Source organism: Trachypithecus francoisi, unplaced genomic scaffold, assembly GCF_009764315.1.
Source record: "Trachypithecus francoisi isolate TF-2019V2 unplaced genomic scaffold, Tfra_2.0 Contig00390, whole genome shotgun sequence".
NCBI classification, from domain to species: Eukaryota; Metazoa; Chordata; class Mammalia; order Primates; family Cercopithecidae; genus Trachypithecus; species Trachypithecus francoisi.
The window spans coordinates 1-105402 of record NW_022680611.1 but is presented as its reverse complement, the minus strand read 5'-3'; the positions used below and the strand labels follow the sequence as shown (position 1 = coordinate 105402).

Here is a 105402-nt window from a genome sequence, read left to right as displayed (position 1 = left end):
GGCTTTGCCATCGGCATCGTGGGGGACGCTGGTGTGCGGGGCACTGCCCAGCAGCCCCGACTATTCGTGGGCATGATCCTGATTCTCATCTTCGCCGAGGTGCTCGGCCTCTACGGTCTTATCGTCGCCCTCATCCTCTCCACAAAGTAGACCCTCTCCGAGCCCACCAGCCACAGAATATTATGTAAAGACCACCCCTCCTCATTCCAGAACGAACAGCCTGACACATACGCACCGGGCCGCCGCCCCTAGTAGTTGGTCTTGTACATGCGCAGTGTCCTAGTGCCCATCGTCTGTTTTCCTGGCCTTGCCCCCGCCCGCCCCATGCCGTGGACATCTGGGCCCACTCATTGCCCCTCCAGGCCCCCGGCGCCCCACCCCCTAGAGTGCTCTGTGTATGCGGATGATTTAGAGTTGTCATTTCTCTTTACTGGATGTTTATTTATAAAGATCTGGCCTGTTTCCGCGTCTGCGGAGCGGCCCTGGTCTCCCAGCTATCTATAACCTTAGCTAGAGTGTCGCCTTGTGGGTTCCTGTTGCTGAGACTTCCTGGATGGAGCCGCCCTCACCGCCGGGCTGTGGCCCTGCGCGGAGCTGTGTCCAATAAAGTTTTTGGATGTGACGGGCCTGTGTCTGCTCAGCTTGTTGGGCGCGTGGGCGGGGTTAGGCGGGCCAGCGCCCGGCGCCGTTGGTCACGTGGGCCGGCCCAATCACGTGGGCGTGGCGGTCACGTGGCGCGCGCTTCAGTCAGCTGAGGGTCACGTGGGCGCGGCCGCGCTCTGAACCGGGGTTAGTCACCGGGCGCGGGATTTCGCCGCTGCGGGGCGCCGCTCGCTCCGACAGGGCTCACGATGCGCGGCGGGCAGGGCGCGGCGGAGGCCCGGGTGCTCCAGTTCACTAACTGCCGGATTCTGCGCGGAGGGAAGCTGCTCAGGTGGGCGCGGGCCGGGGTCTGTAGGGCCGGGGACCGGGTGGGGTGAAGGGTGCGGGTCCAGGGACCGGGCAGGGTGCGGGGACGGGGACCGGGCGGGGTGCAGGGGCCGGGACCGAGGTCAGGCCCGCGATGCGAGCACCCTCCCGCTCCGTCCGCAGGGAGGATCTGTGGGTGCGCGGAGGCCGCATCCTGGACCCGGAGAAGCTGTTCTTTGAGGAGCGGCGCGTGGCCGACGAGCGGCGGGACTGCGGGGGCCGCATCTTGGCGCCCGGCTTCATCGACGTGCAGATTAACGGTGCGGCTCCGGGCCGGCAGGGGGACCCAGGGGAGGAGGTCTGAGCTCCATGCGACACCTCCTTTTCTGTGGCCGCAGGTGGATTTGGTGTTGACTTCTCCCAAGCCACGGAGGACGTAGGTTCGGGGGTTTCTCTGGTGGCCCGGAGGATCCTGTCGCACGGCGTCACCTCCTTCTGCCCCACCCTGGTCACTTCCCCACCGGAGGTTTATCACAAGGTGAGGTGAGGCTCCTTGGCTGAGGCGAAGGGGGCTCCGGGAGCAGTCAGCACCCTCATTTTCAAACTCACGCCCCATCCCCAGCACGTGCTCCATGGTCCGGAGTCTGGCCCCCCCTTGCTGACCCAGCTTGGGCCAGGGTCCCGCCCCTGTGCTGCTTTATCAGTTGTCGCTTTGTCTGGCCTCCGTAGACCCTCTGTCCTCCGCAGCTGTCTCCACACCGCTGGCCCAGCACCCTCTGAGCCATAGGCCGGCCCCACCGTCTGCACTGCTCTCTGGCTGCCTCCAGGCTTCAGAAACCACCCCCTTAACCAAGGTCGCGGAGGACTGTGATTGGCACAGCGATAGTCCCTGGTCAGGCTCTTCCTCCCTAACCTGTCTGATGTGTGACTCGGTGGAACACGCCTTCCAGAAGACACTTCCCCGTACTGCTTGCCCCACGCTTCCACTTTCCTTGCCGTCCGGAAAAAATTTGGTTGTTCTTGGTCTTTCTTTATTTTAATTTTTACTTAGGTTCTCCAGGGTTAACTCTTTGCTGTGTGTTACTATTCAAGGCTGTACCTATGCTGTTCTATACTGAACTATTTGAGAGTAGGTTGTATCCAACATGCCTGTTATTTTTTTGTTTGTTTAGTTTTTGTTATTTTTAAGAGACAGGGTCTTTCTCTGTGGCCCAGGCTGGAATAAAGCGGCGTGATCATAGCCCATTGCAGCCTCAACCTCCTCTGCTCAAGAGATGCTCTTGCTTCAGTCTCTTGAGTAGGTAGGACTACAGGTGTATGCCACCATGCCCAGCCAATTTTAACGTTTTTTGTAGAGATAGAGTCTCACTGTGTTGCCCAAGCTGGTTCTGAACTCCTGGGCTCAAGAGATCCGCCTGTCTTAGTCCCCCAGAGTAGCTGGCACTAAGGGCTTGTGCCACCACACCCGACTAATTTAAAAAGTTTTTTGGGCTGGGCGTGGTGGCTCACGCCTGTAATCCCAGTACTTTAGGAGGTCGAGTTGGGCGGATCACAAGGTCAGGAGATTGAGAACATCCTGGCTAACACGGTGAAACCCCGTCTGGAAAAAAAAAAAAAGTTTTTTGTAGAGACAGGGATCTCATTATATTAACCAGGCTGGTCTCAAACTCCTAGACTCAGGAGATCTCCTGCCTTGGCCTCCCACAGTGCTGGATTATAGGCGAGAGCCACTGTTCCTGGCCCATCATGCCTGTTTATTTCTTAGTACTTAACTGTTTTTTTGTTTGTTTGTTTTTTGTTTTTGTTTTAGAGACAGAGTCTCGCTCTGTCGACCAGGCTGGAGTGCAGTGGCGCGATCTCGGCTCCCTGCAATCTCTGCCTCCCAGGTTCAAGCGATTCTCCTGCCTCAGCCTCCCAAGTAGTGGGGACTACAGGCACACACCACCATGCCTGGCTAATTTTTGTATTTTTAGTAGAGATGGGGTTTCACCATGCTGGCCAGGCTGGTCTTGAAATCCTGACCTCATGATCTGCCCATTTCAGCCTCCCAAAGTACTAGGCTTACAGATGTGAGCCACCGCACCCAGCCAGTACTTAACTATATTTCTTAAGATAATGAATATTTTCTTACGTAGCCATAAGAGTTAGTGAGTTGAGGAAATGAACACTGTTAACAGTACTTGAATTGAGCCGTCTGTGTTCGAGTTCTGTCCAGAGCCCCAGTCATTTTTCCCCTCCAGCATAGGATTCATTGCAGGATGACCGCTTGGGTTATGCCTGAGGGGTCCCTTTCTTGGTGTGTGGGCAGAGCCAGAGCTGGGAACAGTGGGGTTGGTGTGTGGGTTCTGGGCGCAGGCTTTCTGGATTTGGCGTTGGCCTCCTGATGTCATGTATCAGCTGGAAGACTCAGGACAGCCTACTGCCTTTCTGAGCCTCCATTTCCTCAAACCTGAAGTGCGGATGATGGCAGCATGCACGTCATGGGTGCTCAGCATTGTGCGTGAGATGCTGAGTGTTAACCACTCAGTATCAACCATGGATGTTTTTTTGGAAATTTCCCACAGCCCTCCCCACACAGAGTCAAATGTCAAAAACCTGCTGCCAACTGGCACCTGGTTCTCCCAGCTGTTCTCTGGAGCTCTGGGGCCTGCTAGAGCGACCTGTCCAAGATTCAGGATTCAGCACATCACCTCTGCCCTACCCCCACCTGCAGCATTCCTTTCCTACCTGTCCAGCCTCTTCTCTGTCCTCAGGCACATTCCCCACTCCCGTCCCCAAACTCTTGGCCTAGAAGACCTTGGCTTGCTCCCCAGGCCTCCTCTGCTAAGCCTTGCCTGCCTGTCCCCACGGTGCCCCCGACTGCCCGCGCATCTCTGGCCAGCACAGGCGTAGGAGGAACTATGGCTCTTCTTCTTTAGGAAGAGTCTCTGACAAGTAGGACTTAGTTTTCTTTCCCAGCACCCACTGCAGTGCAGGTGTCTTTTTGTTTTTGTTTTTTCTTTTGAGACGGAGTCTCACTTTGTCGCCCAGGCTGGAGTGCAGTGACACGATCTTGGCTCACTGCAACCTCCGCCCTCCGAGTTCAAGCGGTTCTCCTGCCTCAGTCTCCCGAGTAGCTGGGATTACAGGCATCTGCAACTGCGCCTGGCTAATTTTTTGTATTTTTAGTAGAGACGGGGTTTCACCATCTTGGCCAGGTTGGTCTTAAACTCCTGACCTTGTGATCCACCCGCCTCGGTCTCCCAAAGCGTGTCTTACCCTTGGCGCACACACAGGATGAAGGCAGAGAGCCAACTACTGAGAGTGGGAATTGGGAGGCCTCCTTCCTGACTCGTCTTAGAAACAGGAGGCCCCTTCACTTGTGTCTGCCCTCCGCCATGCATGCCACCTCCTCCAGGAGCCATTCACCCTGGGTGGAATTGGATGGTCACCTTGCCAGAAGTTTCCTCAGTCTTTTGTTGTCCTGCTCTCGTTCACTGAGACCGCCTTCTCTTCTGGGGGGTTTCCGCCTGCCCTTTGCTACGGTACCTGGAGACAGGTCAGATCACTTTGTTCTCTGCTTCAAGTCTGTTACCTGCTGAGCCAAGGTGAGGCACCTCCAGGGGGCAGCCAGGCCCCTGCCTCTGGCCCTGCACGCTCTCTACACTTTGACCTTTCCAGCTGCTTATCTGCCTGGAGTGTGCCTCACTCCACTCCCCGCGGTTGATCTTTGACTCTGCTCTCTCTACGTAGCACTCTCTTGCTCCCTTCTAAAACTCCATCCTAGAAAAACTCAGCCATTGCCTTTTGTTGTTGTTTTTTTCCTGTTTTAATCTTTAGTGAGCCTGTGTATCCACAGGGATTGTGAGGAAAAGCAGTGGCCCTTTGCCCCAGCCAGCTTCCACCCTAGGGACAATCACTTTCAACACAGTGGACTCTTGGAATTTGTCCCCATAGCTCTAAAAACTGTGCTGGCTGCTCCTCAGTCTTTCAGCTCAGGGCAGAATCCACTGCCTTCCACCAGGAGAGCTGAACATCAGCGTGGTCGTGGCTCCGTGAGTCCTCTCAGCCCCTTTCTTGCCCGTCATCCTTCCCAGTAGTTCCCGATAATTGTGATGAGAATAGCCGCGTAGGTCAGTCATCAGGGTGGTATGAAGGGATGTGTGGCGCAGTGATATCTTCTTAGCTGCCATCTCTGCTTGCTTTGCCGTGAGTGATCTTTGCTTCGTTTCTTAGCTCTGACTCAATTCCAGGCTTCCTGCTGATTTTTTCACTCCCCTCTCTGGCCATTTATTTATTTTTCAAGATGGAGTCTCCCTGTGTCACCGAGGCTGGAGTGCAGTGGCACAATCTCTGCTCGCTGCAACCTCCGCCTCCTGAGTTTAAGTGATTCTCCTGCCTCAGCCTCTCGAATAGCTGGGATTACAAGCGCCTGCCACCACGCCCGACTAATTTTTTGTATTTTTAGTAGAGATGAGGTTTCACCCTATTAGCCAGGATGGCCTCGATCTCCTGACCTCGTGATCTGCCCACCTCGGCCTTCCAAAGTGCTGGGATTATAGGCGTGAGCTACCGCGCCCGGCCAGTTTTTGTATTTTTAGTAGAAACGGGGTTTCTCCATGTTGGCAAGGCTGGTCTCAAACTCCTGACCTCAGGTGATCCGTTCACCTTGGTCTCCCAAAGTGCTGGGATTACAGGTGTGAGCCACCGCGCCCGGCCCAGTGTTCCTCTTTCTACCATTCTATTCTTGCTTCAGGAACAGAGGACCTCTTACTGGCTGGAGAGTGTCCGTGATGGCCCTTTTCCCTGTCCATCTCTCCTCGTGGCCTCTGCTTCCCCGCCTGGCCCTGTCCTCTTGGGTTCAGGCTCCTTTTCGAGGCTTGCCCAGGGCCTGCTGAACTTGCTGGTGTGCTTTCTTTCAGAACAGGTGTCAGCAGGCCGGCTGGGGGCACCCAGTCTGTGGGAGGGGCTTTGTGGACAGGTGTCTGCAGGCCGGCTGGGGGCACCCAGTCTGTGGGAGGGGCTTTGTGGACAGGTGTCTGCAGGCCGGCTGGGGGCACCCAGTCTGTGGGAGGGGCTTTCTGGACAGGTGTCAGCAGGCCGGCTGGGGGCACCCAGTCTGTGGGAGGGGCTTTGTGGACAGGTGTCTGCAGGCCGGCTGGGGGCACCCAGTCTGTGGGAGGGGCTTTGTGGACAGCTGTCTGCAGGCCGGCTGGGGGCACCCAGCCTGCAGGAGGGGCTTTGTGGAGGCACTTGTAGGTTGGGGTCCCTGGGTCCTTTCTCTTGAACTGGCTGGGTTCCCTGAGAAGAGTCTTGCAGAGCTCAGAGGGGCTGGGCCTGGCTGGCACCCTGCCAAGCGCCTGGAGAACACACATTTCCCGAGTTCCCGCTCTGCCCACACCGACCCTTGCCCATCTGCTCTACTTCCCCGGGGGCCAGGCCACCACACTCAGGGCAGGTACTTTTCTGTTGGTCCCCACATCATCCCACTTCTCAAGGCACCATCCTGAGCCTGTGGAGGTCACTTCCCCCACTGCGTGCATCCCCCAGACCTGCCCAGTGTCCTCTTGCCAAGCCCCCAAAGTCTGGCTGTCTTCCTCCCATCCTCTGCACCGCCCCCCTCACCCTTGGGTTTAAGGCTCTTAAAAGTCTTACTGCTGGCCAGGTGCAGTGGCTCATGCCTATAATCCCAGCACTTTGGGAGTCCAAGGTGGGTGTTTGGTCAGGAGTTTGAGACTGGCCTGCCAACATGGTAAAACCCCGTCTCTACTAAAAATATAAAATTAGCCAAGCATGGTGGCACACACCTGTCATCCCAGTTACTCAGGAGGCTGAGGCAGGAGAATCGCTTGAACTCGGGAGGCAGAGGTTGCAGTGAGCCGAGATCATGCCATTGTACTCCAGCCTGGGTGACCAGAGCAAAATTCCGTTCCAAAAAAAAAAAAAAGTCTTACTGTTGTGTAGGGTGGGGAGTTCGGGGGAGGGTACAGTCCAGCCACCATCTTCACCTGAAGCTCTTCTCTCTGGGAAGCCCCCCGGGCCCGTGCCTGTGTTGGAGAGAGGGAGTGTGTGCTGGACTGCCTGCCCGCCTGTCAGCCTCTGAGATGTATGGTGTGAGCCTGTGTCCCGTTTTTCCCTGACACTCTTGGTCTTCCTGATGGTGTCCAGCTCTGGCCACGGTGTTGGCCACACAGAGTGCTGAGCCCTGGCCATGCCCACACTGAGCTCTGCCCCAGGGTCCCTGCTGCTCCTGCCTCCTAGCCGTGCTCCCTGGGCTGCCGTGCCCGGGGCCACCCTCAGCGCCCACAAGCCTGCCCACATGACCCAGGGACCGCTGGCATCCCACACGCCTGTCATTTCTTCCTGCTCCTGCCATGGGTTCTTCAGTTCTGCCGGCTGTGCTTTCCCTGACCCCTGTGAGGGGACAGGTGGCCGGGGCTGGGCTGGGTGCTGGGCTCTGAACTCTGACCCAAGATCTCTGGCCTTGGCTAGGCTGTGGCCTCTGGGAATGGGCCGTGGGGGACAGGGCTTTAACAGCTGGTTCCCCCCAGGTTGTTCCTCAGATCCCTGTGAAGAGTGGTGGTCCCCATGGGGCAGGGGTCCTCGGTGAGTGGCTGACCCCCTCCCTGCCCCCACCCTGGGAGGCTCCTGTGGGACCTGTTGGCAGCCCCAACCCCTCCAGATGCCCAGCTGGTGGGGAGGGCAGGTGAAAAGGGCTGGGTGGGATAGGGACCTGCTGGAGCCACTTGCTCCCTCCTCCCAGGGCTGCACCTGGAGGGCCCCTTCATCAGCCGGGAGAAGCGGGGCGCGCACCCCGAGGCCCACCTCCGCTCCTTCGAGGCCAATGCCTTCCAGGACTTGTTGGCCACCTACGGGCCCCTGGACAATGTCCGCATCGTGACGCTGGCCCCGGAGCTGGGCCATAGCCACGAGGTGATCCGCGAGCTGACGACCCGTGGCATCTGCGTGTCCCTAGGTGAGGGGCTGGCTAGGGCGGGGCTGCCTGGGGGACCTGGGCCAGGTGCAAAGTCTGAATCCAGGTCCCGCAGGGCACTCAGTGGCTGACCTGCGGGCGGCAGAGGATGCTGTGTGGAGCGGAGCCACCTTCATCACCCACCTCTTCAACGCCATGCTGCCTGTGAGTGCTGTGGGGCCCTGGGGCGGGGCTGGGGTTCCAGCAGCCCCTGCTGTCGCTCAGCCATCCCTTCCCCCGACCCTGCCCAGTTCCACCACCGCGACCCAGGCATCGTGGGGCTCCTGACCAGTGACCGGCTGCCCGCGGGCCGCTGCATCTTCTACGGGATGATTGCGGATGGCACGCACACCAACCCCGCCGCCCTGCGGATCGCCCACCGTGCCCACCCCCAGGGTAAGCTCCGTCAGGTGGGTGGGGCAGGCAGGATGACTGGGCCAGCAGGTTCTGAGCCTCTTCTCCCCCAGGGCTGGTGCTGGTCACTGATGCCATCCCTGCCTTGGGCCTGGGCAACGGCCGGCACACGCTGGGACAGCAGGAAGTGGAAGTGGACGGTCTGACGGCCTATGTAGCAGGTGAGCGCCCTGACCCACTGGGTCCCAGGTCCCAGCCTGCATGCCAGGTGGCCCACGACCCCCCAGAGCCTGCCCTCTCTGCTCTCAAGGAACCAAGACGCTGAGCGGCAGCATAGCCCCAATGGACGTCTGTGTCCGGCACTTCCTGCAGGCCACAGGTCAGTGAGCAGCACAGGTGCGGGTTTAGGTGGTCTGTGACTGGCGGGTCTCCAAGGGCTGGACTGGGTGCCCGGAGTGTAGCCCAGGCCCTGCCCACAGGAGCTCCTGGGCAGTGGGTACTTGGTGACTCGGGCCCAGGGTGACAGGCAGACCAGCAGGATCCTTCTTAGCCTGCTGCAGAGTTCCTGAGACAGAGTGCTGGGGTGGTGGAGGGCTGTTGACAAAGCCACGTGGGCTTGGGGACCGTCACCCAGGTGTGTCCCCCAAGCAGGCTGCAGCGTGGAGTCGGCCCTGGAGGCTGCATCCCTGCACCCCGCCCAGTTGCTGGGGCTGGAGAAGAGTAAGGGGACCCTGGACTTTGGTGCTGACGCAGGTGAGGGCGCATCGCAGGGTTACCGGGCAGCCTGGCCTTGCCTGTAGACTCTGTTGTCCTGAGGTGGCCTGGACAGAGTCAGGAAGGGTGGGTCCTCCCTAGCTCCCTCCTCTCAGGTGGGCTGCTGGCTGCCAGCCTCAGTTGTAGCCCCATGTTGCCATCAGGCCAAGCTTTCTAGTGTTGCAGACAAGGCCAGGCAAGGGGTTGCAGGGAGCATTGTCCAGAATCTCTATCCATCTGTGATGGGTCACGGTGTCCTGCACTGGTCGTATCCCTGGGCCTTGGTTTTCCCACCAGTGTCGAGTTGTGGGGGAGTAGGTGGGCAGCCCCACTCCTGCCCCCTACTCACTGCCCGGCTCTGTCCCAGACTTCGTGGTGCTCGATGACTCCCTTCACGTCCAGGCCACCTACATCTCGGGTGAGCTTGTGTGGCAGGCGGAGGCAGCCAGGCAGTGACAAGGACTTCGGCTGAGAGGACGCCCAGCCGCAGCTGGATGCCATCAGGGCTGAGTGGTCGGGGAGCTGGTCTCCAGGAGCTCTGCTGGAATGACGCCCAGGGCCTTTGCGGCCGCCCTGGAGGCGGTGGCTGGGATAAACGTGCACCCAGCAGGACTCACCTTGGCTCCGGGTTTTGCTTGTGCTTGCACGTGGCACCGTCCCTGGTTGCTCTCTTGGGGAAGGCATTCGTGGCCTGGGGTGGGATGGCTGGGGTGTAGTTCAGCCTGGGCCTTGGGCCCCAGTAGGGGTCAGGGCCTGCCTGCATCAGGTAGACCTGAGACCTGCAGATCCCAGGAAAATGTCACTGTGGGAGGGAGGGGCAGGCAGTCAGTGGCTGGCACCGTGGGGGTGAAGTCACCGTGGGCTAGGGGCGGAGAGCGGGCAGGAAGGGGCCAAGGCACAACGAGTGCAAACAGTCAGGGGTTTGCTGTCTGCACCTGAGTTGGGTGTGCAGCGTGGAGCCCACAGCCTAGTTCTGGGCCAGGGCAGAGTGCCACGTGCTCCACTCTGACCTCCAGGAGGGAGGCTGGGCCCAGGACCCCGCCCTCTTTTCCGCTGCCGGCCCAGCCCTGAGTGCCACGGATGACCAGCTTTCCATTTCCCCTTCTCAACAACCCTGTCTCCTCACCCATCCCCAGGCCTGGTGCTTGCCAGCTGTGGTGACCCTGCGTGGGAGGCACCAATGTGCCCTGCTCACCCCATTAGTGTCATCCTACCATCTTCTGTGTCTTGGCCTTGGCACACACCCATGTTGCCAACAGGCCGTGAGGCTCCCTGAACAGCTTTGAGGCGGGGGGGCTTCTGGAGCCCTCCTGGCTCTGAGGATAGCCACAGTGGGGTCAGACATCAGGGATTGGTGCAGCCCTAGGTCAGGGGTGGTTGTCTTGACTTTCTCTCCATTTGGGTTCTGGGGTGGGTGGCCCCCTTCCCCCTTGCTTACGGGTGCTGTCCTGGGTACAGGAGGTATGTGCCTGGCTCTGCCACTGTTCTCTTCCCTCTGCTGCAAAGCCCAGTTAAGGAAATGTGTCCAGGTCCAAAGCGATAGGATGGTCTGGGCCTCGCCTGTTGGAGAAGGGACCAGCCAGGGAAGAACCACCTGCCACGCAGGGCCTTGCCTGAGGGAGGGCCTGGCGCAAGGCACAAGGGGTTCATCTCAGCCCACAGGCCCAAGGGGCAGCCCAGGAAAGCAGGCGACGGTTGTGGATCCTGACCTGAGAGGTGGGGTGCAGGGATACCCACCTCTGCCCTGACAGCCACGCACCCCTCACGAAGTGGCTGCCCAGCGCCTGCCTGTGTTGGACCCGGGAGAGGAGCTGTCTGCCGGGGCTCACAGGCAGGGAGAGGCAGGTGAGGTTCTCAGCCAATGCCTTACAGGCTGAACAGCGCCTGTGCCCAGCTTGCTGGCTGTCAGTGCTTGATGTGCCCGTCCTCAACTAAAACCCAGAGCTGGCCTATTGGTCATCCCCACCTCAGACAGGGCACCCAGTCCCAGAGCTGGTGAGCCCTGGGCCAGCCTTTGGGCCTGGCCTGCCCCATTCACTGACCAGCGCCCACCTCCCTGGGTGGATGGTCGGGGAGGGACTGGCTGAGATGGTTGGTCCATAGGGCTAGCCCTGGGTGGTGGGAGAGGGGCCTGGGGTCACGGTGAGTGACCTGGGCTGGGGAGCTGCTGCAGGAGGATTTTATTTGAGGTGTGGTGGAAGCACTCTTGGTGGGTTTTGGTTTCCTTTTTAAAAATTGTGGTAAAATACATAACAAAAGTAACTGTCTTACGTGAGCCGTTCTTTTGACATGAAGCGAATTCACTGCCTTGTGTGACCTTGGCCACCATCATTCTCCACTACTCACTCCCGCTGGACTTCCAGCCCTGCCCCACCATTCCGCTCCCTCTACAGCTATGGGTTTTACAAAGGAGGATGCAGGGCAACCTGACTGCAGGGTGAGGGGTAGGCCTGCCCGCGGTGTGGGCGTTTGCTGAAAGGGGACGCCCAGGTATCTGCTTGAGTCACGGGTTGGGAGGTTGGGCACGTGGGGAGGGATGGAGTTGGAGGTGAATCCTCTCAGCCACCTGGTGGGGGTGGCCCATTTTGTCCCGTGTGTGAAGGGTAGATGAGATCCGACACCTGCGATCTCGCAGACAGTGCCCCGCCAGGAGTCACCTGTGGGTGCACGCTGCTGGGATGCTGCGCCAAGCCCACGGGTTCAAGACCCAGATCTCAGCCAGGTTCCTTTCGCCGTCCGAGCCTCTGCACCTCGTGGGCTCCGAGCACACCCAGGCCAGAGACAGCGTTTAGGGCGTGGGCACGGGAGACGGTCACCAGCCGGGACGATCTCGACCGATCCGGCCCCGCCCCGCAGCCCAGGCTCTGAGACCAAGCTGACGCGCCACTCTGGTAGCGATGCGCTACGCGGGGCCACGCTACTGTGGGAGGGGCTTCTGGGGGCGGACCTCTGTCGGGCCAATTAGGATCGCCGCAGGAAAGTCACGCGCCGCCGCTGAGCAATAGGGGCGCGCGTCGCCCTCTCCAGTTAACCCGCGCGGCCCCGGACACAGAGCTTGAGGCTGCGCGGTCCCCCGCGGGCGCGAGGAGCTGGGGGACCAATGCCGCCTCTCCACGCCCCTCACGCCCTTCACACCCCTGTGGGTCCCCTCTCTTCCCACCGCGTCACCCACACTCCTGCGCTCCCCACCACGCCCTCCACACCTCTGCGGGCCCCGCCTTGCGCCAACCCTCCTCGCCACAACCCCCACAACCTTGAACACCCCGCTACGCTCCCCGCCGCGCCCTCACACCCCTGCGGACCCCGTTTCCCCACGACGCTCCCCGCTACCTCTGCGGAGCGCCGCGTCGCCCCAATGCTCCCGGCCAAGCCACTGCACCACTGCGGACTCCTCCGCGCCCCAGCGCTCCCCACCGCGCCCCCCACAACCCTGTAGACCCCTCCTCGTCCCAACTCTCTGCGCTGCTCCCCTTATACCCCTGCGGACCTAGTCTGGTTTCGTCCCAGTCCTCCCCGTCGCGTCTCCCACGTCCCTGCGGACCTCACCGCGCCTCACCTCTCCCTTCTGTTACCTATCACGCACAGGTGGATTCCACTACGACCCAGCTTGACTATCGTCCCGCACCTCCGCACCTCGCCTCTTGCCGCGCCCTCACTGTCGGGAAGTGAAGGGGAGGAGTGGCCTGGGCACTCTAGAAGCACCCCGGCTCGGGGCTTCCCTAGCTCGGAGTTGGTTTTGAGCTCAGGCCAGGGACCCAGGGTGGGCACAGCAGGGGATATTGGCACCAGAAGCGTAGAGGAAGGGCACTTCCTCAGCCCAGCTTTTCCGCCCCTGGAGTCTTGGACAGCTCCGGAGCGTCCGGGTACTCCCTTCCAGCCTGGCCCTGTGCCTTTTACCACATTTGTGTCACCTACGTTTTTTTTCTCAATGGGATTACACTTTTGCTATTTGCAATTTGGTTTTTTGTTTGTTTTTTTGAGACGGAGCTTTGCTGTGTTGCGCAGGCTGGAGTGCAGTGGTGCGACCTCTGCTCACTGCAGCTTCTGCCTCCCGGGTTCCAGCGATTGTCCCGTCTCAGCCCCCTGAGTAGCTGGGATTACAGGCGCAGGCCACCACGCCCGACTAACTTTTTTGTATTTTTAGTAGATATGAGGTTTCACCATGTTGGCCAGGCTGGTCTTGAATTCTGATCTCAATTGATCCGCCCGCCTAGGCCTCCGAAAGTGCTGGGATTACAGGCGTGAGCCACCGTGCCCAGCCTTTTTTTTTTTTTTTTTTAAACACGGAGTCTCACTGTGTTGCCCAGCCTGGCGCGATCCTGGCCACCACGCCCGACTAACTTTTTTGTATTTTTAGTAGACATGGGGTTTCACCATGTTGGCCAGGCTGGTCTTGAATTCCTGATCTCAATTGATCCGCCCGCCTAGGCCTCCGAAAGTGCTGGGATTACAGGCGTGAGCCACCGTGCTCAGCCTTTTTTTTTTTTTTTAAACACGGAGTCTCACTGTGTTGCCCAGCCTGGCGCGATCCTGGCTCACTGCAACCTCCGCCTCCTGGTTCAAGTGATTCTCCTGCCTCAGCCTCCCGAATAGCTGGAATTACAGGCATGCACCAACACGCCCGGATAATTTTTTGTATTTTTTTTAGTAGAGACGGTGTTTCACCATGTTAGCCAGGCTGGTCTCGAACTCCCGACCTCAGGTGATGCGCCTGCCTCAGCCTCCCAAAGTGCTGGGATTACTGGTGTGAGCCACCACGCCCAGTCTTTATTATTGTTTTTGCTTGTTTTTGTTTTTTGTTTTTTGAGACAGAGTCTCACTCTGTCATCCAGGCAGGAGTGCAGTGGTGCCATCTCAGCTCACTGCAACCTCCGCCTCCCAGGTTCAAGCGATCCTCCTGCCTCAGCCTCCATAGTAACTGGCTACTGTTCCTGGCTAATTTTTGTATTTTTCGTATAAACGGGATTTCACCATGTTGGCCAGGCTAGTCTCAAATTCCTGGCCTCAAGTGATCCACCCGCCTCGGCCTCCCAAAGTGCTGGGATTACAGGCATGAGCCACTGCGCCTGGTCTGTGCCCAGTTTTTCTTTGTTTTTTAAAGAGATGGGATCTCACTGTGTTACCCAGGCTGATCTTGAACCCCTGGGCTCAATTTTTGTCACTGTGCTTGGCTAATTTTTGTACTTTTAGTATAAACGGGATTTCACCATGTTGGCCAGGCTGGTCTCAAACTCCTGGCCTCAAATGATCCACCCTCCTCAGCCTCCCGAAGGGCTGGGATTACAGGCGTGAGCCACTGCGCCTGGTCTGCACCCAGTTTTCATTAGATTTTTACGGAGATGGGCTCTCACTATGTTGCCCAGGCTGGTCTTGAACCCCTGGGCTCAAATCATCCTCCTGCTTCTGCCTCCCAAAGTGCTGGGATTACAGGCTTGAGCCACCATGCCCAGCCATAATTATCTAGTTGTAAGGCCAGCTGATTAATTCATCTCTCCATATAATAACACATTCACAGGTTGGGATATTAGGATGAGAACATCTTTGGAGAGGCCATTATTCTGCCTTTTACAGAGAAAGGCCTAGGACAGGAATTCCCACTGCTCAGGTTTAAAGGAAATACTATGTTCCTATCATTGGTTTGTGAAGGCGCCCCTTTCTCTACATTCCTACCAACATTGGATGTTTTCCACTTTTGGGACTTTTAGCAGTTGTTGAGCCAGCCCATTTTACCTCAGGGAAAATTGAGGTTTAAGGAGGGGAAATTACTTGCCTAAGATCTCATGAAACTTTCTGTTTCCCGACTCCCAGTCAAGTCTGATTCTTCCTTGGCATGCCTTATATGGGAGGATATTTACCCGGTGGCTTGGAAACCACTCAATGACTTTGTATCTTCCATCCATCCATGTATCTGCAGCCCAGCAAATGTATATTGGGAGCCTCAGACATGTGACCAGGGCCTTGTGGGCCAGAGGCAGACAGGAGACGATGTTGTCTTTTTTTTCTTTTCTTTTTCTTTTTTTTTGAGACAGAGTCTCCCTCTGTCACCCAGGCGGGAGTGCAGTGGTGCGATCTCGGCTCACTGCAACCTCTGCCTCCCGAGTTGAAGAGATTCTCCTATACTTACCTGGCAGGGGAGATACTATGATCACGAAGGTGGTTTTCCCAGGGTGAGGCTTATCCATTGCACTTCGGATGTGCTGACCCCTGCGATTTCCCCAAATGTGGGAAACTTGACTGCATAATTTGTGGTAGTGGGGGAATGCGTTCGTACTTTCCCCTGAGAAGAAAAAAAAAAAGAGACAGAGATTCTTCTGCCTCAGCCTCCTGAGTAGCTGGAATTACAAGCATCCACCACCATGCCTGGCTAATTTTTGTATTTTTAGTAGAGACGGAGTTTCATCATGTTTGCCAGGCTGGTCTCCAACTCCTGACCTCAAGTGATCCACCTGCCTCACTCTCCCAAAGTGCTGGGATTACGGGTGTGAGTCACCGCGCCCGGCCAGTGCTGTTGTCTTTTGAGAGCCCCCTTTTCTCTCACCTGATCTCCCTGCCCCCCATTTTCCCCTTTAGTCCCCTTTCCAGATGCTACTGAGTAGCTGCAGCATTGGTCTAGAAATGCCAACCAGGTTGGGATCCTTGCTGGGAGAGCCCTTCCTTCCCTGGTTTTGAAACTCAGAGCCTTCTGGTGTGCACACCTGCAGGGTCCAGGCCAGGCCTGTGCTTCTTGCTTCTCTCTGTCTCTGCCTGAGACTGGAATTCTGGCTCTGTCCTCAACTAGCTTGAAGGGGACCCCCAGTAATGACCCCTCCTGGATTTCATACCCTTGTGTAACCTTGTTTCACGTTGTAAAACATTTTATTTAAATTTTTTGTTGTTGTTAGAGACAGGGTCTCACTTTGTTGCCCAGGCTGTTCTCAAACACCTGGCCTCAAGCAGTGCTCCTGCCTCAGCCTCCCAAAACACACCCGATCTCTTTCTATCAGGATTGGTGTGTGTGACCAGCAGATGTGTTGGAAGTGATGGTGTTTCACTTCTGAGGTTAGGTCATTAAAGACATGGCGGCTTTGATCTTGCGTGTGTTCTCTTTCTCTTGGGCCACTCACTCTGGGAAAAGCCAGCTGTCGGGGCTTGAAAACACACACCCCTTTGAAGATGCCCATGTGGTGAGGACTGAGGCCTCCAGCCCACAGCTGTGGGAATGTGGGAATGAACCTTTTAGGAAGTGCATCTTTCGGCCCTGCTCTAGCCTTTAGATGACTCAGCCCTGGCTGCATCTTGATGGCAACTTCACGAGAGCCTGAGGCAGACCACCCAGCCCAGCCTCTCCTGGATTCCAGACCCACAGGAATCATGAGTTAGATGTTTTTGTTGTTTTACACATCTAAGTTTTGGGGCAATTTATTACACAGTAGTAGATAACTAATACACCAGCTGTAGGGATTTGGGCATGTTCCTTAGCCTCTGCACCCCCATTTCCTCCCTTGTGCCATGAGAGTTGTAGAGGTGAGTGAGGAATGCGTAGACGCAGCACAGGGCCACACACATGAGGCAGCTTTCCAGCCCCTCCCAGGATGGTCCTGGTCATCTTCTGGCTCTTCCCTGGATGGACCGTGACCTCACAACGTCAGGCCAACTTACTACATTCTTGGCCTGAGGTCATCCATTGGCCATGGACAGAGGTTCTGGGCAGGAAAGGGTGAGATAAAGAGAAGGGTCAGTCTCCTTCCTCCAGTCTGGGTCAGGAGAACCGTGCTGGGCCAGATGAGACATCCACTGTCTGTGCGGTGTCCTGGGATGGGCAGCTGGACCTGACTCAAGGGGACATTTGTCTCTGTCTCCAGAAGGCAGAAGTGCTTCCTGGTCTCCTTGCCTTGGGCTTGGCCAAGCATTCTGGCTGCCATTGGGGCCCCCAGGACAACTGAGAACTGTCCTTTCTCCACCTTCAGCTGCCCCTCTCCTCTGCCCCCTGGTGCCTGCTCAGATGCTTTCTTCACGGAACAGCATCCTCCCGACCCCTGGCCCCTGCCGCTGAGGCTCCTCACCCTGGGCTCCGTGTTCTAGAGTTCACCATGTACTAGTTCTTCAAGCTGTTTATCCTTCACTGCTTCCCTTTTCTCTGTGCATTACTCAAGAACTACATGGCCATGTGTCAGTATAAAAAAAATAAAGTTGACTGGGCGTGGTGACTCACGCCTGTAATCCCAGCACTTGGGAGGCTGAGACAGGCAGATCGCTAGAGTTCCAGACCAGCCGGGTCAACATGGTGAAACCCAGTATCTACAAAATATACAAACATTTGCCCGTGCATGGTGGCAGATGCCTGTATTCCAGCTACTTGGGAGGCTGAGGCAGGAAAATCGCTTCAACCCGGGAGGCGGAGGTTGCAGAGAGCACAGATGGAGCCATGCACTCCAGCCTGGGAACAGAGCAAGACACCTATCTCAAAAAAAAAAAAAAAAAAACACACACACAAAAACCCAAATCAAACCCAAACACAAACCCAAACAAAAAAACTATCATCAATATTAACAATTACAAAGCGCCTGGCTAATTTTATATTTTTAGCAGAGATGGGGTTTCTCCATGTTGGACAGGCTGGTCTGGAATTCCTGACCTCAGTGATCCGCCCGCCTCGGCCTCCCAAAGTGAGCCACCGCGCACGGCCATGAATATGACTTTGTAGCCCAGATTTCCTTCCGTGAACGCTTGTTAGTTGTGAAACTAGCAAAGTTGCACCTCCGAGTTTACACAGAGCCAGCTCCGGAATCCGAGTTCCGGGTTCGAGCACAGCTCCGCCGCTACGCTACTCGGGCGTGACCTTGGTCGGAGCCCGGTCCCCTCTGAGCCTCAGTTTCCCGGTCTGGGAGCCCGGAATGACAGCTCGCTCCCTGCCCCGCCCAGCCCCGCCCCGCAAGCCCTGGCATTGGTTGGTGCGAGGTCCCCCCCCAGGCGGGGCCGGGCTCTCCCGCCTGCTAGGCCCCAACCCGGAAATGCAGCTGGGGCGGAGGCGGGGCCCACTCAGGCCGCGGCGGAGCGACGCTGGGTGCGGCCAATGGCGCGGGCGGGGGGGCGGCGGCTGCGCGCGACGGCGTCCTGCCGGCGTCGCGCGGGGGGGCGGCGGCGGCGGGCGGGGGCGGCGCGGCGGGCGGCGGGCGGCGGGCGGCGGGCGGCGGGCGGCGGGGCGGGCGCAGGATGAGGGCAGCCATTGCTGGGGCTCCGCTTCGGGGAGGAGGACGCTGAGGAGGCGCCGAGACGCGCAGCGCTGCGGGGGAGGCGCCCGCGCCAACGCGGGGCCCATGGCCAGGACCACCAGCCAGCTGGTGAGCGCGCGGCGGCGGCCTGGGCGCGCCGGCTTGTTACCCTGCCGGGTGCGGCGGTCGCCTGGGTCCGGCGAGGCGGGGCGGCCCGAGGTCTCCAGGGTCGGGTGCCCCCTCACCTGTAGCCGGGCGGGGGATGGCGGGCGCCGGCCGTGGGCGCTGCTCGACTGCGGCGGGGAGTCCGGGCCTGGGTTGCGGCAGGCGCCGGCCTGGCCGGGGGCGCTGACAGACGCGCGGAGGGCGGGGGAGGCCGGGAGGTGTCACCCGGCCCAGCGGGGTGGAAGTGCCTGGAAAGTTTGTTTTCGGCTCGGCGCAGCCTGGAGTCGAGCCTCAGGGTTACCTTTCGGTTCTATCTGTAGAGGAACCGCCCTGGGCTTCTACCTGGAACGGGGTCCCTGACGTCTCCGCCTGCGAGAGAAGCAGAAGGTGCAAGTTCTTGCTTAAAGCACCTGATGCGCCTGGGCCCCCGTTTCCAGATTCTCGATGATAGTGGTCGGGTAAACTCCTTTCATGGCCTGGCCAAGGGGCATTTGGGTGCTTTTCCTGCCCGTGGCTGTGCTCAGCAGCGTTGTGGGAAGCCCCGGGAGGCCGAATGTGCAGGATCATCGAGGGGAAAGTGAGCTTGACAGGTAGGAGGGATTTTACGGGAAGGACGGAAACAAACCACTTGTTGGTGAAATGTTTTGCTAAAAGTGGCGCTGGTGTTTCTATATTTTCTTTCTGTCGCTAAAAGTATCCTCGTGTTTTTATGTTTTCCATATGCTAAGTTCTACAGTCTGGGGACGATGGTTTAAGAATTTATGCCTTGTATGCGATGCGCAGTGGGTGATGGAAGAACGTCTACATAGCTTTAAAATTTGATTTAAAAGGCGAATATTTTAAATGAAGGAAAACAAGAAAGTAATTGATCCCTTATCGGATGCGGCCTTTTTTTTTTTTTTTTTTTTTTTTTAAGATAGAGTCTCGCTCCCCGCGCGCCGGATGGAGTGGAGTGCAGTGATTCCATCCTGGCTCACTGCAACCTCCACCTCCGGCTTCAAGTGATTCTTCTGCTGCTGCCTCCCTAGTAACTGGGATTACAGGCGTGTGCACCATGCCCGACCAATTTTTGTATTTTTAATAGAGATGGTGTTTCGCCATGTGGCCAGACTGGTCTCGAACTTCTGACCTCAGGTGATCCGCCCGGCTCGTCCTCCCAAAGTGCTAGGATACAGGCATGAGCCACCGCGCCGGGCAGATGTGGCTTTTTTGAGGCGTTCTTGATCTTTTTTTACGTGTGTATGGGGCGTCATGAGTCTGTTTGAGAACCTGAGGAAAGGTTGGGCCCTCTTCTGAGAAAAATGCAGTGCACACTGATTTTGTAACTACGTCAGGAGGCTCTTGAACTTTCTGCGGCTCACTTGTGGACTTTGTAGAGATGCGTGATAATCCAAAGTGTTAAGGAAGAATATTCAGTTGAGAAAAATGTCGAAAGGTTGAAAGGGATGCCTTTCGCTATTTTGACTTGTGTGGCTGCACCCCAGAGTGCCCGGGGTAACATAAAAACATGAATTAGGCGGCTTGCTGACGCTCAGCGGAGGCTGGGGCGAGGGTTATGTCAAAGTCTGTGAGGTTAACCTGCACCCAGTAACAGTCATGGCGAAGTTTGAGGTAACTCCCACCCGGTAACGCTGTTGCAATGGAAGGCATATATTTGATGTCATTCAGGGAAGAGGAAAGAGCAAGTTTTCTCACGGCCTTGGCAGTTCCACATGATGGACATTTAGTATCTACAGTTTTCTTCGCATAAGGCAGCTTTTTTGCACAAAAACATTGGAATCCAGTGAGCAAGAATGATAGCATACAGGATAGATTTCCACATGAGGAAGTGTCAGGAACGAGGCTTTTGCATCTCTCAGCTGGATTTCCACATCTGTACATACGTGAGAACATGCCGTGTTTCCTGTCCGTAATGGTGGAGGCAGCCCTAATGTTGTATTTTCACCTGAGGACGGAGAGACCTTCAGGATTCAGGTGGGTTTGCATCTGGACTTTAGGGTGGCCCTGTAGGCCCTGTGTGAGAAGCCCCTTCCCAGTGAACTTTCCCATGTGTGTACCCGTGGACAGCCAACAGAGGGAGCAGTGCGAGCGTGAAGGCAGACAGTGGCCTGGCCCAGGCTGATGCTAAGTGGGCCAGAGGCAGTGAGTACCATTTCTTGAGCTGACTACTTAAGACAGGCGCTTCCCTAGGTACTTTCACAGCTCATTGCAAGGTAGGCGTTGTTCCCATTTTGCAGGTGCAGAAGCTGAGCTGCAGAGACGTTAAGTACCTGCCTCGTAAGTGGTAGAAACTCCAGTGTTACCCTGCCCCTCATGTTCGGAGCCCCCGAGGGAGGGTCTGCCGGGCAGCTCAGCCCAGCACTCTGTGTAAGGAAGTCTTCAGTGCCACTGTCCAGGATGTCTTCCCGGGGGTTGGGCCTGAACGTCGTGACCATGCCGTGCTGGAGGCAGGAGGGGTGTCTTCATGTGGAGGAACTGTACATATTTCTTTGGCAGATGGCTGAGCTCTGTGACCCCGGGGCCTGTTTCAGCCTCCTGCTGTCAGAAAGCAGCTGTGTGGAAAGAGGCTGTGATTCGGCCTTGTTTGAGGGCCGATACTCTGAATGGGTGAGGCTTGGAATCCTCCCTTCGGAACAAAGAAACATGTAATGATTCTGCTGAAGGTAGAATTGGGGGACTAGGCAGAGTGGGCTCCTGCCCTCCCTAGGGTGGTTCTGTCTTTTGCAAAGGTGGCTGCATCCTTAGGGGAAGGTGAGGGGAGAAGCAGAGAGCATGGAGAGCAGTGGCTTTCGATTTTCTCCCTCCTTTTGGGGAGTTTCTCCTTATGTGGCTGGTCTGGTGCATAGTGTGATGTATTCCTGTCCCCAGCGATGCCCCGACAGCCATTGCAAGCTGAGTCCAGAGTTGGCAAGGTGAGGTCCCAGTAGTAAGAGGGAAGTGGTTTGTTCGGCTCTTCTGAGATATGTTTTATGAGAAAGATCCAGCAGCAGCCTGCAGAGATGTGGGGCCTGAAAAGAGGCCTTGGGCAGGTCTTCTCAGCAGGTCTTGGCCCTCTAGACTGTGTTCAGCACAGTTTTCGGGAGGAACAGGGAGCGTTACCTTTTCTTTCTTTTTTTTTTTTTTTGAGGTGGAATCTCACTCTGTTGCCCAGGCTGGAGTGCAGTGGTGCGATCTCCGCTCACTGCAAGTTCTGCCTCCTGGGTTCACGCCATTCTCCTGCCTCAGCCTCCCAAGTAGCTGAGACTACAGGTGCCCACCACCTCACCTGGCTAATTTTTTGTGTATTCAGTAGAGACGGGGTTTCCCCGTGTTAGCCAGGATGGTCTCGATCTCCTGACCTCGTGATCCGCCCACCTTGGCCTCCCTAAGTGCTGGGATTACAAGTGTGAGCCACCGTGCCCAGCCTAGTGTGCTGGAGTGCAGTGGCACGTCCACGGCTCACTGCAAGCTCCGCCTCTTGGGTTCATGCCATTCTCCTGCCTCAGCCTCCCAAGTAGCTGGGACTACAGGCACCCACCACGCCTGGTGAATTTTTTGTATTTTTAGTAGAGATGGGGTTTCACTGTGTTAGCGAGGATGGTCTCGATCTCCTGACCTCGTGATCCGCCCACCTTGGCATCCCAAAGTGCAGGGATTACAGGCGTGAGCCACCGCGCCAGGCAGTGGTCCCTTTTCAGTCTATGCACTCTTCCCCGGAGCCGCCTGACCCAGGGTTTAGATGCTTCAGGGCAAGTGATTGACAGCGATGGGAGATGGAGTCCAGCAAGCAGATGATGAACTGGGAAGCGCTGCAGAAATGAGGGGGCGAGCATGGCCAGTCCCTTCTGAGAGGATGTGTTTGGAAGAGAGTGGGCACTGGCGTGGTACTTTTCCCCTCTGAAGAGGCATCTTCTGTGGAGATGGACAGGATGCCACATGGTGCAGCAGTTCTGTGGGGGGCAGGTTGTGGCTGTAGAGAAGCACTGGGTGCAGAAACAGTCCCCCGAGCAGGTGGGAGGACTAGGGTGCTGTGTGCTGCTCCACGCCTGCCGTGCGGTGACAGGTGGCCACCGGGCTGCCCAGCACAGTTGTTTAGAAAGCAGGTTCAAAGGGCAGTGTGCTGGGAGGAAGTGCTGGTGTGGAAACTGCAAGTTTTGGACATGTATTGCTCAGTCTTTTCAGCCGTGCCTTCTTCTATAACAGAATTGCATTATTCACTTGCTCAGTGTGACATCATGTTCTTTAAAAGATTATTTGAAAATTGAGAACAGGTTGTATGTTCCGTCTCTAGCTGTTAGATCACACGCAGGGCACATTTTCTCAAAGAGGAACGAGGCATGGGTTCTGTGTGTTCTCTTGTCTCTCAGCGAGGAGAAATGTTTGGGTTCATGATGCTTGTTGGGGGGTCTCTTTTCTGTACCTGATATTGGTTGCACAAAGTCTGTTTCCATTCTCTTAGTCTAGAAAATTTTCCTGATATTTCAACTGGAATTTTTGCTCCAACAAATTCCAGGTCATTTAGAATGTGTTAAGGTTGAGTTTCTGGGCTACACATCTTTTATGAGAGCACCTGATTCTGGTTTCTGTTTGTTTGTTTATTTATTTATTTCTTTGAGACAGAGTGTTGTTCTGTCACGCAGGCTGGAGTACAATGGCATGATTTTGGCTCACTGTGAACTCTGCGTCGTGAGTTCAAGTGATTCTTGTGCTTCAGCCTCCAAGTAGCTGGAATTACAGGTGTGCACCACGTATATTATTTATTTAATTTATTTATTGAGATGGGTCTTGCTATGTTGCCCAGGCTACTCAAACTTCTGGGCTAGGCTGGGCGCGGTGGCTCAAGCCTGTAATCCCAGCACTTTGGGAGGCCGAGATGGGCGGATCACGAGGTCAGGAGATCGAGACCATCCTGGCTAATACGGTGAAACCCCGTCTCTACTAAAAAATACAAAAAACTAGCCGGGCGAGGTGGCGGGCGCCTGTAGTCCCAGCTACTCGGGAGGCTGAGGTGGGAGAATGGCGTAAACCCGGGAGGCGGAGCTTGCGGTGAGCTGAGATCCAGCCACTGCACTCCAGCCTGGGCGACAGAGCGAGACTTCGTCTCAAAAAAAAAACAAAAAACAAAAAACTTCTGGGCTCAAGGGATCCTCCCGCCTTGGCCTCCCAAAGTGCTAGGATTACAGGCGTGAGCCACCACACCCAGCCTGGGCCCACAGAATCGAGAACTGACAGTACTGTAGAACCTGTGTATGAAGAAGATGGACAAGCCTGACATTAGCAGCTCACCGTTGAGCACATGGCTCCCTGCAGAATAAACAAGTGTGTGGTTTCTATCTGATGAAGGTGGGCATGTAGTTCCTGGACAGTTCAGTGACTTCCTTCATTCCACAGACAAGATCAGATGCCCCCTCTATCAGCCACCGTGCTGCGGACCGGCCCAGTCTGTTTTCAGATCAGCTTGTACACACAGGGATTAGAAATATTTAAATATGAGGTTTGAAGGTATGTCTGGAGACCCAGGATGTTAGTTCTGGAGGTCCCTGTCTCCCACGTGTTTGTGGAGCTGGTGAGCTGAGGAGAGGCTGTGTTGTCTCAGCGGGATGCCAGTCAGGATTCTTCTGGCTACCCCATTCTTTTTTTTTTTTTTTTTTTTTTTTTTTTGAGACGGAGTCTCGCGCTGTCACCCAGGCTGGAGTGCTGTGGCCGGATCTCAGCTCACTGCAAGCTCCGCCTCCCGGGTTCACGCCATTCTCCTGCCTCAGCCTCCCGAGTAGCTGGGACTACAGGCGCCGCCACCTCGCCCGGCTAGTTTTTTGTAGTTTTTAGTAGAGACGGGGTTTCACCGTGTTAGTCAGGATGGTCTCGATCTCCTGACCTCGTGATCCGCCCGTCTCGGCCTCCCAAAGTGCTGGGATTACAGGCTTGAGCCACCGCGCCCGGCCTAAAGTCCCATTCTTTAACTTGTTTTTTCCCTTTTGGAATTAATTTGACTGCAGTAGGAAGGGGTTGTAGCTCAAAGTGACCGCTGTGCATTGAGTGCTGTCAGAAAAGGCTGATGAGATTTGCAGGGAAGCCTCGAAGCCTCACTGAAATGCTCCTGGTGTGCGTTAACCTTTGCAGTGAAACATGTGGGAAAGGGGCCCGCACTCACTTTTCAGCTCTCTCTCGGTGATTCCAAGAGCCCCAGGGCTGGGAGCAGGGACAGGACCTTGCTCCTGAGTCTTAGGTGTGGTGTCTGTCGCCCCTTGCTGCATTGGTGGGGCCGTCAGTGCTGCGGCCTCAGTTGCAGGGCGACCAGGGCTGCTCCGTGAAGGAGGCGCTCGCTCTGTGGAGCTGCAGGACGCTGTGTTCTCATTCTGGCCATTGCTGCTGTCCTTCCTGCCTCCCCTTTTCTGGTGAGGGAGGGCTCCAAGGACTTGCTGGCTGGTCCCCAGGTGCCAGCACTCCTGCACCTCCCCCTCCTCTCCTGACCTGTCACTTTGTTCCTCCTCCATGAGGGGCACAGGCTCGGGTGCCCTGTTGTGGCCTCTCTTTCCAGTCTGTGCGACCCAGGAGGGTCCAGGATGTTCCCTGCTGCCCTGTTCTCAGCCGTTCTTGTCGTCTTCAGGCTTTTCCTCCTTGCCTGGAGAAATTTCCCTACATGGAAACTCTTGTGACTGTACAGTCTTTTCTGACCGATCTGCTGGGTTGTTTGTTTGTTTTGTTTTTTTCTGGGGGGGACAGAGTCTTGCTCTGTCACCCAGGCTGGAGAGCATTGCAGTGAAAATGGCAATACCTAGCATTTGTAGAACTCGAATAGCTAGAACTCAGTACAGGTGGGAACGTAAGCGCCTGTTGTTGCTGAGGTGGGGCGGCAGTCAGTTGCCAGTGTGTGTTTAAACACAGGCTGATTCAACAGTTGAGCTTCTGGGAATTGAAGCTCAGAAAATAATTAAGGTGTACGCAACGATTTTGCTACTAGAATATTTGTCACAGCTTTGAAATAGGGGAGAATTGGAAATCTCTTGAATTTCCCTCAGGCAGAGATAGTTTGAAACATTGTGGTAAGTCTGTGTCATCCCTCAGGATCTGTGGGAAATTGGTCCCAGGACCTCTCTCAGATACCAGAATCGGAGGATGCTGAAGCCCCTGCTCTGAAGTGGTGTAGTGTTTGCATATAACCTGTGCACACCCTCCTGTGTACTCTGTTATCACTAGATTACATATAATGCCTAATGGAATGTAAATGCTATGCAAATAGTTGCTTTACTGTGTGTGTGTGTGTGTGTGTGTATATATATATATATATTTTTTTTTTTTTTGAGATGGAGTCTTGGTCTATCACCCAGGCTGGAGTGCAGTGGCACAATCTCGGCTCACTGCAACCTCCGTCTCCCAGGTTGAAGCAGTTCTCCTACCTCAGCATCCTGAGTAACTGGGATTAGAGGCACATGCCACCACACCCGGCTAATTTTTTACTTGTTTGTTTGTTTTTTGTATTTTTAGTAGAGACCAGATTTCGTCATGTTGACCAGGCTGGTCTCAAACTCCTGACCTCAGGTGATTCGCCCACCTCGGCCTCCCAAAGTGCTCAGATTACAGGCGTGAGCCACCGCGCCCGGCCTGCTTTACTGTTTTCTTTAGGGAATAATGATAAGAAAAAAAGTCTGTGCATATTCAGTACAGATGCAATGTATTGTTTTCCTAATATTTTCTATCCACTGTTGGTTGAAACCATGCATGTGGAGTCACCCTATGGATGGGGAGGGCCGACTGTACTTTCCTGACAGGTGGTTACAGTGTTTCTACCTGAAAAGACCTGGTTGCAAAGCAGCATGCCCAGTGTAACTTTCCTCAGGCCCGGGGAAAAGCCTGGAGGGAGGTTCCTGCAGAAACACTGGCAGTGGTTCCCTGGGCCAGTGGGATGAGGACCAGGCATTGAGCTAGCAGTAGGGAAACAGTGGTGAATAAGGTGGGCCTCGCTGTGTCTCCTGGAGCTTACTGGACTGAGGATGAACCTTTCTCCACTAAGTTTTATTCTGAAAAATTTCAAAACTAAGGAAGAGTTGAAAGCATAGTACAATGACTATCCCTAGCCCTTTCACCTTTATTCTACCAGTTGTTAACCTTTTCCATATTTGCTTGTATATGTTACCCCCTCACCTCCCAAAATTTTTTTCTATTGTTTTTGTTATTTGAAAGTAAGTCACACACGGTAGCGTTTCACCCCAGAATCCTTCTGCAGGTGCCTTCTGAGCTCAAAAGCTTTATCCTGTACAGCCTCTTCATCATCACATTCAAGATAGCATTAACATTGCATGTTTTGTTTTTTTTTTTTTTTCTTTTTTTTTGGTGGGGGATGGAATCTCATGCTGTTGCCCAGAATGGAGTGCAGTAGTGTGATCTTGGCTCACTGCAACCTCTGCCTCCTGGGTTCAAGTGATTCTCCTGCCTCAGCCTCCCAAGTAGCTGGGCCTTACAGGTGCGTACCACCACTTCTAGCTAATTTTTGTATTTTTAGTAGAGATGGGGTTTTATGATAACATGGCATTTTTTAATGCAAAGGTGACATGCAGCCTTCCTCAGTGGTCCCCAGTCCTCCTCAAAGCTCTTTTTTCTTCTTTTTGTTTTTTTTTCTAAGAGACTGGGTTTTGCTCTGTTGCCCAAACTAGAATGCAGTGGCGTGATCGTAGCTCACTGCTGCCTTGAACTCCCTTGGGCTGAAGCCATCCTCCAGCCTTAGCCTCCTGAATAGCTGGGAGTATAGGCCTGTGCCGCCACACCTGGCTAATTTTTTTTTTTTTTTTTTTTTGAGATGGAGTCTTGCTCTGTTGCCCAGGCTAGGGTGCAGTGGTGCGATGTCAGCTCCCTGCAACCTCCGCCTCCCGGGTTCAAGCAATTCTCATGCTTCAGCCTCCCGAGTAGCTGGGATTACAGGTGCCCGCCACCACGTGTGGCTAATTTTCATATTTTCATTAGGGACAGGGTTTCACCATCTTGGCCAGGATGGTCACAAACTCCTGACCTCATGATCCCCCTGCCTCGGCCTCCCAAAGTGCTGGGATTACAGGCTTAAGCCACCACGCCCAGCGCTGGCTAATTATAATGTTTAAAATTTTTTGCACAGATGGGGTCTTGCTGTGTTGTCCAGGCTAGTCTTGAACTGGGCTACAGTGATCCTCCCACCTGCTCCTTCCAAAGTGCTGGGAATACAGGCATGAGCTACAGCACCTGGCTGGCATTTCTTAAAATACGAGGCTAGTTGTCTCATATTTTATGTAAATACAGGATTCACAATCTGGATTTGTCTCATTGTTTCCTCATTAGATTAGATTCAGGCTATTTATGGCAAGATCCTGCTTAGGAGATGATGAACTAAAGGTAATTTTTTGTTTGTTTTTTTGAGATGCAGTCTCACTCTGTTACCTAGGCTGGAGTGCAGTGGCACAATCACGGCTCACTGCAACCTCTGCCACCTGGGTTGAAGTGCTTCTCCTGCCTCAGCCTCCCGAGTAGCTGTGATTACAAGCGCCTGCCAATGCACCCAGCTAATTTTTGTATTTTTAGTAGAGACGGAGTTTCACCATCTTGGTTAAACTGGTCTTGAGCTCCTGACATCGTGATCCACCCACCTCAGCCTCCCAACATGCTTTGAGACAGAGTCTCGCTGTGTCTCCCAGGCTGGAGTGCAGTGGCGCGATCTCAGCTCACTGCAATCTCCATCTCCTGGGTTCAAGCGATTCTCCAGCCTCAGCCTCACGAGTAGCTGGGATTACAGGCTCCTACCACCACGTCCGGCTCATTTTTGTATTTTTAGTAGAAACGGAGTTTCACCATGTTGGCCAGGTTGGTCTTGAACTCCTGACCTCAAGCCATCCACTTCGGCCTCCCAAAGTGCTGGGATTACAGGCGTGAACCACCATGCCCGGACTTCCTTAGTGGCCCTTCTGACCTTAAGCTGTTTTTCCCTCCTGACAGTGAGACTCTGCTCTTGTGGTCTCTTTCCTGATTGGGCAAGGTGCCAGGGGGCTTTTTCTAGGCCTTGACTTTGCTCTTGTTTCTAAGGTATCCTGTGGTGGTAAAAGGGACGTGTGCTCTGTGGGTAGGTGCAGCCACCTGTAGAGCTGAAACTACATCCCCAGGATGGTTGTGTGGCTGGTGGTCCTTGGGGAGCCCAGCAGTCAGGATCCGAGCAGCCCACCTGTCTTGGGGTTCCCGCTGTGCACCTAGGCCCAGGCCCAGGGCTCAGCTGACTGGCACGCAGCACTGCTTGGACTTTCCCTGTGGGAAGGGATAGGAATAGACCAATCTTTGGAAGAATGGTGTGCTGGCTTTGCTGAGCCCTGTTCTTCGGAAAGTTTGATCTGGAGAGCTGCAGCAGCCAGACCCTGGGGAGGCAGGTTAGTGAGCAGGCTCCTGACTTACGAGCTAAGAAGCCTGATGGCTGCTCATTTCCCCCAGTGTCGACATCACTGGGGGTCCTTCCTGAGGGTGAGTGCTGGGTTCGTCTGCGTTTCTCTCTCCCAGTTGGGCTGGACTCTGGACGTGAGGCTGAGGGAGTGCATGGCTCCTTCAGAGCGTGGGCTCGGACGCTCAGATGCTCGAGTGCTTCCGGCTGCTTTTCCGTTGGTAACTCACGTGTTCTTCCTGCAGGCTGGCATTTTTCTTTCATGGGTTTTTTCCATTGGTCAGAATTATAGTCTTCTGATTGTATGTACATAGCTGGTTATTATCAGATACATAGTTTAAAAATGTGCATCTAAATATAGATTTTATTGGTGAATGCATTGTGTTCTCATTCCATAAAAAGTCTTAAGCACAAAATTATGCTTAAAAAAAAAAAATCTTAGCACTGAGTGTGGTGGCTCACGCCTGTAATCCGAGCACTTTGGGAGGCTGAGGCAGGTGGAGCACCAGAAATCAGGAGTTCGAAACCAGCCTCTCCAACATGCTGAAACCCTGTCTGTATAAAAAATACAAAAATTAACCGTGCGGTAATGGCACGTGCCTGTAATCCCAGTTACTCGGGAGGCTGAGGCACGAGAATTGCTTGAACCTGGGAGACGGAAGTTGCGGTGAGTGGAGATGGCACCACTGCACTCCAGCCTGGCCAACAGAGTAAGACTGTCTGAAAAAAAAAAAACAAAAAAAATTCTTAGCAGGCTCTCCTGTGCAGATGCTGCTGGTGCTGAGCTTTGTGTCTGGGGCAAAAAAGGTGAGGGCGGGCCCCGGTTGGTTTAGGAGAAGTGGTTATGAACAGAATGGGCCCCATGCTCCCAGCCTGAAGAATTCTTTCATGAAAAAGATTGCTTCTGCAGCTTGGAAGGGGATGGTCCAGCTGATGCTCCTGACCCTCTCTCAGCCCCAGGGGCAGAAGGGAAACAGTCAGCAGCATGGCCATTGCAGATGGTGCCCAAGGCGGAGAGTAGTTAGTGTCTGAGCAGGAGGGGGTGGCCGGCCTTTGTGGGGCTGCTTCAGAGAGCTGGGCAGAGTCTGGGCCCCAACGTGGACTAGCAGGGGAGGAGCTCTCCTGGCTGGGGTGGCCACTCAGGGAGGTCTGGGTTGCCTGAGCAGGGATCGGCCTCCTGTGGAGGAGGTTTGCCAGCGGGAGGTGCTCTTCGTGTGGGCCTGGAGGACCTCCAGGCGGCCTGCACTCGCCTAATACAGCTGGCTTCTGCTGGGAGGCTGGGTTTGCAGCCAAACTCTGAGACCTTTTGGACAAAACATGCTAAAGAAGTTGGTGGTGATAAGAAATTCATACTAAACTTGTTCTATTAGGGCTTTTTTCGCTTCAAGTGTATTATTTTCCTTCAGTAGCCCTCTATTTTTCAAATTAATGTTGAGCATCGTGTCAGAGTCAGGTTTTGAATGACACAGGATGTTTTCAGATCCTGTAAGTTTACTTGAAGCTATCAAAATAGCCTCCTAACAAAATTATTTAAAGCGTAAACTATTTTGGAATACTTTTAGATATGTAGAAAAATTACAGACAACACAGAATTTCCATAATATCCCTCAGCCAGCTTCCCCAATGCTATCACATTACCGTGATGCCTCTGTCAAAACTGAGGTGTTCACACTGGCACCACACTACTCACTGAGCGACGAACTTGTTTTGGATTTTATCAGTTTTCCCCCGATGTCCTTCCTGTCCCAGGACCACGCCCCTGGTGCCACACTGCATTGCATTGTCCTGTCTCCTTTGCGCCCCCTGGTATAGGATAGCTGCCGTCCTTCCTTGTTTGTCATCACCTTGGTACTTTTGAAGAGTCCTGGTCAGGTATTTTGCAGGATGTGCCTTCATTTGGGTTTGTTTGATGTCTTCTTGTGGTTGTACAGGTTGTGGGGTTTGGAAGATCCCACAGAGATGAGGTGTCTTTAGTGGGTCGTATTAGGGTACATGACATCCGCGTGACTCATTACTGGTGATGTTAAACAAAATTACTTACAAAAATTTAAAAAAATACATTATTTTTTGTTTTAGAGATGAGGTCTCGCTCTGTCATCCAGACTGGAGTGCAATGGTGGGATCATAGCTCACCGCGGTCTCCAACTCTTGGGCTCAAGCGACCCTCCCACCGCAGCCTCTTGAGCAGCTGGGACCACAGGTGCACGCCACTGTGTCTGGCAAAATTAGTTTTACTTTACTAAAAGGAGCACTTAGGCCTGCTCTGCTCTTTGCTACTTGCAGTTTTTGTGTTACAGATTGTAGGACACTTGTGGTGATTTAATTTTGGAAGGGACCTTCTTTCTCACCCAGTTGGATCTTTCCAGTTTCTAGATGAAGACACTTGGGACCTGGAGGCCTTCTGACTTTTGGGTCAGAGCTGGCATGGAGTCCAGGCACCTGCTCCTCTGACCACTTTCTGCAGGCATGGATGCTCCTGGGACACTGCAGGGACAGAGCCGTCCCTAGCAATGCAGATTGACGGGGCTGGTTTCCAGTTGGGTGGGGCCGCATCCCTCCCGGAGATGTGAGACAGGTTTGAGATGAGTTCGCTCGCCTTCTGTCTGCTGCCTCTTTCTTTTTTTTTTTTCTTTTTCTTTCTTTTTTTATTTTTTTTTTGAGACGGACTCTCGCTCTGTAGCCCAGGCTGGAGTGCAGTGGCGCAATCTCGGCTCACTGCAAGCTCTGCCTCCTGGGTTCAAGCGGTTCTCCTGCATCAGCCTCCTGAGTAACTGGGATTAAAGGCATGCACCACCACCCAGGCTAATTTTGTATTTTTAGTAGAGACAGGGTTTCTCCATGTTGGTCAGGCTGGCTCCAACTCCCGACCTCAGGTGATCCACCCGCCTCAGCCTCCCAAAGTGCTGGGATTACAGGAGTGAGCCACTGTGCCTGGCCTATGAGTAGCTTCTTTTTTATTTTTATTTTTTGAGATGGAGTCTCGCTCTGTTGCCCAGGCTGGAGTGCTGTGGCTTGATCTAGGCTTACTGCAAGCTCTGCCTCCTGGGTTCACGTGATTCTCCTGCCTCAGCCTCCCTAGTAGCTGGGACTATAGGCGCCCGCTACCATGCCTGGCTAATTTTTTTGTATTTTTAGTAGAGACGGGGTTTCACAGTGTTAGCCAGAATGGTCTCGGCCTCCAAAGTGCTGGGATTACAGGCGTGAGCCACTGCGCCTGGCTGGGGTAACTTCTTGATGAATATTTTAGTAATATAAATCTTAGTCTGAATTCTGTGTTGCCTAGATTCCATGTAGGGGAATGGGCAGGTCAGAAGGGCGTGGCCTGCGGTGTGGCGAGGTGCTAAGGATTAGGTGCTGCAGTTTTCCCCCAGCCCCTCCTGGTTCCCTGGTGAACCCACATCAGCCTCAGATGGGCAGACCCCCTACTCATGGCGGGGCTGGGAGTGTGGGCTCTGTAGTTGGATTCTGCTTGAGAATTGTGCGTGGCCTCACTGTGGAGTGTTTGACTGGACAAAAGCCTGCTGTATACTCAGTGTCCCCATCTGTAGAAAGGATGCTGATGGTATCCACCCCCAGAGTTGTTTTCAGGACGAACCACGATAATACATGTAAAATGCTCAGAAGACTGTGTGGCAAACAGCAAGCACTTAATAAAAAAATTTTTTTGGCCGGGCGCGGTGGCTCAAGCCTGTAATCCCAGCACTTTGGGAGGCCGAGACGGGCGGATCACGAGGTCAGGAGATCGAGACCATCCTGGCTAACACGGTGAAACCCCGTCTCTACTAAAAATACAAAAAAACTAGCCGGGTGTGGTGGCGGGCGCCTGTAGTCCCAGCTACTTGGGAGGCTGAGGCAGGAGAATGCGTAAACCCGGGAGCGGAGCTTGCAGTGAGCTGAGATCCGGCCACTGCACTCCAGTCCGGGCGACAAAGCGAGACTCCACCTCAAAAAAAAAAAAAAAAAAAAAAAAATTTTTTTTAGCAGCGAAAAATGACGTTTTATTTATTTTAAACAATAGCATTTAAAGTTATACCTGTAAGTGGCACACAGAAGATATATGGAGAGTTTAAAGAATGAAAATAAACTCACATGTGGCCACTACCCTACTTGAAAAACAGGATTTACCAGAAGGCTCGAGTGGCCCTTCAGATTGTAGTTTCTGGCCCCTCCCGTTCAGAGGTAACTCGCATCCTGGGGTTCATGTTGATCAGTGGTGTTTAAAGTACACCTGTAGGAAGTTCCAAAGTGGGGGAAGTGAAGGAAGCCTCCTTGCAGAGAAATCTTGTGCTTTCCTGTTCCATCATATGTTTGTGTGACAAATATACAAAGACAATGTTGAAGGTGTGGCTTAGTGAAATTGAGACCTGGCGCTTCCTGAGGCTGGCAGCCGGGTTGAGCCTGAGGACTAGACTTCAGACAGTTGGCAGTTCCCGCCTCGTTGCCCTCTGTCTGCCCTGGGTAGGTGAGAGGCTCCTTGGGAGGCCAGTGGAGATGGCTGTGGGAGGAAAGATTGGGCAGCTGCCCTTGGAGCTCACCCGCCCACCGCTCCTCCCTCCCTTCGTGGAGAAATAGAAACAGCTTTCCTCCTGCCCTCACCTGTTGCCGGGGCTTCCATGCTGATTGGGGTGAGCTGCGTTTTGCTGAGTTGCACCGCGGGAGAGCGTTGGTGACCACTTGCCTGCTGTGGGCCAGCTTCCCGTCTGCCTGTGGTCACGGACCAGTGTGGGCAGAGCTTTCGGACATGGGTTGCTGGTACGAGCACACCAAGAATCCCGTCCGCCACAGGGCCTGCCCTGTGAGCTGCCCGCCGGACTCCATAGAGTGCTTCATACTCCTGTCTGGTGTGGGGCCCGCAGCCCTTGCGGGTGGGCCCATGTCATTAGCCTCATTTTGTAAAAGAGTCTTGATGGGTCGGAGAGGGGTGGCTTATCCACAGGTAAGCTGTAAGCCTGGAACCCAACGGGGGCATTGGTTTTGCTGCTTCACCACAGTTGTCCTTGGTAGTGGCAGCCCGGGGGGTGGAGGAAGGTAGTGGCGTTCCCTCCCTAACACCCCCTACCTCCACCTAGTTTTCTGTACCGGGCCTAGCTTTGTGGAGTTTCCTGGGGTGAGAGGAGGTTTTTACCAGAATGTTCTTTGCCAGTGAGCACAGCTGACCTGAGGGCAGTATCCCTTTGGAGATGAGCTGGTTGAATTGTAGCAGCCTCCCACAACTTTGGTCCGGGGGCCTGGAGAGAGCAGTTCCTAGTTGCCATGTGTGAGAGTGTGCGGGCGCTGGCTGTGCCTGTCCACTGCATTCCCAGGCTCCAGAGTACAGACAGCCATTCAAAGGTAGCTTAGCTTTTTGTTTGGGATCCTTTCTCTTGCTGGCTTCACTGTTCATCTGCGGGACAGCATCTTGACCATAGGAGGCACCCTGATTTCCATTTTTTTTTTTTTTTGAGATGGAGTTTCGCTTTTGTCGCCCAGGCTGGAGTGCAGTGGCACGATCTCTGCCCACTGCAACTTCTGCCTCCTGGGTTCAAGCGATTCTCCTGCCTCAGCCTCCCGAGTAGCTGGAATTATAGGTGTGCGCTACCACACCCAGCTAATGTTTGTGTTTTTAGTAGAGACCAGGTTTCACCGTACTGGCCAGGCTGATCTCAAACTCCTGATCTCAGGTGATGCGCCTGCTTTGGCCTCCCAAAGTGCTGGGATTACAGGTGTGAGCCACTGTGCCCGGCCAAGAGAATATCTACTTTTTTTTTTTTTTTTTTTTTGAGGCGGAGTCTCGCTCTGTCGCCCGGACTGGAGTGCAATGGCCGGATCTCGGCTCACTGCAAGCTCCGCCTCCCGGGTTTACGCCATTCTCCTGCCTCAGCCTCCTGAGTAGCTGGGACTACAGGCGCCCGCCACCTCGCCCGGCTAGTTTTTGTATTTTTAGTAGAAACGGGGTTTCACTGTGTTAGCCAGGATGGTTTCGATCTCCTGACCTCGTGATCCGCCCGTCTCGGCCTCCCAAAGTGCTGGGATTACAGGCTTGAGCCACCGCGCCCGGCCTTTTTTTTTTCTTTAAAAATAGATAGGGTTCTTAAAAAGAGATGGGGTCTCACTGTGTTGCCCAGGCTAGTCTTGAACTCCTGGCCTCAAGTGATTCTCCTGCTTCAGCCTCCCTAGTAGCTAGGACTATAGGCACATGCCACTATGCCTGGCTAATTTTTATTTATTTATTTATTTTTTTGAGACGGAGTCTCGCTCTGTCGCCCAGGCTGGAGTGCAGTGGCGCGATCTGGGCTCACTGCAAGCTCCGCCTCCCGGGTTCCCGCCATTCTCTCGCCTCAGCCTCCGAGTAGCTGGGACTACAGGCGCCCACCACCTCGCCCGGCTAGTTTTTTGTATTTTTAGTAGAGACAGGGTTTCACCGTGTTAGCCAGGAGGGTCTCGATCTCCTGACCTCGTGATCCACCCGCCTCGGCCTCCCAAAGTGCTGGGATTACAGGCTTGAGCCACCGCGCCCGGCCCACCTGGCTAATTTTTAAATTGTCTTTGTAGAGATGGGGTTTCACTATATTGCCCAGACTGGTCTTGAACTCCTGACTCAAGCCATCCTCCCACTTTGGCCTCCGAAGTGGTGGGATTACAGGCTTGAGCCACTGCGTCCTGCCTGGTTTCTACTTCTAAGAGATGGAGACTGCTGAACTTCATACCTAGAAAAGTTAAAGAAATTGAAACTCTTAGGCCAGGCGCGGTGGCTCACGCCTGTAATCCCAGCACTTTGGGAGGCCGAGACGGGCGGATCACGAGGTCAGGAGATCGAGACCATGGTGAAACCCCGTCTCTACTAAAAATACAAAAAAAAATTAGCCGGGCGTGGTGGCGGGCGCCTGTAGTCCCAGCTACTCAGGAGGCTGAGGCAGGAGAATGGCGTGAACCCGGGAGGCGGAGCTTGCAGTGAGCCCAGATCGCGCCACTGCACTCCAGCCTGGGCGACAGAGCGAGACTCCACCTCAAAAAAAAAAAAAAAAAAAAGAAATGGAAACTCTTAAGTTCTTTCATAAAATACACATTTTATGAAACAAAGTAAAATCCTCAGAGAATGCCCAGTTTACCCATCGGCTACATTTTTACAAGTTTCAATTTGTTTACAACTCAGGGTTTGTTTTTCTATCAGAGGTGTGGCTGGGGCAGGGGTGGGGTCTTGCTGAAACCTGAGTGCCGGCTCTGGAAAAGAGCAACAGGACGAGCACCTGGTGGTCCCATCTGCCTGTGGAAATAAGTAGGGGGCAGTGACTCATCATTGAGTGGCGTGGAGGGATGTGAGAGCCCCTCTTCCAGAGACTTGGGGGATGGCACCTGGTAGCTTTAAGGACCTAACCTGTTGATGGTGCTTATTCTCCCAGCCACATTCTGTTTAGAACATTGGCCTTTCCCTGTTCTCAGTAGACCTGTGCCATGACACGTCTCTCAATTTCTCAGCACTGATGAAGTAACAGAAGCTTGTCTCGTCAGTGGAGTAGAAGGTAGAAGAGGACAGAGGGTGTCCTGTCCTGAGTGGGGAGATTGATTGGTTGCCAGGACTGAGAACGGGGTGTGGAAAGACATGGTTGGCGGGAGGCTCCTGGTGGGAAAGAAGCCGCTCTGACCTGGGCAGGCCTTGGCCATGAGGAGCCCCAGGGAGTGAGGCTGCTGGCGAGGCAGGCCACAGCTCCCCGCCTTCCCTTGGGTGTGGGTGCGTGCACCTGTGTGTCTGTAGGAAAACCCAGTGTTCAGATCATAACCTGGGAGTGGGGGGCTTGCATGGTGACACCACACCTGTGAGGTGGGCACTGGTGTTTTTGGTGGACTTCTCTTGTGAGTAGCTCCTTTTTTTTTTTTTTTTTTTTTTTTTTTGAGACAGAGTCTCGCTCTGTTGCCCAGGCTGGAAAGCAGTGGTGTGATCTGGGCTCACTGCAAGCTCTGCCTCCCGGGTTCATGTCATTCTCCTGCTTCAGCCTCCCGAGTAGCTGGGACTACAGGTGCCCGCCACCACGCCCAGCTAATTTTTTGTATTTTTAGTGGGGATGGGGTTTCACTGTGTTAGGCTGGATGGTCTCTATCTCCTGACCTCATGATCCGCCCGACTTGGCCTCCCAAAGTGCTGGGATTACAGGTGTGAGCTACCGCGCCCAGCTGAGCTCCTTTTTAAAAAAAAAAAAAAAAAAAAAATTGAGAGGGCGTGCCTTGCTCTGTTGCCCAGACTGGAGTACAGGTCTCGATGATAGCTCACTGCAACCTTGAACTCCTGGCCCAAGTGATCCTCCCACCTCAGCTGTAGGTGGGACCACAGGTGCACAACAACGTGCCTGGCTCATTATTTTTTTAATTTTTATTTCTGTTTTAAAAAGAGACAAGGTTTTTTTTTTTTTTTTTTTTTTTTTTGAGACGGAGTCTTGCTCTGTCACCCAGGCTAGAGTACAGTGGCGCGATCTCGGCTCACTGCAAGCTCCGCCTCCCGGGTTTATGCCATTCTCTTGCCTCAGCCTCCTGAGTAGCTGGGACTACAGGTGCCCGTCACCTCGCCCGGCTAGTTTTTTGTATTTTTAGCAGAGACGGGATTTCACTGTGTTAGCCAGGATGGTCTCGATCTCCTGACCTCGTGATCCGCCCGCCTCGGCCTCCCAAAGTGCTGGGATTACAGGCTTGAGCCACCGTGCCCAGCCAAGAGACAAGGTTTTATTCTGTCACCCTTGCTGGAGCGCATTGGTTTGACCACGGCTCACTGCAGCCTCAGCCTCCTGGGCTCAAGTAATTCTCCCACTTCAGCCTCCCTAGTAGCTGGGATTACAGGTGTGCACCACCACAGCCAGCAGATTTTTTGTTTTTTTGAGACGGAGTCTCATTCTGTCGCCCAGGCTGGAGTGCAGTGGTCAGATCTCAGCTCACTGCAAGCTCCGCCTCCTGGGTTTACACCATTCTCCTGCCTCAGCCTCCCAAGTAGCTGGGACTACAGGCGCCCGCCACCTCGCCCGGCTAGTTTTTTGTTTTTTGGTAGAGACGGGGTTTCACCGTGTTAGCCAGGATGGTCTTGATCTCCTGACCTCGTGATCCGCCCGTCTCGGCCTCCCAAAGTGCTGGGATTACAGGCTTGAGCCACCGCGCCCAGCCGCAGATTTTTTTTTTTTTTTTTTTTAAGAGGTGGGGTCTCGCCATGTTACCCAGGCTGGTCTCCCAACACCTGGGCTCAAGCAGTACTCCTGCCTTGGCCTCCCAAAATGGGGACTACAGATATGAGCCACCACACCTAGCTCATTTTATTAGGGAGGACAAGGATAGTAGACAGGTGCACTTAGGGTCTTATTGCTTTAAATTGTTTCAGAGATTTAAATTTCAGGCCGGGCGCGGTGGCTCAAGCCTGTAATCCCAGCACTTTGGGAGGCCGAGACGGGCGGATCACGAGGTCAGGAGATCGAGACCATCCTGGCTAACACGGTGAAACCCCATCTCTACTAAAAAAAAAATACAAAAAACTAGCCGGGCGAGGTGGCGGGCGCCTGTAGTCCCAGCTACTCGGGAGGCTGAGGCAGAAGAATGGCGTAAACCCGGAAGGCGGAGCGTGCAGTGAGCTGAGATCCGGCCACTGCACTCCAGCCCGGGCGACAGAGCGAGACTCCGTCTCAAAAAAAAAAATAAAATAAAATAAATAAATAAATAAATTTCAGAAGCTACTGAATAACCAAAATTGTTTACTTACTACAATTTTAGGTCACCAAATGGGTGGCAGATTGATTGGACTGTGCAGGGACTGAAGGACTCACCCCCAGGCCCAGAGTTGCTGGCCTCCCTGAGGCTGTGCTGCCTCCGTGGGACTGAGTGCTGGGAAAGGGGACATTTCGGGAGCCTGGCAGGACCCTACCCTGCACGTGGGCCCTGGCAGTGCGTTTCCTCCAGGTCGTGGCTGCAGTGTAATCACTACCTGAAAATGCTGCAAAACCTGCCCTTTACAACAATAGTAGTACAAATAAACATTTAGACACTTCACACTCAAAGAGGGCTTTTTCTCAGGCCTTTTATTTCACAATTGGTGCTAAAAAGTGCTTTAAAAGGTAATATTCAACCATCTTTTTTTTTTTTTTTTGCTGCAGAAATAAAGTTATTTATTACAACACACCCATGGTAGCAAGTTCTGATGGCCCTGAAGAGAAGGCCGAGGCACTGTGTTGAGCTTCTAAACATCATCCTGCCAGGGAGGGAGGGACCCTGACAAGTGCTTGGCTGATGTGCTGTGGCCGAGGCAGGAAGGAAGTTACAGAATTCCGCGAAGGCAGAAGACTACCGGTAGACAGGTCCCATGTCATCACACCTGTGAGAGTGGCAGTGGTCTGGTGGCCACAGAGATACCTGACAGCATGGGTCTGGAGCCGGCGATTGGCTGGCTTCGAGGCTCCTTTGGGAGGTGCCTGGACCCCAGTGGATGGCCCCAGGCCTCACACTTCACCCTTGAGGTTTGCAGAGGGTGCCAGAAGTGACCCCAGAAAGGGTACTCTGAGGTGCTGGGGTCCCTACCCAGCAGCCAGGGGCTCTGTCTGCAAGTGGCCGTGTCGTGGCCATGCTGAACAGCTGTGATTCCAGAGTTGCGCCTGCCTTCTTTGCTCTGCCGGGAAGGCTCCGGTGCTCTCCCCACCTTCTCGAATCTTTGCTCAGATATCAAGATACCACCTTCCCAGCGAAGGCTGTCTGATTATTTGAATTTGCACCGCCGCCATCCAAATAGTCCTGTTCTCTTTGCCTGCTTTATTTTTCTCAAAGTAATCATCACCATGTGACACGCTGCATTTCCCTGCTCTGTGTTTTGAAGTCTGTTTGTCCTGCTGGAATGCAGTCTTCTCGAGGGCATAGTCTTGGTTTCATTCTTTGCTGTACTTCCAGTGTCCAGGACAGTGCCCAGCATGGAGCAGCTGCTCAGCCAATGCTGTGGTCTTGATGGGACTGCATTCGCTTTACGTCATTGAAGCTGCTGGCATGGAAGTGGTGCTGTGGCATGTAAGGCATGCAGTGGGAAGGCAGTGGGGTGGGGGTGTCTTTGTCTGTATTACATCATCTGTTATTGCTGTTTCAAAAATCCAGAGGCCTTTCTACACTTCATTTGGATGTTGATTTCAAAATGACTGATGCTTCTTTCTGACTCATGAAGGCTGCTGTCTTTGGAATCTGACATTAGGGGGAGGCGAAACTTTAAAATGTGTGGGGCAGCCTGATGTGGTGGCTCAGGTCTGTAATCCCAGCACTTTGGGAGGCCAAGGAGGGTGGATCGCTTGAGCCCTGGAGTTTGAGACCAGCCTGGGCAACATGGTAAGACCCCAACTCTACAAAAATTAGCTGGGCACAGTGGTGCACACCTGTGGTCCCGCTACTGGGAGGCTGAGGTGGGAGGATCACTTGAGCCCAGGAGGTTGAGACTGCAGTGAGCTGTGATTGTGCCACTGAACTCCAGCCTGGGAGACACAGTGAGACCCCGTCTCAAAAAAAAGTGGCCAGGCATGGTGGCTCAAGCCTGTAATTGCATCACTTTTGGAGGCTGAGGCAGGCAGATCACTTGAGCTCAGGAGTTTGAAACCAGCCGGGACAACATAGCAAAACCCCATCTCTATTTTTTAAACATTTTATATATATAACATTTTGGAATGAAAACTGTGTGGTACATGTTTAGCTGTTACGACGTTTCAGTTTTTGGATGTGAGTGTGACCCTCCCTGCTCTTGCAGTGCCATGTAAGCTGTCATCGCTTTTCTTGGGCTAGTGATGCAGCTCCCCAGCTGGTGGGCCCAAGCCCCTGGCCAGACAAGGGGCTGCCCTAGACTCTCCCAGCACCCGCCCATCTCTGCATAGCCACCCCCACCACTATATCTGGATGGTTCCGTAGTGAGGTCAGTCTGGACATTAGCTTTCTGTGGGCGGGGACCATGTCCTCTTATTGGCTGTGTAATTGGGTGAATGGTGTAGTTAAGTCACCACCTTTGAGAGTTTGATAAGCAAATAGTGAATTTTTCTTTTTATTTATTACTCTTTTTTATTTTTGAGGCAGGGTCTCCCTCTGTCGTCCAGGCTGGAGTGCAGTGAAGTGATCTTGGCTCACTGTAGCCTTGACCTCCCCGGGCTCAGGTAATCCTTACACCTCAGCCTCCCGATTAGCTGGGACCACAGGCATGTGCCACCGTGTCTGGCTAATTTTTGCATTTTTAGTGGAGATGGGGTTTTGCTGTGTTTGCCCAGGCTGGTCTCAAACTCCTGGGCTCAAGTGATCCACCCAACCTGGCTTGCCTTTTTTTTTTTGACATGAAGTTTCACTCTTGTTGCCCAGGCTGGAGAGCAATGGCGCGATCTCAGCTCACTGCAACCTCTGCCTTGAAGGTTCAAGCGATTCTCCTGTCTCAGCCTCCTGAATAGCTGGGATTACAGGCATGCACCAACACGCCCAGCTAGTTTTTTTGTATTTTTAGTAGAGATGGGGTTTCTCCATGTGGTCACGCTGGTCTCGAACTCCTGACCTCAGGTGATCCACCCGCCTCTGCCTCCCAAAGTGGTGGGATTACGGGATTACAGGCGTGAGCCACCGCACCCGGCCTTTTTTTTTTTTGTTTTTTGAAGACAGAGTTTTGCTCTGAGGTCTAGGCTGGAGGGCATGATCTTGGCTCACTGCAACCTCTACTTCCCTGGTTCAAGCGATTCTCCTGCCTCAGCCTCCCCAGTAGCTGGGACTACAGGCATGTGCCACCACGTCTGGCTAATTTTTTTTCTGTATTTTTAGTAGAGATGGGGTTTCACCATATTGGCCCGGCTGGTCTCAAACTCCTGACCTCAGGTGGTCGGCCTGTCTCAGCCTCCCAGAGTGCTGGGATTACAGGTGTGAGCCACCACACCCATCCTTTTTTTAACTTTTATTTTTTGAGATTATGTCTCATTCTGTCACCTAGGCTGGGGTGCAGTGGTGCAATCTCAGCTCACTGCAACCTTGATCTCCTGGATTCAAGCAGTCTCCATACCTCAGCCTCCCAAGTCGCTGGGACTACAGGCGCACGCAGCACACCTGGCTAATTTTTGTAGAGACGGGTCTCACTGTGTTACCCAGTTTGGTCTTGAACTCCTGGGCTCAAGTGATCCCCCCGGCCCCCGAAAGTGCTGGGATTACAGGTGTGATCTACTGTGCCTGGCTAAACTGAGTATGTCCTTATGGCTTTGGAGAGAGTGGTGTGCTGCAGATGTCACTCCACGTCCTGCACTGTGTACAACTGAGCAGGATAGAGGCTTCACGTCTCCCATAGTGCTTCCGGGACTATGGACTTGGGGTTGCCAGATAGGCTGTGAGCTGTGCGAACAACACAGATGTGCCTGCCTGGTGGGGGCGGATGCAGGGGCTGGAGAGGGTCCCGAAGTGAAGGCAGTGGCGTCCTGGGAATTCAGGTGGAGGTGCTGCCCATCTGGTGGTTGTAAACTTGGCATCTTCTCCCTGCCCCTTCAGCTTGGCCCGGTACCCCACATGTCCCCCATCCCTGCATCTCAGGAGTACACACCCTCCGTCCTCTGACTCTGGCTGAGCCTCCTACCTCATATCCACCAAATCAAAAGCAGGACAGGGCTCAGCTCAGGCTGCAGGTCGTTGTGCACCAGCATACTGTGTGCTGATGGTTTGAGACAGGTGTGCACGGCAAAGTAAGACGAGGAAGTGTTTATGTTTTGTATCCTCAGGTAGTGGTACTCCTGGAGGGGAGAAGCTTATTCACACCTTTGAGTGTTTTGGAGTCTTTTGGGCTGGGTGATGTTGCCAGTCATCTTTTAAAAATAAGATTTAGGGCTGGGCCCGGTGGCTCACGCCTATAATCCCAGCACTTTGGGAGGCCGCAGCACGTAGATCACTTGAGGTCAGGAGTTCGAGACCAGCCTGGCCAACATGGTGAAACCCTATCTCTACTAAAAATATGAAAATTAACTGGGTGTGGTGGTGGCTGCCTGTAGTCCTGGCTACTGGGGAGGCTGAGGCAGGACGGTCACTTGAACCCCGGGAAGCGGAAGTTGCAGTGAGCCAAGACTGCACCACTGCACTCTAGCCTGGGCAGCAGAGTGAGACTGTCTCAAAAAAAAAAGAAAAAAAAAATAACATTAGATGCATGAATGCTTACAGATAGGAAAAAACCTGGCTTAAACCTTTCTCATGTGACAGGCTCTGGGAAGTAGACAGAACACAATGGTTTTCTAACTACTGTCTCAATCATAGATCCCCCACGGATAGAGTGCTAAGAATATACCCACAGTGCGGGAGGTGGAGCTTCATGCTCCTTTACCTGCTGGGGTGGGGTGCGTGGGGGTGTGGCTCTTTTGCTGAAAGATGACACTGCCTCCTAGCTCTGCCGGGAGCAGGCTGTAGGTCAGATGCACCCAGCTGGTCTTGTTCCCAGCGCTTTCCTGGCTGGAACGGCTCTTGCTCTGCTGTGGCGTGCTGTACCGCGGAAGAAACAAGGTGTTCTTCGTGGCAGTCAGACCTGGCTTGCTAGATGTGTTTTTCATCCCACTTCTGTGCTGAGAGTTTACTTAGTAAAAAAAAAAATCTTAAATCAGAGAAATTATTGGGTATAATCCCACAGCAAGTGAAATGTCAAAGGCTGACATTTGGAAACAGCATTGTCAAGCGGAGTTTTAGCCAAAACCTGTGCTGTGACAGCTGAGCCCGGAGTCCAAAAGAAACTACCAGCGGGAGGCGGCGCTTGCTGCCGGCGTGCCCGCCGCTGTCTGCGAGGAGGATAGATCGCGGGTGCCTCTCACCAGGAAGATGCGCTTCTGCCCAGATGTCGGGATTAGTGGCATCGTCTCGCAGTAGGGGTCTCACCCTCTGCTGCTGAGGAAGTGGCACTGTCGTGTGTTCCAGGCTCCTCTCAGTTTCCGTGCGCTGGCCAGTCTGCGCTGCTTTCCTCCCCAAACGCCCTCCGTTCCCTTCGGCCCCTTAGCTCCTATCTGCCGTGGACTCGTTGTTCCATGGGTCTCTTGGTCCCGCTCCAGTACAGTTGTCTCCATTTAAAGTCACGTCCCCTTGTGGGGAATCTCACTGCCGTTTCACACTGGGTGTATTGTGAAAATAAGTTCTTCCTGTTGCCCAAACATAGCATGAGGATTTTAAACTACCTTCTTCAGCCTGGGCTCTCCCCGCTGTCTCCCAGGCTCCCTGTGCCCGTGCCTGTGTTTCTTTCTTTCTTTCTTTTTTTTTTGAGACGGAGTCTCACTCTGTCGCCCAGGCTGGAGTGCAGTGGCCGGATCTCAGCGCACTGCAAGCTCCGCCTCCCGGGTTCACGCCTTTCTCTTGCCTCAGCCTCCCTAGTAGCTGGGACTACAGGCGCCCGCCACCTCGCCCGGCTGGTTTTTTGTATTTTTTGGTAGAGACCGAGTTTCACCGTGTTAGCCAGGATGGTCTCGATCTCCTGACCTCGTGATCCGCCCGTCTCTGCCTCCCAAAGTGCTGGGATTACAGGCTTGAGCCACCGCGCCCGGCTCCCGTGCCTGTGTTTCTGTCTTCCCCCGTCCCAGGTGAGGCTGCAGGGCCGTGTTGCACATGTGGCCCACTCTGTGCTGAGCGCTTGGAGGGGGCCCACTAAGACTTGGTGGGTTTCTTTCTGATGTGGGGGTGGAGTCTATGAAGATAGAGCAGGATTTCTCAGCCGGGAGTGGTTGACCTGTGGTCCGGGTCTCTCTATTGTGGAGACCTGTTTCTGGTAGCATGTTTAGCAGTGCCCCTGCCTGTACCCAGCAGGTGCCAGTAACACTTTCTCCCCTGACCTGGTTATGACAATCAAAGGCAACCAAAACTTAGAGCCTGGGAGGTCGAGGCCGCAGTGAGCTGTGATTGCACCACTGCACTGAGCCTGGGCAACAAAGTGAGACCCTTATTCAGTCAGTCAGTCATAAATGAATGAATACAACTAAAAACATAAATTTGTTCATGTATGAGATTTTACTGAGTGGCTCACTTGTCAGTTTTTCATAAAGCAATGTGTTCCCTTGAATCTCTGCGGAAATGGAAGTGTGTCATGTGTGCTTTTCCCTGGCTGGCCTCTAGCTCTGCACTTCCATAGGTTCTGCTCTGCATCTAGGCTGGGAAACCGGTCTGGGCTGGCCCCTGCCTCTGGTGGAGACGCAGCTGGAGCCCGCCTTGCTGGAGACCAGAGTTTGCCACTGTCCTGTCCTCCCCTCCTGCTGTGTCCTTGAGCTGTGCTTGGGGACTCGGCACACAGATTTACTTACGCCCGTGTTGATCTGATGCACATGGTGGTGGGACGGGTGTGGGGGGGATGGCGTGGCAGAGACAGGTGGTGCTCTCCCCTCCCCCACCTGTGGAACACTGATGGCGGCTTATGGGAGCGGCCAGGTTAATTTGCAGCCACGCTGTGGTGCCTGGGACGGTGCAGTGTGAAGTGCCGGCTCCTCCTGCCTCCTTGCCTTGTGTGGGTCCCTACAGCTCAATGCAGTCCTGCTGTTCTGCAGTCCAGGGCAGCCTTGGAGGCCCTGTGCCGTGTCCAGGTATGCCCATGGCTGGCCGGCCTTGCCAGGACAGCCCAGGCCCATTACGGTTCTTGCTGGCCCCGAGCCTGGTGATTATGACCTTTTTCCCACCTTCCATTGTCCCTGAAGATGGAGGGTTCTTGCTAATCTCCCGGGGAGAGTTGCTGGAGTTTGATTGCACTTAGGTTATGTTATAGCAGGCTTTGGTTCTAGGGACAGACCATAAAGGCACCGACTGAGCTCCAGGACTTTGTCTGACCTCTGGCTTCTCTTGTGAAATGGATGTTTATGAAAACCATAAGGCACACTCGACTTACTGCTGAGCCTTATGAGCCTTCGCAAAAGCACAGCTTTCCATAAATGAGTGATGCTCTTACTTGTTTGTTTTTTTTTGGGACAGAGTCTCACTCTGTCGCCCAGGCTGGAGTGCAGTGGCGTGATCTCAGCTCACTGCAGCCTCCGCCCCTTGGGTTCAGGTGATTCTTCTGCCGCAGCCTCCCAAGGAGCTGGGACACAGGCATGCGCCACTACGCCCAGCTAATTTTTTGTACTTTTTTGTAGAGATGGGGTTTTGCCATGTTGCCCAAGCTGGTCTCAAACTCCTGAGCTCAGGCAGTCCACCCACCTCGGCCTCCTAAAGTGCTAGCATTACAGGCGTGAGTCACCACACCTGACCTCTTTTTTTGTTTTGTTTTGTTTTGTTTTGTTTTGTTTTGTTTTTGGAGACAGGGTCTGTCTCTGTTGCCCAGGCTGGAGTTCAGTGGCATGATCTTGACTCACTGCAGCCTCAACTTGCTGGTCTCAAGTGATCCTCCTGCCTCAGCCCCCTGAGTACCTGCAACTACAAGCACACAACACCGTGCCCGGCTAATTTTTCTTTTTTTTTCTTTTTTTTTTTTTTTTGAGACAGAGTCTCGCTCTGTTGCCCAGATTGGAGTGCAGTGGTGCAGTCTCGGCTCACTGCAAGCTTCGCCTCCCGGGTTCACGCCATCCTGCTGCCTCAGCTTTCCGGTAGCTGGGACTACAGGCACCCGTCACCACACCTGTTAAATTTTTTGTAGTTTTAGTAGAGACGGGGTTTCACCGTGTTAGCCAGGATGGTCTCGATCTCCTGACCTTGTGATCCACCTACTTTGGCCTCCCAAAGTGCTGGGATTATAGGCATGAGCTATCGCGCCTAGCCATGCCCGGCTAATTTTTCTAAATTTCATAGAGATGGGGTTTTGCCATGTTGCTCAGGCTGGTCTTGAACTCCTAAGCTCAAGCGATCACCCTTCCTCGGCCTTCCAAGGTGCTGATTTACAAGCGTGAGCCTCCGCACCCGGCCGAGTGGTACTCTTAGGGTGCTTATTGCCGCCATGGGTTCTGTGTTGCTGATCACGTTTGTACCATGTGCCAGGCACTGGCCACCTTCTGCAGCCTGTACACAGGCCCTGAACTTAGGGAAGGTTTGGGAGTCTTAATTCAAGAGTTTACTTTGTTCTTTGTGAGCCTGTGTGTCTAGAGGGTTCCATGCTTCAGGGAAGCCAAAGCCTGGTGCTTGCTTCGGCTGCTCAGCCAGCTTCTCAGACACATGAGAACGTTTCTCCACCCTCAGGGCTGCAGCCCACCTTCTACAGAGCTGGGAACCTTAGGCTTCACGTTATGTTTAGCTTGGATTTGTGTCATAACTGGGCTCGATGGCTCAAACTTGTAGTCCCAGCACATTGGGAAGCTGAGACCAGAGGATTGCTTGAGCCCAGAGGTTTGAGGCTGTATTGAACTGTGATCGATTGCGCCACTGCACTCCAGCCTGGGCAGCAGAGCAAGACCTTGTTCCCCGCCTCCAACAAAAAAATTATCATAAAAGAAAAATCCATAATCCCAATATTTTGATGACTGTGCTTCTCATGGTGTGGTTTTCTTGTTAGTCTCTTCTGTAGCCGTGCCTGTAACACTTTTGCCATGTTAGCATCTGTAACAATTTTATATTTTTTTTTTTTTTGAGAAGGAGTCTCACTCTGTCATTGAGGCTGGAGTGCAGTGGCGGATCTCGGTTCACTGCAACCTCCTGACTCCCAGGTTTAAGCAATTCTACTGCTTCAGCCTCCTGAGTATCTGGGATTACAGGCACATGCCACCACACCCGGCTAATTTTTGTATTTTTAGTAGAGATGAGGTTTCACCATGTTGGTCAGGCTGGTCTCAAACTCCTGACCTCGTGATCTGCCTGCCTCGGCCTCCCAAAGTGCTGGGATTACAAGTGTGAGCCACCATGGCTGGCCTTGTATTCTTTTTTTTTTTTTTTTTTTTTTGAGACTGAGTCTCACTCTGTCACTCAGGCTAGAGTGCAGTGGCACAATCTTGGCTCACTGCAAGTTCCGCCTCCCGGGTTCACGCCATTCTCCTGCCTCAGCCTCCCGAGTAGCTGGTACTGTAGGCACCCGCCACCATACCCGTCTAATTTTTTTAATTTTTAGTAGAGACGGGGTTTCACCATGTTAGCCAGGATGATCTCGACCTCCTGACCTTGTGATCTGCCTATCTAGGCCTCCCAAAGTGCTGGGATTACAGGTGTGAGCCACCATGCCCGGACTTGTATTCTTTTATATATATATTTCACTTTTCAATTAGATGTAATTTCAAGCTTATGGAAAAGTTGCTGGAAGAGTACAGAAAATTTCAACATCCCCTTAACCCAGATACACCACTTGCTTTAATTTTTAACTATGTTTCCATAGTTTTTATATCTGTTTTTAAGGACTGTGTAATATTTCATTGAGTGTCTATGCCCCAGCTGACTTAATCTCTTCTTTGTTGTGAGCATGTAGGCTGTTCTAAGCTTTTGCTATGATACCCAAAGCTGCAGGGAGTGGAATATTTCATAAATGTGACTTTAAAAGTCATTCTCTTAGGCTGAGCTTCTAGGAGGGATTCAAATAGTGATTTCTATGTGTCTGAGAGATTTTGTATGTCGGTAATACTTGATAGTATTTCTTTTTTTTTTGAGACGGAGGTTTTCTCTTGTTGCCCAGGCTGGAGTGCAATGATGCGATCTCGGCCCACTGCAACCTCCACCTCCCTGGTTTAAGCGATTCTCTTGCCTCAGCCTCCCAGATAGCTGGGATTACAGGCACCCGCCACCATGCCCAGCTAATTTTTTATATTTTTAGTAGAGATGGGGTTTCACATGTTGGGCAGGCTGGTCTTGAAGTTTTGACCTCAGGTGATCTGCCCGCCTCAGCCTCCCAAAGTGCTGGATTACAGATGTGAGGCACTGCGCCCAGCCTGAAGTTTTCTTAATGTTCAATTTATTAAACTATCTGCTAAAAATGTTACTGAGCATTTAAAACATACTGGAAAATGAAAATGTGTACATTTTATTGATCAGATTCTTTTAGAAATTTATTAGAAAGCCCCTTGGTCATATTTCATCACTACTTTCTGTTTGGTTAACTCCTTCTTGTTTTCATACTCATTTTTGTACCATGTCTGGAGTTATAATGAACTTAGTAGACCTGTAAGAAAGAGAAGCCTTTCTCCTCCTGGCCACGGTCCTGGTCCAGAGCTAGAGTGGGGTGTGTCTTCTGGGTGGCCCTGCTTCTGTCTGTCCCCAGGGATGGCCTCTTGGGTGAGCCTGGGTGTCTGTGCTTTTGGCGCTGTCTGGCTCCTCTTGTACCTGCTACCTGCAGCCTCCCTTCTCCACCTTTGTGTTCCTCGGGTTGGGGTCACCATGTTCTGTCTAGATTTGTTTTTGTCTTTGTTATGCGTCTTGCATCTCTCTCTCTCTCTCTTTTTTTTTAAAATTATTGTTGAGATAGCATCTCAGTCTAGCCTAGGCTGGCGTATAGTGCCACAGTCATGGCTCATTGAAGCCTTGACCTCCTGGGCTCAGGCAATTCTCCTGCCTCAGCCTCCCATGTAGCTGGGACTACAGGCACACACCACCATGTTTGGCTTATTTTATTTTATATTTTTATTGTAGAGACAGAGTCTTACTGTGTTGCCCAGTCTGCTCTTGAACTCCTGGCCCCAAGGGATTTTCCTGCCTCAGCCTCCCAGAGTGCTGGGATTACAGGCATGAGCCACCATGCCCAGCCTGCTTGTTTTAATTAACCTGTTTTTAGTGGTGTTTCTTTTCTTTTCGTTTCTTTTCTTTTTCTTTTCGTTCTTTTTTTTTTTTTTTTTTTGAGATGAAGTCTTGCTCTGTCGCCAGGCTGGAGTTCAGTGGCACGATCTCGGCTCACTGTAACCTCTGCCTCCTGGGTTCAAGCAATTCTCCCTCTTTAGCCTCCCGAGTAGCTGGGACTACAGGCACATGCCACCACACCCGGCTAATGTTTGCATTTTTAGTAAAGACCGAATTTCATCATGATGGCCAGGATAGTTGCTATCTCTTGACCTCGTGATCCGCCCGCCTCAGCCTTCTAAAGTGCTAAGATTACAGGTATGAGCCACTGTGCCTGGCTATTGTTTTTTTTTTGAGACAGAGTTTCGCTCTTGTTGCCCAGGCTGGAGTGCAATGGCATGATCTCAGCTCATTGCAACCTCTGCTTCCCGGATTCAAGCGATTCTTCTGCCTCAGCTTCCCGAGTATCTGGGATTACAGGCATGCACCACCACACCTACCTAATTTTTTTTCTTTCTTTTTTTTTTGAGACAAAGTCTGGCTCTGTCACCCAGGCTGGAGTGCAGTGGCGCGATCTCGGCTCACTGCAACCTCTGCCTCCCGGGTTCACACCGTTCTCCTGCCTCAGCCTCTTGAGTAGCTGCGACTACAAGCGCCTGCCACCACACCCAGCTAATTTTTTGTATTTTTAGTAGAAACGGGGTTTTACTGTGTTTGGCAGGATGGTCTTGATCTTCTGACCTTGTGACCCGCCGGCCTTGGCCTCCCAAAGTGTTGGGATTACAGGCGTGAGCCACCGCGCCCGGCCTTTTTTTTGAGATGAAGTCTCACTCTTGTCACCGAGGCTGGAGTGCAATGGGGCAATCTCAGCTCACTGCAGCCTCCGCCTCCCGGGTTCAAGCAGTTCTCCTACCTCAGCCTCCTGAGTAGCTGGGATTACAGGTGCCCGCCACCATGTCCAGCTAAATTCTGTATTTTTAGTAGAGACAGGATTTCACCATGTTCGCCAGGCTGGTCTTGAACTCCTGACTCTACCTTGGCCTCCCAAAGTGCTGGGATTACAGACGTGAGCCACCCCGCCCGGCCTAATTTTGTATTTTTAGTAGGGAAGGGGTTTCTCCACATTGGTCAGGCTAATCTTGAACTCCCGACCTCAGGGGATCCACCCGCCTCTTCCTCCCAAAGTGCTGGGATTACAGGCCTGAGCCACCACGCCCGGTGTTTTTAGTGTTTCCAAGGATTGCAGCTTGGCTGGTGACAGTCCCTTCAGAAAGGCTTCGCTGCTCCTCTGTGCTGGCACAGACGCAGGAGACCCTGTGTCTTCAGACATAGCACGGGCTTCAGGACCCTACTGAGATGGAGTCAAGAGCTCTCTAGGGTTCTTTGAGTGGGAGTTGAATCGGAAACCGCCATCAGCACGCCTGGGCTCGCCTCGCGTTGTTCTGCGGTGTAGGGGGGGCCATTGTCACCACCGTGAGGACACGATGGGGTCTGGGGAGGGATTGTTATGGCTGTGGGTGCGCCTTGCACGTCTTGCCGACCTAGCTTTGCACGCTGATCTTCCCTCCATGCACGCTTACATTGTTAACTGGGTTTCTGCCCTCCCTCCTCTCCTTCGTATTTCTGTGTCTCATTGACAACTGTTCTGTAGTCGCTTTGTTGACAGTTGCCAAACTGCTTTCCAAAAACATTTCCACTGCAATCGCGGGTTTTGGTGCCAGCCGCAGCGGTGTGAGTACGCTCGCTTTATTATAGTCTTGCCAGCACTGGGCGTCTCTGTGTATTGTAAACACATGTGATCACCACTCTTACCTCTCCATCCCCTCATAATTAAAGATGTGCCGTGCTGTCGCTGCTCACGTTACCTTGGCCTTGGGGGGAGTTGGCTGGAGGCTCATGCAGCTCGAGGGAGAGGAGGAGGGCGAGGCGCTGCCCAGTGGAGTAGCGGGCATCCATGGCATGGGCAGGAGTCGGGAGAGGAGGCCGGCAGCTGGCAGCGGAGCATGGGGCTCAGCTGGCCTGCCCTGTGCTTGGGGGTTGTTTTTGAGCATTGAGAAGAGGTCCTTACACCTTAGTCGGTGCATTGAGGACAAGGCAGCAGCCTTGAGCCTTACCTCCTTTTCCTCTTTGTCCCTCAGTATGATGCCGTGCCCATCCAGTCCAGCGTGGTGTTATGTTCCTGCCCATCCCCATCAATGGTGAGGACCCAGACTGAGTCCAGTACGGCCCCTGGCATTCCTGGTGGCAGCAGGCAGGGCCCCACCATGGACGGCACTGCAGCTGAGCCTCGGCCCGGTGCCGGCTCCCTGCAGCACGCCCAGCCTCCACCGCAGCCTCGGAAGAAGCGGCCTGAGGACTTCAAGTTTGGGAAAATTCTTGGGGAAGGCTCTTTTTCCACGGTGAGTATTTACTGCCGCTGTGTGTCAAACGGGCGTGATTTCCTTGGGAGGCTCACCTTCCTCGGGGCTCGCCAAGGCTGGTGTCCTTCAGGGCAGGAGGTTTCAGGCCCCTTCAAGGGTGTGAGCTGTTGTGAAGGCCTCTTGAGTCTTTGGGGGCTGGGTACCCCCAAGCAGATCACGTGATGGGTGTCGCTAAATATTTAACCTGGTTTTGTAGATGAGAACGTTAGACACATCTCTTGATGGTCTGCGGAGGTTTTTTCTAGTATAGTTAATTTCATTTTAACCTGGCATCGGCAAGTTACATTCTGTGTCCTTGTGTCCCCCTGGCACGGCCCTGGGAAGCTTTTTTTTTCTTAGGTTGAAAGTTAGTATCTCTCCAGAGGCTTTTGGGGACATTTGACCTTCTTTTATTTCTCTGTTTTTTTTAAATACATAAAACTGTACACTGTGGACATTTGCTGGAGACACAGCCTCCAGATTCTTGTGTTCCGAGTTTCACAAACAGAAGTATTGTCGCAGTACTGTCAAGTCACACTTGTTACCTGTCTCGGGGTGTTTTTTCCTCTGAAAGCAAAGAAATGAAGGTTCAAAGCAGCTGACACGGGACGCTTTGCTGACGTGGGACCCATGAAGCTGTGTGTGGCTGTGGATTTAGTGAAGGTTGTAACAGGTTCAGGGGAGGCCTGAGCAACTCGGGGTGCACCGTCTCCATCTGGGCCTCTATAAAGAGACAGAGTCCCACGCCGCCACCGTGGTCGCCAGGGTGGCCGCCGTGTGTGTGCTAGGGCCATTCCAGGGAGCCCTGGGGGATCCTCACTCTGGAGAGCCTGGGTGATCTCCTGAATAACGCTTTCTTGCCTGACCTTTGTGAAGAAACCATACGTGAGGCTTCTTTTCCTTTTTTACATATATGAAATATTTCACAGTGCAAAGAAAAATATGAAACATAGCTTACCCGTATTCCCAACATATTGCTTTAAGTCATGTTAACTTTTGCTGTCCTTACACTTTAGATTTTTAAAATTGCAGCTTTTATGAAATAATTTTGTTTATAAAAGGATTATGCCCTCATGAAAAATACCTTCAACCAGGAGACTAGTCCCCAAAGTTTTGGGGCTCAGATCCTTTCAGAAAGAAGAAACTCTTTGGAAAACCTTGGGCATTCTGCATGGCTGCTTACAACCGTCCAGTGAAAGAAGAGGCCTCCTCTTTTCGCAGCTTTACTTGTTTCTTTGAGACAGAGTCTTGCTGTGTCGCCCAGGCTTGAGTGCAATGGCATGATCATAGCTCACTGCAGCCTCGACTTCCTGGGCTCAAGTGATCCTCTTAACCTCAGCCTCCCAAGTAGCTGGAATTACAGGAATGCACCATCATGCCCAGCTAACTTTAAAATTTTCTGTAGAGACAGTCTCTCTTTGTTGCCCAGGCTGGTCTTGAAGTCCTAGGCTCAAGTGATTCTCTCTCCTCAGCCTTGCAAAGTGTTGGGATTACAGGCGTGAGCCACTGTGCTTGGCCTCAGTTTTACTTCCTTATATTTCTCTTTCCAATTTAAATTTAGTTTATTGTGTATGTATTTATCCTTTTAGAAACAGGGTCTTGTTCTGTCACCTAGGCTGGAGTGCAGTGGTGTGATCATAGCTCACTGCAGCCTTCACCGCCTGGGCTTAAGCGATCCTCCTGCCTTAGCCTCCTGAGTAGCTAGGACCACAGTCATGTGCCACCATACGTGGCCCTTACATTTATCTTGACTGAAAAAGGAAGACTTATTTGTGAAATTGCCTGTTTTCCTGGCTTCCGTAGGTGGGTGGAGAGCAGGCACTGTCCCTCCTGGGGCTGCGGTCCCAGGCTTTCTGAACATGCACCAGGAAGGTGCCCGGGAGAGCGCTGTGAGCCGGAGGCTCCTTCCTGGGGCTGTTTGGAATCCACAGTACTGGGTCTCAGATTACATATGTGACCCTCAGTTCTTTCTCAGCTTTCCTGAAATAGAGATCACATAAAAGTTGACTTCCAGGGGAGGAGGAAAGGACAGTGATAGTTACGAGTCTGGGCAAGAGCCAGGTGCAGCACCGGAGAGCCGGGAGACCCCCTGAGAACGGTCACAACCTCCAGGGAGGAACACGTCACGCGCCATTCTCTGGAAGAGGATCCTTCCTTCCTGTAGGAAACCTGCTTGTAAAGAGTTGAGTTTAGACAACAGAAAGATCACGTCAGTATCCCCTTAGAAAGGGTTCCACTAAATATCAGTGCTCATTCACCATTCTTTCTTCCTTTTTTCTACTTATGAAGCTAGCACGTGCTCTCGTGGAGAAATGTGACCTCGCAGAAACATATAAGCTAGAGAGGGGAGCCCTGCCCGGCCCACGTCCCCTCCCTCCCTGGCAGCTGAGAGCCATCCACGTGTGGCGTATTCCTCTCGGAAAATCTTGAGTACACAGAGTCCCCAGAATCCAGCTTCGTTCTTCTTGAGCGCCGCAGGGCGTCTCACGTGGTGCTTTCCAGGATCTCTTCTGACTCCTGCCCCGGGTTGCGGCTCAGAGCCTGGGGCGAGGTGGACCTGGCCCTGTGGCCTCCCGAAGGTCTTCCTGCCAGCCCCAGGAATGTAACGGGACAGGTTTCCTCTGGTCCCTGCTCCTCAGGCCGTCCCCCTGTGGGTGTCTTAGGAGACACTTGTGTACCACTTGGTGCTGGTGGGGCCTCCCTGGCACAGCTGTCTCATGCGGTCTGGCTAAACTACGGGCCCACCAGGAATTTCCAGTCTAGTGCCTCAGGGTGTGCCCCAGGCTAGTCTGAGTGGGGGGGTCTCTCCCCTGTTTAGGGTGCCGCCTTTGCTGAAGTGTTGTGTCTCGGAGGTGGGGTTTGAGTGCAGGGCTCAGGTGCGCTACGCAGAGGACAGGGCAGGAGGCCTGCTGGCATCCCGGGAAGGTGGCTCCCTCTTGTGGGCACGCAGGGCCATGCATTGTTGGTTTAGTTCCCTGTGTCCTTTACAGCCAGGCTCTCTTCATAGTGCCAACACACGAAATGTGTGATAACAATTATTTCAAAAAAAATGACAATTGTGATAACAATTATTTCAAAAAAAATGACATATTTTTTTTCAAAGAAGCCCCCGTGCCCTACCACTTGTGGTGGTACCACTGTCTTCCTACTGTTCGCGAACGGCGTGGCAGTCGAAGAGGCCCCTGAATTTATACTTGGGTTGCGCCATTAGAACTATTAGCAGCTGATCAAGAAGCTTCTGAAAACAATGGAGAGATGGAAACGTTTTCTGTTAGCCATTAGAACACATTAACACGAGCATTGGCTTTTAGCTCTGTTTGTCAGTACAAGACCCAAAATATTTCACTGTAGGTTCAAACCTTCAGTGGGGACAGGAAGCGTGTGTGTGGCGCAGAGGGAGGGACTTGTCAGACCCAGTGTCCTGGTTGTTACATTGTGTTTCTTTTTCTCTTGTTCTCCTTTTCTTTCCAAACCAGGTTGTCCTGGCTCGAGAACTGGCAACCTCCAGAGAATATGCGAGTGAGTATGGGCTGCAGGGAGCTGTGCGTCTGGGAGCAGGGCCAGCGACTCCGTGCAGGGCAGCCGGGGTGGCAGGGTCGGGGTTTCTGTGCTGATTTCAGAGTACAGGACACCGTTGGCTTTAGAGACCACCAGGCTTGTATGTACAATGTTTGAAAGACTTTAATTTGACCAGTTACCTTTGTGAGTCACGTCTTGAGTGTTTGTTGTTGTTTCTGATAGTAACTCACTTCTCTCTCACCTGAAGTTAAAATTCTGGAGAAACGACATATCATAAAAGAGAACAAAGTCCCGTATGTAACCAGAGAGCGGGATGTCATGTCGCGCCTGGATCACCCCTTCTTTGTTAAGCTTTACTTCACGTTCCAGGACGACGAGAAGCTGTGTATCCTTTGCGTGGTTGGTGCCGTCTGAAGCCACACCAGTCACCCCTCTCTTGGAATCAGACCCTGTGTGTTCCCACAAGCAGGCCCCGCTCCCTGCCGAGTGGGATCCCTCAGGCCACTGACATTCGGGGAGACAGCCGAGGCAGCGCCAGGGTGTGGCTGTGAATCTGCACAGGACGTTACCTCCCGGAGAAGCCGTTGATGTGGCTCCGGCACAGTCCCCTCTGCTGCGGCTTGATTGGTCGGTGTCCCTTGCTCCCCTAGAGCGCCATCTTTTGTGTTTTTAAACCTTGGCTCAGGAATCTGGGAGGCAAGGCCCGGTGGAAGTTGGGGTGGGCCCCACCTCTTCCCCATCCAGCTCACCCGTGGGCCTGCCAGTGGCTGGGCTGGCCACACTGTCATCGCCCTGAGCAGGTGCAGTCTACATCTGCTCTTTTCCTCCCCTGCCACCCTCCAAGCTGGCCCAAGTGTCGTGGCCTCTGCATCCTGCTTGGAGAGGGGCCTGAGTCCTCCCAGCTGTCCTCCCCATCTCTCCCGAGCACCCGGCTCTTCTGTGTTAGAGCTTTGTTCTGGCCTGCTCCCACTCTTAGCACCATCCTGCAGCTCCTTCGGCTGCCGGCGGAGTGTGTGTGCTCTCTTTGTTTGGAGGCGCTTGCCAAGTGCAGGTTGATGGGTGATGGGGATGTGCTGGTATGCCGGGGCACGTCTCTGCCCTCAAGAAGCTTCGATATTGGTGGAGGAGCTGGATTTGCACAGACTCTCTGTGTCAGAGGCTTCCCGGCAGCAAGATGTGCTTGCTGCCAAGAGTCTTAGGGCTGGCGGCAGTGTGGGGCTCTTTAAACTCCTGGGCAGGAGTGGGTGGGGTGGGGCCATGAAAGGCTGTGGTGGGCTGGGCCCCTGAACCATGGCAGCCTGGCACTGACTCTGGACTTCCTTCTGTTTGTGGCCGGGAATGTGGGGTTTGCTCTGGCTGCTCCTAGGCCAGGCGGGAGAACAGGCAGGAGAGCAGGGGCGGGGGCAGTGGTCGAGGTGTTTTGAACAGACTGGTCAAGAGGATGGAGTCGGGGCGGCTCCCGGCAGTTGGCCCTCAAGCCTAGTGCACTGCGGTGTCTGCTGCTGAGCTGGGAGAGACCGGGAAGGGTGCTGGGCTGGCATGTCATGCATCCACTGGTGCCGCCGTTCAGGTCTGAGTGGACACTTAGGTGCTGCCAGCAGAACTCCAGGAGGAGTCAGGGCCATGAGGACTTTCACAGCGAGCTGGCAGGCTGCCCAGAGGATGGCTCCTCTGTGGGTGGAGCCTGGGTTCCCCCAGTGCAGGGGGTGAACGTGAGGAGGGGCCCACCGAGGGGAGGAGATTGTGACGGGGTGTTGCTCCTGAGTTCGAATGATGGAGACCCAGAGGCCACAGGATCAAACGGTTTCTGATGGAGGGTGCTGGCTGCCCACCCAGGGGCTTTGAAGCGGTCAGGTGCACCCAGCCTGACCCGTGGATCTGCCCTGTGCCAGTTGTTGATGGTGGGTAGGCAGGTTCTTGGAAGAGTTCAAGGAAGAGTAAGAGGTGAGGAAATGGAGACGATGCAAGGTGCTTCCCTGGGATTTTGCCTAGAGAGGAGCAGGGCAGTGGCTGAGCAGCTGCCAGGCACGTGGCCCGGGGCGGGCTTTGCTGTTGGTTTGTGGAAGGTTTTAGAGAATGCTGGCCTAGGCCGAGCGCGGTGGCTCAACCCTGTAATCCCAGCACTTTGGGAGGCCGAGACGGGCGGATCACGAGGTCAGGAGATCGAGACCATCCTGGCTAACATGGTGAAACCCCGTCTCTACTAAAAATACAAAAAACTTGCCGGGCGACGTGGCGGGCACCTGTAGTCCCAGCTACTCGGCAGGCTGAGGCAGGAGAATGGCGTGAACCCGGGAGGCGGAGCTTGCAGTGAGCTGAGATCCGGTCACTGCACTCCAGCCTGGGTGGCAGAGCGAAAACTCCGTCTCAAAAAAAAAAAAAAAGAGAGAATGCTGGCCTCCAGACAGGCCTGCTGTCCTCCGATGTCATCCCTGTTCCTGCCTCTGTCCCCCGCCCTCAGTGACTTCTTCACGTTATGTTCTGTCTCTCACCTTCACAGCTGCCCCAGCCCCTCTTGTGCCCCCAGGCCCTGCATGTCTCTGCCCCCGTTTGAGCCATGGGAGTCCCTCTGGGCTTCCCGCAGAGCCCTCGGACCACGGCTGCTTGTTGGTTGTGAGGCTGCAACAGAATTGCACACGCTTGACCTCTCCCATCCTCTCCGCCCAGGGGCTCAGAGTCCAGAGGAGAGCGAATCTCGCTGACTGATTTCCAATTGGGATTGGCCATAGCAGTGCAGGTAGTAGGAACTCCAGGTCTTTGTCCAGTGGTCCATGCTGCCCTTCGTCATTAAGTCAAATTCCAAAGCCCCGGGAGGTTGTTAAGATTCACTCACCACTGAAAGGAACGAGACCCAGGGACTTCGGCCCCACCAGGCATCCTCGGTGTGGGCTGTACTTAGAGATGGGCCTGTACAGGCGCCACTTTGGGCAGCCTTGGTTGCAAATCCCTTCCCTTCTGGGGTTCTCATTGCCCTGAAGCTTCAGGTTCATCCTTGGTGGGAGACGATGGTACCCTGGCAAACAGAAGCCACAACTGAGCCGACAGGCCAGCCTGGCTCTGAGCACGAGCCCCACTTCCTGGCCTCGAGAGCCACCGCTCAGGGCAAGCAAGGACTTGGGTCCCCGTGTCCTGGGCTGCGAGTAAGGTAAAGTGTCTGGAGGTTTCCGGTAATGGGGATAGATGTTTGCCGCTCCAGGGGAATCTGTATATGGGGTGCATTTGTTGTCGGCCTTAAGTCCTCTTGGAAAAGGAGGCTACAGATGGGGCCATCACAGAGCAGTGGTGCCCAGAGGAGGGGGCCCTCCCAGACACACTTAATGAGTGTAGAAGTTCACGAAATGGCTTTTGTCTTACAAAGTGTGTCACTTGGCCAGGCGCGGTGGCTCACGCCTGTAATGCCAGCACTTTGGGAGGCCGAGGCGGGCAGATCACAAGGTTAAGAGATGGAGACTATCCTGGCTAACATGGTGAAACCCTGTCTCTACTAAAAATACAAAAATTAACTGGGCGTGGTGGCACGTGCTTGTAGTCCCTGCTACTCGGGAGGCTGAGGCAGAAGAATCGCTTGAATCCGGGAGGCGGAGGTTGCAGTGAGCCGAGGTAGCACCACTGCACTCCAGCCTGGTGATAGAGTGAGACTGCATCTTAAAAAACACCAAAACATAATGTGTCACTTGAACCATGGAAGGAGCCTGCAAGGAAGGGGTGGTGCCACGCATGGATGCCCTGTCTCAGGTCAGGGGCTGCCGCACTCTCCGACCCCCGCTCCCCCGGCCCCCAGGATCTTTGTGCATTGAAGCCTGCACGTGAGTTGTATGTGCGTTTCAGTCAGGGTCTGTAGGCCCTGTCTCCAGCGGTTCGCTTTGACTGAGGCCACAGACACCGCCAGGGGCCAGAGGGGCAGTCAGGGCTGAGAGGCTCTGTTCCCGTTTCCTTGAGACCGTGTAATGGTGTTCTTGATGAGAAACCCCTCATCAATGCTGGTGCCTCATCTTGGAGCTGGGGCCTGGGGTGCCCGTCAGATCCAGGGACATGACTTTCTAGGGCCACAGGTACTTTCAGTTTGCATTTAATTAAAACCAATTCTTATCAGTCTTTTACGGCCAGTTTTCAAGAAATGACTTTTACAAAATAAATACACTAGCCGGGCGTGGTAGCGCCTACCTATATTCCCAGCCACTTGGGTTGGTTAAGGAGGGAGGATCGCTTGAGCCAGGGAGATTGAGGCTGCGGTGAGCTATGATTGTGCCCCTGCACTCCAGCCTGGGCAGCAGAGTAAACCTGTTCCAAAACAAAACAAAACAAAAGATATTTACACTTCCTTAACCGCACAATATTCAGATTTCGGCCTTAGTTATGCCAAAAACGGAGAACTACTTAAATATATTCGCAAAATCGGTTCATTCGATGAGACCTGTACTCGATTTTACACGGCTGAGATTGTGTCTGCTTTAGAGTACTTGCACGGCAAGGGCATCATTCACAGGTAACCTTGGGGTGGCTGGGTGGGGTTTGCAGGATGTCAGTTTAATGATTAGGGCCGGTGACCATTTGGCTCACAGGCCACAGCTGATGCCCAGATGGTCCCCGCCCTTGAGGTCAGCCTGGTTGGAGTGCTCCCTGGATGGGTGTGACTGAGATGCCTGCCGGTGCCACAGCGGGAGCGCCAAGGCGAGGCCACACGTCCATGGAGCCCTGACATGGAGAAGCCGTCCTGCAAATGCCACATCAAATGATTTCGTGCCTTTCCCGGCGAGCTAATGATTCTTTTCACCAGCTTGACTGATGCGTTTTGTCTTTTTCTGTGGTACCTTCTGTGTGTATTTCTTTCTGGTCTGATTTTCCATGACTTTCTGATAAAGTCATCTCAGGAGTGTGCATAGCTATCTTTTTGTGTGTTAAAAATGATAGATGATACTTCATTAAAAAGCTAATTAGAATGACATGGAGATGTGAGGTGGTAAATCCCTACTGTGTACAGTCAAGACTTGTTGCTTGTGAGCTTTCGGCCTGTATCCCCTGGTTGTCAGCCTGTAAGGATCATAAGCATTCATTCGTTCATTTTGTTTTCAGCAAAATTGAGAGTACGTAATAATGTTGCTGTTTCACGTATTTCTTCTCAAATGTGAAAATCTACTTTTACAGGGACCTTAAACCGGAAAACATTTTGTTAAATGAAGATATGCACATCCAGATCACAGATTTTGGAACAGCAAAGGTCTTATCCCCAGAGAGCAAACAAGGTGTGTGAGTTTTATTTCCAGCAGAGCCTGGCTCTGTGCTTAAGATGGAAAGCGACTTCTGAGGAGTGTGTTGCATTGTGTCATCTTCATTAACGACAGAGGTGGGGATACCTTGGCTGTCCTCAAACCGATCTTGAACTTTCTCTGTGCAAGACCCTGCCTTGCCAGCAGGTCTTCCTGCGGGGGCCCCAGGCGGTGTGTGCTGGTGTAGAGGGGGAGGGTACTGGTTCTCCTCAGCATCTGCTGTCGTTCATCCTCCCTACTCGTCTTCTGGACAATGCGGGGAGCCACATTCGTACCCAGTCACCCGTGTGCAGGACGGGGAGCCGGTGTGGTCAGCTCCTGGCTCCTCCTGGCTGTATCGCAGGTAGGATCTGGGGGCGCACATCCCTGTCCCTCAGTGCCCTCGCTCCATTACCTGTCCGTCTGTCTCCCTGCTGGCCACGTGCATGTTTGTCACCACGAAGCCCCGGTCCTGTTCCCAAGGGTAGTTTCTAGCCTTGGACCATGTTGTGACAGCTCCATCGGAGATGTTGCTGAAAGTCCACTTGGGCCAGAGAAGTGGCCTAGGTTGTCTGAGCCAGCTGGGGCGTCTCGATGCCCTTCAGGTGCTTATTGGGTAGATAGAAGTCCTAAACTCTGGAGGTGTAAAGAAAGACAGCTGAAATTCTGAAGGCTGCTCCGGAGTGCTGGGGAGAGAGAAGATAAAGCCTTGGGGTGAGGTTTGGGGAAGCTGAAGGCTGTTGTGTGCATTATAAGTGACCTTGAAGATGAACCTCGGGTGATTGCTGGGGTCTGTCTGGGTCAAGAGGCTGGGTCCAAGGGCCTCCAAGTGGTGCATGGGCCTCTGCCTGGGCTTGGGGTTCCCGTCAGAGAAAGGCCTCCATAGGGAGCTCTGGGGGGGTCAAAGGTGCTGGAGACCGGTTTGGAGGGACGTGAGTGCAGGTTTGTTGGTGGAAGAAAGATTCAGATAGAAGTGACCGTGTTGTAGCTGCTCTCGTGTGGAAAAGGGGAACCGTGAGCACGGAGCGGTGGTGGTTCTGGCCTCGTCTCCACAGACGGCGAGCTGGCCCCCAGTAGCTGGAGGAGAGCACAGCTGGGTGGAGAGCAGGCCCTTTAGCAAGGCAGGCACTCCGGACTCAGCTCGGCGTTTCTGTTTCTTAGGAATGGGCCCTGTACTCTGTGTGCTGGGAGGTACCCAGCTGGTGCCTGTGGGGCCTCTCTTGGCACCTTGAGGTAGTTGCTCGTTTCCTCCACTGGGCCGTATCTTTCCCTTCTGGGTGTTTCCAGCCCTGTGTTTTCACACTCAGGGCTCTGGTTAAGATTCTATCAGTTGGTGCTTTCATCTCTGCACATTCATGGAGGCCCTAAGACGCTGTCTTGGATTTGGGAACTTCTCTGAGAATCCTCAAACATCACCCTGGCTGTGCATGGGGACTCACACCTGTAATCCTAGGGCTTTGGGAGACTGAGGCAGGAGGATCGTTTGAGGCCAGGAATTTGAGACCAGCCACTGGGCAACATGGTGAGACTCCATATCTACAAAAAAACCAAAAATCATCCTGGTGTGATGGCACAGACCTGTAGTCCCAGCTACTCGAGAGGCTGAAATGGGAGATTGATGGTGTAGTGAACTAGGATGATCCCACTGCACTCCAGCCTGGGTAACAGAGCGATCAACTGTGTTAAAAAATAGTAGTAATAAATAAAAAATTAAAAAAGCCTGTAATCCCAGCAATAAATAAAAAACGAAAAAAGCCTTTAATCCCAGCACTTTGGGAGTCCACGGCGGGCGGATCACGAGGTCAGGAGATGGTGACCATCCTGGCTAATACGATGAAACCCCGTCTCTACTGAAAATACAAAAAATTAGCCGGACGTGGTGTTGCGTGCCTGTAGTCTTAGCTAGTCAGGAGGCTGAGACAGGATACTCGCTTGAACCCGGGAGGCAGAGGTTGCGGTGAGCCACGATCGCACCACTGCACTCCAGCCTGGGCAACAGAGTGAGCTCCGTCTCATAAATAAATAAATACGTAAATAAAAAACATCACCCTTTTGGGGTTAAGATTGAAACTAGCCATCAAGCCAGAGCCTCTTGTTTTCTAAGGTGGCTTAGTTCTGCTGCCCTCCGCTGCCTTTTGTAGCCCACCTGTTCCCCTCCCCGTCCAGTGGCATGCAAGAATGCACACCTCCCGCCCAAAGCTGCGCAAAGCCAGGGAAGTCTTCCTGGCGTTTCAGACATGCTCTGAAACCTTGATCTGTTTGACTCATTCCTGTTAAATAGTAACCGTTTTACTGACTGGTAATCCTATTTCTGTGTACACAGTGTAACCTCATATCCTGCAGTGTTGTCTGTGACAAAGTTGAGCCAAACAGGAACTTCTGTCTCCAAGCTTTCTTAGGATCTGTCAGTGTCTTGTTGTCCTTGTGCTGACTTCCTGCCCAGAGATGAGCCCACAACATTCCGTGGGGGCAGGAGAGCTGCAGGCTGGCTCTGCCCCCAGTCAGCCCCGGGAACCACTCTCTGGGCTGTGCCCGCAGTCAGCCTCAGGAACCGTCTCCCTGGGCTCTGCTCTGGGCAGTTTTCCTTTCATGTGAATTTTCTTTCTTTTTTCCCTCCTCCCTTATTCCAAGGCTTTATTTATTCATAATTTCAACGTTTATTTTAGATTCAGAGGATCCATGTGCCGGTTTGTTACGTGGGTAGATATTCTTTCGAATCTGGTATTTGGCACAGGGATAGTCTTGTTGCCCCGTAGCCGCTTAAAAAAATAGGCATTTAAGTGCGCTGATGAAATAGTGAAATAGCCTGGGCCCAGTGGCTCCCGCCTGTAATCCCAACACTTGGGGAGGCCGAGGCAGGTCGATCATTTGCGCCCAGGAGTTTGAGACCAGCTTGGGGAACACAGCACAATTATGTAGCGATCTTATGTGTCTCTACGTAAGATAAAAGCGAAAATTAGCTGGGCATGGTAGTGCGTGCCTGTAGTCCCAGCTCCTCAGGAGGCTGACGTGGGAGGATCACCTGAGCCTGGGATATTGAGGCTGTAGTGAGCCATGATCCTGCGACTGCACTCCAGCCTGGGCAACAGAACAAGAGCCTGTCTCTGGAAAAAAAGAAGAAATCGTGAAGTAAACCTTTGCTTTTTGGTAGCAGGAGGCTAAAAATCTTTACATCATTGTAAACCAGGGCCAGTTGCTTGTGTGTATAGAAGATGTGGTGGTTCTTTTCCTCTTTTTTGAGGAAAAGGAGAAAACTATAATTTATGAGGAGGATTAGTTTTAGTAACTTATTTTCTGTTTGAGGTAGTTCAGTATCTTGGAATTGATTCCTGCGTCGGCTTCTTTTGTGCAGAGATGGCTTCCCCAAAACATCTTCAAATCTAGAATCAAAGTGTTGATGGGAGCAAGGCATACCCAGGTTCCTTACCTGTGCAGCAGCTGTGCCACGCCCTCCTCCTAGAGGGAGGCAGGTTTTCTCATCGTCCCTGTGGGGTGGGGTGGCCCCATATCTGCAGGGGGAGGTGGTGGGAGATGGAGCAGGGCAGTAGTGTGGGCTTGGGAGATTGAGGAGGAGCTCCTGGCAGAGAGGACTTCTGCCTCCTCTCCTTGTACAGGAGCCTGTGAATGCATCCTGGTGAGGGCGGCTCACTCAGAGGAAGCCTCCCACCTGGGGTGTCTCTGGCCTGTGCCCTCTTTGCAAGGACCTTGGGGAGCTCGGGGTGTCCTCAGAGCTTCAGACTTGGAATGGGGTTTGGACACCTGTGTTCTGACCTGTGCAGGCCTTTCTGGTATGCAGCCAGGTGTAGAGGCGCCACTCACCAAACAGGAAGGAGAGGAAGTCCAGCAGGTGTGGGCGGGGCTGGCTGGAGAGGGTGGATGCTGTAGGCTTCAGTCACTCCTCTGTCCCCATCTGTGCATGGCCATCGTGCAGACCCTCAGACTAGCTGCCATTGTGCTTCCCACTATGCTGTGGACCCTAGACACTCTCCTGAGGGCCACAGCGGCCTTGAGTTTGCCGCCATTCTAGCTTAGGCTGGATCACCCGTCCCCGGCACAGAGAGGAGCTGCCTTCAAAATGGATTTTCCTGTATGACGGAAAGTGGAATTTGCCCAATGAAAGGGAGTGTCCCCATTCTCCCATCACCAAGAGCAGTTCTTCCCATCTTCACATGGTTTATTTTGGTCTTTTCCAGATGGGCATTCATTTAGGATTGGCTGTGACGCATGGGGCTGGGGAATGTGTTTATTTGTTTAAAACAGAATTACTGCTTATTGTGAAAAATTCACTCAGTACTAGTGACCTGATGCCCAGCATGCTCAATTGGTTTTCCCTGTAAAAATTCCAGTATGTATCGCTGAGATACAAATCTTTTAAAAAGCATAACCGCAATACCATACTGTTTGATACATAAAAATTACCAGTCATTGCTTAATATCTCAAAGTGTGCAGTTATATTTCCAGTTCATTTGCCTCTGTGTGTCATTGTTGAACATGGTCCTCTCTCCTGGCCACTACATCACATTCAGAGTTGATTCTCCCTTCCCTGTTCAGAGAGTGGTGTTGGGTGTTCTTTATTAGGCATCTCTCTGTGACAGCAGCAGCATTTATGGCCATCCTTGGCCTAAATTCGTTAACTCAGTGCAGAGAGTGCAGAAAGGTTACAGCCTAATATATTCATGAGATGGAATTCATTAAAGAGAAACTTCTCCCCAGCAACTTTTGGGTTAACTCGTGGTATCATTTGTAAAGGAAAAGTAGGATAAATGCTTCTTTCCCCCTTTGATGCCAGTTTTGAAAACCACAAATTGATTCACCATTATCTTCCAATGATGATTAATTCATTAAAAAGTTATTACCCTTCCTCACACCATACACAAAAGCTCACTCCAGGGCTGGGCGCGATGGCTCACATCTGTAATCTCAGCACTTTGGGAAGCTGAGGCGAGTGGATCACCTGAGGTCGGGAATTCGAGACCAGCCTGGCCAACATGATAAAACCCTGTCTCTACTAAAAATACAAAATTTGCGCCTGGGCGCGGTGGCTCACGCCTGTAATCCCAGCATTTTGGAAGGCCGAGGCAGGCGGATCACCTGAGATCAGGAGTTCGAGACCCGCCTGACCAACGTGGTGAAACCCCGTCTCTACTGAAAATACAAAATTAGCTGGGTGTGGTGGTGCGTGCATAATCCCAGCTCCTCAGGAGGCTGAGGCAGGAGAATCACTTGAACCTGGGAGGCGGAGGTTGCAGTGAGCTGAGATCCACACTATTGGACTCCAGCCTCGGCAACAAGAGCGAAACTCCATCTCAAAAAAAAAAAAAAAAAAAAAAAAAAAACCAGGTGTGGTAGCAGACTCCTATAATCCCAGCTACTTGGGAGGCTGAGGAAGGAGAATCGCTTGAACTTGGGAGGCGGAGGTTGCAGTGAGCTGAGATCATGACACTGTGCTGCAGCCTGGGCAACAGAGCAAAACTCCGTCCCCCCGCCTCCCATCTCCCCCAGTCACCAAAAAAAAAAGTTCACTCCAGGCCAGGCACGATGGCTCACGCCTTTAATCTCAGCACTTTGGGAAGCTGAAGCAGGCAGATGACTTGAGGTCAGGAGTTCGCGACCAGCTGCCCATCTCTACTAAAAATACAAAAGCTAGCCAGGCATGGTAATGTGCGCCTGTAATCCCCGCTACTTAGAGTGGAGGCTGAGGCAGGAGACTCACTTGCACCTGGGAGACGGAGGTTGCAGTGAGGCGAGATCGCACTACTGCATTCCAGCCTGGGCGGTGGAGTGAGACTCCATCTCAAAAAAAAAGTTCACTCTGAATGCATTAGAGGTCTGAATGTAAGGGCAATAACTATGACACTCTTAGAGGAAAGTATAGGATTAAATGTGACAATTGGGTTAGGCAATGTTTTCTTAGATACACTACCAAAATCATAAGCAACCAAAGAAAAGGATGAGTTAGATTTATGTCAAGTGTTTTTTTCAGACGGAGTCTTGCCCTGTCCCCCATGCTGGAGTGCAGTGGCTCAATCTCGGCTCACTGCGAGCTCTGCCTCCCAGTTTCACCCCATTCTCCTGCCTCAGGCTTCCCAGTAGTTGGGACTACAGGTGGCCCCGACCACACCCGTCGAATATTTTTATTTTTAGTAGAGACAGGGTTTCACCGTGTTAGCCAGGATGGTCTCGATCTCCTGACCTCGTGATCCACCCGCCTCAGCCTCCCAAAGTGCTGGGATTACAGGCGTGAGCCACCCTGCCCGGCTATATCAAGTTGAAGCACTTTTGTGCTTCAGGGGATATCACGAAAGTGAAAAGACCCACCAAATAGGAGACGCGATCTGCTAATCATCTGTCTGATAAGGGACTTGTATCCAGAATGTAAAGAACTCAGAGGGAGAAAAAAAAATAAAGCACGGAACAAAGGGTATGACTAGACATTTTTCCGAAGAAGAGATATACGAATGGCCCGTAAGCACATGCAAAGTTACTCAACATCATTAGTCGTTAGGAAAATGCAAATCAAAACCACAGGGTGATACTACCTCATACCCACTAGGATGGCTGTGATCAGAAGACAGATAATAACAAATGTTATCAAGGATTAGGGGGATTGGAACCCACGTATGCCATGGGTGGGAATGTCAGATAGTCCAGCTACTTTGGAAAACAGGCTGGCAGCTCCTCAAAAGGAAACAGAATTACCATATGACCCTGCAATTCCACTCCTAGGTGTGAACCTGAAAGAAACGAAAACACACATTCTGACAAAAACAGGTGCTAGAATGCCCATAGCATTATTTACAGTAGCCAGAAGGTGGAAACGACGCACGTGTCATCAAATGAGTGGATGAGTGAGTGGCGTGTCCACACAACGAGGGAATCTTCTCCAAGCCGTAAGGAGGGATGAGGTACCCATGCACGCTGCCATGCAGATGGGTGTTAACACTGCCCACAGTGAAAGCCTGCTCGGATCTGAGAAGGGATGGCATTGAGTCTGGAGATGAGCTTACAAGGCGTTACCATTGTTAATCCATGTTAAGTCTTCTGAGCCATCAACGTGGGATGTCTTTCTGTTTATTTAGATCTGTCTTTCAAAGGCACTTTGTAGTTTTCAGAGTATGAGCTTTATGCTTCTTTTGTTACATTTATTCTTATTTATTTTTAATGTTACTCTAAATAGAGTTATTGGCTGGGCATGGTGGCTCACACCTGTAATCCCAGCACTTTGGGAGGCCAGGGTGGGTGGATTACCTGAGGTCAGGAGTTGGAGACCAGTTGAGGCTGGAGGATCGCTTGAACCTGGGAGGTGGAGGTTGCAGTAAGCTGACATCACACCACTGCACTCCAGCCTGGGCAACAGAGTGAGACTTTGTCTCCGGGAAGAAAACAAAAAATAGAGTTCTGAATTTTCTTTCCTTTTTTTCTTTTTTGGTGAGATGGAGTCGCGCGCTCTCGCCGAGGCTGGAATGCAGTGATGCAATCTCGCCTCACTGCGAGCTCCGCCTCCCGGGTTCATGCCATTCTCCTGCCTCAGCCTCCTGAGTAGCTGGGACTACAGGTGCCCGCTACGACACCCGGCTAATTTTTTTGTATTTTTAGTAGAGACGGGCTTTCACCACGTTAGCCAGGATGGCCTCGATCTCCTGACCTTGTGATCCGCCCTCCTCGGCCTTCCAAAGTGCCGGGATTACAGGCGTGAGCCACCGCGCCTGGCCTTCTTTTTTTCTTTTCTTTCCTTTTTTTTTTTTGAGACAGAGTTTCGCTCTTGTTGCCCAGGCTGGAGTGCGGTGGCACGATCTCAGCTCACCACAACGTCTGCCTCCCGGATTCAAGCGATTCTCCTGCCTCAGCCTCCCAAGTAGCTGGGATTACAGGCGCACACCACCATGACCAGCTACGTTTTTGTATTTTTAGTAGAAACGGGGTTTCACCACGTTTATGGATAAGATGGTCTGGAACTCCTGACCGCAGGTGATCCGCCTGCCTCGGCCTCCCAGAGTGCTGGGATTGTGAATTTTATTTTTGGATTGCTCCTGGAAATTGTGTGGAAATGCAGTTGCTTTTTCCTGCCCTGCACCCTGCTGAGCTCTCTTTAGTTGTCATAGCTTCTCAGTGGAGTCCCCAGGACTTTGTGCACACAGGATCCTGTCATGTGTGGTTTGAGCTAGTTTTACTTCTTCCCTTCCAACCTGGCTGCCTTTTCTCTTCTTCCCTAACTGCCCTGGCTGAGTCCTCTAGTGCGGTGTTGGCTGGACGTGCTGAACAGGGCGCCCTGGTCTTAGGGAGAGCTTGCAGTGTTTGGCTATCGGGCACGATGTTGGCCTTAGGCCGTGCGTGCCCTCTGTCAGACTCTGGGCCCTCCCTTCTGTGCCTCGGCTATTCCGTATTTTTGTCCTGTAGAGGTGGGGAGTTTTTGTTAACTGCATTTTCTGCATCTATCGAGATGGTCCTGTGTTTTCCTTAGTGCTTTATTCTAATGAGATGCAGTGCATTGCTTTTTGTATTTTGAACCAACCTTACACTGTGTCATACATCCTCTTGGTCATGGTGCCTAGTCCTTTTCAGATGTTGCCGCATTTGGTTTGCTGGTGTTTCGTCCAAAAGGTAGTCACATTTTGTGGAGCGTTCTTCTGTGCTTCTTTGTGGGTTTATGGACAAGATGGCAGCCGGCACCCTTGGCTTTGAAGAGAGTGGCACCCTTGGCTTTGAAGAGAGTGTGGGTGTCTCGTGAGCTCAGGATCACTTCTTCAGGTCTTCCCTCCCCAGGGCCCCCTCCAAGTATGACTGGCAGATCTGGGGGACTATGGGTGGTCCATGGAGTTTCTTTGATGAGGGTGGGGACAACAACCCAGCCGAGACGTCACTGTCGATAGTCCCGTGGCATGCGGGGCAGCAGCGGCCAGTGCAGGTCTCTGGGCCTGAGTTTCCAGCAGCTGGAGAGGCGTGAGCTTTGGCCAGTCTCTGAGCCTCCCGGGAGAAGTAACTAGGTGGTCTCTGAGGTTTCCTTACGCTCTATCTGGGGCTCTCAGCTCAGATGTCACAGATAGAAGTCAGGGGATCTGTGAGGCTGGATAGGAGGAAATTCCTAATTTCCACTAACCTTTCATCAAAGCGTACCATTTCCTTCCATTATGAACATCAGCAACAAATGTCTGTCATCAGAAGTCACAGATATTCTCATGTCATGCTGCAGGGGTCACATCACGGTAGTGACGCCATGCCACTTGTGCCGAGCACCGCTGCCGGGTCACTGCGGCGTGACCCGCTGCTGTGTCATGCTGGTCACATATTACTACATCACAGATCCATCACTCCCATAATTTGATACGTGTATTGAATTACAATTGCTTTCTCCTATAGTCCTGTGTATTTTATGCGTTTGGAACATTATTCCAAGGGTAGCCATCTTCTCCACACTCGAGCGGCGCTGCTTGTCTCTAGATTAACTAAGGACAGATGTCCTTTTCCAAGGGGGTGACTTTGGATATGCCCAGAGGCTCGGAGTCCCACCTTTAGGAAGGTGTGGCAGGGTGAGGGTGGGCAAGCCCTAAGGAAAGAAGAGAGGTGGGAAGACCCTTGGGGAGCTAGGAGGAGCTGAGGGTGGAGAGGGCAGGGAGGGATTCCGGGAGATCCGAGCCCGGAGTCCGGTTGCAGGAAGCTGAGAACAGCAGCAGCGGTAGCAGCAACGAGGGCCCTACCAGCGCGGCAGCTCACTATGTAGCGCTCGTCTGAGAGATGGGGCGAGTGTTGGTGCACAGACTTGCTCGGTGCACAGCGTTGCTCTTTAAAAACACATACGGCTCTGTGTGCTGCACGACAACCTCAATCATTTAATTATGCATTATATACATCTCTCCATAGGAGAAAGACACATTTTTAGACTTTTTAATAATGGCATTTAAAAAAATACAGGTCACAAAAGCAACGCTCGATGATAGTAAAGTACAGAAACACTGAATAGGTGGGTGGAGCGGGTGGCGTCCCGTCCCGCCAGCAGACGCAGCCCTCGTCACCGTGCCACACCAGACCCTGAAGGACAGATCTGGCATGGAGAGGGAACTGCAGGGTCAGGGAGGCAAACATCTTTGTGACTTCTGATGCTCATTGGAAAATTGTCCCCAGAAGCGATGCCATTTTACAGCCCCACCCGTAGCGCTGCGTCTGTCCCCTCAGATCCCTGCCAGCGCTATGTATTTTTATTCTTTTTCCCCTTTGCCAATGTGATAGGCTGTCGTGTTCTAATTTGCATTTCTTTGATTCATTGCAGGGCTGAATGGCTTCGTTTGTTTTTGGCTCTTGGTTTGGTTTGCTTTCCTCTAGGCCGGCGGGGGCGGGTGCGTGTTTGCGGATGTCCTTGGTGTTCTTGGCAGGATCACTGAGGGTCCTGGCAGGATGCACATGGAGCCATGAAGTCTTTGTTTTTTGTTTATTTTTTGAGACAGGGTCTGGCTCTATTGCCTAGGCTAGAGTACAGTGGCGCAATTGTGGCTGACCGCACCCTCAGCTTCCTGGGCTCAAGCGATCCTCCTTTCTCAGCCTCCCAAGTAGCTGAGACTAGAGGTGCACCACCATGCCTGGCTAATTCTTGAAATTCCTTCTAGGCACGGAGTCTCACTATGTTGTTCAGGCTGGTCTCAAACTCCTGGCCTCGAGCAGTCCTCCTGCCTTGGCCTCCCAAAGCAATGGGACTGCAGGCGTGAGCCCCCGCATCTGGGCAGTCATGAGGTCCGTAAAAAAGTCATTCACTGAAGGGAACGGGTCCCCGCAGCAGAGGCTGTGAGGTTCTCTCAGCCTGGCCGGAGGAGGGCAGGTGGAAGGGACAACTCAGAACCGGCCACGGGCAGGGCCGGTGTGGACAGCAGCTGTGTGGTGGTCCCGGGCCAGCTCGTGCTGTGGCTCTGCTCTGTCACAGCTCCTCTGTAGAGGAAGGCCCTTGGGCTGGAGGCGTGAGTCTTGTTCCCTTTGTAGCGCCTCAGCTCCCAAGCTGTTTGTGATGGAAAGGAGGTTGTTTCTGGCCTGCAACTGTTTATTGTGTGCCTGGGCACGTTTGGATACCCCAAGTCCTGCAGTGAGCCAGCCAGGACCGTGTCCTCATGCCTTCCGTTGAGCCGGTGCCACCGGCAGAATGCGCTGGACATTGGTGTGCAGCTCGCTCTCCAGGCGCGTGTCGGGTGGGAGCGCCAGGGTGGAGGGTGCCAGTGTCCAGGTGTCAGGCAGGCGTCTTTGAGCAGGCGAGCCGTGAGCCAGCCCCGGTGTGGCCTGGACAAGTCTGGCTCCTGGGGGTGCATGGTCCGCCATGTGCGACACCCACCACGCAGCCCTTGCTTGTCACAGATGGTGAGTCCGAGTGTGACCTTCTCTCTCCTCTGCAGCCAGGGCCAACTCATTCGTGGAACAGCGCAGTACGTTTCTCCAGAGCTGCTCACGGAGAAGTCCGCCTGTAAGAGGTAAAAACCACTTTCATCTAAGCCGTACTTCCCTTTTCTTTAACATAGAAATTAATATTTGAGAGAGTGAATTTGGTGGCCTTTAAGTAGCTAAGCATACTTTGAAAGAAATCAGGCCGGGCGCGGTGGCTCAAGCCTGTAATCGCAGCACTTTGGGAGGCCGAGACGGGCGGATCACGAGTTCAGGAGATCGAGACCATCCTGGCTAACACAGTGAAACCCCGTCTCTACTAAAAATACAAAAAACTAGCTGGGCGAGGTGGCGGGCGCCTATAGTCCCAGCTACTCGGGAGGCTGAGGCTGGAGAATGGCGTGAACCCGGAAGGCGGAGCTTGTAGTGAGCTGAGATCCGGCCACTGCACTCCAGCCTGGGCGGCAGAGTGAGACTCCGTCTCAAAAAAAAAAAAAAAAAAAAAGAAATCAGCACTTCACATTTCAAAGCGTGTTTTTCGTGGCGTACACACACGTGATACGTTAATGTTGTATTCTAAGCTTCCTGGGTTTGCTGATGCTTTGTGGTTGCAGATTTAATCGTTTGTTTTTTGTTTTTTGAGACGGAGTCTCGCTCTGTCTCCAGGCTGGAGTGCAGCGGCATGATCTCGGCTCGCTGCAACCTCCGCCTCCCGGGTTCAAGCGATTCTCCTGCCTCAGCCTCCCGAGTAGCTATAGGCGCCCGCCACCGTGTCCAGCTAATTTTTGTAGTTTTGGTAGAGATGGGGTTTCAGCATGTCGGCCAGGATGGTCTCAGTCTCTTGACCTCGTGATCTGCCCGCCTCGGCCTTCCAAAGTGCTGGAATTACAGGCGTGAGCCACCATGCCCAGCCTAATCGTTTCTTTAGGAAAAACTATTCAGTGAGGAAAGTATGGCTGTCGTGTGCACGGAGCCCAGGCTTCCTCGGTGCTGCCCCCTGTCGGGGTGGAGGGCAGGGAGCCTGGCCTTAGGGTTGCTCGGCCCCACACCAGCTGCAGTGGGACAGGGTCCCGCAGAGCGCAGGGAGGCCCTGGAGGGTGCCGGTGTGGGAGGGAGGAGGCGTCCAGCAGGCATGAGGGTCTTTGAGAGAGACTGCAGGGCCGGTGCGGGTCACGGGAGGGGAGAGTGGAGAAGTGCCAGCCAGGGAGCCACCGGCGGTGTGGGGGGAGGATGTCTGGGGAGCTGACGACAAGGGTTGGTGAGAAGTCTGAGGTGCTGTCTAGGGTGGCCGGGAGGTAGATGGCAGGCTGAGAGGCAGCATCAGAGTCTGGAGTTTCAAGTCTAGGGAGCAGTTATGTGGAATCAGGGTGGGGCTGGGGTTCCTCCTGCCTCCGGCCAGTCAAGTGCTGCTGAGGGCTGGGGTCAGCTTTGGCTGCTGGTGCCCTCGTGAGTTGACGTCGACAGGACCACAGGAGTCCCACGCTGCCACTCTCCTGCTCCGCCAGGTTACAAGGGGCCACCTTCCTGGAGTGAAGTGAGCCACTCTGAGAGAATGAATGATTCTGGGGACGGCAGTTCTGGATGTCTGAGCTTGACAGCTTCAGGAAAAACTGGGGTGGAGGGGGCCATGGTACAAACGTGGTGAGTGGGTGGAAGGGTTCTGAGCAGTCACTCAGCGTCTCCAGGCTTTTTTGGTTTTGTTCTTTTAACTTTTTTCAACCAGCAGATACTGCGTTCTCTTTTTATTATTATTCAGTTATTCTTTTTTTTTTTGAGATGGAGTCTCGCTCTGTCGCCCAGGCTGGAGTGTAGTGGCTGGATCTCAGCTCACTGCAAGCTCCGCCTCCCGGGTTTACGCCATTCTCCTGCCTCAGCCTCCCGAGTAAGCTGGGACTACAGGCGCCTGCCACCTCGCCCGGCTAGTTTTTTGTATTTTTTAGTAGAGATGGGGTTTCACCATGTTAGCCAGGATGGTCTCGATCTCCTGACCTCATGATCCGCCTGTCTCGGCCTCCCAAAGTGCTGGGATTACAGGCTTGAGCCTCCGCGCCCGGCCTCAGTTATTCTTTAAAATAGAGATGGGTTCTTGCTGTGTTGCCCAGTCTCGTCTTGAACTCATGGGCTGAGGTGATCCTCCCATCTCGGCTTCCCAAAGTGCTGGGATTATAGACGTGAGACATGGCGGCCGGCCGGATACTGAGTTCTTAGCATGGCCAGAGACTGCTTTAGGTCAGAGCTTCCCAACTGGAGTGATTCTGCTCCCCTGGGAACACTTGGCCCTGTCTGGACAGTTTTAGTTGTCACAGCTGGGGCAGGGGTAGGGATGGCACCCAGCGGGGGAGGGGAGGATGAGCTGCTCAGCATCCTGAGATGCAGACGACAGTCCCTCCCACAGGTGGTACCGCGATGTACCCGCTTTCAAAGTGCGTGTGGTCACCACCCAAGAGCTAGCGTTTCCTTGTTTGTAGATTTTACTTTTATGGTGGAGGACCACTTTAGCATTGGTGCAGAAAGATCTCCAAGCTCTACGAATATAGGCATGGGATCCTGCCCTGTGGGAAAAAGGAGGAATGTGTATTCACGTTTTCTCATTTGCACGTTCAGGTTCTCTGGGGGGATAGACACTGCACGGATGATGGTAGTTGTCTATCGGGTGAGGGAACAGGATTATGAGGAAGACATTTCTGCATTTCTTTTTCTGCTTTTGAATTTTTTAATCATGTGACATTAAACATTGTTAGGAACGTTTATTGTAAAGAATTGAGGCCCAGGCGTGGTGGCTCACGCCTGTGATCCCAGGCATCACTTTGGGAGGCCAAGGCAGGGGGATCACAAGGTCAGGAGATCGAGACCATCCTGGCTAACACGGTGAATACCCGTCTCTACTAAAGATACAAAAAATTAGCAGGACGTGATGGCGGGAGCCCGTCGTACCAGCTATTCGGGAGGCTGAGGCAGGAGAATGATGTGAACCTGAGAGGCGGAGCTTGCAGTGAGTGGAGATCGCGCCACTGCACTCCAGTCTGGGAAACAGCGTGACTTGGTCTCAAAAAAAAAAAAAAAAAAAAAAAAGAAGGATTTGAAAGAGGCCGGGCTTGGTGGCTCATGTCTGTAATCCCATTACTTTGGGAGATTGAGGATGACACATCGCTTGAGGCCAGGAGTTCGAGACCAGCATGGCCAACATGGCGAGACCCTCTCTCTACTAAAAATAACAAAAATTAGCTGGGCCTGGTGGTGAGCGCCTGTAGTCCCTGGTACTCAGGAGCCTGAGGCAGAGGCAGAGGTGGCAGTGAGCTGAGATTGCGCCACTGCATTCCAGCCTAGGTGACAAAGTAAGACCGTGTCTCAAAAACAAAAAAATGGCTGGGTGCGGTGGCTCAAGTCTGTAATCCCAGCAGTGGGAGACCGAGGCGGGCGGATCACAAGGTTAGGAGATCGAGACCATCCTGGCTAACACGGTGAAACCCCATCTCTACTAAAAATACAAAAAACTAGCCGGGCGAGGTGGCGGGCGCCTGTAGTCCCAGCTACTCGGGAAGCTGAGGCAGGAGAATGGCGTAAACGCAGGAGGCGGAGCTTGCAGTGAGCCGAGATCATGCCACTGTACTCCAGCCTGGGTAACAGAGCAAGACTCCATCTCAAAAAATAAAAAATAAATAAATAAATAAATAAATAAAAAGAAAGAAAAAGAAAAATTCATTATGAAGAGTTCTTAGAAAATAAGTCTCCAAACCCACTTATAGTCACAGATAATAATTGGGCATACGTATTTCTTTTCAGTCCATTTTTTCTATGCATTTTATAGTTGTTTAAGTGGCTTTTATGCCATTCGAGTCACATTGGGCAGGCGGTTTTGAGCCCTATGTGATTATATAATGGGCGCTTCCCCCTGTCATTTGAATGACTGGTGGGTGTCTTTATCAGTGTGTGGTTTTCTGCCGCGTGAAGATTGTGGTTCATGGACCTGTCTCTGCTGTCGTGCGTTGAAAGGTTTCCATTCATTCACACACTGGCGTGTGTCTGACCCGCCACCCAACCTGCATGGGCAGAGGAGGTCTCTTTGCCTGGGGTTGGGGTGGGGGTGTCCCTCAGTGGGCGAGACAGGGTCTGCTGGACTGAGTGAGGGGCCGCCCTGAATTCCTTGGTTGAATTTCAGGAAGTGGCATGACTTGGTCTAAGTGAAGGTTTATTTGATACACCCTTGGTACACATGCTTTCCAGAAGTGTAGTACTGGCTTCCCGTTTTATTTTTGTATTGTATTTAAAAAATATAAATTCTAAAGTAAGTGTTTCTGATAAAACATTCGATAATTCACAGAGGTGAAAAACTCCCCCACAATCCCTTTCTGCTTGAATTCCATGCTCTGGAGAGGACCTCGTGAAGGTCCAAGCACAGCTCTGCCCCCAGCACCCCTCTTCTCTCTGCTGCTTCCACACTGAAAGGTGGAGGCTCTGCTGCCTGGTTTCCTTGTTGCTCCCCATTTTAACTAAACACTAAAGAAAGTCAGGTGTGAATGTTACGGTCATTCATTTCGCCTGTGCTGCACTTTCCTGCCCCTGGCAAGCCCTCCACCGGCACTGACGGGAGGGTGCTTCCTTCAGCTTTCTTGGTTGTCTTACTGGAACAGGGTCAGCCCCATTCTGTCCCATCCTGCCCCCTGCCTGGTCTGTAGCCACGTGGTGCCAGGAGTGAGCTCTGCTCTGCTTCAGGATGACAGGTGTGTGTGGACGTTAGTAAGCCCTGTTGGAAATGGCGAAGCTTTGGGGACAGCTGAGCGACCGCTGGTGCCTGCCGCGTGCAGACCCTCAGGGCCCAGGCCGCTGGGAGGCTTCTCCAGAGGGCGGGTTCCCCACCCTCACACCTCACTGGTCTTAAAGGACAGAATTGCATTAGAGCTGAAACTGGGGCCGTGTGGACAGAGTGGAAAATGAGCTGGCCTTGTCACTTATATTTTACACATGTCTTTTTTTCTTTGTTTTCCCCTTACCTTAAAGTTCAGACCTTTGGGCTCTTGGATGCATAATATACCAGCTTGTGGCAGGACTCCCACCATTCCGAGCTGGGTAAGGAGGCAGCGTTTCCTGGGCCTTGGAGCCTGTTGGGGTGCACCCCACCGGCTGGCAGCCCCTCCCAGCAGCGAGGTGGGTGGGGGAGGGCAGCACTTGGTGCCGTGCCCAGGTGGGGGCTCTTGGCATGCAGGGCCGGGGTGTGTTTGCAGCGCTGCGAGGCCGGGGCGCTCGTCCCTGCCTGTGGAGGCTTCTGGGACCCTGCCTAGGATGACTTTTTTTTTTTAATTTTTACAGAAACGAGTATCTTATATTTCAGAAGATCATTAAGTTGGAATATGACTTTCCAGAAAAATTCTTCCCTAAGGCAAGAGACCTCGTGGAGAAACTTTTGGTAAATATTGTGAATTTCCTTTTGGAAAGGGGATCTGGGACACCCTGAGTCCTCTGAAACTGCTCTCTGAGTGGCTTTCCTGGAGGTTCCTGTGTTCACAAAAAATGGTGTTTTTAGGGTTAATAGTGAGCATAGATAATTACATCTTATGTCGCCAGGTGCAGTGGCTCACGCCTGTAACCCCAACACTTTGGGGGGCTGAGGCAGGCGGATCACCTGAGGTCAGGAGTTTGAAACTAGCCTGGCCAATATGGTGAAACCTCGTCTCTACTAAAAATATAAAAATTAGCCGGTCGTGGCGGCAGGCGCCTGTGATCCCAGCTACTCGGGAGGCTGAGGCAGGAGAATCGCTTGAACCCAGGAGGCAGAGGTTGTAGTGAGTTGAGATCACGCCCCTGCACTCCAGCCTGGGCGACAAAGCAAGACTGTCTCAAAAAAAAAAAAAAAAGAGAACAAAAACCCAAACCTTTTGAGTACTTATTTTCACTTCTCAGTATCTACTGGAGAGTACTGGGTACTGTTCCCCTGCTGTTCCTTCCATCCCCCACAGAGCAACTGGATGGGGAGGCAGGCCCTGGGATCCTGCGCTGCCTCTCAAGGCTCGGCCCCTTTTCTCGCACAGGTGGAAAGGAATCTCAGTCTCAAAATACAATGAACAACAACAAGGATTATTTTACAGTATATAGTTAAAAATCCTAAAACAAAAATTGAGTAATTAACAAAGACAGCGAATCATCACTGGGACCAGCACACTCCCGCGGTTGTGGAGTGGGTGTTGCTGGGACCCTCGAAGGCTGCAGAGCTGTCTCCTCCAGGGACTGATCAATCCCACACCCCAGCCCAGGGGAAAGAGGTGAGACAGGTTGGGAGAAGCCAGTGGCTGTGGAGCCTAGCGATCCTGGGGCCACCTGCAGGGGCAGGACTGACCCCACTCCCAGAGTCGTGGTAAGGAGGGATGTCCAGGGCCAAAAGCACAGGAATGTCAGGACACTTCTGTTTCTAGAATATAAACTGATGTACCTTTCCCAGACTAACCTCTCTTCTCTGTTTTACCTGGGCTGGTCTTTAAAATTTTCATGTAGCTGACTCTAAAGCTGAAATGTACAGATGTCACGAACTAGGGTCTGCAGCCACCTGTGCTGTCATAACCCGGACGCTCCAGCACCAGTAACTTAACATGCTGTGCAGCGTTGATGAGCAAATGCTAAATGGTACAGTCATTTCCTTTTTTTTTTTTTTTAATATTAGTTCCTTTTATTATTCCTGCTACAGTAGTTTCCTGTCAAGAGTCAGGCACTTGGAAATTGAATTATAGGCCAGGCGCGGTGGCTCACGCCTGTAATCCCAGCACTTTGGGAGGCTGAGGCAGTCAGATCACAAGGTCAGGAGATCAAGACCATCCTGTCCAACAGAGTGAAACCCCGTCTCTACTAAAAATACGAAAATTAGCGGGGCATGGTGGCGGGCGTCTGTAGTCCCAGCTACTCGGGAGGCTAAGGCAGGAGAATGGCGCAAATCCGGGAGGCAGAGCCTGCAGTGAGCCGAGATTACGCCACTGCACTCCAGCCTGGGAAACAGAGCAAGACTCTGTCTCAAAAAAAAAGAAAGAGCCATATAATGAGATGAGACAAATTTATTTTTTTTGGAGATGGAGTTTTGCTCTTGTCACACAGGCGGGAGTGCAACGGTACGATCTTAGCTCACTGCAAATTCTGCCTCCGGGTCCCAGCGATTCTCCTGCCTCAGCCTCCCGAGCGGTATAGGTGCGTGCCACTACACCCACCTGATTTTTATGTTTTTAGTAGAGACGGGTTGTCACCATGTTGACTAGGCTGATCTCAAACTCCTGACCTCAGGTGATCCGCCTGCCTCAGCCTCCCAAAGTGCTGGGATTCTAGGCGTGAGCCACCGCGCTTGGCCACCAGATTTGGGTTTCTTGGTCAGAATCACGTTTTCACCCTGGCAGTGACTAGTCTTGATTGTTACTTAAGGTTTTAGATGCCACAAAGCGGTTAGGCTGTGAGGAAATGGAAGGGTACGAACCTCTTAAAGCACACCCATTCTTCGAGTCTGTCACGTGGGAGAACCTGCACCAGCAGACGCCTCCGAAGCTCACCGCTTACCTGCCAGCCATGTCGGAAGACGACGAGGACTGCTATGGCAATGTAAGCTGGCCAGGATGGCGGGTGAGGTGGGTGGCACTGGGTCCTCCGTGCACTGGGCTTCATGCCTGTGCGCCAGACCCATGTGTGATTTGCAGGCGAAAGGGGAGGGTGTGTGTGCCACGGCGGCAGGCCTGTTGGTGGCTGTAGTCTTTGCTGCCATGAGGCAGTGGCAAGTGACTTGTCGGGTGGGTCGTTTTTTCCTCATTTCCACGGCTGTGGGCAGTGTGGTGAGTTTCCACCCAGAGGGTGCGGTGCTGCTAGAACCGGATGCTGAGCACCCTGGCACTGGCCCTGGGGTCCCAGGTACGGGGCCTCCTGCCCGGCCTGTCGCATCTGCGCTTGGCTTGATGCTTGTATAGCTGTGTGTCCAAGATGTTCCAGAACACTGCCTGTCTTTCCACAGAAACCCCCGAGTGTCACGTGCTTGAACTTTTGGGACGTGGTGCTGGCAGGGACACTGGCACCGTCTGCTTCAGTGCTGAGTAGGCTCTGAGGCTGCTGGTCTCCCAACTTGATCACAGCCATGGGGTCTTCAGCACACTTTGCTCTTTAAGCTTCTTGTAGAGAATATGGACCATGTGCCCAAGGGACCGAGAGTGTTGTGAGAGGCAGGCATGTTGCCCACTTTCAGCCTTGTTTCCTCTGAGTTCCTCTTGCCACCTCCACCATGACCCCCTCATACTTAAGTGTTGTTATCATGAGATCCATTTTTCTGGTTTGACTTCTGTTACTGGGGCTTATTCTAACTGGCACCATGTACAGAGTTCCACTTGCCATGAATGAGGAAGTCTAGATTTTATTTATTTGTTTTGAGACAGGGTCTCGGTCTGTCACTCAGGCTGGAGTGTAGTGGCGCGATCTCGGCTCACTGCCACCTCTGCCGCTCTGGGTTCAAGCGATTCTCCTGTCTCACCCTCCCAAGTAGTGGGAACTGCAGGTGTGTGCCACCATGCCTGGCTAATGTTTCTATTTTTAGTAGAGACAGGGTTTCGCCACGTTAGCCATGCTGGTGTCAATCTCCTGACCTCAAGTGATCTACCCACCTCGGCCTCCAAAACTGCTGGGGTCTTAGGCATGAGTTATTGCACCTAGCTGGGAATTCTAGATTTTTTCTAAAAGTCATCCACAGCTAAACTTCTGCTAGTGTCCCCTCCTGGAGATGAAGTTTCCCAATGCCCCGTAACACTCCTCATCCTCCCGACATCCTTTGAGCCCAAAGTCTAGGGGAGCCAGGCCTGGGGGGCAGTCTGTGCTGCCTGAAGTGGCCACTTGTAGCTTTCATATATGCAGAGGGCTGGGAGCCCCGAGGCCTAGCCCCCCGCTGAGGCCTCACCTCCACCCTCTGTGCCCCCCAAGGCCCTCGCCCCCATCCTCTGTGCCACCCAGCTCCTCCTACAGGGTCTTTGGTCACGGCTGGCGAGTGCCACCGGACTGCAGTGCTCTCCCTCCTGGGCCTGCTGTTGCTGCAGAGGTTGTGCTTGGGACTAGCTGGTGGCCATTATCCCATGGGCTCTGTCCTCCGTTCCTCCCAAGGCGGTAGCTGGGCTCTGAAGGAGCAGCACAGGCTTTAGTTGTCTGCAGTCTCAGTGCCTGGAGAGCTTCTCTTAGTGTGGGGGTGGGTGTGCTTGCACACGTTGCGTACCTGTGCAGGCCTCTGGGCCTGGGCCTACTGAGAGCTAGGGCTGCTTGATACGTGGGTTCTGTTGCCGTCTGTGAAGTGTGGCTCCATGTGTTGGCAGCCGACTGTTAGATGGCCATCCTTAGCTCTGAACAGCTGTGTGGTTTGAAAGCCTTGGAGTGGGTCCAGGCAGGGAGCTCCCAGGTCAGATCTCATATGGGGACAGTGAGTGAGTCTTGGCAAACGGCGTCAAGCATGGAAGGAGCCTTCAGGGCTGTACCTCTTCCCTCCCTGTGGGGCTGCAACCCCTCCTTCATGGGGAATGGGCACTGGGCGTCCCCTTCAGCAGGGGGGTTGGCCATGGTACCCGCCCTTGGGTCAAGGCAGGAGGAGAGCAGGTGCTTCATTGGCTCCTGCTCTCCTGAGGTCCTGCAAGTGCTGGGGCGGTGTTGCCATTGGACAGTGTTGGAGACAAGCAGGCTGGGCAGGCCCACGCCCTGTGGAGGGGTTGGCATGGAGGGGCCGGCAGTGTTGGGTGTTTTTACCCTGCCCATTGACGAGCACCTTGCTCCAGCCCAGCTGGGTGAGAGGCTTCAGGGCTGTGGGGTGGGGCTGTTGTGCAGCTGTAAGAGTGCGAGCACATGGGGGACGCTGCATGTGTGGAGGGTTGTGTGGGGCAGCAGCCAGGGCCTGCGTCTGAAGGCACAGAGGACGTGGAAGAGCATGTTGTACTCTTATCCCAGCCATTGCTGATGGTGCCATTGCTGGTGGCACCTTTTCTTTCCACTTGTTGTTGGCCTCAGCAGAGCTCAGATGTGGGGCCTGCAGCTGGGGATGTGGCTGCCCCCACCCAGGGGTTCTCTGGCCTTGGCAGCCCCAGGAGCATGTTAGTGCGCAGGCTCTGTCTGCTTGGCACGTTTATGAGTGAGTGAGTTTCCACTGTCGACACTAGTTTGTCATTTTTCCCAGAGAAACAGGTAGCGTTGTCTATAGTAAGTTCAGTTTATCTTTGCTGAGATTAAAAGGAATGTCTTTTAAACAGTTGAATGTGTTTAGTCAAATCACAATATGTAGCGTCTGTTACAGACTCAGACCCTTAAGACCCCTGGGGCCCAACGAGGTCTTGCGTGGAGGCCCTGCCTGCCAGCCCGTGCGATGGATCTGCCGCCAAGCCTCCTTGGGCACCCTCTCTTCCCAGCAGGCATCCCAGCCCCCACCTCCGGGGTCAGCACTGGCATTCACGGGGCCTGCAGGGTAAGGACCCAGGTCCCCTCTTCCTGGAGAGGAAATCTGAGGCTTCGCCCCTCTCTGGCCCTGATTCCCATGGGAAGAGGAGCCCGACCAGGCAGGATCCAGTGAGGCCTCGGTTCTGTGGCCAGGTGTCCCACGGAGGAGAATCAGGGCTGCCCACCCTGTCGCCTTGTGCCTTGCTGTGTGTGAGCTCCCAGGGCCTGACAGCGGCAGTGCCAGGAGGGGCTGGGGTTTTAGGACTGTAGAGGCAAGTGAAGGTACGGTTCTCACTTTTCCTTCTTCTCTGCAGTATGACAATCTCCTGAGCCAGTTTGGCTGCATGCAGGTGTCCTCATCCTCCTCCTCACACTCCTTGTCAGCCTCGGACGTGGCCTGCCCCAGAGGTCAGGCAGCAACATAGAGCAGTACATCCACGATCTGGACTCGAACTCCTTTGAACTGGACTTACAGTTTTCCGAAGATGAGAAGAGGTTGTTATTGGAGAAGCAGGCTGGCGGAAACCCTTGGTAAGACCTTATAGACACAAGCAATGGTGTGTGCAGAATTGCAGCGTGAATACATGGGGGCTTATGGTGGATGCCTTTGCCTTGTCACTGCCTCCCTCAGCAGCCTTGGATGCTTGGCCAAGGAGCACATTGTAAGTGCACAGTTGGAAACAGGTCCTTAGGAGGTAGCTGGCCCAGGGGGTGAGTGGGTTGTGACTGCCGGGCGCTCCCCTCCTCTGCTGGGCATTTGGATCTGCTGGGTGTGGCCTGAAGTCACTGTGGTGTGGACAGACACGGCCTGGACTGGGCCACTTGGGAGTTTCTGAGGTTCACTGTTGTAGCCCCTCTTTTCCACACAGCTTTCCCCACTTGTCCATTTATGTCTTTTAAGCTGAGCGCCAGGGGCAGTGTGTGTTCAAGGGCGTGCATGTTTTCAGAGGGCTGGGGATCTGTCCTGGGGGCCAGGAATTTGCCTTTCCCAATGCTCTTGCCTGCCTGAGAGTGTTTTGATGCTCCAAAAACAAACTTGTGAATTTCTGTTTTATTCCTATGGAGGCAGATGTCTCCTGTGTTCATGACCATTTGTGTTTCTTTTTTGAGGTACTTTGTGTCCTTTAACTATTTTTTCTTGTATGTTTTGCATCTTTTTTTTGAGACAGAATGTCACTCTGTCACCCAGGCTGGAGTGCAGTGGTGCTATCTCAGCTCACTGCAACCTCTGCCTCCCGGATTCAAGCGATTCTCCTGCCTCAACCTCCCAAGTAGCTGGGATTACAGGTGCCCGCCACCACACCCGGTTAATTCTTGTATTTTTTGATAGAAATGGGTTTTCCCTGTGCTGGCCAGACTGGTGCATCTTTTTAACATGGATTTTTAAAAGCCATGTGTGTGGAGACTATTCCTTGTTGTATGTTTTGCAAACATTCTTCAGTTTCTCTCCAGTCTGTTGATACTGTTTTTGTATGGAAGCTGCAAATTATTACCAAGTCCATCCTGTCCCTATTTATATTTTATGTTTTCCATCTTAATCTGGTAAGAAGGGCTTCCCTCTAATATTTTTACCTGCTTGTCTCTTTTGTGTGGGCAGGGAGGAGCCCAAGATAGTGGGGAGAGGGCTTTGCAGGCAGGTATGCTGGAGTGGAAGCACAAGGCGAGGGGGAGTTGAGGGCCACGCTAGGGAGGGACAGAACACATGTGACTTGAGAGACTTGTGGGGAGGAATGAGAGGAAGGAGCTGAGCTCTGGGCCACCCCAGCAAGTGGGGAAGACCACGACTCTCTGCGGTGTGCCATGCCTGTCTCTAGAACACCTGTGCAGAGATGCTGGCAGGCAGAAACAGTCTACAGCTAGGGGCTCTGACTCGCTAGCTGTGAGTCAGTGTGATTGCTAGGGATGTTAATGTGTACTGAGCCGGAGAGGAGGGCTTTTGATGGGAACAATCTGAGCAGGGCTGCGCTGTGCAGCTCCAAGCAGCAAGGAGGTGTTTGACCGGCTATGCAAGGAGCTTCCCAGGTTTGTATGTGCTGGGGTCCCCACGAAGGGCTGCTGTGGCCACTCCACACACTTGGCCAGGAGCGCCTTCTCTGCAGAGCGCAGCTGAGAGGTGCTGTCTGTCTGCAGGTGTGTGTGTTTCAGCTCCTTTGGTGACTCCCAGAAGGCCCCTCTGCCTGGGGCAGTTCTTAGAGGGTCTTGGAGTCCGTCTGGGTACATTAGCCTGGTGCTGGCGGCAAGTCAGGATGCACATTCTCCTGCCTGCTTCCTTTGTCTTCAGGGTTCTCTTCCCCTTTCCCCCTTCCTTCAGATTTTAGGTCCTTTTGGGAAGCTGATGACTCCTGAGATCTTGCAGGATCTCTTCTGGCTGCTGGGAGGTCCGTCCAGCACCTGCTCTTTACAGTAGTGGTTTGCATTCTGTGTGTGGCCACCAAATTCTTGAAATCAGGGCAGTTTTTTTTGTAATACTAAGATGTTATTTGTCTTTTTGCTCTCGTTCTCTGTGAGTGTATGGTGGAGTTTTTCAGTGACCACATGCTGTAGAATAGAATCTGTGTGCTTTTGGTCTTTTCTAGGGTCTTAAGTTTTTGGTATAAATATATGCTTTTTTTTTTTTTTTTTTTTTTTTTTTTTTTTTTTTAATGAGACAGCGTCTTGCTCTGTCACCCAGGCTGGAGTGCAGTAGAATGATCTCTGCTCACACAGCCTCCACCTCCCGGGTTCAAACAATTCTGCCGCAGCCTCCTGAGTGGCTGGAATTACAGGCACACGCCACCATGTCCAGCTACTTTTTGTATTTTTAGTGGAAACGGAATTTCACCACGTTGGCCAGGCTGGTCTCGAACTCCTGACCTCAAGTGATCCACCCACCTCGGCTTCTCAAAGTGCTGGGATTTTAGGCATGAGCCACCACGCCAACCAATAGATGCATTTTTAGAGATTAGTAAATGTCCAATATTTCTACTGAGCTCTTACTTTCTCCTCATTTATACCTGCTATAGCCTCTGTAATTTTCCCTTCAACTGAATCATTATTTTGAAATCCTGAAGTTTGGCCGGCGCAGTGGCTCAAGCCTGTAATCCCAGCACTTTGGGAGGCCGAGACGGGCGGATCACGAGGTCAGGAGTTTGAGACCACCCTGGCTAACACGGTGAAACCCTGTCTCTACTAAAAAAATACAAAAAGCTAGCCGGGTGAGGTGGCTGGCGCCTGTAGTCCCAGCTACTCGGAGGCTGAGGCAGGAGAATGGCGTAAACCCGGGAGGCGGAGCTTGCAGTGAGCTGAGATCCGGCCACTGCACTCCAGCCCGGGCGACAGAGCAAGACTCCGTCTCAAAAAAAAAAAAAAAAAAAAAAAAGAAATCCTGAAGTTTTCCTTATGCCCACATGAGAATATGGTAAGTAAGTTCAGGATCACACCTGTAATTCCAGCACTTTGGAGGCCAAGGTGGATGGATCGTTTGAGCGAGGAGTGCGAGAGCAACCTGGGCAGCACAGTGACACCCTGTCTCTACAGCACAGTGACACCCTGTCTCTACAAACATGCAAAAATCAGCGGGCGTGATGCTGCATCTCTGTAGTCCTAGCTGCTTGAGGAGGTTGAGGTAGGAGGATTACCTGAGCCTTGGAAATCAGAGCTGCAGTGAGCAGAGATCTTGCCACTGTCCTCCAGCCTGGGTGACAGAGTGAGAGCCTGTCTCAACAAAAAATAAATAAATAAAAGATAAAAGGAATTTTTTAATTTACATGGAATAGTTTACACTTAAAAAGGAACATTTTAAAAATAAATATAATTAGCTCTTTGAGATCCAATGTTGTTTGTTACAGCTTTTCAGACGATAAATTAAAGAGTCACTGAAGCTCTTAGAAGCTGCATTGTAGATGCTGGAGAGGCCACACAGTAGCTGGGAGACAAAGCCCCTGGCTGCAGCACAGCCTCAGGCTTGGCCACCCTGTGCTGCCACAGTCCACAATGCAGTCGAAACTTGCTGGATTCAAGATGTGACTGCAAGCACAAAGAGGGAGTTGACGTGTCTGCTGCTGAATTGTGTTTTTGCCTTACAGTGGATGAGTCTACAGACAACCTGGACCTGCCACTTGGCCTGTGTCCCCGGCTTCTCATCACAGATGATATTCTTTTTTTTTGAGACGGAGTATCCCTCTGTTGCCCAGGCTGGAGTGCAGTGGAGTGATCTCCGCTCGCTGCAACCTCCATCTCCTGGCTTAAGCAGTTCTCCTGCCTCAGCCTCCCAAGTAGCTGTGATTACAGGCATGTGCCACCATGCCTGGCTCATTTTTGTATTTTAGTGAAGACGAGGTTTCACTGTGTTGCCCAGGCCGGTCTGGAACTCCTGACCTCCGGAACTCCTGACCACCCACCTCGACCTCCCAGGATGCTGGGATTACAGGCCTGAGCCACTGCGCCCAGTCTACAGATGATGTTCTTTTACCCCATTGCTTGACCATAAAGCACAAATGGCACTGACGTAGTCAGAGTGTGGAGCACCTGTGTGAATCTCGTGATTGGTTCCAGAACACGTTTTCCCATTTGTGTTGATGGTGCACAAGCCATGGTGGGTGGAACTGCTGGCATCTGAGCACGACTTGAGCCCATGACACCAAGCAGTGCCAGGGCAATAATCATATCTTCACAGCACTCACCCACAGGAAGAGAGAGAGGAAAGAAACGAGTCTCGCTTCTGAGCGTTTGTTAAAAATGATGTTATTAACACTTTGTAGGATGAAGTGGAGGTATACAGAACAGCAGTCAGTTCTGGCCGCAAGCCGCCTCAGGGAGACACGCTCGTGACTGTTGCCTGCTGTCCTCATGGAGCGTCTGACTGACAGGCAAACTGCTGTTATGCAGACTTAGCTATTTGGCCAATATTTTTCTTGAAAATGATTGGAATGAGCTTGTTACTTTAAGGAAAACAGCTGCTCATATTTATACCAATGATAAAACCGAAACCTTCAAGTGAAAATTGGAATTTTGAAAAACTTTATTCATCACTGTGAGCTTGATACCTTCCCAATAAAAGACATATGTTTAGATTCTTTTTTGTTTATATTATTTATAAAATAGAAATAGAGACAAGGTCTCCCTGTGTTACCCAGGCTGGTCTCGAACTGCTGGCTCAAGCATTCCTCCCCCTTTGACTTCCCAAAGTGGTGGGATTACAGGCGTGAGCTACTGCACCCAGCCAAAAGTCTTTCTTTTTCTTTTTCTATTTTTGAAACGGAGTCTCATTCTGTCACCCAAGCTGGAGTGCAGTGACACGATCTCAGCTCACTGCAACCTCCACCTCCCAGGTTCAAGCGATTCTCCTGCCTCAGCCTCCCCAGTAGCTGGGATCACAGGCCCACACCACCACACCTGGCTGATTTTAGTATTTTTAGTAGAGACGTGGTTTCACCATATTGGTCAGATTGGTCTCGAACTCCTGATCTCAAGTGATTCGCCTGCCTCGGGTTCCCAAAGTACTGGGATTAGAGGCCAAAAGTCATTTTTGAGGAGATACATAGTGATATCAATGAACTGATCTGTTGATTCTATAGAATGGAATTTGTCAACATTTGGAAGCTTCACATAATTCAGTGAACCGCTGTCTTCCGGGTGACCAGTGTATGACCTAGAAAATCACGTGAGGGCAAAAGAACCACTAGTGCGGGTAGATTGATGGTGTTTAGTGTCACGGTGTATGAAAATTTATTGTTATGAATCAGATTTCACATTGCAACTAAGCTTTAAGCAGCCACCACTTTGTGAATTGTGGTGTAGTATCCAAGAAGAATATCCACAAACATCTCCACGTATTCTTAGCCAAAAGGCCAGGAAGTGACGCAAATCTCTTAAAAGGCTGAGTATACTCCTCCCTTTTCTAGCTGTTTATCTGAGTGAGGCTGGGTGTTTGCACGTCCTTCTGCCCGAACACAGGTCTCGGCAGAGTGTGGGCGTGAGTGGACGTGGAGACCCAGCACTCTCCTTAGGAGCTGAACAGGAGAGGCCTGTGCAGCGCACAGAGTGGCACACTCTCCTCATTCATTATTTTGTTTTGGAAAGTAGTTATTTTAAAAATAAAAGTAATGTATGTTAATAGTAATGGGTTTATTGTTTTTTAATGAATTAAATATTTGAAAATGTCTCAGTTTTCATTTCCTGTGTAGTACGTATCAGTTGATCTAAAAGCTCTTTGGGGTCTTCCACAGAGGTAAAGAGTGTGGAGGGCCATGGAACTGGAAGGTTGGAGAGGAAACCTGGGACCCATCAGCCTTTGCCACTGGCTCCCTCCCTCACTGGCGGCGAAGCTGAGCCTGGAGAGCCCTTCCAAGGGGTCAGGAAAGCCACCGGCGGAGCTCTGGCTCCTTGCTGAGCTCTCCTGGGCGTGGCAGGTGCTTTGCTAGTGGCCTTGGGCTTGGATCCTTGACAATGCTCTTTTTGGGGTCCGGGTGAGGGAGAGTGGAGGAGGTGGTGAGAACCCGCACTTTGGCATCAGGAAAGGGGGTTTTCTGTGGTCACCCCTTGTGGATTGCCCTGCACCCTCCTCTGTGCAGAGGTGGGGAGAGGCATTGCCTGTTTTGAGGGAGCCAAGATGCGGTGTATGAGAGTGAGGCTCCTTCGGAAAGCCCCGTGTGCATGGTGAGTAGTTAGGCATGTCTTCAGGTCTTCAGCTCTCACCCAGCCTCCCAGGGAGGAAAGGGCCCTCAGGGCGGGGGACTTTCTGCAGGAGATAGTAAAAAATCGAAGTAAAAAGGTGATTCCAGCCTGGTCAACATGGCGAAACACTGTCTCTACTAAAAATACTAAAAATTAGCCAGGCCTAGTCGTAGGCACCCGTAGTCCCAGCTACTCAGGAGGCTGAGACAGGAGAATCACTTGAACGTGGGAGGCAGAGGTTGCAGCGAGCCGAGATCGTGCCACTGCGCTCCAGCCTGGGCAAGAGAGTGAGACTCTGTCTCAAAAAAAAAAAAAAAAGAAAAATCAAGGTGATTCCTAGAAGTATGGAAACTTCCAAGTAGGTGACAGCAAGGGGCTGTTTCCTGTTGTGAGCTGGTGGGTGAATCCGCTGAACACATGCTCTGCTCTCGATGCCACCAGTGGAGCTTTGCCCGCAGTCTCTGTCCACGCACCCTGGGCCACGGGGGAATGGATGTTGTCCATTTCTTTGTCTCTCGCAGGTGATGCTGGCGCAGGGGTGGGTGGCACCTGTCTGTGGGGCCTTTGCCTGCCTCCCCAAGGTGCTGGCGTGTTCTGTTGCTGAGCCGCTCTGGAGCTTCAGTGTCCCTGGCATGGGTGACACTGCTGGGAGTGCCTCTGGGCTCCTTGCCTGTGCCCTTTTTTTTTTCTCGGATGGATTTCTGGAAGCGAGGCTACTTCTCAGTCCTATTTCCGAATCGCTTCCTCAGTGAGTCCTCCCCTGGCTGCAGGTGCAGAGCAGGAGCGCCACTCCTGCACGCCCATGCCTGTGGCATGCCCAGCTGATCAGGGCAGAGCAGCCCAGCTCAGTTTCTTTGTTTAGGCCCATTGAGAGTTTCTTGTGTCACTTGAATTCCTCTTCTGGGAATTTTTAGTTGGTGCCATTTTGCTGAGTTTTCTCTTGAGTTCCAAGCCTCTCGTGGCACTGTGAATTTGCTGTGGGGTGCAGGTGGAGGCCCACGGCGGCTGGATCTGGAAATTCTTTCCCACCCCAACTGTGGTCCTGGTGGTTTTTTAGGTGGAGGTGGCTTTGTCATCTTGCCGTGGCTCCCGCAGCTCAATGCTGGGCTGCTGTCCTCACTCTCAGCAAGGAAGGCGGCCCCTCCCACACAGGTTGCGGGGATGGGCTGCTTTGTTCTTGTGGTTTTTCTCTCCTTTGAGTTGATATTTTAAACCTTGTATCTCATCACCTCTTCTGGCACTTGCTGGCGTGTGGTGAAAGCTGAGGATGGGAGAGGCCATAGGGCTTTCTCCGTCCTCATCCGCCTGCAAGAGCTCTGACCAGCCTGGGCTCAAAGGGACCATGTCCCTCCTGCACTGCCTGCGCCGGTGTCGTTTATTATGAATGTCATTGTCGTTCCTCTGCGCTGTGTCCTGGTCACAGGCCTGTCTGTCAGAGTGGCTTCCTGCCGGCTCTGTGGTCCCTCCAGGCATTTCTGTGCTCTGTGCTTTCTGTGCGGTGGCGTATCGGGTCTTCCTCATCACATGTCCTTTTCAGGACCCTTCTTGATTTGTTTCTCTTTGTTTTAACCCCCACGTTGGGTGTGTTTGATGGTGAAGCCCCTGGTGTAAGAGGAGGGCTGCACTTGCCCACATGCCATACACTCCTCTTGCTTCAAACCCACAGGATGGGGTGTGTGTGTGAGGCCAGGCCCTGGGTCCTCCCTCGTGGGGCAGGCCTGGGCACCTCTGCCCAGGTCTAGGTGGGTCACGTGGTGGGGCTGGGTAAGCCCTGGGGGAGGATGCTGTGCCCCCAGCTCGGCCAGTCCGGTCTTCTTACAAGTGCTGTTGGCCCTGTGTGCAGCCAGGCAGGCATGTGGATGTGCTCGGATATTTATTTGATCGTCTTATGCGTTCTTCAAATATAAAACATTATTGGCCAGGCGCGGTGGCTCACGCCTGTAATCCCAACACTTTGGGAGGCCTAGGCAGGAGGGTCACAAGGTCAGGAGATTGAGACCATCCTGGCTAACACGGTGAAACCCCGTCTCTGCTAAAAATACAAAAAATGAGCTGGGCGTGGTGGTGCGCACCTGTAGTCCTAGCTACTTGGGAGGCTGAGGCAGGAGAATCGATCACTTGAACTTGGGAGGCAGAGGTTGCAGTCAGCCAAGATGGCGTGCCACTGCACTCCAGCCTGGGTGACAGAGCAAGACTCCGTTTCAAAAAAAAAAAAAAAACACACACATACACATTATTTCTATAGTAGAACCTCAGATCAGGAATTTCAGTAAGAGCAAACAGAACACAAACCAGTAACTGTTAGCTTTAACCAAAAGAAGTAAACTGCAGACATTGAAATAGTATCTTGGAGCCGGGCGCCGTGTCTGATGCCTGTAATCCCAGCCCTTTGGGAGGCTGAGGCAGGCGGATTACTTGAGGACAGGAATTCGAGATCAGCCTGGCCAACAGGGTGAAACCCCATCTCTACTAAAAATACAAAAAAATTAGCCTGGCGGGCACAGTGGCTCACACTTGTAATCTCAGCACTTTGGGAGGCCGAGGCGGGTGGATCACGAGGTCGGGAGGTCGAGACCATCCTGGCTAACACGGTGAAACCCCGTCTCTACTAAAGATACAAAAAAAATTAGCTGGGCGTGGTGGCAGGTGCCTGTAGTCCCAGCTACTCGGGAGACTAAGGCAGGAGGATGGCGTGAACCCGGGAGGCGGAGCTTGCAGTGAGCCAAGATTGCACCACTGTGCTCCAGCCTGGGAGCAACAGAGCAAGACTGTGTCTCAAAAAAAAAAAAAAAAAAAAAATTAGCCTGGCATGGTGGCATGCATCTGTAGCTCCAGCTACTCCAGAGGCTGAGGTGGGAGAATCTCTTGAACCCGGAGGCAGAGGGTGCAGTGAGCCGAGATCTCACCACTGCACTGCAGCCTGGGTGACAGTGTGAGACCCTGTCTCAAGCAATCAGTCAATCAATAAAATAATACCTTGGCCAGGTGTAGTGGCTCATGCCTGTAATCCCAGCACTGTGGGAGGCTGAGGCAGAAGGATTGCTTGAGCCCAGGAGTTCAAGGCCAGCCTGGGCAACATTAGCAAGACCCCGTCTCATAAAAAAAGGAAAAAAAATTAGCCGGGCATGGTGATGTGTGCCTGTGGTCCCAGCTATTTGGGAGGCTGAGGTGGGAAAACGGCTTGGGCGTAGGAGATCAAGGCTACAGTGAGCTGTGGTGGCGCCACTGCTCTCCAACCTGGGTGACCGAGCAAGACTTTGTCTTTAAAAACAAAAATCTCTGAACTCTCAGGAATCAGAAGTGAGGTGTGCTTGCTCATAATGTATATTGAATCAAAGCCTGTATTTGAAAGTTGCTCTTTGAATTTCTGCCATCTCTGAATAAAAGTGTTTTACTATGAGGGAAAAGCCAGAGGAGATGTTCTTACGGCAAGTCCAACTTGGGTCTTTCAGGGCTTTGTGATTATAAACTACTCTGCGGGTCCTGAGCACTGAATCGGGGGTCCCAGCTTGCGGGGTAACTTGAGGGTGATCATCTCCTCCAGCTGTTGACTCCACGGGCAGCCACCTTTCGGGAGGCAGTTCTGCGCCTCACCACAGCTTTGTTAAGGCAGCAATAACCTGTGTCACCTGCCCGTTTCTGCGGCACGGTCCTCCCCAACCTGTTCCCTGCTGTGTGGATGCCACTGGCAGTGAGGGGACAACAGGCACTGTGTCTGGTATCTGCAGGCTCCGTTGCAGATACAGATGAAGGCCCTGCATGGCAGTGGCGTGTGTGCTGGGTTACATGTGGTGTTCTCTGCTCATCCAAAGTGAGGCTGGCTCTGAGGGGAAGGCCAAGGCCACGGGGTGTTCATGTGCCAGGAGGAGCGTGGAGAATTTCTGTTTGTGATTTTCACGGGAGCATCACTTTCTTGTTTCTTTCCACAGGCACCAGTTTGTAGAAAATAATTTAATACTAAAGATGGGCCCGGTGGATAAGCGGAAGGTGAGTGGTCAGTGGTCCCGATGCTCCGCACGCACGCCTGCATCTTCCTCAACTCCAGCTCAAGGGAGGGCAGCTTGGTGGTGTGGTCATCAAACATCATCTCTAGATTTCAAGCTTGGGAAGGCTGTGAGCCCTCGAGAGAAGCCGTGTGGAGCCACACACGTGGTGGTTAGGGCCGAACAGAAGCAACCTCGGCACGCTCCTGGGAGTCTGGGGCTGCCTGTTGTGAGGTTTCCATCAAGTTGAAGAGGCCACGTCTGATATTGTAGCCAGGGTTCTCATATTGCTTTAGAAGTGTTTCAAAACCATTTAAGGGCTGCTCTTTATTTTATGGATTGAAGGGATCCAGCACTTAGCACGTGGTCTGTGTGGAGCCAGGCAGGACTGTGGATGTGCTCAGATATTTATTTGATCATTTTGTACCTTCCTCAAATATAAGTCATATTACTTCTATAGAACATCAGATCAGGAACTTCAGTATGATCAGACAGAACACAAACCAGTAACTGTTAGCTTTAACGCTTGAGTAGAAAATACTCAACTCCAGGTGCTCACATGGGGCCACTTCCAAGCGCAGGCTCCTGGCCTCTGTTCCTAGCCGTGTGTCCTCCGCAGGCAAGGACCTTGGTGCGGGTGTGTGGAGGCCGGCTCCCGAGAGCAGGCTCCTGTCCCAGGCAGAGCAGAGGGGCCAGGGGAGCCATGGGCCTGACCTGGATGGGCCTGAGCTGAATGGGCCTGACCTGGATGGACCTGACCTGGATGGGCCTGAGCTGCAGCCCCTGTGACCTTAGAAACTGGGCCCGGCGGGGCAGGAAGTACCCTGCCCTCGGTGAGCGCACAGGTGGTGGCGGTGGCCCTGTGCTTCCAGCAGCGCCGAGGGGCCACCCAGCCCCTAGGCTCCAGGAGATGCTGCCAGCACTGGCCTCTGAGGCCTGTTTTGTGTGTTTTGGTGTCAGGGTTTATTCGCACGACGACGACAGTTGTTGCTCACAGAAGGACCACATTTATATTACGTGGATCCTGTCAACAAAGTCCTGAAAGGTGAAATTCCTTGGTCACAAGAACTTCGACCAGAGGCCAAGAATTTTAAAACGTTCTTTGTCCACACGGTGAGTCTGTTCCCAGGGATTCCTGTGTGCAGGGCCATGGGAGGGCTTTGCAGCACATGGGAAGCAGCCGCAGGCCTTGGCCAGAGGGAGCAGCGGGGATGGGGCAGCTGCTTCGCCCTTTCCAACATCCCACATGCCCACAGTAGCGGCTCAGTCCTGAGGGGCAAGGGACACCCAGTGCTTGTTTTTCAGTTTGGTGGTGACTGGGGTGTGGTCATCAGCCTGCATATTTGCTTTCTGCTTGTGTGAAGAACCACCACACCCATGTGCTTCCAGGACTCGGAATGGCTGGTAGCAGGCAACTCACCAGGTTGGGGTCGGGGTTTTGGTGGGACTCCTTCGGGAGCACTAAACGGCTTCTGTCTTTGCAGCCTAACAGGACGTATTATCTGATGGACCCCAGTGGGAACGCACACAAGTGGTGCAGGAAGATCCAGGAGGTTTGGAGGCAGCGATACCAGAGCCACCCAGACGCCGCTGTGCAGTGACGTGGCCTGCGGCCGGGCTGCCTTCGCTGCCAGGACACCTGCCCCAGCGCGGCTTGGCCGCCATCCGGGACGCTTCCAGACCACCTGCCAGCCATCACAAGGGGAACGCAGAGGCGGAAACCTTGTAGCATTTTTATTTAAAAGAAAAGAAGAAAAAACACACCCAACCACACAAAGAACAAAACCAGTAACAAACACAAAGGAATTCAGGGTCGCTTTGCTTGCTCTCTGTGCTCCGTGGAGGCCTCCATGTGCCCTTGTTGCCATGGGGACCCAGCTCCGCGCACGTCAGCCAAGTCCCACCCAGACTAGTGGACAGACCTGGTGTCACCAGCTTCTCCTAGCATCAGTCCGAACCATGCACCCGCCCTGCCCCTACTGTGTGCTGGTCCTGCTGTGGCTAAGGGGACCGGGTGTGTTTGGCTCTTTCTGCCCCTCCCACTGTGGTCCTGGAACTTCCCCAGGGAGGGAGCCTTGTGCTTCTGTCATGTGCTCCCTTTCTTGCGTCTCCCTGTGTGTGGCCCTTAGGCCTGGCTGGGCCCATGGCATATCCCTGTGGTGGCTCTGGTGGGAGGCTTTCTGTGGCCCCTGCTGTGTCCGCAGGCACTCGCGTGGTGAGGAGCGGGAGGGGTTGGAGTGGTGTGGGAGCAGGCTGCCCAGTGCAGGGTGCCATCGACGGCCCCGGATTCCTTGTCCTACTTAGCAGTGTTGGTCTCTGGGGCTGGAAGCCGAGCGCATGCTGGGAGCTGTACTGTCAGAGGTGAGCCCAATTAGTACCCAACCGGCTCACTGCATGAGATAGGCCTGCCCCAAGCCCTGGGTGGGGCCAGGAGGTGCCTTGGAGAATCCAGCCAGAGCAGAGAGGGCATGCCGACCTGTGTGTGGAGGAGAGAGGCCTGAGGACCTACTAAACGGTTTAAATGTCCAGGCCTCCCCAGTCAGTGAAGTAGGGTCTGAGAGAACCCTGGCCTCAGCAGACCCAGGGTGATTCTGTCTCCTGCAGACCACACCGGGGAGTGCAGGCACCACCATCACACACACCCCTTTTGTGCTGTGGCTAAAATGTCTCAGAGCCCGCTCAGAGTTTCTACATCTCTGCATCAAAAATCTCAGCCTTCTCTTGCTGCGAGCTCATCTGGCCCCATAGAGAGTGGACTTTGCCAGTTGCTGTTGCACAGGAGGTGGGAACAGGACACTTCAACCCCAGCTTGCTGGTGTACTTTCCTCTACCGGTTTTGGGGCTGTTTCCCTTTGATGCTTTGGTGGCCTTCCCTGCTGTACAGCACAGATAGGCCAGATGCATTTGTCCTTTGCCTAGCTACTCCCCAGGCACACACTGCTTCTGCTGGCCTGGCAGGTCCAGGTCCTCCTCTCCCTGCCCAGGTTGTCCCCGGAGGGCAGCCCTCAGTCCCGTGGGGGAGAGGCAGACATCGCTGCCCACAGACCTGCCTCTGACTCAACTGTGTTCACCCTCCCTGGTCCCTACTCCCAAGTCACAGATGACTCAGCAGTGACCCTGTGTGTCAGGCCAGGTCCAAACTGAGAGGGAAGGTGTCCTTTTTACACTGCTAATGATGAGAATGGCTCTTTTTAGCTAGGCAAGTGCAGATGGGAGCCTGGACTGCCTGGGCTTTGGCTGCTGTTGTGTGTGAGCTGCACGTGAGCCTGTGACCGCGAGCTGGGACGAGCTGGGCCACACCTACCCGGGGGCGCCCCAGGGAGCAGGACGCTCCGGGGCCCAGCACGTTGCCCTGGGCCTGTGGCCGGAGTCAAGTCCTCTCTCCTCCTCCTGGCTTTTGGAAAGGCTTGGCTGTGTTAGGGAGTCTCTCTTGGTCCTTTCAGGAATTTCTGTTCAGGCTTACTTCTCCTTATCAGCTCTTTTATCCATCTCAGAACGTCCTGTGTCTCCGTGTAGGAGAGTGGCTTCCTAACCCTCCTAACTGCACATACAGGCACAGGAAGGACGTCTCTCAGGCGTCTGGTTATAGGGGAACAAGGGGAGCAGGGACGTGGCTTTCATTGGAGCACTCGGCTGGGCTGCTTGGGGAGACTCTTCCGTGTGTTCTTCCTCTGGATAGAGCCGCCACCTCCTGGGCGTCACTGGCAAGCTCCATCTTAACCTCCAGAGCCACAGAACTAGGGACTCAGAGCCAGAGCTGGCAGCTGACAGCTGACGATGCCATTGCCTGAGCTAATGACAGCCAAGCCCTTCTGTGGGTCACCTTTCTCCTCACCCAGCCCCTTTCTCTTACCTTTTTAAAGGCTCATGTGTTTTCTTTCTTTACCCTGTGCTTGCTCATGTCAACTCCAGTTTTATCTAGCACATCCTTAGAGCCATCACCTGGCATGCAGGTGCCTTACACTCTACGGTGGAACGTGGGGTACCATGTGTGCACACAGACATGCTTACATGGAATTACAGTTGTGGGTTTCTCCAAGGTGAGGAAGATTTCACCTGCTGTTTAATAGACCTGGGGCCATGTGCCTCCCCACATGTGGGCAAGGACAGGTGGAATGTCAGGACCACACTCTGTGTGGCTTCTCGGCACAAAGGGGAGGGAGGCTGTGGTCGCTGCCGGCCTAGGTGCCCCAGGTGCCTTGCCTTTCTCTGGGACACAGCTGGGGGCTGGCTTCTGAGGGACTCTTTTCTCCCCTCTTTGGCCCCAGCCAGGGCGGTGGGCAGTCCTGGTGTGGAGCACAAGCCTCTCCACGCTAGTGAAATGGCTCTGCACCACGGCTACCAGGTGGAACCTTAACTTACGGAAGGCTTGTTAACAATTCGTTTTGAGAGAGATGGCTGGTCACGCACAGCCGCTGGGGACTCCGCCTACTCCAGCCCTCTTGGGACACACTGTGGGATTTGCGGCCCTTCCTCAGAGGAATTGTGGAGACTGTCCCATGGCACAGACCCCCAGGCACCAGCACAGGGCTCTGGGTGACTCAAAACTGGCATTTGTCTCTGACAAGAGATCAGCTGTAGGCTCGCCGCCCAGAGAAGACCACTGTGAGCATTTTGGCCTGTATCCTGCCCCGCCATTTGTTCACTTGTTCAACTAAATTGGGAACATCCGACACGCCGTTTGCATCGTCTTCTCACTTGATATTTTAAGCATTTTCCCATGTCATGAGTTTCTCAGAAACACGTTTTTAACAATTGTAGTGTTTAGTCGTTGTCCATTTACTATAATTTGACCATTTCCCTACTGTAAAATATTTAGACGGTTTCTGATTTTTCCACTGTTTAAGTAATGCTGTGATGAATATCCTTAAAATTTTCTGATTTCTTTCCTTTTTTCCCCCTTAGATGCCTAGAAGTGGTATTTTGAGGTCAAAGAGTTTGTTCATTTTAAATATATTTCTCTGTCTCTCTCTCAACCTTATGTTTAGATGCTCAGAGTTCCAGTAGCAGAACCACCTTAGTTGTGTCCTGCAGATTCTGAACAAATCAGCTTCTGATAAACTGTGTGTGTTCCAAAGCATGTCTGATTAAGACCGCTCTTTATTTAAATGCTAAGAGGATGGCATTGCTGCAACCCATTTGTGGCCGATTTTTTCCAAGAGCCAGTTTCCTTGTTTTGGTGGCAAGAACCTGGCTCCGCCTGCGTGTCAGCTCTCTGCCATCCCGCTGCTGTGGCTGTCAAGCGCTTGGCGGTATTTTCAGACTCTTGTACTTTGTGTCCACAATGGTACTGGATTTGCATCTGCACAGTCAGCAGAGATAACGAGTGTTCAACTGACCTTGCCACATGCTTAGTGATTTGTAATTAAGTGTATACACTCAGAAAGTACATTAGGCCATTTGGAATCAGTAGCAGAGCAAAGCCTCCACTTGAAAAACACCATGTCGCTGATGGGGTTTTCCGAGTGTATTTGTCTCCCCGCTCCCGCCCCTGCTTCAGGCCTTGGTGGTTCAGAAGAGCCCCGCAGCCAGGCTGGCCTTTTCATTGCGGGGCGTGGTTGTCCCAGCTGGTGTAGATTTCAGGCCGCCTCCTCCCCACTCCCTGCCACAGTGTTGCAGATGGCCTGGCTGGCGGCAAGTCCAGACCACCCACATTTGGTTGGATTTTTCATTTCTCCACTTTAGTTGGTGTCCATTGATTGTACGGGGGAACATGCAGGTTTTTCTAGGCACCGCGTTCAGTGCTGCTTCACTCTACCAGAGATTACGGCCAAATAGCACAGAATTTGGTTTCTTGCCCTCCTCTGAAGCCTGAGGCCCCCTTGCCTGGCTGGTCCACAGAGCCGGGGTGCTCACTGCTGAGACTTCAGAGATCGCAGCTGCTGTGAGAATACGGTGAAGGTACTATGTTCTGGAAGATGTTGTCATACACTTTTCCCCAGTTATTTTCAAACCTGACATGGACCTATGTTGACTCACTGGGTGGGGTCCCTTCTTACGCAGCAGACGTGGCAAGTGCCTGAATCAGGGCTGGAGGCACTTCGGAGCCTCTGAGGGGCCACCACTTCTGGCCCACAATTGCGGGGTTGTAGATGAGGCTGCCTGTGGAGAACTGGTGTGAGGAGGAAGGCGTTTCCAACAAAGAGCACTTTGATCTGTTGAGATGGCTGTGGTGAGCACAACTGAACGAGCCTACGTGTGTACCTGAATTTTCCCCATAACTCGTTTCTTCAATATGAAGAAACACCAAGCTATGTACAGGGAACTTTTTACAAAAAGCAGACCTTTTTGCAGCCGTGTAACCCACATAGCCTCACCATCTGGCAGAATGACTACAAATAGGGGTCACTGTGCTGGTAAAAGCCTCTATTATGACTTTAAGTTGGACGTTGGCAAAATTGTTACAGTATTTAGAGCTGCTGTAGCTGCTCCTTCACAACATAAAATAGGAGAAATGACTAGTACGTCTTTCAGGCGTGTGGCAGTCAGAACATGCGTAATCTCTACCTGGTCTGTAGCTGTAACTGTGATGTACAGGCAAAGCAAAAATTAAGAGACTTATGAAAACAAATAATGCAATGATATTAGGATATACACTTTTGTATTTTTATTCTTATATAAGGTTATTTGCTGGCTATTGTTGGCCTCTAGTTCAGTCTGTGTTATTTAAATTCTAATATATGAATTATTTGGATTGAATTCATGTTCAGGGTTCACGTTGTTGTATGTATTGATGTACAGCCTTGAATGTGAATAATTATTGTAAACTATATTTTACAACTTTTTTTCTGGCTTTATTATATAAATTTTCTATTGGGTCAGTGATTTAATCATATAATTTAATGAATCTCTTCCTTTTTTTCCCCCAAATATTTGTGCTTTAGGTGTAGTTACCAGATGATGAATTTTCCTCGTATGCTCAGTAGTCTTGTAATAAAAAGCATGTAGAGTGGAGAGATTTGCTGGCGTGGCTCTTCCTTTGACCCCTTCACCGAGTGGGGGCGCGGTTGGGGGCGGTTCCCTGCCAGTGCCCTCTAGCGTTGGCGCCCCAAACCCGGTTCCACTCCTGCCGGAAGCGGGCCCATCCTGCTGCTTTTCCGGATGGGAACTTCTGCCTGCCACGTGAGGCTGTGGAGGGCCTTCTATAAGAGCGGACCTGTGGGCGGGAGAAAACGCAGAGGACGCTGTTAAAAGCCGGACCTTCCGGTGTAGCGTAGCTGTGGCGGGGCTTACTGGAATGGTGGCGGAGAATCACTGCGAGCTCCTGCCCAGTTCCTGCCACCGGCCCGGGGCGATCCCGGGGCGGGTCTGAGACGGCAGCCTGTGCCGCCCTTAAAGGCGGGGCTCACGCCCTGGCACAGCGACCCGGCAGCGTGTCCAACAGGGTCCGATTCAACCTCAGCGGCCCCTACTTCCTCACCACTGGGCAGACGCTGTGCCGGGACCGAAATCCTTCCTGTACCGCTTGTGCCAGGCCAACCCGACCCGGACTCGGACAAGGTGAGCGCCGCGCGGGCCAGCCGAAAGGGTCTGGGCCGTCCGGGCCTGTGGCCGCCGCACACGCCCTGCTCTGCGCAGAGGAGAGCTTAGCGGGAGCGGGCGACTCCCCTCCGGCTTCGAACCCGCGCTCCCTTGTCACCAGCTCGTCCCCAGCTTCCCCCGACCCCCTACCCTGGGAGCGGAGGGCGAGGATCGCGCGCTGGCGTCCACCGTTTTGAGGATACTGAGTCACTTCACCTTGAGGTGTCTCTACCTCACCGTCTTTGCTTTTCGGTGGAGGCGGCTCGGGGTCTCTTTGCTGTGATTCTACTTCTTTTTCTCAGTAGGTTCTTTTGCCCAGGGTATGTGAACGCCTTCTCTTCTCTGTCCCAGGGTACTTGCTGGCTCTGGAAACAGAACTCTTGCGCTGGTCTGTCCCTTCACATTCTGGACGTTTGAATTAACGCTGGCGCGGGGGTTGACATGGGCGGCCCTTTTTTCCCCGGTGACTTGCATTTAGAGAGTTGGCGCTCCATCCTCTCCATCCACAGCACGTATCACCCACTCAGCACCTCTTAGAAGATGCGTCCGTAGTGTATAGTATGATTTTTCGAAGGGAATTTTGCTCATGTTGAGGGTTGCTTTAGGGTTGTCCAGGAAGAGCCAGGTAGGGAATCTTTCAGTCTGCTTTGTAATTAGCTTAGTTTTCTCACTGTCTTCGCAAAAAGACAGGAATTTCCAGGTTAGTTTGCAGCTTGTTTTTCATGAAGCGAAATGCTCATGCTGTTGGGCAGATGGCAATAGAAACCTTTTATTACCTTTATTAAGAGTTGTGGAGCCGAGGAAGAGTGTCTTGGGAGTTGTGCAGGATTGAAACTTTGAAAAAAAGCCTGTTTGAAGAAGTTGTTACCTGTTTATTCAAGGCAGTTGACAAGCCTTACACTAACTTTGCTGGGTCTGTCAGTTGAGCTTACATGATTGCACTTGGCTTTGTGCCGTGACAGCCAACATTTGCCATGCATGAGGCTTCCCAGAAAGGCTCGGATCCCTCTTCAAGTTTGAGAAGCCTGACTGAGACCATTCTCATCTTGGCATGACCATGATCAGGAAAAGAGAATCTGGAGTTGCTGCTAAGGCCGCCTTGCGGGTAGAAATGAGGGTTTGAGATGCCAACACTCCTGTCTCTCCCCACAACTTCCAACTGTTTCCATTGCTCATTTGACCAAGCCCTCTCCTCAGAGAATGGACTCCCAGGAAATGACAGTGTCGGCTTTTGTTACCTGTGATTTTCCTTTTATAAGTGTGGGTATATGTTTTACTGTTTGGTTTTTCTTTTTAAATAGCACAGCTTAGTGGACACTCCCTTGCCTTTCTACTCAAGCATTCCTGTTTTGTATGTGAAATTAGATTTTAAATTGCTCTTGTCCATTGGGTTCTTTGAGGCAATGTCTGTCTATTCAGCACTGGAGCACTTGACTCAGAGCTGACTAACTTTAGCACAGTTAAGGTAGTTCATCCCTTTCTTTTACAGTCCCTTAAGATTTTGTAAAAAATTATGGGCTGGGCTCGGTGGCTCACGCCTGTAATCTCAACAGTTTGGGAGGCCGAGGCAGGTGGATCTCGTTGGAAACCAGCCTGGCCAATATGGTGACGCCCTGTCTCTAGTCAAAATGCAAAAAATGAGCCAGGCGTGGTGGCGCATGCCTGTAGTCCCAGCTACTCCGGAGGCTGAGGCAGAAGAATCGCTTGAACCCGGAAGGCAGAGGTTGCAGTGAGTCAAGATCACACCACTGCACTCCAGCTTGGATGATAGAGCAAGACTCCATCTCAAAAAAAAAAAAAAAAAAATGCTTTACTGTAGGAATCAATTCTTTGGGGGAGGGGTAACTAATCTTTCCGAATATATCTGTGTTATACTTGCTCTTTTCATCATCCTCCATTTAACCAGGTTTGATTTCCAAATGGTAAAATTGAAATTCAGAACATGAAGGTAAAGTAGCATTACAGTCTCTGTCTCATAAAATAGCTGGAGTAGGGGCCTGGCGTGGTGGCTCACACCTGTAATCCCAGCACTTTGGGAGGCCGAGGCGGGTGGACACCGGAGGTCAGGAGTTTCAGACCAGCCTGGCCAACATGGCGAAACCCTGCCTCTACTAAAAATACAAAAAAATTAGCTGGGCGTGGTGACGCGTGCCTGTAGTCCCAGCTACTCGGGAAGCTGAGGCAGGACTATCGCTTGAACTGAGAGGTGGAGGTTGCATTGAGCTGAGGTTGCGCCACTGCACTCCACTATGGGTGATAGAGTGAGACTGTCTCAAAAAATAATAATAATTAAATAAACAATACTTGTAGTGAAGGTTAGTTTTAGTGACAGATAATTTGCCAGAAGTGTAGTGCTAATTCATATTAGTCCCAATACTAAAGTGTTTTTCGTCAAATGAGGAAGTGTGTAAAATGCTTCATCTTAGTTTTTGTCTCCTGTGGCTCTGATGAAAGAATGTCCCAGGAGATTGCTCCTAATTAAATCCTGAGTGAGGAATCTGAGGAGGAGGGGAAGGGGTGTCAGGAGTGGGAGGCCATTAATTACACGATGGAAGACAAACAGGATGTTGCTTCACCTGTAAAGATCTCCAAGCTCTGACCTCAGAGTTGAGATTCATGAAAGAATATTCCTAGAGTTGGACTTAAGCATGGATCTGGTGGAAGAATCCCTGCCTGGATTATTGGACTAGTGTGGAGTGAGCACCTGGGCTTGCAGAATGTGGGGGTCTGGAGAGGAGCTGCATGGCGAGATTTAAGGGGGAGGATTCCCAAGAAACCATAGAAGCTCTGGGTGCCTGAGAGGTTGGGAGAGCACCCTGCTAAAGCATCCTGTCTGGTAGGGAGGGGAGCTCTTGACAGACGGGTTGTTAGGGAGGGTGGTGAAAGCCACACACATCAAGGGGCTGACCTGCTTGTCCTCTGGCCCCACATCTAAGCTTCTGGGCTGTGACTGCCCCCAACCAAGTCCTCAGAGCCCAGCTTGGGACCCACCACCCGCCATACTCCATGTTCCCAAGCCCTTACTCTGCTGTCCCAAGGCCCATGGCTGCCACGAAGTTCTCTTTCTAGACAGCCCGGTGTGAATTCTCACTTCCTCCTGGGACTTCCCCCAGCAGGACGGTGGCTATGTTGTGCATTTCAGCATCTGCTCATCTGCTGCTCTGTCATGTTTCTCTCCATGGTGTCTTTAAGGGCAGGCCAGGTGGAATGTGGCTTCCCGAAGACTCGATTCATTTGGGTTAGGTCTCTTGTACTGCACAATCCCTGGCCCGTAGGCGTTACTGAAAACAAAGTCGAGTTTGTTGTTTCCAGCTAAACCAGCCCCTGCCTTAGTGAGGAGATACTTCAGGAGTTAAAAGGAAACAGGAAACACTACTGCTTTATGGTTGGAAACCACTCAGAAAGAGGAGGGTTTGGGGAGGCTTCGGTTCCTGCAGCTGAGGCGGCCCTGGAGAAAACGGCACGTGAACGTTTGCCCTTTGAACAGGGCCAGTGTCCCCGCTTGAGGGTTGCACATGTGGTGGCATCAGATGGGTCTTTGAGGGGTGGGGCAGTCAGGGTGCCTCTAACAGTGTACTTGGTGTTGGCAAGACCTCGGGGGTGGAAAGTTATGAAAGGAATTGTTCAGACAGGGCTCAGTGATGCGGTGTGGGCTGGAGTACCGTCTTTGAAGCCGCTTGGCAAGAGAAGTGGGGATCACGTCGAGTGGGGATGGCAGGTGATGTTCTGTGTAGCCAGCACTGGTGAGAGCTGCGGCAGCCTCAGTGTGAGGCCGTGAGTGGGTGTGTGCGACGGTGATGGACTTGGTTTCACACTTCAGTTGAGGATGTGGCTCTGAGCATGTTCTTTGCTCTGACCACAAGTCGTCATCTATTCTGGACGTGAGCGATGGTCCCCGCGGTGCTGGGGGCTCCCGGCTCCTTCCCCACTGCAGCAGATGCTGGTCCTCAGCAAACCTGTGCTCACCTCTTTATCAGGTGCCTCATTTGAAGCCCTTTAGACCTTAGGCCATGAGTCAGTGCCATAAATTCCTGAGAAAAGGACTCGCCTCTGGTGATGAAATGGAACATTTCTGATGGGTTCAGTCCTAGCTAGGAAGAATGAAAGAAAACACTTTTGAGCCTTTCTGAGAAGAGCTTGTTTCGGGGCACCTGACACGGGCCCGCGGTCTTCGGCCTTCTCGCCTGCAGACCTCAGCGGGTGGCTGGGAGGAAATGCTGTCGCCGCCCGGGCAGTTCCTCTTTCTGGCCCTGCAGGTGCAGCCTTCAGTGGCTGTCGTCCAGCAGGGCAGTGACTAGTCTTGGTGTAGCGGGAGTCAGAAAACTGGCCCACCCGCCTGTTTTTGCAAGTAAAGTTTTACAGGAATGCAGAGATGCCCGTTTGCTTACGGATTGTGTGTGGCCGTTTTTGCTCTGAAAGGTCAAGTGGAGTGAGGTCTAAAGCCTCGCCAGGGCTGGTCCCCGGTCAGAGAAGAGAGCAGTGGCTGTGATGGGGGCACCTGCTGCCTGGTCTCTCCCCAGCCCTGCCGTTAGCCACCAGGCATCCCAGGGACTCCTTTTCAGACTCTCGTAGGCACTTTGGTTCTTTTAGCAGATCCCCCTCCACACCCCAGGTCAGCAGTCCCCAGGCATGGTCTTTAAAGCCTGGGGAAGAACCTGCCTGCGTGGCGCCATGGGAGGGGCCCTCGTAGCGAAGAGGCCAGTAAGCCGCCTCTCTCCCAGGACGTGCTTGTGCTCCCTGGGCGCCAACTGGGCAGCTCTCCCTGGACTGCAGAGCACCTAGAACATTCTGGCCTGGGGTTGGTGTGATGGAGCCTCTTCCTTGGAGTTGGTGAGCCTGGGTTGGACTCCGCCCACCCCGGGCTTGCCTTGTGACTTGGGGTGATTTCGTGTCCCTGTGAGCTGTAGTTTCTTCCTCTGTAAAGTAAGGGTGACGTCCTCTCCTGAAGATGACAAATGTGGTGCCCCTGCCCCGTACCTGGTGCCAGGCCAGTGCAGTCAGGAGAGGCTGTGCC

At 52.8% G+C, this 105402-nt stretch overlaps 2 protein-coding genes, 1 long non-coding RNA gene, 1 other non-coding gene and 1 pseudogene across 4 annotated transcripts; 3 read left to right on the top strand and 2 right to left on the bottom strand.

The window, feature by feature from the left end:
• Window positions 1–750: 750 nt before the first annotated feature.
• On the top strand, window positions 751–11235 carry LOC117083800 (N-acetylglucosamine-6-phosphate deacetylase). Its single transcript, XM_033211839.1, has 11 exons — window positions 751–934; window positions 1093–1229; window positions 1308–1447; window positions 7440–7494; window positions 7652–7864; window positions 7938–8026; window positions 8113–8257; window positions 8329–8436; window positions 8526–8594; window positions 8867–8968; window positions 9336–11235. The coding sequence occupies exons 1-11, from the start codon at window positions 852–854 to the stop codon at window positions 9422–9424; spliced, it is 1230 nt and encodes a 409-aa protein (XP_033067730.1). The 5' UTR covers window positions 751–851; the 3' UTR covers window positions 9425–11235.
• On the bottom strand, window positions 10136–11345 carry LOC117083789 (annotated as a pseudogene).
• Window positions 11346–15084: 3739 nt separating this feature from the next.
• LOC117083804 lies at window positions 15085–15248 on the top strand. The gene has a single exon (XR_004437222.1). It is a non-coding gene; the product is annotated as a U1 spliceosomal RNA (small nuclear RNA).
• A 2861-nt stretch (window positions 15249–18109) lies between these two features.
• Window positions 18110–94677, top strand: LOC117083793 (3-phosphoinositide-dependent protein kinase 1-like). The gene is given in 16 exon segments (XM_033211819.1): window positions 18110–18288; window positions 51436–51696; window positions 55173–55215; window positions 55463–55600; window positions 59557–59701; window positions 60361–60458; window positions 71832–71846; window positions 71849–71906; window positions 76816–76884; window positions 77125–77221; window positions 79213–79386; window positions 82545–82620; window positions 82623–82761; window positions 92814–92871; window positions 93828–93980; window positions 94352–94677. Coding segments are annotated over 16 exon segments (1665 nt in total). The 5' UTR covers window positions 18110–18264; the 3' UTR covers window positions 94469–94677.
• Window positions 94678–99158: 4481 nt separating this feature from the next.
• On the bottom strand, window positions 99159–102005 carry LOC117083797. Its single transcript, XR_004437213.1, has 2 exons — window positions 100621–102005; window positions 99159–100023 (listed from the first exon to the last, which is right to left on the bottom strand). It is a non-coding gene; the product is annotated as an uncharacterized LOC117083797 (long non-coding RNA).
• Between the last annotated feature and the right edge of the window lie 3397 nt (window positions 102006–105402).

Coding starts and splice junctions, on each gene's coding strand:
- LOC117083800 (XM_033211839.1), top strand. CDS start 852: ATGCGCGGCGGGCAGGGCGCGGCGGAGGCCCGGGTGCTCCAGTTCACT. Junction 935..1,092: donor CGCGGAGGGAAGCTGCTCAG/GTGGGCGCGGGC, acceptor CTCCGTCCGCAG/GGAGGATCTGTGGGTGCGCG. Junction 7,495..7,651: donor CCATGGGGCAGGGGTCCTCG/GTGAGTGGCTGA, acceptor CCCTCCTCCCAG/GGCTGCACCTGGAGGGCCCC.